This window comes from Girardinichthys multiradiatus, chromosome 11 (genome assembly GCF_021462225.1).
Source record: "Girardinichthys multiradiatus isolate DD_20200921_A chromosome 11, DD_fGirMul_XY1, whole genome shotgun sequence".
NCBI lineage: Eukaryota > Metazoa > Chordata > Actinopteri > Cyprinodontiformes > Goodeidae > Girardinichthys > Girardinichthys multiradiatus.
In genome coordinates, this window is record NC_061804.1 from 5,976,883 (window position 1) to 6,117,304 (window position 140,422).

The 140,422-nt window shown below is 40.0% G+C and overlaps 5 protein-coding genes and 1 long non-coding RNA gene across 10 annotated transcripts; 2 read left to right on the forward strand and 4 right to left on the reverse strand.

The window, feature by feature from the left end:
- Positions 1 to 2,605: 2,605 nt before the first annotated feature.
- mrpl22 (mitochondrial ribosomal protein L22) lies at positions 2,606 to 8,544 on the reverse strand. Of its 3 annotated transcripts, none has more exons than XM_047378405.1 (7): positions 8,381 to 8,544; positions 8,252 to 8,294; positions 5,045 to 5,180; positions 4,894 to 4,959; positions 4,439 to 4,516; positions 4,241 to 4,310; positions 2,606 to 2,882 (listed from the first exon to the last, which is right to left on the reverse strand). In XM_047378405.1, exons 1-7 carry the CDS (start codon positions 8,397 to 8,399, stop codon positions 2,674 to 2,676), a joined length of 621 nt encoding a protein of 206 aa, XP_047234361.1. In that variant the 5' UTR covers positions 8,400 to 8,544; the 3' UTR covers positions 2,606 to 2,673. The 3 variants fall into 3 exon arrangements, with proteins under 3 accessions (XP_047234361.1, XP_047234360.1, XP_047234362.1); XM_047378404.1 differs by having other exon boundaries at positions 2,606 to 2,897; XM_047378406.1 differs by lacking the exon at positions 8,381 to 8,544 and having other exon boundaries at positions 2,606 to 2,897; positions 8,173 to 8,294.
- Positions 8,545 to 8,631: 87 nt separating this feature from the next.
- Positions 8,632 to 29,156, forward strand: gemin5 (gem (nuclear organelle) associated protein 5). The gene is made up of 28 exons (XM_047378398.1): positions 8,632 to 8,905; positions 10,146 to 10,300; positions 10,537 to 10,718; positions 11,251 to 11,402; positions 11,499 to 11,597; positions 11,893 to 12,025; positions 14,761 to 14,926; positions 15,411 to 15,623; positions 17,261 to 17,346; positions 17,885 to 17,967; positions 18,118 to 18,251; positions 18,532 to 18,605; positions 19,330 to 19,511; positions 20,655 to 20,794; positions 21,387 to 21,558; positions 21,638 to 21,847; positions 21,922 to 21,978; positions 22,140 to 22,259; positions 23,345 to 23,440; positions 23,525 to 23,662; positions 23,852 to 23,999; positions 25,943 to 26,062; positions 26,147 to 26,357; positions 26,440 to 26,706; positions 26,793 to 26,955; positions 27,061 to 27,520; positions 28,747 to 28,831; positions 28,918 to 29,156. Exons 1-28 carry the CDS (start codon positions 8,764 to 8,766, stop codon positions 29,098 to 29,100), a joined length of 4,371 nt encoding a protein of 1,456 aa, XP_047234354.1. The 5' UTR covers positions 8,632 to 8,763; the 3' UTR covers positions 29,101 to 29,156.
- A 265-nt stretch (positions 29,157 to 29,421) lies between these two features.
- Positions 29,422 to 34,938, reverse strand: cnot8 (CCR4-NOT transcription complex, subunit 8). 2 transcript variants are annotated; one of them, XM_047378401.1, is made up of 8 exons: positions 34,786 to 34,938; positions 32,930 to 33,138; positions 32,398 to 32,490; positions 32,040 to 32,233; positions 31,291 to 31,452; positions 31,029 to 31,173; positions 30,838 to 30,948; positions 29,422 to 29,962 (listed from the first exon to the last, which is right to left on the reverse strand). In XM_047378401.1, the coding sequence occupies exons 2-8, from the start codon at positions 33,044 to 33,046 to the stop codon at positions 29,834 to 29,836; spliced, it is 951 nt and encodes a 316-aa protein (XP_047234357.1). In that variant the 5' UTR covers positions 33,047 to 33,138; positions 34,786 to 34,938; the 3' UTR covers positions 29,422 to 29,833. The 2 variants fall into 2 exon arrangements, with proteins under 2 accessions (XP_047234357.1, XP_047234358.1); XM_047378402.1 differs by lacking the exon at positions 32,398 to 32,490.
- A 2,070-nt stretch (positions 34,939 to 37,008) lies between these two features.
- On the reverse strand, positions 37,009 to 48,392 carry fam114a2 (family with sequence similarity 114 member A2). Of its 2 annotated transcripts, none has more exons than XM_047378400.1 (14): positions 48,203 to 48,392; positions 45,988 to 46,239; positions 45,568 to 45,667; positions 44,624 to 44,725; positions 44,427 to 44,530; positions 44,210 to 44,344; positions 43,955 to 44,116; positions 41,048 to 41,171; positions 40,882 to 40,967; positions 40,016 to 40,105; positions 39,742 to 39,866; positions 39,582 to 39,654; positions 39,347 to 39,400; positions 37,009 to 37,482 (listed from the first exon to the last, which is right to left on the reverse strand). In XM_047378400.1, exons 2-14 carry the CDS (start codon positions 46,222 to 46,224, stop codon positions 37,381 to 37,383), a joined length of 1,494 nt encoding a protein of 497 aa, XP_047234356.1. In that variant the 5' UTR covers positions 46,225 to 46,239; positions 48,203 to 48,392; the 3' UTR covers positions 37,009 to 37,380. The 2 variants fall into 2 exon arrangements, with proteins under 2 accessions (XP_047234356.1, XP_047234355.1); XM_047378399.1 differs by having other exon boundaries at positions 44,427 to 44,551.
- A 1,062-nt stretch (positions 48,393 to 49,454) lies between these two features.
- On the forward strand, positions 49,455 to 54,036 carry LOC124876073 (microfibrillar-associated protein 3-like). The gene is made up of 3 exons (XM_047378564.1): positions 49,455 to 49,590; positions 50,265 to 50,559; positions 52,441 to 54,036. Exons 2-3 carry the CDS (start codon positions 50,310 to 50,312, stop codon positions 53,112 to 53,114), a joined length of 924 nt encoding a protein of 307 aa, XP_047234520.1. The 5' UTR covers positions 49,455 to 49,590; positions 50,265 to 50,309; the 3' UTR covers positions 53,115 to 54,036.
- LOC124876074 lies at positions 53,358 to 56,292 on the reverse strand. Its single transcript, XR_007040202.1, has 3 exons — positions 55,569 to 56,292; positions 54,200 to 54,257; positions 53,358 to 53,464 (listed from the first exon to the last, which is right to left on the reverse strand). It is a non-coding gene; the product is annotated as an uncharacterized LOC124876074 (long non-coding RNA).
- Positions 56,293 to 140,422: the final 84,130 nt, after the last annotated feature.

A 140,422-nucleotide genomic window follows, 5' to 3' on the forward strand; every position in this document is an offset into this window, starting at 1 on the left:
TGTCTGGGGAGAGGGACGTCTGGGTGTCTCTGCTGAGTCTGCTGCCCCCGCAACCAGGTCCCGGATAAAGCGGAAGACAATGAGTACGACTGTCACATAGGACTTGTATTGTATGTGAGACAGTCCAATTCTCTCAGAGGAGCTGCCCTGTGTCACAGCCTTTTATTAAAGAAGGAAAAAAAACACTCGTTACAGCATCGTTGATGTGGCTACACACAGTTTCACAAATACAAGTCCTACTGAATAAAATTGGTTCTTGTCAGATACTGATACAGCACACACGTCCACGTCTGGCCTTCAAGGACACGAAGATTGGCTGGGGTGCGAACAGAGTGCTTCCCAGAACTCCCCTGCACGCACACAAGTTCCTGCTCAGTCTTCAAAGCCATCACCCAAATGCAACTCCAAGACAAGATGACAATTCTGTTGATAGTTCATAAAAGTACTTCAAAGACAAATGTGAAAAGTATTCAAATCACTTCTATCAAAGTTCACCAAACTAAATAAATTAAAATGTTTTTTAATGGTAGATCATAAGGATAAAGAATCTTTTTAAACTAAGCAATGATAATTCATGTACAAATCTTCCAATGAGCATGTAAGAGCATGAGTACGAGCTAAGAGCAAGTTGTTTTTGTTGAGTTGTATTTTAAACTATTCTGGCCGCAACCTGTTTTCATGTCACCTCAGGTAAAAGAACAAATTCCTCTGTTCTGTCAAGTACAGGTCCTTCTCAAAAAATTAGCATATTGTGATAAAGTTCATTATTTTCTATAATGTAATGATGAAAATTTAACATTCATATATTTTAGATTCATTGCACACTAACTGAAATATTTCAGGTCTTTTATTGTCTTAATACGGATGATTTTGGCATACAGCTCATGAAAACCCAAAATTCCTATCTCACAAAATTAGCATATTTCATCCGACCAATAAAAGAAAAGTGTTTTTAATACAAAAAACGTCAACCTTCAAATAATCATGTACAGTTATGCACTCAATACTTGGTTGGGAATCCTTTTGCAGAAATGAGTGCTTCAATGCGGCGTGGCATGGAGGCAATCAGCCTGTGGCACTGCTGAGGTCTTATGGAGGCCCAGGATGCTTCGATAGCGGCCTTTAGCTCATCCAGAGTGTTGGGTCTTGAGTCTCTCAACGTTCTCTTCACAATATCCCACAGATTCTCTATGGGATTCAGGTCAGGAGAGTTGGGAGGCCAATTGAGCACAGTGATACCATGGTCAGTAAACCATTTACCAGTGGTTTTGGCACTGTGAGCAGGTGCCAGGTTGTGCTGAAAAATGAAATCTTCATTTCCATAAAGCTTTTCAGCAGATGGAAGCATGAAGTGCTCCAAAATCTCCTGATAGCTAGCTGCATTGACCCTGCCCTTGATAAAACACAGTGGACCAACACCAGCAGCTGACACGGCACCCCAGACCATCACTGACTGTGGGTACTTGACACTGGACTTCTGGCATTTTGGCATTTCCTTCTCCCCAGTCTTCCTCCAGACTCTGGCACCTTGATTTCCGAATGACATGCAGAATTTGCTTTCATCCGAAAAAAGTACTTTGGACCACTGAGCAACAGTCCAGTGCTGCTTCTCTGTAGCCCAGGTCTGGGGAATGCGGCACCTGTACCCCATTTCCTGCACACGCCTGTGCACGGTGGCTCTGGATGTTTCTACTCCAGACTCAGTCCACTGTTTCCGCAGGTCCCCCAAGGTATGGAATCGGCCCTTCTCCACAATATTCCTCAGGGTCCGGTCACCTCCACTCGTTGTGCAGCATTTTCTGCCACACTTTTTCCTTCCCACAGACTTCCCACTGAGGTACCTTGATACAGCACTCTGGGAACAGCCTATTCGTTCAGAAATTTCTTTCTGTGTCTTACCCTCTTGCTTGAGGGTGTCAATAGTGGCCTTCTGGACAGCAGTCAGGTCGGCAGTCTTACCCATGATTGGGGTTTTGAGTGATGAACCAGGCTGGGAGTTTTAAAGGCCTCAGGAATCTTTTGCAGGTGTTTAGAGTTAACTCGTTGATTCAGATGATTAGGTTCATAGCTCGTTTAGAGACCCTTTTAATGATATGCTAATTTTGTGAGATAGGAATTTTGGGTTTTCATGAGCTGTATGCCAAAATCATCCGTATTAAGACAATAAAAGACCTGAAATATTTCAGTTAGTGTGCAATGAATCTAAAATATATGAATGTTAAATTTTCATCATGACATTATGGAAAATAATGAACTTTATCACAATATGCTAATTTTTTGAGAAGGACCTGTATGTACTTGATACTCTTTTCTTTTCCATACTTATTCAGACCTGGAAAAAACCAAAATTAAATCCCATACTTTTCCAGGCTGCATAGAAACCATGTAGTGTTGACTGCTGGCATTGTTAATGAGGAATTCCTGAATAGGATCCATGTATCATTAATTCTTCATTATGTCTAATGGCTACACAATAAAGCTGTTCCCAGTACAGCTGAATGATCAAAACTAGTGCAAGAATGCAAGAGAAAAGTATTCCTCCGATTGGTTCCTAAAAACCTCAAAGCTTGGAAAACATCTTAAAATGTAACAAAAAGCACAATGATCTCATTGGATTTTTATTTATTTACAAATATCAAATGACGCACAAACAACACAGACAGGCTGACTGATCTACAGGCTGTGGATGATGGTCCGGTTCTTCAGGTTTTGGACATAGTCTTTGGCTTGATCAAAGCTCGTCTTCTGCGCTGGCTTGGGTGGCAAACCCTCCACCAGCTTGACGAAGTAGTGACAATAAACTTTGTCCATGATGCCAAACATGCCTCTGCCGTGGTAGCGGATCCTCTTCAAGTACTTCCCTTTGCCGGAGAACGACTCAGCTGAAGGAAAGGAACCAGAATCGGAGAAAAAACGCAGGATAAATTGTCTTTTTCAAAGGTAGCCCCAAATTAAAACAAATCTGTTTCATCAGCTTACACGGACATGGGGACATATTTTATATACAGTCTACCAATTTTTACAGCTACATAACTGCTAGGACAGTTACTTAGTGGTACTCCTACAAAAAAGGAAACAATTAGAACATTTGAAGAAACTTCTACATAGATTGTTTAAATGTTGAATTGGACAAATCAAACTGATTGTGTTTTTAGATATAAGACAGTTTAGCAACTGTACATTTTTCTTCTGTTCCTTTTTAATTCTGATTTTACAGGACATCTCAGTTTATACACTGACAAATACAGTTGAGTTAAGATTTATTCTAGACGTGTAACCTTCTTGTAAACCTGGGCCCATATTCTCAAAGAATCATAAGACTAAAAGTAGCTCCTAGTGACGTCATTCTAAGAAAAATCTTAGAATATCTCAAATACTAAGATTTTTATTTTCCCTCGGTAAGATAAAAGTTATTCACAAAGCATCTTAGGCCTTAAGAAAACTCCTAACGTGAGGAAATGTTAAGAGTAGTGAGGAGGACTTTTAGTAAGCCTAAGAGCATCTGAAGCAGAGAAGATGGTGGAAAGACAGAGAGAAAGGAAAGATATTCTCCTACAATGAACAACAGGGAATAATAAAACACTACTGGCACGACCACACAGTGATCCACCCCCTAAACAGACAAGTAAATAAACACAAACTTATCTAACAATCATAAAATTATTAATATAGAGATAAGATAAACTTTATCATTCCTTAGGGGGAAATTCAATAGTTGCAGCAGGAGGGCAGATTAAAGGTGCACCTCTAGTAGGGCAATATTAGGAAGCATAAAAATATTGTAGAAACAATAATAAATTACATTGAAGAGAAAGTGAGCAAAATTACAAGCACTATAGTAATGAATTTTTAAATATTTTAAGAATATTCTGTACCAATAATAGAATATTATTTTTCTCCATTGATTACTAGGAGCGCACTGACCCCCAAGCAAAAGGGGGCAACCACACCTCCTCACTAAGATAGGAATCTCTGTTGTCTCCTCGCTCAGAGTTGCCCTCAGCAGCCAACAGAATCACTCTTAAGCTAGGAATCCTTGGCAGGACTTTTTAGGCTAAGATAGGAGCTCTCTGAGAATCTTTGTGAATACTGGCCCTGATCATTAACATACCCCTCATTGGTCTGTATGTAGATCAGATTACATCTGAACTGGACCTTTACTTCTGGGTTGGTTTTCGTTTGTATTTGAATAAGTATTTTGCTCTGGTTGCAGTGTGCGTTTGTGTTTGCAGATACTCACCTACGTAGAGGTTGGATTTATACTCCACATTGTGATTCTTCACTGCCATCTCTTGAGCTTCGAGAAGGACCTGAAACAAGTAAGCAGCAGCTCTCAAACTCATGCAGACATTTATTTGCTAAATATGTACACAGGGGGACACTGTATGAACACAACTCAATTAGCAACATGGAGATGAGTAAACATGTAGCCACAAACCTCTTTCATGATCTTTGCTCCTTTCTTGTCGTTGAATTCCAGCTGCGCAATAGCTTCGTCGATGCTCATCCCCCGGATCTGTAAGGAACAAAAAGAATCACATGGAAGTCAATGTTTCTATTTAATTTGGTATTGCTGTAAACAAAGTCAACTATGAAAAGGTAAAGTGAAGATGGTTAAAAGTCAGATGAGCTTTAAAGGTTCTTGAGAATTGAATACGCAAGACACACACACTGGTCTGGTTAAAAAAGTGGAACTAAACAAAATAGACAAACAACTATTAACTTTTTAGTGCTGCTGAGATCAAAATGTGTTCATGTTTCTAACATGTGATGAAATTGAAGACTGAAGTGCACTTCCATGCAGACGTTTATGTAGATTCCAGATGCAAACAGACAAAGCTTAAGGGAAATCCTAGGTCTGGGAAGGACAGAACTCTCTGCTGGGAGTCTCACCATTTTGGCTAAATACCACATCTTGTCTTTACTGTACTTTATCTGCCTCCCGCTGTGATAAACTTCCTGTAGAGAGACAACATATTAAAAAAAAAGTTACAGTGACACAAAGCGTGTTCAAGGTCTCATTTAAAGTAGTGAAGACACTCACTGCAGGTCTGCGAGGCTCGTCCAGCAGCTGAGGAGGATATACTTTGCGGTTGTTCTTCTCCCAGTGTTTGGAATCTAATGAAATGCTTGTGTGGAGACATGAGAGCTGTTGTGATGTACCACCCAGAATCTGTAACCTGCGACAACGGAGATGAAAGATGGAACAGAACAATTCAGTGCAGCTGGAATTGGCTAAACATTTAAAATTGACTTCTTCAAGCCTTCTGAAAATTACAAAAACAATTAGATACATTTTCTCTATTCGAGTCCCACCCCTAATTTGAATATAATATTATCTTTGAAATTAAAGAATGTGTTTGATGTGAAGCATTTATTGTGGCAAATTAAAAAAAACAAAAAACTGCAAGGGGGCAAAAACTTTTTAACTGTAGTACTTCAGCTAGATAATCCCAGCTTGTTAGCTTGCTATTTAGTACTGTGTAAATAAAGGTACACAATTTAAAGAAAACTTCCTAGCTAAAAACATCCATCCATTTTCTATACCCGCTTCTTCCGTACAAGGACACGGGGGAGATGGTTCCTATCTCCAGCAGTCTATGGGCAAAAGGCAGGGTACACCCTGGACAGGTCGTAAGTCTGTCGCAGGGCAACACAGAGACACACAGGACAAACAAACAACCATGCACACACCCACGGGCACGTTAGAGAGACCAATTAACCTAACAGTCAAGTTTTTGGACTGTGGGATGAAGCTGGAGTACCCAGAGAAAACCCACTCATGCATGGGGAGAACATGCAAACTCAATGCAGAAAGACCCCCGGCCGGGAGTCGAACCCAGGACCTTCTTGCTGCAAGGCAACAGTGCTACCAACTGAATGTCCGACAGACTACAGGTCCTTCTCAAAATATTAGCATATTGTGATAAAGTTCATTATTTTCCATAATGTCATGATGAAAATTTAACATTCATATATTTTAGATTCATTGCACACTAACTGAAATATTTCAGGTCTTTTATTGTCTTAATACGGATGATTTTGGCATACAGCTCATGAAAACCCAAAATTCCTATCTCACAAAATTAGCATATCATTAAAAGGGTCTATAAACGAGCTATGAACCTAATCATCTGAATCAACGAGTTAACTCTAAACACCTGCAAAAGATTCCTGAGGTCTTTAAAACTCCCAGCCTGGTTCATCACTCAAAACCCCAATCATGGGTAAGACTGCCGACCCGACTGCTGTCCAGAAGGCCACTATTGACACCCTCAAGCAAGAGGGTAAGACACAGAAAGAAATTTCTGAACGAATAGGCTGTTCCCAGAGTGCTGTATCAAGGCACCTCAGTGGGAAGTCTGTGGGAAGGAAAAAGTGTGGCAGAAAACGCTGCACAACGAGAAGAGGTGACCGGACCCTGAGGAAGATTGTGGAGAAGGGCCGATTCCAGACCTTGGGGGACCTGCGGAAGCAGTGGACTGAGTCTGGAGTAGAAACATCCAGAGCCACCGTGCACAGGCGTGTGCAGGAAATGGGCTACAGGTGCCGCATTCCCCAGGTCAAGCCACTTTTGAACCAGAAACAGCGGCAGAAGCATCTGACCTGGGCTACAGAGAAGCAGCACTGGATTGTTGCTCAGTGGTCCAAAGTACTTTTTTCGGATGAAAGCAAATTCTGCATGTCATTCGGAAATCAAGGTGCCAGAGTCTGGAGAAAGACTGGGGAGAAGGAAATGCCAAAATGCCAGAAGTCCAGTGTCAAGTACCCACAGTCAGTGATGGTCTGGGGTGCCGTGTCAGCTGCTGGTGTTGGTCCACTGTGTTTTATCAAGGGCAGGGTCAATGCAGCTAGCTATCAGGAGATTTTGGAGCACTTCATGCTTCCATCTGCTGAAAAGCTTTATGGAGATGAAGATTTCATTTTTCAGCACGACCTGGCACCTGCTCACAGTGCCAAAACCACTGGTAAATGGTTTACTGACCATGGTATCACTGTGCTCAATTGGCCTGCCAACTCTCCTGACCTGAACCCCATAGAGAATCTGTGGGATATTGTGAAGAGAACGTTGAGAGACTCAAGACCCAACACTCTGGATGAGCTAAAGGCCGCTATCGAAGCATCCTGGGCCTCCATAAGACCTCAGCAGTGCCACAGGCTGATTGCCTCCATGCCACGCCGCATTGAAGCAGTCATTTCTGCAAAAGGATTCCCGACCAAGTATTGAGTGCATAACTGTACATGATTATTTGAAGGTTGACGTTTTTTGTATTAAAAACACTTTTCTTTTATTGGTCGGATGAAATATGCTACTTTTGTGAGATAGGAATTTTGGGTTTTCATGAGCTGTATGCCACAATCATCCGTATTAAGACAATAAAAGACCTGAAATATTTCAGTTAGTGTGCAATGAATCTAAAATATATGAATGTTAAATTTTCATCATTACATTATGGAAAATAATGAACTTTATCACAATATGCTAATTTTTTGAGAAGGACCTGTATTTGGTTAACTGACAAGTTGTCAGTTCAAATGGATTTCCCTTCAAGTAAAGCTGGGGAGGTTATTAATCTAGTGGTATTAATAATTATTCAGCAATTTGGGAAAATTCCCAAAGAAACCACCTTTAGTCTGTTTGTGAAAACACACAATTGCACTTTCAGTGTAATTCCTGGCATTAACAAAACCCCAGATGGGGTCCTACCAAGAAGCTGCACTTCTTACACTGGTCAGACCTGGTTTAACTACACAAATTAAAACGGAATTTTAAAATATGGACCAAATAGAGAGTCGGAATTCCCAGTATCTTGGAAAATTTCAGGTTTCCAATTGTACATCAAAGCGCATTTACTCGTGTAGAGTAATCCACAAACCGGTCAAAGGTTTGTGGTTCTGATCCAAGATGGTCGAGATAGCAAAACATTGCACTAAATTGCAGTTTGGTAGAAATAAAAAGAGTAAAGATTTGACAAATTACGATTTGTGCATTAAAGACTCTGTAAACAGTATAGAATGAATTAATCTGGGTTTGACAAGCGTAAGCCTTTTTTAAACCAAAGGTGGTCAAAGATGCAGATTCAGAAAAGAGTTGTGAAATATCCGTTTACTATATTAGTTCGTTTTAAAAAAACGTTTAAGAAGTGATTAAAATAAAAATGTTACACCGACATGATCTAGAAACAACAAGCAGATCAGTTCGTCCTCTCAGGCAGCAGCTTCACAGCTTGGAGATGTAACATCTTCTTACCTCAAGTGTAGCGAGCCAACTATATTCCTAATGAAGGCAACACCTGTAAAAGCATCAACATTTTAAAAAGACTTAGCATTAAGCAAACTTTGCTGTTTTTACAAATAGGAAAATTGGTTTTACCACGACCTCTCATTGCAGCCGCCATATTGGATTTCTTTACGACGTCACAGCATCAGCTTTACGGTAGCAGAGATCTATTTGGTATTTAATATTATTATTACAACTACGTGTTCGTATAAACTTATAATTCTATTTTATTTGTCAACTCTATCATTTGCTATGCGATGACAAACTGGTTACAACCTATAAATCCGGGTTTAAAAATTGCAAACACCGTACGGTTTGACCCTATTAGGATTCCGTACTCATGACAGAATTTTTGCGACAGCACGCTCCTCCTTCACGTTGCAACTGCAACACTTCAGGCAGCATGTGAGGAGTTTATTTGGATTTACTGAAACTTAAATTACAAAATAAATTTAACGGATATCTAAAATATCTGAGGCGCCATGCGCAATAGGTCCCTTCCCGCCTCTCCTAACTGGTACAGCGCGTGCTGCAGTGATGTCAGCAGCAGTGGTTTGCTGGGAGCCGGAGCCAAAAACGTGATCTACCTGATAGAGGTTTCTGCTACTTCATGCAGGGTTACAGGTGAGTCGGTGCTCACTATCAACGCTACACAACTCCGCAAACCAGTAGACTTGTATATAATCATCGGTTTTGTGGGGAAAATCTTTTCACTACGTGTTATTCTCCTTGAGGTAATTTTTAGGGCTCTGTTTTAAGTTGCTTCCAATGCGTTTCTTCATTATTTGTTTTGGGTTCTTTTATATTCATAGACATGTTTTGAATGTAGGGACATTTTGCCCAGAACTACGGTCCAATTTTTCAGGCATCTGCTTGCCCTTCATTGTTTTGACTCCAGGAACCTTTTCAAGGAACCCAAACTTTTCCTGGGATCTTTCCTTGCCCCTCCCCCAAGTTTATTTGGACTTCAGGAGCCAGGATCTATTATTTTTATTTTATTTTTTTTATTTATTAAGTCCTTTCTTAGGCCCCTCCCATTTCATCTTTCGGAACCTTTTCAGTAGACTATGGTCTTGTTATTGGGGAATCTCAACTGAATGACTTTTTTCTGGGCCCGTTTCTTTTCCCCTGGTATCTAGATTAGAGCAGTGGTGTCCAAAGTCAGTCCTCGTTGGCCAGTATCCCACATGTTTTAGATCTTTCCCTGGTTTAAAACACCTGATCAAATGCCTGAGCAGAACTATATGACATTCTGAGGAGGTAGATGGACTATATGAATCAGCTGTGTTAGAGCAAAGACACATCTAAAACTGGCAGGACAGCGGCCCTTGAGGACTGGAGCTGGACTCCCATGGACTAGAGGAAACTTTTTCAAGAATCAGTTTCCTTCCTTTCCTTGGTTTCCCTTGTTTTGAGTACAAGAAATGTTTTGGGAAACAATGATCTTTTCCTTGTTGTTTTGAATCCAGGAATCAGTTCCACCTCAGTTCAGGGTTAGTATTTGTACCCCAGACCCAGGGAAGGTAGTACTTATGTGACCTCACAATGGTGGAGCTTTGTTGTTGGACGGTGGCAATGTTTCTGAATGGTTGAGTATTTCCAGCTTTCTGTATCAATTATCCCAGTTTAGACTCCACTATTTTTATCACCTTTATTTCCACCTTTATTTTGTCACCTGTATTTGGTGGTTTGGAAGCTAGTAGCTCATGTAGTGTTGGATTTTCAGTGTTTGGTAAAGTAAGTAGCACTGCTGCAAACCTTTTGGGAACATGTTACTTTACTGGAGACCAAACATCTTCAGGTTCATTCACCATCTATATGATTAGTGTTTCAATGCATTGAGTATAGTATGTGTGTTTTGCAGGGGAGCTCGTGGGCCACAGGGAATTGGTGTCAGGCTTTTCGTTTTGTCAGCACCCTGAGCAGAGTCACATCTGTGTCAGCTCCTCCACTGATGGCAGCATACGCTTCTGGGACTCGAACAAGAAGACTTCAATCAGGGACAATGCCGTCCATCAGGTTAGTTTTGTATCATTCTTCTGTCCCCTGCTGGCCTCTATCTGCCCTGCCACCAACAGAATGAGTCACTGCTGCCTGTTATATCTTATATTTATATAGCTTTGTATTTCAACTTAATTTTGATTGCGGATCAGAGAGGTGTATCAGATATTACCTTTGAATATTCTTGGGAGTAGTTTTCTGCTAAATGCTGGATTACATCAATAGGCTTAAATAGGTGGTTTTGTGTGTTGTAGAACCCCGTCTCTGCGGTGCACTGGTCCCCCGCGGATAAAAACCTGGTGGTCTCAGGTGATGAGAAGGGTGTGGTGGTCTGCCACTGGTTCCACACCGGTGACACAGCCAGCTTCTTCCCCGAGCCAAGGACCATCTTCTGCCTCACCTGCTCTCCTCACAGCTGGAAGTCTGTGGGTGTTGGGTAGGTAGATTATATCACATCACTTCTCAGCTGGAGTGCGGGATCACCTTCTGGACCAAATCCTGACTAACTGTCTTTTGTTTATTCACCTGATGTTTGAGAACTCACTACAGTTCCTGAGGGGGGTTAAAATCTCAGGAGTTTCCTAACCACAGTTCCAAGATTCCAAGAGTTGAGATCTTTATCCCCCTTTTTCATTCAGACGGCTCCATCATGCTGGAGAATCCACAGACCACCACCAAACAGAGCCTGAGCTGTTCGAAAAATGTACTTTGGGTGGACTTTTTGATCCCACTCTTCAATAATGGTTGTGCTTCTTCCAGTCAAGTGGATGATTAATCAGAGAAAAGACCTTTGCACTAGTCCCCTTCTGTGCATCTGTTGGTTTTAAGGATTGAGAACCGTGTAACTTTGAGAAGCCTTAAGTAGTTAGAAATTTTGTAACGGGAAGTCTGTGTAGGACACTGTTAAATTGAACGTACAGCAATGGTTCAGTGGAACTTATGTTTCAGTAACAACTAAACCGCTGCAGGTACAAAGACGGGATGATCGTGCTGATTGACATAAGTAGAAAAGGTGAAGTGACACAACGTCTCCGAGGACATGACAACGAGATCCACTCGCTGGCATGGTCTCCTGTGATCGGAGAGGACGCCCTTTATACCAGAGCTGAGGAGCATGAAGGTAACTATATCCTGACAACTTAAAAAAATGAAAAGTCCTGCTGAAAAAGAGAGTTATTTAGATTTGAATATAAACCTCATGTTTGGTATGTTTCAGCAACCAATGGAGTTTCAACAGGAGAAGAAGTAGGCTGCTATCTGGCTTCTGGGAGCAAAGACCAGACGGTGAGGATCTGGAGCACCGCCAAGGGAAAAGGTGAGGATGAGGATTTTAAAGGTGAAAACTGCAGCAATTGTCCACTAATTGCTTTGCAGATGAAACCATTTTATAATTTTCTTTATTCAATATTTAGAATTTATTTCCAGTAAGCCAATAACTTTAATTGTGAGTTTTAGAGTTTAAGAAACCTCAGCACACATTTTACGCTGAAATAAATTTTTCTGAAGACTTTCTTTGTTCTTCAGCTCCTTCCTGCAGTGAATTTAAACCCTAACTCCCTTCGGAGAGCTGAATTTTGAGTCTTCACTGTTTTTTTACTCTCTCCTGACAGGTGTGATGACTCTGAAGCTCCCGTTTCTTAAGAGAAGAGGCTCTGGTGTTGACCCCGGGGTAAAAGAGAGGATCTGGCTCAACGTCCACTGGCCGAAGGGACGAGCGACGCAGCTCATATCCAGCTGCTTCAGGTTCAGAGTTTTCTTTTAGGGCGTTGGAACACGTGAGAGGTGTAAATGTTTAGCTACTAATTACTAATCCTCCAGAATAAATATAGATATAAATAAATAATCAGAGAGATAGATCTCCTCATCAAAACTGTATAGAAGCATTATTTTCAGTGTTGTACTTTCAATGAAATTGTGCTTGGAAATAAAATTGTTTAGTGTATGAAATCATATAATGTTTTATGGGGTTCCCCTCAGCTTCATTGGCACCCCTGGTAAAGCTTTTATTGCAGTAGCATAATCTCAGTGAAAAAACACATTTTATCAGCGAGAAAACATTTCGGGTTATTACATTAATGAGAGTTCTAGAAAATGTTATTAGGAATCCTTGGCTTTCTGGACAGCTTGTTTTTTTTTTTTTACTGTTTCCTGTCCGGCAGAGTAGCGCTCAGAACTTTGTCTGAATGCCAAGAAAAAGCCCAAAAGAGTTATTTACACAAGTTGAGTATTACAGCTAACGCTTTAAAGCTCTGCTTGGTATTTATAAAATAAACGTTATTTAAACTGCTTTGGGATTATTTCAGTTGTTACAGACAGAGACAGAAACAAAAAAGAATGAAATAGGAAGCATGAAAGAGAGAGAGGTGGGGCAAAAAGGAAAAGGCGAGTGAAGGAGAAAAGAATGGAGGAGAGAAAGAAGGATGAAGAGAATACAAGATTTGGCCATTTTTAAAGTTACCCACCTTTCACATAATGCAACAGGAAACAACACTCTCCAATTATTTTGACCTCTGCCTTCCTCTCTCCCTATTGGAAGGAGTAAGGGGGAGTCAGGTTTAGCCTAAACCGGCTCAGTTATGGTTGAGGTGCAAACACACCCTCCATTTCTGCTACCTGTATGACCCCTTCTCTTTTCCAATGGTTATAATCAGTCTGACAGAGAGAGGTATCCCAATCCTTGTGGTTTTTAGTATAACAATGGCCACCAGTTGGCTCTACATGGACACACTTTATCAGTGTATCATTTAACTCAGTACCCCTACACATAGCCCATTCTAAAATGGCCAAACTCTAACACTCAGTAGTGTATTCTAACTTCCCCAACAACCCTATACCATTCCTAACCCTTTGCGAAGTGCCTTGAGACGACCTGGTTGTGAATTGGTGCTATATAAATAAAACTGAATTGAATTGAAAATATAACACCCTGCTTGCTTCTACACCCGCAGAAACGTTCATGTTAACAGGTTTTTTGTACCAAAAAGTGCACAGTACTTATGAATGCAAGATGTATTTAGTGGTAAATGCAGCTTAATATAGAACATTTGTGTAGTGTGAAGGTGCTTGTGTATACAAGGTTTCCCCATTAAAAATATGCAATAGCGAGTGTGAGGAGCCACAGACCTGCCCCCCTGGACCTGGGCCAGATACGGAGGAGATCCGAGCCACAGACATCCAAAGGCTCCCCACAGCACAGGAACCCCAGGAGAACCACCACCGGGACTACCACAATCCCCCAGAGAAGAGCAGGGGAGAGTTCCAGGGGAACCACTCAGCAGCCACAGTGCAGAAGCCCCAGGGAGCTGCAGCGACGAGCCCACAGGCCCTGCCGGCAGCTGTCTGCGCTCGAGCAGATACAAGATACAACAAGTACACCAGCGGGCAGAAACACCAACCACCGGCAGGTAGTGTGACGGGGAGGAAATAGGCCCCACATTTGATGGGGGGCCTAAACTGATCCAGGAGAGGGAGCAGTCCAAGACCAAACCTGACACAAAAAACAGGCACAAACAGTCACAATCACACATGTGTACACATAAAAACACTCAAATCCACACACCCAACGTAAAGACCAACAACAATGGACGTCGTACACTCACTCATACTCCCCATACATATTCTATACTCCCAGGTCCAGGTGCCGATACCTCATAGGGGCAACCAGTCCCCGGACCCAGGAAATGGTCCCCTTCCCTCCGGGGTTGGAAACAGGCAGACCGACCCAGCACCTGGACTTGGGCTAGCCTGGGCTGATGCCTGAACCTGAGCGACCCGACCCCCACCCCGAAACCAGTACCCAATGACCCCCAGCCGGAGAGGGGGCCATGTACAAAAGAGGGGTATACATGGTCCAAACGGGCCCGCCAACCAGAGCCGCCACAGAATGAAACAATCCTAAACTCCCAATGAATTCTGATCCTAACCCCATGAGTCCCCCAACCCCAATGAACTCCAACATGAATATCCCCACAGGGCCACCACCAACCAGGACACAGCTGGAAAGCTTTTTTTAAGCACACTTCAAGTCAGGATATGGCCCCAAGAACATAGCTACTGGCCTAAACTTGACAAAGCATGAATAAATGAAAAAAGCAAGTCATGCCTACAGTTAAGCATGTTGGAGGATCTGTAATGCTGTGGGCCTGTCTGTTGCAAAGCACTGGAATCCCTGTTGGAGTGCCTAGCATTATGAACTCTTTGGAATTCCAGAACATTTTACATAAAAATCTTGTGGCCTCTGCTAGAAAACAGAAATTTGGTCATCATGGAGTCTTTCAACAGGATAATGATCCAAAACATTTGGCCAAATGAACACAGAAATGATTCATCAGACAATCGACCGTCTTCCATGGCTGTTTCAGTCCCCAGGCTTAAATCCTGTAGAAATTCTGTCTAATGTTGCAGGACTTTATTGAAATTGTTGAATTACTTTTTGCTAAAATGCTTAAACTGACTTTCTTGTCTTTATACTGATCCAGTGGTGAGTTGGTGATGTGGGATCTGGCCAAGACTGGGAAGCAGAAGTGGAGTCTGTTCGGAACATCGTCTGAGGGTCAGAACCACAGCCGGATCGTTTTCAACATGAGTTCTGTTCAGCTGCAAGACGGCCAAGAGCTGCTCATCAGCACGTCCATGGACAGAGAGGTGGGTCACCTACTGTTCCCAAAAAAACTGAAGGTTTTGAGTCAGACTCACCTAAGGGTTTTTTATTTCATCTTTGAATGTGAGGTCTGCGGAAGTGCTTCAACTCATGTTTTACAATTTGTTTCAGAAATTAAAAACTCTAAAAGAAAACGAAAAAAAAGCTTTCCCATCTGTAACTGTCCAACTAAAAGAAACATATGTTCAGCTTTTTCACTCTTTAATGTAATGCTACAAAGAAAATCTGACTTAAAAAGTTTTTGTTTGGTCTCCAGCCTGAGATAAATAAATGTTTGTGTTACCCTTTAAGCTGCATTTTATTGAGAATCTGTTTTCTTTTAATAATTTGACTTTGTCACATTAGTTTAATGCAGCATAAAATTTGTGTTTTGGTGTTATTCTGGGCTTCTTTATGCTTCAGTGACCACAGAAGGATTAGTTGGGTAAAGAAGGATTGAGTTGATGTTTTCCTTTCGCATCGTTTCAGATTAAATGCTGGGACCTGAACTCTCTGAGTTGCTGTTGGACCCTACCCACTCTGGGGGGCCACGTCTTCAAACTGACCTTCTCCCCGGTGGGTATCGGCTGTTTGGCGCTGGGCGTCGGCGACAACATGATCAGGGTGTGGAATACGCTGAGCACCCAGAACCAGCATGACGTCAGGTCCTTTTGGCAGGGCATCAAGTCCAAGGTCACAGCGGTAAGAATCAAGGTGTTTTGGTAAATTGACATGTTTCCTTTATTTTCCATATGTCTGCACCAAGGAGATGGTTTACAAGACACATTCATTTCCTTCCAATGACAACAACCAGACATAATTAAAGTCTCTCCAAACCTTGGGGCAGAATCTGCGGTGGTCTGATTAAACTAGGGCTCCATAATATAAGGAAAACTTGGCATTGAAATATTGTAGAACATTGCAATGATAATATCAGCTGTGGTTAACCTAATATTCCTCACTCCTCTCTTAATTTTAACATTATGACGTCAGCTCCACTATACTCCACTACTAGCATCGCAGTCACACTACATCTAAAGCAGTATCGGGTATCAAGTGTTGGGTAGCCAAATATATCATTGGCTTGCAGAGTATGAATAAATGCAAATTCAAATGTTAGAAAAGGCCTTTACCTATTCTACATAAACAGATGAACTGTTGCTCCTCTGCAGTCAGAACAATCAAGTCATAGTTTCCATCCATGAAGGTGTTGCAGCTTGTTCTTAATACTTTATCTTGAGGGTTCCTACGTAGTCTGGAAAATTCTGAAATCAAATTCTGGTATTTTCCAGGTCTGGATAGGTATGAAAAAAAAAAATCACAGCAATGAAAAAATATTTGTATTCCCAGACTTTATAACCTCTCCAACTGTCTAAAAGTTGTTCTTCCTCCCCTAGGTCTTTCCTTGCTCCAATACTTCCTTTTCTCCTCCCTTTCCTCCTTGTGTCCTTTCTTTTCTTCCTTCCTCATACCCTTCCTTGTCCAAAATGTCTTCCTTGCTTCCTTTCTTTCTATTGTTCCTTCATTTCTTGCTGCTGTGGTCGGGCCCTATGAGGTCTTGCCAGGAGTTCTGCACTTAAATTTCTTATGAATGGCCAGAAGCAAGTTTCCTCTTGTTCTTGGCACCTTCAGTAAAAGAACCAGTTACTAAGTTCTTGCAGAGTATGTACTTGTCTTAAATGTGTCTGGCACAAAACACATCACCAATAGAAAACTACCCACAGTGAAACACGGTGGTGGCAGCATCATCCTTTGCAGTTACTTTCCTTCAGGTCAACCTTTCTTTTTTTTTCCAAGGTGGCTGAAATTATGAACTGTTCCAAATACTAGCAAAATGTGACCCAAATCCATTAGATGCTTGTTTGAAAGATGGAGAGGCCTTTGATTTGCCAGCATCATAGTGATTCCGAGACCAAACTTTAACAAAAGAATGGATTCATGAGAGGATTGTTGAAGTTTTAGAGTTCAGAACTCCACGTGGTCACCCGAAGAGTGCTGGGGATGAGAGGATCTGATTTGATTTGAAGGATTTATCCCTGGCAGAGTGGGCAGAAATTGCCAAGTCAAGATGTGACACGCTACCAAAGAACACTGAAGGCTAAAATTGAATAAAACAGTGCTTCAGTAAGGTGTTTAAGGGTTTGCACAGATGCAGCCAGGCCATTGAACTGAATAGGACATGGGTAATATCTGAGCTCAAAACATTCATTGATATGGTTTAATTTTTCTACGTCACAAATACCTGACCGTTTTTAACAGGGCGGCGTACACTTTATACCCAGTTGCTTGTAGTAAAGGTTCTGGAGATGAGAAACAATTATTTTATGCTGTAATTGCAGCTGGCGTGGCACCCGAAGAAAGAAGGATCCTTGGCTTTTGGAACCGATGATGGAAAAGTTGGGATCTATGATGTCTTTTTCAGCAAGTAAGATCCTCTGTTCCCTTATTTGCAATATTAACTCTGACCATCATCCTTCTCCTGATTGCTTTTGACTCTCTTTTAGACATATAGCCATTGGCTGAGCTTTTACCATGATTAACTGTATTAAGTAAAGGAGCTATTACTTTTGACTTTTCTTCCACATAGAAAGTACTCCTGGATAAGTGGTCTTGTGTTCTTTTTGTGTGTATGCTCTCTTCTCTCAAACCCCCAGTTGGTCATGGCAGATGGCCACTCACACTGAGTATCTATTAAAGCCCCCAGTGGTTTGAGCCAAGTCTGGCATGAGCTTCATATTCACTCTTCTCTATTCTCTGGTTTGATATCAATCCTATTTTACAAGTTTTTTTTTCTAATTAAAACTACACTGATTGATAAAAACATTGTAAAAAAAACTTGTGGAAGCTTCTGTTTTCGTCTCCCAGTCCTTTTGATTATCCTCAGGCTAATTTTCCTGCAGTTCTCACCATCCTCTGTCTCTCTTCTCTCTGATTGGTTGTTTGTTCTGCTTGGCCTCCAACAGGCCTCCTCAGATATCGAGCTCCTATCACAGGAAGACTGTGTACACATTGGCCTGGGGCCCCCCGGTCCCCCCTCTGTCATTTGGTGAGTTTCTATTAACTCTCTTTTCTTCTATTTTTTAAATTGATTCTGTTGAGATCAGTAACCGGCTCATGCCTACTGCTGATTTCCACAGCACACCTGCTTTCTAGGGAGAGGTTCGGTCTCTGAAACATGTTTGTGTGTGACGTTTAGGTGCAGAAGGAAAGCAGAGCTACAGTCTGTACAGCTGCGCCGGCGAAGGTGTCATCCTGCAGCACGACACGTCGAGGCTGAACGGGGAGGCGTCGGACATCGATAAACTCATCAGAGACACGAACAACATCCAGGTGGGGGGGGCTTTTCAGGTTAGCTAAACTAAAAGCGGAGGCAGGTGGAGGAGTTTCCGGTGACACATTTTATTGTACTTCTCACAGTGTGTTAATTACAGCAGAATAAAGCTTCTGTCTCCTGCAAGTAATTAAGCCAAGTGTTTCTACAAACTCCAAAATGGAATCTGTTTCATCATCGCATCGAGGACCAAGTCATTTAGAGTGTTTTAACAATGAAGCTTTAGGGGAGCCCATATCACGACTTGTTTCCACCCTAACTTGTTCTGCTTCCCAACAGCACAAGTTGTCTCCACACACGGACCTCAGCTGGAAGCCGGATTGGAAGGTTGTCGCCATCGGCAACGAGGATGGGTGAGTGACACAAATCTATTCACCCTCTAAGCCCGAGTGGGTCCACATTTACCATAAGATACAGGTGTCACAGAATAGGGAGATCAGTTCTCTCCATTCTGTTGAAGAGTTAAAAAAAAAAATTTCCATGTACATTTAAACTCCAAAAACAGACACAGGATATTAGATTCAGAGATTTACGCATGGATAAAAAAAAATACATGAAGTCTTACTTCTGTCTCTGTGATTGATGCATCCCTGTTCTGGTTCTGCCAGCTCAACAGCTCCCTACTGAGCTGGAAATGAAACTCTAGGCCCATTCTGGTACTCCAGCTGCAATGTTTCAGACAGACGGGCTCTGCAAAGGATAGTAAGGAGTTTTTTAAAATTTATTTAATAATTTTCCCTTCATTTTGTTGTATGTTACTAATTATACAACAAGATAACTTGATTTGACCAGGATAGTTTTGGGGTCCTGAGCCAGAAAAAGTCAAAAATATGGCATTGGTTTAGTTTGAATTCCCTTAATAGGCAATTTGTTTTCAATAATTAACTTTGATCCAGTTAGAGCAGGGATTCATTGTAGTTGGTTCTGAGTTACTTCAATTGGCTCACAAAGATTTTCTTTAAAACAAATCTATTTTTGCAGTTACTAACCTCACACACTGCTGTTAAAGCAGATATTTATTATACTTATTTATCCTCCATCTCCCTCATTCCTTTGATCATCTTCTCTCTGCTGCAGGAGCATCGATGTGTATCAGGCTCCCAGTCTGACGCTGCTGTGCAGCATCCAGCAGCACCACAAGATCATCAACACGCTACAATGGCACCACGACCACAGCTCTACACCTGAACTCCACTGTCTGCTGGCCTCGGGCTCCAGCAACGCCATCGTCTACGTGCACGATCTCCACGCCATTATAGGTTTGAGACATCTTCTTGCTATTTAGTCAGATATTTTCTCTCCATTCGTAACTTTTTGGAAGTAGAGATGGACTGATAAGTATTTTTTGCCGATACTGAGTTTGTGCTGTTCTAGTTTCTCCTTTTTTCTAGCCTTTGTATAATTGTTAATTATTCATACTAGGAGGAGAGGCAGTGTCCCACCTTGTATTTTTTATTTCTTTATTATTATAAACCAAAATGATAATAATTTGAGTTGACATTAAAAAACCATCTTCTATCGGATTAGCAGGTAGAGTGACTAGCAGACTGTGTGTATATGCAGAGAACGTAGATTTTACCTTAACTCTGAGAAAGTCTGCCAACTAGGGCGGCGTGATATTAGAAAATATTGTGATGACAGTATCAGTTGTGATATATGCCTATTTTCTACTTGCGTCTCTTTCTCATCTATGCCTTCATCACTCTGTGACCTATAGCATTTTGGGTAACGTCATTTATGTCCAGTGTGAGCATCTGCTGCCGTGAGATTGTCCAACTGGTTAAATATTTAATTAGCATAAAAAATGCAAGTTCATAGCATTTGGAATATATTAGCCAACACTCATTGCACTCCAAACAGTCCTTTAAGATATAAATATTGCACTCAGTGATGCTGTGATGACAATATATTTACGATAGCTTGTGCAGCTCTACTGCCAACATTTCCAAATCCAGCACTTCCCAAAACAGATAGAGATAAAGATCTCAAGGGGTTTAAAACAGAACAGCTTCAACGTTTTGTTGTCTTTACTCAGTAACGACATTCACAGTGAACGGTGTTGTGAGCGCAGCCTAGTACTGCTGAATGCATTCAAAGAGCAGGAAGATCACATTTCTGAGTGGATCAAGCTGAAAATCAGCTGACTTCCTGGAGTGACAGGTTTTATGGTGTTAGAAATGTGGTACTACTCCCAGGGTGGCATCCTATCAGAAACAAAACGGGGGGGGGGGGGGGGGGTGTTTCTCATTGCTTATTTGAATGTCCAGTCAATTGGGAGTGTGTGCCCCCTTGTGTTTTGGAGAATTCAGGACTGATTTAGCAAAGTTTGATTTATTACTTTAATGCACCTTTGAGAGGCGTGTAGAAATATTTGATTATTTTGTTTTCATTGGTTTCTGCAGAGAATCCTCCAGAGAGCCCAGTGTTGCTGACTGAGCCGTATCGCAGGCTCTGTGGACACACAGCTAAAATTACCAGTATGGCCTGGAGTCCACACCACAGTGGCAGACTAGTCACCGCTTCGTATGATGGAACTGCACAGGTCAGTCTGGAAACTGGTAGAAATAGTAGTAGCTTTTATATTACAGAATAAGTGCAGTCTTAAAAAGTGTGGAATTAAGTATTTTCCAGGTCTAAAGTATAAAAAAAACACAACGTATGGGACATTTTTTGTATTTTCAAACTTTATTCCCTGTCCCATTGTCTAAGCTTGTATCCATCCAGCTGTTCTTTCATCCATCCATTCATGTAACTTTCCATCTGTCTGTTTGTTCATCATCTATCCATTGTGTCTGTCCGTCAGTACCTTCATCCGTCAGTTCATTGATCAATCTCTGTCAGTTCCTCTGTCCATCTATCCCTCCCTCCATTCATAATTTCACCCAGCATCATCAATTTGTCTATTCCATCGATTCATTTGTCCATCTGTCCCACTTTAGAGCAAGACCTTTAGTCTTTATACAAAACTACGAATTAAAAGGGACTGAGAAATCTGGGAATATGAGTCTGGAAAAAGTTTGGAAATTTAAAATCATAAATGTGTAGAAACCCTGAACTAACATCTTCCTGAAGCTCATTTCCCCAGTTTAACCATTTCAGTGGACGGCGGTGTTTAATGGTGTCCTTCCATGTAGGTGTGGGACGTCCTGGAGGAGGCAGCCATCTCCAACTACCGCGGTCACACTGGTTACCTGCTGTGTGTGGACTGGTCTCCAGTTGATCCAGATGTGATCTGGACTGGAGGGAAAGACTTCACAGTTCAGGAGTGGAAGGTCTCTGAGCAGGAGTTCACAAAGCCTCCTAAAGGTAAACGTGGACATGAAGTATGTGTCTGTATGCCGATATAACCACCTTCCTATAATGTCGTGCTGCGTTTTAATCTCAGGGAAGAAGATGGTCCTGCTGCAGGAGAAGAAGGTCGGCTCCAAACAAAAGAAGAAGAGCAAGACAGTGTCGGTGTCCGGGGGAGTCGTGGAGCAGAAGATAAACGGAGAGCCAGCGACTGAAGGAAGGAAGGTGATGACAGAGCAGGGTCTGTCCGCTAAAGATGAAGAGGAGGAAGTCCGATTAACAAACAGTCTGGAATATCCTGCAGGTGGGAAAACATAAAATAATTCAGGGGAACAGGTTTAAATTAATATATAAAACAACAAATATTTTCTTTTTCAGCAGCTGTTGAGATGCAAAGGAAACCAACCTCTGCTGCAAAATGTAAAGACAAACCAGGTGTGTGGTTTCATCTGTTCAGAAACATGAAGAACTGAAGGTGCTTTAAAAACCGCTTGTTTGTGAAAATGAGAGTAAACGTCTGACGCTTATGCAACTATTAAACCAGTCCGTCATTGCAAATAACTGGTCCCTATAACATTACATTATTACATCTCCAGATCTGCTGAAGAAGAAGAAGCCTCGCTCCATGCTGCCCCTCAGTACCTCTATGGACCACCGGCCCAAAGAGGAGCTGCTGCAAGATTGCGTGACTCTGGCTTCAGTCAGACACTCCGATGGTGAGAAGTTTGAACTGATATCCACCAGTCAGAAGGTTCATTTCTATGACAACAGTGGAGCTCCATCCAGAGAAATAACCAACTCTTGAACTAAACTCTCCCCTTTCAGTTCTCAATAACTGGAAGCATTTTGATTGGTTGGCTTCATTCATTTGGATTTATAGTTGTTTGTTTTTAAATAATAAAAAACTAAAAAGGTTGCTTTAGTTCTGGCTTCCAGGAAAAGTATTTAAATGACAAATAGCTTTCAACATACTTTACAAACAAAAGTGAAAAGTGAGCCAGGCGTTTGCTTTCACCGGCCCTGAGTCATTACAATACTTTGCATATTGGGGTTTGACTGTCAGCTTCGCACATTTAGAGACTAACATTTTTGCCTATTGTTCCCTAAACAGTAGCTCAAGCTCCGTCAGATTGGGTGGAGAACATCTGTGAACATCAATTTTCTAGTCTTGCCACAGATTCCGAGTTGGCTATAGGTCTCCCACCTGAGCTGTGGATCTCTGCAGCTCTTGCAGAGTTACCTTATCTTAGCTGCTTTGATTAATGCTTTCCTGGCCTGTCAGTTCAGGTGGACAGCCATGTCTTGGTAGGCTTGCAGTTGTGGCAAACTCTTTCTTCAGATGAGATGTTGGGATATAGTTTTACATTCTAACCCTGCTTTAAACTTTAAACTGACCTTTCTGATGTGCTCCTTGGTCTTCATGATGCTGGTCGTTCACTAACGTTCTCTAACAAACCTCGAAATTGCACACAGCAGGACTCGGTTTACTAATTTGGTGACACCTAAAGCAGTTTTATTCAGGGGTATCAGAGTAAAGGGGCCTGTAAAAAACACTAAAACCTTTCAGATTTTTTATTTTTTTAAAAACTTCCACTTTACAGTTGTGCACTACTTTGTATTGTTTGTCTCGTAAAGACGTGTTTGTGGCTGTGACTTGACAAAATGTGGAAACGTTCAAGAGGTATGAATATTTTTGCAAGGTGTTATAATTAAATTGCAGAAATTGAAGTTATTAAATTACTACAAACAAAATACTGAACACTTTACACTTGTTGATTAAAGCATTTTTGTGTGTTTTTAGCGCCACCTGCAGGCTGTGTCCCGGGTCGAGGAGATTATATCCATCTGGGTCTGTTTCATGACAGAGAAGCTCTTTACCGCATGTTTGAGGCCGAAGGTTTGTAGGGATTTTATTTTTGCTGATGTTAATAAGTTCAGAGTTGGCGTTCAGCTGTTGATGAGCCTTTATTCTGTTGTTTAGAGGAGAGCCACGTAGAGGCCGGCCACTATGACTCTGTTGTGTATCTGCGGCTGTGGAGCGGAGACCTGCAGGGGGCGCTACAGCTTGCCACAGAGAGAGGAGAGCTGAACGACCACCTGCTCTCCATCGCTCCCATGGGTGACAACTTTACTTCTTTATTCTGACTCCAGTAGGCTGTGCTTGTATTGTTCAAGGGTTCCCTCTGGTGCTAAGCAGGAAAACTTTAGAAAACTCTGAGTCTGGCTTTATTTTGTTATTGTGTTGTTGCATTTCAGTTTTTATCTGGAAAACCGCCTGTTGTTCCATTTTTTTTTTCTTTGCTTGCAGCCGGCTTCGAGGTGTGGAGCCGTACGGTGGAGGCCTTCGTCAAGCAGCTGTCTCTGCAGGAGCAGTTCCTGAAGGCGGCGTCCCACCTGCTGTCCATCAACAGGCTGTATGAGGCCGTGGACCTGCTGAGGTCCAACAAGCTCTACAGGTTCATGTCTCTGTTTGTATGTGCGAGACGTTAATATACTGGAGGATGTATGTGTAACTTACTTTTTCAACTAATGAATATGTGGCAACAAAAAATAGAATACAAGAATTTAAACTTTTAGAAGAATTAGATGCAGGTTTGTTCACGTTACATTTTTAAGTTCAAGTTACGTTTTAATGCTTTTGACTTTTTCTAACTGATGTTTTTCCAGAGTGGGATGATTATAAAACGAACAACTTTACAGACTTTTTAAAACAAGATCTGGGTGTGCAAGATTGAGTTTACTCTGCATTTCTCTTATGGAAATATGGTCAAAATTATACATACAGGTAGGGGTGGGCACTTCTTGTATCGGTTATTGCAACAACAAAAAATTGGATTTGGATTTATTGTGAGAATAAATTCCAATTAATGATGGTTGTGACTGTATTGTCGGGATTATTTTTGCTATTTTCTCCACTGTTTGTGTCATCAGAGCATCAATAAATATAAAAAAAAAAGAGAAAAAACGATTAAATGCAGTTACTGTGTGCAGTATATTGATAGAAATCACACGTGTTTATGTAACTGGTTTCCTGACAATGACCGTTTTTAAAAATGGGTATAATTTTTAAGAGCAGTTTTTATGTTTGTGCAGCTATGATTGTTGTGACATGCAGTCACAGCCATAGTTGCCTAAAAAATACTGCTAAGAAGTTGAAAATAGTTTTATTGTTATTACAATAAATTCCACAAAATATTGTGATAAAATTTCAAATCCATAAAACCCACCCCTACATATAGCAATGATTATAAACATATAACCATGGTTATATTTGGACATATTTCTCTCTTTCTGGGCATCTAAAAAGCTGGTATAATTCTTGCTGCCACTCATCTTTGCAGAATTGGTTTTCATCATTTAAATGGTTGGCTTCCTGGTACAAACCTCACTTTTAAGCATAATCCAGACATTTTCAACTGGGTTGAGCTTAATGTTAGCCTGAGTTATCCATCCTAACCATGTTGATGTTTGCTAGGGATCAATGTCTAGTTAGAACGCCCAATCATGTCAACGTTTCAACCATCTGACACAAGCGGTACCTTTCAGAGGTGAGAAAATATGTTTAGGATATGCCGGAACAACCCAGGAACCACCAAGGCTCAAGCCCGCCATGAAGTGGAAGATGTTAGAACAATCGCGTCACTGTCCAGTTTTACATCACCATGTACTGAGTGGCTGCCGACCAAGAAAGAAGCACCTTTAAGTTAGACCGTATGTTTGAAGGTGAGGCTTTTAAACCTAAGGACACTGTACCGACCATGAAGCATGGTATTGGGTGCATCATGCTGAGGGTCATTTTTACTGAATTGATAAAGGTGGGGGACTACAAGTTATTTTTTTGTTTTTTTTTACTTTACTGTAAATCAGCAACAGCTTCAACAAGTAATCTCAGACTGGGTGCTCCAACAGGAAAAGTGTCTCAAACGTGCATCCAAACCGGTTCTGGAGTGGAGAAAGAATAACATTAAGCTTTTGGAATTCAGCAACATTGGAAATCTGTTGTCTAAATGTAAAAGCCGGGTCAGTGTCAGTCAACCGAGCAGTTTAAATGATCTACCAGTTCTGCCAGGAGGAATCAAACATCCAGGAAGAATTATTCCAAAGGATGTCCACGAGAGGTGCTAAGGGAAAATTAACTAGTATGTTGACCGTTGTTTGTCCGATTGTGGTTTTTCAAATTTATTTCAGTTTGTTGCATAATCTATTCAACCTGAAAAACCGGTTGAAATAAATCAATAAAAGCTTTAAAATAAATGACATTATTGCTCATCTTAAAGCAGAAAGGGAAGTATATATATTTTTAGGTAAAGCACGCATGTAGGCTTTTGTTTTAAAGCTGTTGATATTTGGTGCTCCTGCTGATGTCCCATCTAACAGAACGTTCCCGTGTGTTCCTCAGGGAGGCCATAGCACTGGTGAAAGCCCGGCTGCCTGCAGACGAACCTCTGCTGAAGGATCTCTACACGTGTTGGGCTGCTGTGCTGGAGAAAGATGGACATTTATCTGCTGCTGCTAAATGGTCAGAACTGTTAACCACAGAACTAGACCCAGAATTGGGGTTGTGATGCTAAATTGGCTTTTCTCCTCCTATGTTTCGTCTCAGTTACCTTGCTGCCAGCTGCAGTTTCGATGCAGCCAAAGTCATTGCCAGAAAGAACGATGTTCCGTCTCTGAGGACCGCTGCGGATCTGGCGAGAATCTCCAAGGAGGAAGTCCTGGCCCAGTCGCTGGCTCTGAGATGTGCCAAAGACCTGGTAGCTGCTCATGACTGGGTCGGAGCGCACGAGGTCCTGAACTCTCAGAGCCCCCTACTGGTCAGAACCTGTCATATTTGAACTTTTCCTTTCTGAAACAGAATTCAGAAAGGCATTTCATTTGAAACTTTGTGCTCTACAGGCCCACAGGCTCCATCTGTGTGTGGCTGAGCTGCTGGCTGTGACGCTGGTGGACTCTGGTGTCTTCTCCTCGGCTTCCTGTGTCTCTGGTCATTCTTGGGCAATGTTGAAGAGTTCCAACACCATCCAGGATAGAGTTAGACACATCTGGGAGGAAGAGTTTCACGTTTGCCTCAACTCAGCCGGAGATTGGAGCATTGAAGCTCTTCTGCAAGAGCTGAAGTCTGTGGACACTCCGGCACGGAGCGGCAGTATCCCTCTCAGACAGGTAGGCTCCAAAGAAGACCACAGCGGGGATTTTTAGGGATATTCCTGGATATAAACCAGATTCTGTTCACGTCTCTCCATGTTCAGGTCCTGCTGTACTCCTCGGTCCATCTAACTCGCTCCCTGCTCAGCTGGTTACTGAACGATGATGGACAGCTGATTACAGAGCTGTGGCAGGCAGTGGCTTGGCTCAGGGATGCGGGACACTTCAGCATCTCTGCGGTGTTCTGCCGGCTGCTCTTCCCTGAAGGTATCCCAGCCGAAGCAGAAAACAGCACTGAAAGCCTTTATTTCATCTGGCTTGAAAGGAGCCTGCAGAAAGTTTTGTTAATGAAATGATCCGTTTGTCATTCAGGTGATGTCAACGTATTTTCAAGGAAACATTCAAAAACACTCCAACAATCTAAAGCTGAAGCCGAAGCCAGCAGCCTGCAGGCGTTTGTTTGTTACCACCGTCTGTATGAATGCTGGTGGAGGGACTCTGCGGTCCAAACCGGAACCGGCTCCTGCAGCGAAGACAAATTGAACGACGAAGCACTGACTGCAGGAACGCTGGAATTGGAAGAGAGGGTCTGCCTGACGAGTGGTACCTCTAAAGAACTGGACTTTGAACCATCAGTGCTTCTGTCGGAGCCTCATGCTGCCTGTCAGGCCACTCAGAAATCTGTGAGAGAGATCCAGGAGCGGCTGTCTGCCATGGTTCTGCAGCACAGCCAGGTCCAAGTGGGACAGCTGGACTCTGGGGACAAACAGGATGGCAGTCTGGCACAAACAACAGCCCTAGATCAGCAGGAAGCAACTGAAGTTGAGCAATGGTCAGGCTTATTTTTATTTGTTTAAATATTTGATTATTAAAGCTGGAAAAATGTTGATAATACAGAGATTTTGCAGGGTTATAAAAAGGTTTAAATTAAAATCACCTATTCTGGGTGTTAAAAAGAAGCCATAAACAGATTTTTCTTGTTGGGTTTTACATTTCATTTGTTTATTAATCGCTTTTTCAGTTTTATGTTTTTGGAGAAATGCTTCAGCAGAACCTTTTCATTTCATGTTGTAGTTCAGGCTGATGCAGTCAGACTGAGAAAACTACAAGGCCCACAGTTCCTTTTCAAATATGGCTGCCGTGCTTAAAAAACATAAGCCTATTCTCAGACTTAAGAGGACCTGACTACTGTTAGTAAAACTAGCGGACAACATTTAATTGTTCAAACTATAAAGGAACACGATGTACAGCACTATATGCACCACTGTTTTAAAGAGAAATAGATACTAACAAAACAAAACGTTTTTATGATCAATGTTCACTATTTCCGTTTGGACCATCTACGGTCATGAGATGTTTATTATGATGAAAAAAAAACCGAGATCCTGGAAATAAGTAGATGATATGAACTTCCTCTGTAGCGAGGCTGGACTCTGCCTTACAGACAGGGTGAGCTCTGATCTCGAGCCACAGCTGTTCCTAAAGGAGGCTATTGATGTGGTTAAGACATCCAGGACGCCTAACCTCATTCCGGGAATGAGTCGTAGTGCTGCTGGGGAGAGAGATGTTTATCTTCTGGCTCTGTTACCCCTGCGGCCCAATCTTGGATAAATGGACAATTGATGGGTAGTTGGCACGACGACGAATGGCAAACGCCCTTGGTCTTCCACTTGTAACTATACTGCTTTCAATTGAACCTCCAACTTTCTGTGTTCACAACCGTCAAATTGAACTTGGAATTCGGACTTCAGTAGGCATTCCAAACACTCAGAAAGCCTAACTTCAGAGTACGAACAGAATCCACCACTCGATGCTAGACACCCATCCCTGGGGTGACGCCATTCCCAGATCTGAACTCTGGTTTACTGTAGTTTTCTAGTGATATTAGATTAAATGGTTACTTTGTCCACTACCTGCTCCTTTAGCATGACGATGTGTTTATTTACAGAAGTTTGGTTTGAGTTCAGAGATTTCACTAGCTAGTAAAACCTGTCACAAGCTTACGGTTTACTTTCTTTAAAAGGTCCCTTTCCGGATGTTTCTCTCTTTTGTTTGCAGTTCTGAGGAGGAGACCTTTCTCTCCTTGTCCTCAAAGATGTCCAAATTCCAAGAGGAGCTGGCCAACATTCCCAACTCAATCAAGGTACACAACCAGTAATTAAACAGGAGAGTTGTGGGCGGGCAAGTCTCGATCCAAACAGTTGACAGCTTTGATTTTTGCTCTTGCAGATGTTTCCTCGCCCAGATGTGATGGAATGTTGCCTTGTTCTCTTGCATCTCAGCAAGTGTTCTTCCATCTCCGATGTTGTCCAACAACAGGCCAAACATCTGCTCCGAAAATACGGAAGAAGTCCACCAGTCCTGAAAGCGTCCCAGGGATTCCTTACGAGATCCGGTTGTCCTGCGGACTGAGAGAAACGCCTCACTTGCACAGCTTTTTCTGGAATAAAATGAATCTTTGAAACTGATCCTGAGTCGAGTGAAACTACATCTGAACATGGAAGGAGCTTCATTATTTTTTTTGGGACAGAATTCTAATTAAAGCACGTTTAGCTTAACTTAAAGGAGAATTACTGAGTTAGATGATAGGCTCTTTAAGTTACATTCTATAATTTGAATCCTGTACAGGTTTCCTGTAAAAGCTGAACTAAACCAGAATATTTTTGAAAGCAGAAACGCTGGTTTGTTGGCGAACAATATTGCGACTGAGAAGATGTACATCATCCTTTGGAATGAGCTAAAACATTTATTTTTGTTGAAATTATACATTTTTAATTTACAGGCCCTTCCAGCAACAACTTAAAAAAATAAATCCCTGTAGAGGAAAAGAAAGAGGAGTGGGGGGGGGGGGGGGGCAGTCTGATTAGAATAATCAAAGGGGAGGAGTCTTTAAAATCCCAGGATGTCAGGAGCTGGTCCCACGCTGTAAAAACAGACATGTTTTAAAAAAAAAACTGACCCGACTTGTTTGGCCTAAGACTCTGTTAAAAGTGACATGGGAAGAAACGAGTCGGCCACTGAAGGATCTGTTCTCGCTGCGAGTCCGCTGGGAAAGTCGCTCAGATATGTTCAGAGTCCTGTTGGAGAACATGAGAGCAGAAATCTGCTGGTGGATTTTTAAAAGCAAGCGAAGCCGAGCGGCCACTCAGTGTTTGTTGTTGGTCTCCTCCTGACCCGATCCGGACATCCCGTTCTGTGGCTGGCTGGATCCAGAGCCGAGCCCGTACAATCTCCCACAGTACTTGGCGTCGTCGATGTGGTCTTCAAAGAAAAGCTGAACAAACAAGAAAAGTTGAATTCAAAAAAACTGATCTGCAAACGTTTGAGGTGTGATGGCTCATTGTCATCTTCAGTGTTTAGAAGGACCGTTTTAAACAGCCCTGAATTTCTATTCTAAAATGTTTGATAAAACGTTTTTCAGACTTTCTGAAAGTGTTTCTCTTTAACTCGGTGAATTCTTAAATTAAGTGAAAGAGCAAAGAAGTGTCACTAAAACAAAACAGTGTTGACAGTTTTATCCTTTTGAGATTTTAATGTCTGTCACAGAACAGGAAAGGAAAGGTTGGCAGCTTTTAGGAAATCTCAGTTGAGCTAGAGCTCTACTTTCTCTAGGGAATTTACCCGGAGGCTCCCATTTACGGGTATTAATTGCTACACAACTAGACTAATTACTAATAAAAGATGCTAAAGACAGTTTAAAAGGATAAAATACTATTTTAGACTGTTTTCTTTGGCCTCTGTTCCTAATATAAATAAATCATTTTACCCCTCACAGCTAGAAAACAGAATTTGAATGCAGGTCATTCTAGATTTTACTGAGAAATCTTGATTGTCTAGAATCTGAATCAGGTTGAAGATTTACACAAAACTCTGATCAATCCATCTCTGGTAAACACAAAATGCTGAGTGGAACATTATTTTTATCCTTTTCATTCCAGCTTTACATTTTTAATAGAAAACCTTGTTTTAGTGGAACATAAATTAAATTGTCAATGTTGTCCACCTTAAAAAGATCAAACTGGGTTGACTCAAACTTTTCACCAGGTCTGATGCATCTTTTGAGCTAATTCATTCTCACTGCATAGAACACTTTAAAAACAGAGGACTACTCGACTCACAAATAACGTCAGAGGCTGAGCGTCAGTTTACCTCTTTCATCCTGAAGAACGCCATCCCTGTGAGCAGCGAGTCTGATCCGGCCTGATGCTGTCGTCCAATCCTCTTCAGCTCCAACTGGTCGGCTACTTCCTGCAGGCCTCCCTGCAGCACAAACAGGGCAGGCGGGTGAATCCAATGACTAAACTGGATTCAATAGAAAACGTGTGTATATTTCAGCAAACCTTGAGACTTTTGCAGCTCTTCATAAGGTACTTGACGTCGTAGATTGCAGGAAAAAACAAGTTGAGGATCTGAAAGAAGTCGTGCTCCTCCTCGGGAAGCCGAGCGTCCGTCAGAAGCTTTACCAGATAGCCAAAGTCGTAACCGCTGAAATATCAAAGAAAGCGAAAATACTTCCAAAGAAATTCATAGAATTTAGTTCAAAAAATAAAAGCAGAGAAAGGGACTACAATTGCTTAAATTAAAAGGTTCAAAACAACCCACCTGTGGAAGGAGAGCCACTTGACATTTTCACAAAGGACCAAGCCGGACGTCATGAGGAGCTCAGCAAAGTACAGCGTGTCGATCCCTTCTTCTTCGTGCTTCTTGAACTGAAGGCCAGAGTTCTGCAGCAGGTCTATGGAGTCCTGTGAATACATGTCTTCTCTGTGGAAGGAATTTTAAAACATTATTTTTAGGACCAACAAGACAGGATCTAAATAAAACTATTCCACTGTTTTATTTATACTCAGAATTATAGAGTTTAAAGTAGGAAAAATAAATCGAACGCCACAATGAAGTTGGAATTCCAAATTGGAAAGTCAGAAGTTTCCCACCAACCCTGAGTTTAGATTCAATATGGCTGCTGCTCAAATAAAATGTTCAGGAAGTTGAGAGTTTAGGTGTTCCCAGTCAGCACTACTGCTGGTAAATGACACCTTCCTCTCCGCGAGTTCAGATCCTGTCCCTCTTACCAGATCTGTAACAAGAGGCAGCCCTGATAGAGTCCGGCCTGCATTATACTAAATATGGTGTTACGCTGGTACTACAGAGGTTTGATAGTCAGTAAATGTAACCTCATTAACTATTTTCTGCAGCCTCAAATAGAACTGGTTAACAACATTCTACAGATCCCCCAAATTCATCTGAATTATAACAAAATAAAACTAAACGTTCAAATCCTTCAATATCAGCTAATGGAACAAGAAAAACATCATGCTAACTAAATGTCCAGAGAAATGTTTTCCACCTACGTGAGGTTGAATTTGAAGTTAAACTGCCATGTCGTTGTGCCCGGAGGATAATCACCGTCCTCATTCAGGAACGTGAGTCCGAGCTGGATGATCTTCAGGAGGTCCACGTTGCACCTCAGCAGCTGGTACTGGTAGTCTACCGTGCTGCGAAACTCTCCGATTGGCCGCACGACAACCCCAGGGAATTCTGTGTCCTGATGAACAACAAAGACAGAAGATCTCATTGGTCAGCAGATACACAACATTAATCAAGAGCCATTTCCTCCAATCATACTGTCAAACTGAAAATAAAGGGCAACTTTGTATGTATGCCATTTGCCTAACATTAGTAAATGGTTTGACGTAATAGTAATACAACCTCAACATAGTCTGCAGCACAGCTGGAGCTCTCAACAGCTGGTGATGTCTTACACAGGGTCTCCTTCTCCTCTGTCTCGGAGCACCACAGTTCCTGAACATTTCTCATTTCAAAATTCCATATTTTTCCAGTCTGTTTTCAACCTTTTCAGTTATACTCAGTTATATTCTTTCACGTACAAAATGGAACATGGGAAAAACCAGAGACTGAAAGGGGGAAACAAGGATGGATGGATGAAACAAATGAAAGGATGGACGACTGGATGGATTGATTAGGAAGAAACTGAAACCTAAAGATATAAAATCAAAGAGCAGAAGCTTCAGTTGCAGTATATTCCATTCAAAGCACCTTTGTTTTTTAGGGTAACATAAGTGTGAATAAGGTTCAGATTATTGCCATGTCAATACTCATATAGTTTAGGTTTGGATATTTCAGCACAGAGTGGACCAACTGATCAGTTACAGGGTGCATGTAGAAGTTAACAGTGCTCAGATGTTTAAAGGGACACACTTAACGACTACTGAACTCTCACCATGGCAACGTAGTTATAGCTTTGGATAATCTGTCTGATCTTCCTCATCTCTTCTTCCACATTGCTCGCCCAGACTTCACAGATGATCTGACTGGAATCTGCAAGTGCAGCTGGCATGTTGGCAGGTTGGATGAAAAGATAAAATCCCAACAGTCCTGCAGCACTCAGTGGGAGGTGAAGAGGCAATCAGATCATAAAATGAAACAATTCTGGGAGAATAAAGAAAGGAAAATGTTAGTGAGCCTGATCGCAATTAGCCAATATTCCCTTCACTGTTGTCTTTAAATGTCCTACATAAATAAAATGGACATTGACAAGATATACCAGTTTTTTTTTTTTGAAAGATTTTCTGTCATACCCTTCCAAAGGTTTGTTATTTGATTTAGATGCTAATGACAGTGCCAGACTGACAAGAAGTTTATTTTTCCAGTAATACCCTGCTGTCCCCCTAAATCACCTTTCGCTGCACACTGCTGGTCCACTGGTTGAAGGAAGGCTAATATTTATTTCCCTGCTTACCACAAAGACAAGATGTGGTGTTTAGAAATATTTCCAGTCATGTAAAACATGGACAGTTATTGTCAGGAAACTAAAGGAGCACCAATAATCAGAATCAGTTTTATTGCCAAGTTCGTACATACAAACAAGGAATTTGCCTCTGGTACACTTTGCTCTTTTGTTCACTCTAATTAAGCTGACACTGTTTTATAACTGTAGCTCTAAAGAGCAGCTGACTCCAGGGTGGCTCCCTGACCAAATAGGCCCACCAATATCCAGCTAATTTCTGCTAATCAGCTTGTAATGATGCGTACACTATTAAGAACAAAGCATAAACTGTATTGTGCAAGGACCATGCTTTCTGGACGTCCACTATTTTTTCAAATTATCTTCGCACAACCACAGATCAGGTTGATTTTGGGAAGATGCTAAATTCCTGTTTTCTTTTAGGTTTGACGTGTTGATTTGGATCGTGACGAATTCCCTTTTTTCTAAGGATTATAACAAATAAAGAATGGGCTCTTAGAGTTTTTCCTCTCATTTTCTGAAAGACATGACCTTCAGATACTGTCAATCAGCAGATTTCTTCTGACTGCCAGTGGCTCACTTAGCTGGATTTGCTATTTTAAAAACCTTTTATTATTATTTTTTTAACATTAACAATATGCTGGCAGCTGTCAGCTACAAGAACTAGACAGAAATTAAGCACAATAGCAGTGAAGGTACACAACAACACCTTCAGAAAGCCTGGGGAACTGCGGGTTAAGACTACTTTAAAACAAAAAGTCTGGATCCTTCAAAGGAAATAATAACGTATTTATTAATGTACAAATAGCTTCTCGTCTTTAAAATCATTTATTATTTGACCCTGTTTGTTATATGCCACAATTTCACTCATTTAATTTCTAATCATCCCCAAATGTAATGCAAGACATTAAACTAGGACAGATAAATTAGATAAGTTAGAATAGAAATTATTTCTCCCCGTGTTGCCATGACAGCAGACGGAGCAACCGTTAGCTTAGTAAGAGCTTTTAGTCAGTTTCAGCTAGAAAACATCAAATATGAGGAAAAACTGTTAAGTACATGCTGGTTGAAACAGTATACACATAATACATTAGCTCAAGTCCATTAAATTCACTGTACCCGATCAGTTTGAAATAAAAACAAACGACGCAACCACGCAAGCCCTAGCATTTAGCTTAGCATCAAAGCTAACCTTCCACTGGCAGTAGCACAAAACAAAGCGGCAATAAGAAGCGCTTCCTTGTTTCACTCCTCTGAGTGTTTAACTCGAGCTTCGCTTGCCGTAAGGACAACACATTGAGGTCGGTAAAATTATTAAAGTATAATTTTACCTGCTGCTTTCTTCGCTTGAATCCTTTCAGGCTTTTGATGGTACTTTCTTCTTCGTTTTTTTCCTGTTTCGCCTCCTTCTCTTCAAAACGCGCAACAGCAGCACCTGCTGTACGGGAGTTACTGCGTGATGACGTGATGTGTATTAGCGCCCACACGTATGAGTACACATTTAAGCCTTAGTTTACAGCAGCATGGAGATCTTAATAGACTAGTTGTTAGATATGGATTTTAATAATATTTATGTTATGTTTCTCTTTGTTTACAATTGGTTGCTAATGTTTTTCTACTTCTGGGAGAAAAGTTTTAAAACAAACTACAAACAAACCCATGAAACACATTATGCTCCTGCATTTATCTTCAGCAAGAAACATGTTTATCTGGAGAAAAATGCTTTACTTTTTTCATACTATGAATATATTGCCTACATATACAATTGAAACCAACGATTTACATACAAATTACAACCTTTTTTTCACTGTCTCACTTTCAGTCAGACTGAACTTGTTTCTGTCTTAGATTTAGTGTTATGTTTTTTATATACATTTAAAAATATATCCATACTTCTTTAGTGTTTGGTAGGATTTCCTTGTAAACTGTATGGGTCCAACATTTTGGATATCCATCCAAGATCATGGGTCTTTGTGACGACTTCTCCAAAACAATGATTTTGATTTCCTTAAGCCGCTGTGAAGGTTATGTAGCTGCATGCTTAGGGTAACTGTCCATTTGAACCCAAGCTTTAACTTCCTGGATGATGTGTATACTTGGCCCTTTTCATTGTGGCTAAACACTTTAAATGTTGTTACTTTTGCCCACAGAACATGTCTCCACTAATAACATTTGCAATCTGTTATCAATGGCAGCTTTATCTTGGAGTAACCTCTCCTCCCATGTCAGTACGGGACTTGTTTCACTGTGAATAGCACTCTTTTAACAATTTTTGTGCCAGGGGTGGTTCACATCAATATATCACTCGAAAACACAAACACAAAAGGAAACAATGTATTTAAGAGGCTGCTTTAACATGCAACCTTAGGTGTGCTTCCATATACATAGTAATCTTACTGTATGTAAACTTCAGAATTTTAGGAAAGTGATAAAAAGGTTAGCTAAAGAAATTATCTTACATTATTCCAGCATTTAGCAAACAGAAATAATGGTGTGAACCCTAAATGACCTAAACGGAAAAGGTTTAGTCAGATTTAATTCCAAACAATGAGAAAAAATAGTTATATACCTTTTTACACAGTGCATGTAAATATTTTTCTGCTTTATATCAGTTAACTTAGGCTACTGGTTTTATTAGACAAATCATCTTTCCTCACTTTATTAGCTTCTTTCCTGAAGGCCATATTTTTAAATGGGCAAATTTCACCATTTTGTCTTCATCCAACTCTTTATCTACATGTCACTTTCTCCAGCAATTGAAGAAATAACAGAAAAAGTGCAAAACTTAGACATCCATTAGAATTGATAATGTACAATTTTGTGTGACACAACTATTTTATTTCTTTATTTTCTGACTACAATTCCTCATTTATTGTTTCATTTTTATACTAATTGTTAGCAAAAATTATATATAGATTTAACATACATCTTACCAATCAAATACAAACTCACAATATAAATCACTTGATACAAATTATAAACAATTTAGCCCAAAATTATACATACCCCAGTCAGATTTAGGTTTAAAGTAATTTAGTCCAGTCTTCTGACTGGAACTTTTCATATCATTTTGAAGCGGCACAGCCAGAGTCCTGACTTGCATCTGACTGAGAACCTGTGGAGGTAGCTAAAGATTAAAGTGATGGCAAGGTGGACCTTCAACCTCTAAGACCTGGAGCTCATCAGCAAAGGTAAATTGTCAAAAACAAAATCTGTGGAAACCTGCAAAAAGCTGGACAGAAATGATAAAAACGGTCTGATTGCTGTTAAGATTTTTCCATTGATGATTGAGAATGACTTCACATACCATTTTTTATTGGACTGTATTTTTTAACTGATAAGTGTTTTTACATTGCTTTGTTGTGTTTTTAGAGGACCATCTCTTTTCTATTGGAAGCAAACTTCTAAGTTAAAAGAAAATAATAAAAAATTGAAATCTGCCAGTGGCTTGAATAATTGGGCTTTAAGATATGTTGTTGGGATTACCTCTGGTAACTCATACTATTCCACATTGACAAGATATCCATTCAGTAAAGAAAAACAATCCATCGCAATTCGATGTACCTTTTTATTTAGTTGAAACCGTCTGAAACAGATTAATATTCCTCATCCATTTCCACTTGATTTGTTTTTTGATAAAGAGTTCTTTCAGGCGGATTTGATCAGTGACCTGTTAAAGCAAGAAGCACAGGATTGTGCTGCTTCATGTTCATATTTCCTTTAAGTTGTCTCAGATCAGAGCTGGCAGACCCAGACATTCCATGTCAGGACTTCAGTGAGTCCACTTACTGCACAGAACATACAAACAACAAACATTAACACTGTGTGACAGAAAGCAGCTTATAAAAGTGTTTAGGATTTGTTGGTTCTCTGTTGGCAGCTTCAGTCTCATCATAGTCAGTTACAGAAGCAGCGGAGGTCAGAAATCACTGCTCCGATGGTCCAGCTCTCCTCTGGATGTAGGAAATCTCCAGTATTGGCATAAGGAGCTGGAAGGCATCCTGGATATAAGATGCACTGTTGGAAGCCTGAGAAAGAGGAACATTTATAAAATTTTGTGAATGTCATGTATGTGCAAAATTAAAAATAGAGTATTTTACTGGCTGAGGAGAGACAGAATGAGGACCAAGTCAGAGGACCAAGAACACATCCCTGCTCGACTACGAAACAAAGCAATTTACAAGCTGGAAACACTTTTTTTCCCAGACTTCCATCCACCCTTCATCTCATATTTAGAATCTGGTCTCAAGCAAAAGAGATCCCTAAACATATTTATCCCCAGCTCTGCTGTGAGACATGATCTCTCCACCAAGTCCAGAATTTAACCAACACCTCCTCATAGTGGGAGTTGGAAGCATGTTCCTTGAGTGGCTTCCATGCCAGACACTCAAACCTCCTCAACTGACTCCTTTTTTAATGAGGAAAAGTGACTTCAGCCTGAACTCCAGCAGAAAAGCTGAGTTTCTCACCCTATTCCTATCGGTGGGACCAGCCACCCTACAAAGGAGGTTTATATAGGCTGCTTATATTGGCGATTTTGAGATACTTTGAGGTGCCAATCCCTGTCCCAGCCGTGCTGAACCCTTCCATTCAGCCTCATTAAATCACCACCTGATTGACTCTAAACATGCTATTGTTGGGGCAGTCTTGCCTACGGTACCGTCTGAAAGCAGGAAGTACCCGGGGACTGGGGAAGTGCGGACTAGGTGGCAGGTGAAACGTGAGTCCTTGTGTTTTTTTTGATTTTTCAGGCAGGTCTGGACAGCTGAGAACACTTTACCAAGTTGAGTTTTTCTCATCTATATGCTCCACAAATCATGAAACAGCAACCCTGAGGTTAGCTGCTGGATCAGCAGTGTGGTGTTTCAGCAGGCTGTTTTTCATATCTTTTATAGCACCTGGAATTAAAACAACTCTGTTAAAAAAAATGTAAAACACTTAAATCTGAACTAAATACTCCTCCACTAAATACAGACTGTTTAAAGCTGAAATTGTTACTTGTTATAACTTTACATTGTCTGTAAAAATTAGGAATGCCAAAGCCTTGATTAGTATCTTAACTGGAAACCTTTTTGGAACAATAGGTCCCAAAACAGCTATGAAATGATCCTTTCTGATTTTTTTAATGCCTTAATGTTTATTTTTGTTTTCTCTGTTGGAAACTTGAAAATCACAAATTAGAGATAAGGGACATAATCTAGAAATAAATAAAGTGTAACTATTCCTTTGTTTCAGGAATGATCTTCCTGTAGATGGTAACATTAAAAAAAAAAAAAAACTGGATGAAAAGCAACCATTTTTTTCCACACTTGTCTTCTCTCTTAAATATTTAAAACATTTTTTAAATCAAGTCCAACCCTTTCTGAGACTTTACAGGAGTCCAGTAAGACTGATGTTGGGGTCACTTAAAAAAAAAAAAAAATGCACACGGTATTCACACTTCAAAAGTGTAAAGTAGTTCCGCCAAACAAACTAAAATTCTCCAGAACCGAGCCCAGGGGAGACAAAACTATACAAAACATCTTATTTAGCATTTCTTTTACACTAAACTGTTGAATGAATGATTGTAAACTAATTGCTTTAATATTATACTCTTGAAATTACACAGCGGTCTGGTAAATGTAATCAAAAAAATACTACTGTCAATAGCTTAAGGCTTTTTAAACATGCCAGGAACTCAAATATTTAATTCAAGTTTGTTTTGTAGATACAAATTCACTAAAACTGTGGAATAGGTTTTCCTACAAAAAATGTCCCCTATGAAATGTTAAAGAAGATCATTATAGGATGTAAACTGCTTTAATTCCTATTTTGTTGTTGATTTAATCAAATATTAATGGTTACAGTTTGTTGTTAACTAAGTGCTTATTTTAAAACAAAATGAACACAAACCTCGAGAAAGACTCCTGTAATCAGCGGGTTCAGGACGTCTCCCTTCTCATTAAACTGTCAAAAACACAGCAATCAGCACTGATGAATATACTGCACCACTTGGTTAGATTACCAGTTATTAGACACTTTTTTTTATTTATTCCAACTGAAAATATTAACTGCTGCAGTTCCGAGTGCAGAATTCATTTATAAATAATTAAACACGAGTGCTACGACGAAGCATCAGCTCACTTACCCCCGCTGTGGTCAGGCAGGACGTGAACTTTTTGGAAAGCAGAGAGATTTCTTTACACAGGATAACAGTTAACCTGAAAACAGACAGATTTGATGCAGTGAGCTTCCTACACCGCGTCTCTGAGCATGTGGAAACTAAAACAGTTAACATGTGGTATTACTGTGACAGGATGCTGGCGTCCGTGCTGCTGTTGGAGAACAGGATCATCTCGGCCAGCTTGTGGAAAAGCTCGATGGATCGAGCAGTCAGCTCTGCGAGACTCCTGATGGCCGCAGCGTGTACATCCTAAGGAATTTAATAAAATGGCTATAGGTTTTTCTATGATCTGTTCATACTTGTTATTACTAAAAGGTTTGGTACCAAATCCTAAAAATGCTGTTCTGTGATCCTTTGCTGTTGGATTTTTCTTTTGAATGGCTGTCATGTTACAACACCTCTGCAGAGTGTGTCTTCTCCTCTTCTAGGCTGTCGTCTTCCTGTGGTTTGCTCATGTTGCTGATTGTGCTGCGGGTGTTCTTACAGGCCTGTTGGACAACAGAAACAATGCTTTTATTTCTTATATTTATAGCAGAATCAGTGAAGCAACTGATTGATAAACTGGAATTTATGGTCACATCTGATTGGACATATCATGCTGGGAAAAGTTACTTTAATCTACTATTACTGTAACAATTAAATTTTTTTTTATTAAAGTAATGTGATAAAAGTAGTTACTTTTGGATTACTTTTGTAAAATTAGACTGAATATAACTTATTGTGACTGGCTGTCACCTATTTGGACACTAATTGTGTCCAACATTAGGATCTGCCACAGCAGCTGCAGCCCAAAAGGCATTTTAGTACAACACAGTAACGATGTGTTGGTCACAAACAACACATCTCCATGGAGTGAACAACTGGAGGCTCTACAAAGGGACATTAGACGTTTCTGTACTTTAACATTTATTTTTATAATATTCTCTGTTCCATTCTGAGTATAAAAAGTCATATAACAAAAATGTAGTATGATGTATGCTTAGTAAATCTATTTGTTTTACATTGTTTTTTTGGCAATAAATTAAGCAACAACGGTGGCTTTTGGGTGTGCCAAGCCATAAGAACCAGTTCTCTTAATAGAGGTAAAATTCCTATCAATAGCAGACAGGCAGGGGGCGCTGTGTACTCAACTAGCCACATAAGGAGCCTGTCTCCTGTCGATTCAGCAGGGAAGGAGTTTAATGAATTACGTAACAAAATTATACATAAAAAGTTACTCCAGAACCCTGAGCGTAACTTCCAAGCAGACACAATAAAGTCATACCTTACTGAGTTTGTCAGCTGTGGCAGAAACACTGAGACCATCTACAGCTGACGTTAAATCCTTCTCGAACTCTGTGCCGTCTTCATCTGGATTTAGAAAAAGGACTATGATTCAATCCTGGTGACCTTCTTGCTGGTGCAGACATGCAAATCGGGAGAAGCCTTACCTTTCTTGTCGTCAACTTCCTCATCATCGAACTCCACCAAGGACAAAGAGGCCTTGATTTGGTCCAACTCCTCCCTGAGCTGGATCAGCTCGTCTCCAGACAGAGTTGTCAGCACAGACTTCACCTAAATAAAAATCCACGTGTAGAAAAGGACTCAGCAAAAGCTCTTAATAACTAAGAATAAAGAGCGAAGGGTGCTTCCCTTTGTAGATGAATGAACAGCAACATCAGCTTGTCGTTGCTGATGTCTTTCCTCGTTGGCACGGCGTTAACGCATACGTTTTATCAGCGTATACCTGACAAAACTCCTTTACAGCTGGTGTCAACTGCTGATTATCATTTATTACCCTGAAAGTTTCGCTTTTTTACACCATATTTTAGAATTTTGCACCTCACATTTTTATCATACAGAAACTGTATAAAACACAAAAATAAGGCAGGTTTATTTGGGTGAGCTAAATATATTTTTAAAAAGAAACATTAAAACGAATGTTTGGACTTTAATGGAAAGCTGCAAAAAGCAATATGGTTTACAGTCTGGACTTACTGGAGCCAAAGGTTTCTGCACCTCTCAGGTTTTCAGGAAATTGGCTCCAGAGCTTATGAGATTACAAACTGCTGCCTCCCTTTGTTTAGTTTTTGTCCGAGGAACTGGGAGAACAGATCTCTGATGGTTTGTGCTTGACAACTAACTAAATATTTCAGGGAGCCAGTGCATTAATTCAATGACTGGTGTCTTGTGATTAATTTTCAAGACTTGGAAGCAGCAATTTAGCCTTTTTAACTTGTGCTTTTCAGGTCAAATACAATGGCGTTTGAACTGACACAGAAATACACTGCTCAAAAAAATAAAGGGAACACTCAAATAACACATCCTAGATCTGAATGAATGAAATATTCTTATTGAATGCTTTGTTCTGTACAAAGTTGAATGTGCTGACAAGAACAAAATCATCAATGGAAATTAAATTTATGAACCAATGGAGGCCTGCATTTGGAGTCACACACAAAATTAAAGTGGAAAAACACACTACAGGCTGATCCAACTTTGATGTAATGTCCTTAAAACAAGTCAAAATGAGGCTCAGTATTGTGTGTGGCCTCCATGTGCCTGTATGACCTCCCTACAACCCCTGGACATGCTCCTGATGAGACGGCGGATGGTCTCCTAAGGGATCTCCTCCCAGAACTGGACTAAAGCATCCTCCAACTCCTGGACAGTCTGTGGTGCAACGTGAAGTTGGTGGATGGAGCGAGACATGATGTTCCAGATGTGCTCAGCTGGATTCAGGTCTGGGGAACAGGCGGGCCAGTCCATAGCTTCAATGTCTTCATCTTGCAGGAACTGCTGACACACTCCAGCCACATGAGGTCTAGCATTGTCCTGCATTAGGAGGAACCCAGGGCCAACCGCACCAGCATATGGTCTCACAAGGAGTCTGAGGATCTCATCTCGTTACCTAATGGCAGTCAGGCTACCTCTGGCGAGCACACGGAAAGAAATGCCACCCCACACCATTACTGACCCACTGCCAAACCGGTCATGCTGAAGGATGTTGCAGGCAGCAGATCTCTCTCCACGGTGTCTCCAGACTCTGTCACGTCTGTCACATGTGCTCAGTGTGAACCTGCTTTCATCTGTGAAGAGCACAGGCCGCCGGTGGTGAATTTGCCAATCCTGGTGTTCTCTGGCAAATGCCAAACGTCCTGCACGGTGTTGGGCGATGAGCACAACCCCCATTTGTGGACGTCGGGCCCTCATACCATCATCATGGAGTCGGTTTCTAACCGTTTGTGCAGACACATGCACATTTGTGGCCTGCTGGAGGTCATCTTGCAGGGCTCTGGCAGTTCTCCTCCTGTTCCTCCTTGCCCAAAGGCAAAGGTAGCGGTCCTGCTGCTGGGTTGTTGCCCTCCTACGGCCTCCTCCACGTCTCCTGGTGTCCTGGCCTGTCTCCTGGTAGCGCCTTCAGGCTCTGGACTCTACGCTGACAGACACAGCAAACCTTCTTGCCACAGCTCGCATTGATGTGCCATCCTGGATGAGCTGCACTACCTGAGCCAATTGTGTGGGTTGTAGAGTCCGTCTCATGTTACCACGAGTGTGAAAGCACGACCAACATTCAAAAGTGACCAAAACATCAGCCAGAAAGCATAGGTACTGAGAAGTGGTCTGTGGTCCCCACCTGCAGAACCACTCCTTTATTGAGTGTCTTGCTAATCGCCAAAGATTTCCCCCTGTTGTCTTTTCCATTTGAACAACATCATGTGAAATTGATTGTCAATCAGTGTTGCTTCCTAAGTGAACAGTTTGATTTCACAGAAGTTTGATTTACTTGGAGTCATATTGTGTTGTTTAAGTGTTCCCTTTATTTTTATGAGCAGTGTATAAAGATGCGTCACTATTTTGTATCATCATGTAGTAATACAATAATCTGAGCTAGAGAGAGAAAACAGGTACTGAATAAAAGTGGCCCAGAAATGAAGCCTTGAGGAGCCCCATGAGTAGATTTTATGTTTTATCATTTTTTAATTAATGCATGTTCTTTCCTATTTGTTTTATCACTTGGTCAACATTGGTTTTAAGTAGCGCAAGTGAAATAAAACCAACAATAAACAATATTATAATTACCAAATGACACAAGGTAACACAGGTTTACCAAGTAAAATCTGAACCAATTTGGAACAGTACCAGAAAGTCCCATTCATTTTTCCGGTTTATCACTTGTTATTATCACTAATTAAAACCTTTATAGGTACAGTCTTATTGCTGTTGTTTTGCGACGTTTATTTTAAGATATAATTGAAAGACTTGGTATAAGAAACTTATTTTACAAGTAAAGTCTCTTGCAAAAAAACATTATTTTAATACGACTGGTTCTTTTAAAGCAATAAGGGAAGCTGTACCTTGGACTCGCTCTCTCTAGACAGTATCTCCAGGGCTTCGAGATGCGACAGACCCTGGAATTCATCAAACAGCATCCCATAGTGCGCGACCCCCTTCTTCTCTGTATCTGATGACTCTTTCTCTTTCTGCAGCTCCTCTCGCTCCTTCGCCTCCCGCAAAACCTGAAAAAAAAAACATACAAAAAGAAAATAACTGGATTTTAACTTGAACAAACCTTTTCAGATGCACTAAAAGCTCATGTAGACTTTACCCACCTGAGACAGAGTAACGTTCCTGTTAATCAGTCCTTTGGTCTTCTTAAAGCCTGGATCACCCTCGGCTATCACATCCATCGTCTTCTTCCCAATGAACTCCAGGGCATCCAGACCTCCTGTGATCACAGTCTTCCCCTATGAAGACGTATACTTTCTCTGAGATTATTTTGCAAGATGAAAAGTGACTGGCACCACATGCTGTAAAACATCTCCTTACTGTGGTCTGTACAACGCTTGTTAGAGACGACAACATTCCCATTGCACTTCCCACTGCTGAGGATCCATCGGTTGCAACTTTTTCCATCTCGCTGCTGCCTTCTCCTGCAGGAGAGGAATCCAAAACTTTTTCACAAAATAAAAACAATGAGAAATGTTTTGTTTTATTATTGTCTTTCACCACAGAGCCCGTCTCACCCTGCTGTTTCTCTTCTTCCTCAACCTTTGCTGAGAGTTCAGTTGGACTGGGAATTCCTAGAGATGTTTCCGCCTTCTCGATGACCTGAGTGAGCCCTTGGCCTGGACAAACCGAAAACAAGAAGTGATGAAGAGTTGACCCAAATGACAAGGAGAAAATACAAACAAGGTACAGATAAGAGGTCAGACATGGACGTTGTCATTTTAGTTGCAGCCCTTGCTTACAATCTTGGAGAAAAGAAAGCAGAACCTCTTTTATTTCAAATATGTCATACATTTGTTCATATCTACAAATTATCTGGCTCTTACCAGGTTGTCAAATTGGGCATCTTAAACCTGAGATGAAAAATAAACTTTCTTTCCATGAAAAGAAAGCAAATCTAAAAGGAATTTGAAGACTTTGACTAGAATCTGTAGGACAGAGTATACTGGGAAAACCTTTTCTTTCCTTTTTTACTGTTCGCTGGCTTATTTTCTGTATTTCTCATTTTTTTAAACCAAAGTCTAAAAAATTATATTTTTTTATAAGCTTTTGAGAAAATTTGTTAAACACAGTGCAATAAATTTTTTTTTGTCCTTTTCTTTTATTTGTTGTAAGCTGCGGGGTCAGACTGCAGAAAACCGGGGGCTCATCCGGGATCTCAGACTGAAGACTAACCCGAACTAAAATACGTAAAAGCAGTTTTGCAAGCTTCTCTTCTTCTTTTTCCCGTTCACAGCCTCATTTTTAATATTTCTTTTTTTAATGAAGGCACAATGGTTTAGGGAAAATCTCAGGACATTATGTTGACTTGAAAGTATTTTGGAAAATTATTTGGGCAAAGCTCCCCGGAACGTTGAATGTGCGACTGACTTGCCTCCACAAATGGGACTTTTTTTTAATGAGCTGGAATCATCTGCCTGATAAATCTTAAAAGAGACAGTTTAGTGTCCTGGATGCTCACCCACAGTGGCCACAGTAGCTGTTGCTGTGGACAGGATGGATTTACCCCAGCTGCCCCAGTATCCCCATCCACCTTGAGAGACAGTTGACTCACTGGGCGTCTGTGAGAAATGAGGACAGGAGAAGAATAAAAGAAGAAACAAAGGTTGGTGGTGGGGCACATCATGATGGTAAGTGCCCCCCGGTGTTGTCCCGTTATGAGGAATTATGGCTGTCATTTTCGAGGCGGAGATTGTAATTCAGGACTAATGTAATAAGCCTAATTCTATTTTTTTTTCAGAAATCTGTACTACTTTTAAATCAACATTAAAACACAGCTGAAAAATGGAAAACCTTTATTCAACAAAACAGATCACCATCACAGCAAGACATGCCACTGCTAAATCGAGCACCTTCTCTTGGTGTCATATTTGACATCTACCTTTGCCGGCTGCTGCTGCTCCTCTGCTTTCGGTGTTGGCTCACTTTCTGCCGCAGGCTTGGCCTCTGGTCTCCTCCTGGCTTTCCTCGTTGGGGCTACATCAGTGGAGATGTCTGGCGTAGATGGCGAGGAGCTTCCTGGTGTCTCAGCAGGAGAGGGATCCTGCATCTCAGGTGCCCCCTCTGTCCCTTCGGTTGCTGCACGAGGTACTTCACTGTCAGACATCTTACCAGACATCTCAGCATAACATGCCTGCAGAATATAACAGATGACATGAAGTTTTAAGGATATTTTAATCCCAAAATTTTGCCTATAAGTGGCACTCTAATCCTAAACCACAACATTGCATATCTCAGGATATTTGTCAACAAAGGTACAGAGAACTTCTCGGTCGCTGCTAGTTTATCTGAAGTAAAAAATGGGGCCTTTAAAGGGCCAGATTGAAAATAGAAGTTCTTTCTCTTGCAGGATACAAACAGTTAAGGCCAAATTTAATTATACCCCTGACGGGTTTAGATTTAGGTCATTTTCATGAAACAAAAGGTTATACTTGAATTGGAAATTACAATGAGACATTGTACCAGGGGTGCTATGTCAAAAAGTCTTCATACCCTTCCCATTTATTACTGGAATAACCTTAATGGGCTACTACAGCAACAAATTGCTTATTATAATTGCCAACCAAGTTTTTGCATCTTCTCTTTTGCAAAGAGCTCTAATTCCTTGAGGTTGGAAGGCTTCCTTGCCATCACCCTAATCACCACAGTTTAAAGCTGGGCTGTCTCACTCCAGTCATTCATATTTAGATCCTACCAACCAACGGCCATCAGAATCTACAACGGTTCTTTGAGGAAACCTGTATAATATGAGTGACAACAACATTTTGTCAGCTAACAATGTCTTTACCACTTTAGCTCTGTGTTTTGGGCCATTTTCATGCTGAAACATCTAATGTTGCCTAAGACCAGGTTTCTCTGTGGACAGCAGCCAGGTGTTGTTGTTGAGACTCTTGATGTAGTCTTGATTAGGTTGCCAGTCCCATTGGCTCAAATATAGCCATGAAGAATTATGTTCCCACCATCAAAAGGTGAAGGGAAGGTGTTCTCGGAGTTGAATGCTTCGCTGTTTCAAATATAGGCCACATTTTTTATTTCACCTAACAACAAAACTGAAGACCAGAAAACTTCTTCTCTGTCTAGATGAGCTCTTCCAAAGTCCATCCAGGCTATTGGCTGAAACCAATTTCCTATGGTTATTTCCTCCTACCCCTTTTATTTCAAAGTGTCCCCCTGAAAAAGTTTCTTTTTAAGGGTTACAGAGCATTTTACTTATCCCTCCCCTACTTCACAAAAACAAATACCCCCAGAAACATAGAGTCAAGGTCTGAAATGGGATTTAGTATTGTTGGTGCGCCATACTTGGAGAAGTAGCTTTCTCAGCAGTATGCAGTGTCTGCTGGACTACCTGCAGGATGTCCCTGGTGGTGACCTCAGTATTATTTACCCCCTGCCATTGCAGGGGGCACTTCTGACATTCTGCAACATCTTCTGAGATCTTCCACAGTGTGGATCTTGTATCTTTTATTAATATAGCCACTGGAATAAAGACATTTAGACATGGCATCATAGCTTTTTCCTGTGTTGTGAGCAGCCACAATGCACAACCGCAGATCATTAGAGCTATTTTGTTTCAGCCATAGCTTGCCCCAAACAACCTGTATGGAGCTGCTGTCGAAATGATTAAATCAGCTTCTCCCATTCAATAAAGTCACTAGGATGTCTTAGAACAGGACTGGTGTCCTGTAACTCTCAGATGTGTCTTTTCTTCACATCTGAATCAAATTAGTAGGTCATTAGCAGGACTCTTCATGCAGAGGAGGTCATTCAGCCATTTGATCCGGATCTGTTGGACCAGGGACATATCTAGTCAGGACACTCGAGGACAGCCTTTTTGCTTCCTACCTTCTTGCTTTAGAAAATCGTGGAGTTGAACCTTGTACTTTCCCACAGACCAGACTCTCAATGGCCATCAATGTGTTTTCAAAGAATCTTTAAGTGAAACGTTGCTGCTAAAAACGATGAATTGAACTAAACATTATTGTTATCCTCAGCAAACATGAAACGAACTGGAGACAATACCAATCAAACTGTTTTAACAACAAATGTATCTTTTCTTATTTTAGCTGATTAAATGGATGCTAGCAGCTAACGTTTACCTCAAATCTGCTTGTTTTTTTTCCTCCCCGGAAGTACTTAGAAGAGTTTTCCCTTTTAATTATAGTTGGGACTTAATTATCCAAAACTTAAGTTTCAGTTATTCTTCCAGAGTACAGCGAAATAATTCAGGTTTCTTGTTTTTGTTGTCCAGCTGGATTAGCCACGTCACATTTTGTTTTCAAAGGTTACGTCTGTGGGAGGCAAGACTTCCGTCTGTCGTCTTCAAAATAAAGCAGTCCTGAAACATTCATTTTTAAACATGGAGAACAAATGTAGAAAAGTATCCGAATATCTCGAGTCACTTTAATGCTTACCACTATTCAGAATTTGTTTAATCAACTCAGTATTTATATTAATGTTGCTTTACAATTATTTCTCCTGTATTTTACACATAATCATTTAAAAAGAAAACACAGACAGATGTCAACATCAATCTTCAAACAGATGAAATTGTTACAAAATATACAGACACTTGTTCCAATGTTTACAGACGTTTGAGATATATCTTGTGTTACTATATGATAGAACAGTCAAAGCTCTTATTATTTCATTTTTAAAGTCATTTGAAAGGCAAATGCATTTATACATATTAGTCCTCAGTACTTATTGGCATACATTAAATGATTATCAAGAAAGTTACCATACAACAAGTCTTATAATTATTTAGCTTAACAGCAAGATCTATCTATCTATCTATCTATCTATCTATCTATCTATCTATCTATCTATCTATCTATCTATCTATCTATCTATCTATCTATCTATCTATCTATCTATCTATCTATCTATCTATCTATCATCTAATCATCGTTCTTAATGTGTTTCATTTTGAAAGGAACAGATCATTTATTGGTTCTTTGGCTAACTTTATGTATAAAAGAAGACGGAAGTAAAACTCTTGAATATTTCAAAATAAATTAATTTAGATTACAAGCAATACAGTTTATGTCAAAAAGAGAACAAACAACAAAAAAAAACGCGTTTATCTTCTATTTTTTTCTTTCCTTCAAAGTAAATAATGTATTAATTTAATTGAGTTAAATAAAAATACAACTAGCACAACAAATTGCTTTTAATAAAAAAAATAAATAAATATGTTCACCTCAAAAAATACCATCACAGTTGGGCTATGTGTTTTTGAACAGTAGATATTTTTATAGCCATTTTTTAATCATTTGTAATTAGATCAAAACGTTCTATTCTTCAGGTGAATATTAGGCCAAGCCCACTTATGCACCTGTACCAGGAAGTTGTTGGAGCGTACAGAGTGTGTTTGATTTGAACGCTGGAGGGGACCTATATGAAAATTAGGTTTAAAAACAACTTTCTTTTGGTCTAAAACAAGCTTAAATCTGCTGAAGGATCAGTGTTTATGGCTAAACAGCAGGTGAGTAGGCTATATGACAAATATTTGTTTGAAATAAGTTTACCTGACTAGAATCAGTGCTGATCTAATCAGAGGTATAGTGACTGTTCACAGCTCGTCTGTGTTATAGACTGTAAGTACCCAGATTTATTAAAATGTGAAATGTATCTCTTTATAGATTCTAGAAAAGATTCAATGTAGTTTTGTGAATTACTTTCCTAGGTATTCAGCGTATTCAGTTTTACATACAGGGTCAGTTTAATACTCCCTAGTTACAAGATACATTGTAAATTTAAAAGCTGACTTTAATATGCTCCTGGAGACAATTTCATAATTAACATCATGTTTTAATTGGAAAGTGATTTATAATGCAAATACTTTAAAAATGCTGTACAACATACAAGTTAATCAACTAAAATATAGATTTTAATAGTCCCTATATCCATCAGGATATGGTGTACTTTAGTTTTTATGATGAGGAGGGTATAAACAAATGTAACCAGGTACATCTTACTATTCTAGATACAAACCGTTTTGTATTTGTTTCATTTCAAATTAAACTTAATTAAAGAAATGGGCATGCTTGAGATTGTAATGTTAACATTTTATCAAACACAGATATTGCCAAAACCAAAAAAAAAGGTTAGGAGCCGTATGCTGCTGTGTCACAGCCACTGACTCTTCTTGTTTTGCAGGCTTTTCTGGTTTAGATATGAATTGTGCCTGAAGCTCCACTCGGCATGTTGTCACCTCAGAAGCTCTGCCTGTCACACACGCTTCCTGTGTTCCTGCTGCTTGGTTGCTGGACAGCAGATGGAGCTCACAATGACACAGAAGCAGGGACTTTCACACAGCTGGTCCCAGTCCCTTCCAGCAGATACATCTTGGCAAAGGAGGGGTCCAGTGCGCTCATCGAGTGTAACGTGACTGCAGGTCTAGAGGATGTTAGGTGGTACAACTCTAAAGGACTTCTCCTTGGAGACAAAGAAGGTAGGAGGATTTCATGATGAGATGCGTTATTTTGAACTATAGGTGAAGGCATTAATGTATTCTAATAAGTTGGGGGCTAACCAAAAATAAATGCTAGTTCAGTTTTCTTTGATTTATATGTATCTAAAACAACTGTACACACAACTTCAAATGAACTATAACTGATCAAAATGTCATCCATTTACAGACGGTTTTTGGCCCCTTCTGGTAAAAATGTGTAAAAAGTTTTAAATAAATTCATTGTTTAAATGCAGTCTAATAAATTCACAGTAAAAAAAAAAGCCTTTAATTTAAGTTACTGTTTTCAGTGTCATCATTAGGAAATATTAAGAATATGGCTGGAGCCACAATTACTGCGACCCGCAAAGAATTCCTGTAAGACAAATATAACCAAAGCATTTTTTTCAATTTATAATCAACTTTTTAAACTGAGTGTCAATGAATTTCTTATTAACAATTTGTGACTCGTTTCCTTGGCGTCTAAATATGACATGACACAAAGGCCCATTTCTCTTAGCCACTCCCCAAAATGATAAAGATAAGATTACATGTCATTTAAGAAAGGAAGATTTGTTCATTTTTATAACTCAGAAAATGGTCACAAGAAAGAGCTAATCGCAAAAATGTGGGAAGAAAGAAGAACAAAATCTGGAACAGTGACAAGCAAGGCTGGACGAGGGCCTAAACTTTTATTGATACCATGCAGAGTGAGGAGGATACATGGTAAAGAAGGTAAGAAACATGTAGGGTCACCAAGTCTCCATAACAACCATTAAACAATATCTACATCCCAACCTGTTTGGAAAGATGAAAGTGGCTTGTCGTTGTTTCTTTCCAAATCATAAGGTTAAATAAAAACAGAAATAGTTAGCCAGACACAATTGCTAATAGTTGTTAGCCTAGGTGTGCACAGCAGATAGCAATCTAATGGGTTAACAGACTTGCTATAGTTAGGTTGAGTGTGCAACTTCATTTTCTTTGGATTTTGCATAATTTGTCACTTCTCCTTAGTTTAGTACCTCACCATTCTCAGAGGAATATGTTTACTCTGACCAATGAATCATTCAGAAAAAGGCTCCTAAACCCATCAGAAGAACCAGTGCCATGTTAATAGTCAGACAGATTACCAAAGAACCAATTTATGCTGAGCAGGGTAGAGACAGGGTGAGACCATTTCCAATACAGCAGCTCTTATGGGGGTTTCTGGTCTACAGTGGTCAGTATCTATCAAATATGGTCCAAGGAAGGAGCAGTGGTGAACCAGTGACAGGCTCATGACAACCCAAGACTCACTGATTGAAGCGAGACTGGCTGTTGTGGTCCGATCTAACAGATCAGCTACTTAAATAGCAGAAGACAGGAATGCTGGTTCTGAAGAAAGGCTTGTGCAGTGTGTCACTGATTGCTGCAAATGGGGCTACATGGCTGCAGACCTTTTAGGTTGGAACCAGTATTCCTTGATGACTGTGGTCTCTTTCCACAAGATAATAAACCCTGCAACAAAGCAAAAGGGGTTCACAAATGGCTGGAGGAGCAGATCATTGGGTTTTAAGTGTTGACTTGGCCTACACATTCCTCAAATCTCAATCCAATTGAGCACCTTTGGATTAAACTGTACAACAATTCAGATCCATAGAGGCAGCATGTTAGAACTGACAGAACGTAAAGAATCTGCTGCTAACATCTTGGGGCTAGATACCACAGCACACCTTGAGTGGTTCAGTTTAGTTAATTCAAAAGAGGGACAAACACACTATTGGGCAGGTGGCCATAAATCCTGTATAGTAGGATGTTTCGGTCCATTGTTAGTAGCATGACCAATGTTCATATAGTAATACAGACTGCTGGTGTTTGGTTGTAAAATGTATTTTCTAACTTTAGGTGGGAAGTGGCAGATCCAGGAGAAGGGTGTCCTAAACATCACGGCAGTATCCTTTGAGGACCGCGGCCGCTACACCTGCGTCGCTTCAAGCAGCATCGGCCTCACCAAAAACTACACAGTCACTCTGCGTGTGGCCTACACAGACAGCGGCCTCGGGGTGTATTTTGTTGTGGTGTGCGTGGTGGCCTTCGCCATCACAATGATCCTCAACATGGCGCGCTTGAGCATGGTAGGCACCCACCTCAAAGAGACAGAGATGGCCATCAACGACTTCTTCCGCACTGAGGGCACAGAGAAGCTGCAGAAAGCATTTGACATTGCCAAAACCATCCCCATAGTAACCTCGGCGAAGACTGTGGAGTTTGCCAAAGTCACGCAGTTTAAGACCATGGAGTTTGCCCGCCACATTGAGGAGCTGGCATACAGCATTCCTCTTCCACCGCTCATTCTGAACTGTAGATCATTTGCAGAGGAGAACCCAGAGTGTGATCCAGCAGAACTGGCTGCAGCAGCATTCAGGAACAGGCAGGTTTTCAGCTCGCCGTGCCCTGGCAGAAACGAAGAGGAGGAGGTGTGTGTGGCAATGCTGTCGAGTGAAAGACAAAGGCATGATGGGATCTGTGAAAACGTCAAGGTGTCACTGCATACAGTAAAGGCTGATGACGAAGGTTGATGATGAAGATTACACAGATAAGCCCAACTGATGAACTCATTGGGAATTCCAGCAAAAATACATTTTTGCAGCCAGAAAGTTAGAGGTGATATGTTTGAAGATCGCATTGATCGTAGGTTTGACTTTCATCTTGAATGTAGAGATTACAATTTGTTTTAACCTTCTTATTTCTGCACAGAATGAGAGCTTAGATTCTCAAACATTTGTTAGAACTTTTTTCTTTGCTTTCAGAAATTCTTTAACTCGCCATCAGATTTACATTCTTTGTCTTTTATTTTTGCAATTTCTGCACATTTGGCTCCTTCAAACATCCTTTACTCCGTTTTGTTCCCTCTGACAGGCCGGTCAACCTTCAGACAGAATGTTGCCTTGTAATATCAGTATCTCACCACTTCCATTGTTGTCATATCACTCATGGAAAATGAGTTTTGTAAGGCTTGATTGCCATCTCACATGTCTGTTTATACAGGTCTTTGTTTGTCTAAAACCCAGTTAATAACAGGCGAGTAATTCAACTAAAGTGGAGGAACATTTTTACACAGTTTTGCAAGATGGAATCTGAAAAAACAAATGGTTGCTATGAAAAATATCTAATTTGGTTCTCAAACATGATCTACCAATAAATATTTTGATTATCTGAGAAAGAGACTTTAATTTTTATAACTAGGTTGTTTTGAATGCACATAGACAGTGATGTATGAAAGGCAAATTTGTTACTTATTGGATGTCATTTTCTATTTGACTTGAAGGCACAGACCACAATATCATACCTGGATATAGATGTTGAATATAAAGTCTAAAATATGTTTAAAAGGTAAAGGAAAGCTGAGAAACGTGGACATGTTGCATCTGCTTTGTGTCTCTGAAGGATATGAAATAAACAAATCAATGTTTTAACTAAAACATTTAAGTAATTATGAAACTGGTTTGCTGTCTACTCTTTCTGCTTCACATTGACAGAGAACAACTGAATGGTAAAGCTGTGAAAGAGCTTAGCTGAAGCCAATCTAATTTGCAGACTGATTGCTGTAAAAGTGAGGCAGATATACGTGAAGTCATTTTGATTTTGTGTTAGCTATAGTTACCTTGAAAGAAACCCATGCAGCTGTCATCACTTTGTATCAAATGGCTTCCAAATGTCTGCTAGGAAGATAAAAGAACATTTTTATCGATCATTAAAAGCTACAAGCTTAGAAGTTAAGCTGCAGCAAACAAGGCTTAGGACATCAAGTGTCAAGCAAGTTTCAGGACTGTTTTATACTAAGGACACTGCAAAAACATATTGCCACCAGGGCAGAGCTTGCTCAATATTGGCAGTGATGGTCTTGTTGCACGAAGGGCCGCAAAGAAGCCAATTAAACATAAGGACAAGAATGAAACCTAGATGGACAGCAGAAGATTGGCTTCTTCGATGAATCCTCCTGATTGTGTTGGACATTTTTTTTTTTGCCTTTTTGTTTTGTTTTTGTAACAACCAATCACAGCTCTTAGAAGACAGCGTCACACCTAGCAACTGGATCAACCACACCTCCTCACTAAGATATGAATTTCTGTCATCTGAATCGCTTTCAGCAGCTAGCTGAATCCCTCTTAAACTAAGACTCCTTGCCAGGTGGAGCCAATATGCTGTTATTAACTCCAAACATTAATGAGATAAGAATGCGTCACCATCAGTCAGGATTTGATTTAGAAATTGGAACCTTGTGTGTTTTTAACTTACTTGTGAAATGTTTCTAATTGACCTTCACAATAAAAAAATTATCCTAAAATAGTGGTAGAAATAACATCTGCCATGATGTGCAGCAGTGTAAACAAACCACATGATGGAGCTGTTGAATAATAGTTCCATGTGAGCTCCGGCACTCTCACTGCCAGTAACACTCCTCAGAATCCGGTCACATTTTTGAGTCTCACATTTAAGCCCAGTAGTATCAAAAACAGCTTAGAAAGCTATTTCAGGTAACTCGAAGTGATCTTTACATTTTACTTTATAGTCATCTATAGGCAGTCAAGGTTCAAATCCTGGGGGCATTTGTGTACTTATTATTCAATACTGAAACATATTATTGAAAACTAGACATTGCATTGACCAGTAAATATTTTCATGAAATTTGAAATTTAATAAGAGAAACTGGGAGTCAGCAGAATAATTTAAGATGTTTATGTCTACATTTAAACAGGTTTTCCAGAAATCACCTGTAATATAAAGTTGGTTAGGTTGAGAAAATAGTGAGTGTAAAAAAATACATTTTTAGGATGCATAAAGCTTGCAAAATAAACCATGGCAAACATGCTATTGGTTGCAGGTTTGCAATATCTAATTAATACAGATAGAGTAATATTGTCCAGCAAGTAAAAATTATCTTATTTTAATAATAAAACAACATGATTTGACCAAACAGTGAGTGAAATAATCTAAGCAGCACATCCACAGGATATGTGCTTATTAGTCACCTTCCTCAGTTCTCCTCATCTGGTTCTGTTCTTCCCCAGCTGCACTACATTCTCCTCATTAGTCACACCTGGCTCTCATGCCACCCATCAACCCTCCCAGTAGTTATAAGTCAGTCAGTTTCCTCACTACCTCACCAGGTTCTCCTGTTTTCCATTGTCAAGTATCTGCCATGCTGGCTTCCCTGTGTTGTCCAGTTACTTTTCTGTTTCCAGTCAGTTATTTCCTCAATTCTCCAGTGCCAGTTCCTCATTTGTTCTGTAAAGCCAGGGAAACACTTGAGACTTGCACAGTTCACAGATTTAAAATATTAGGTGTTCACATTAACAGACAGATTTTTGTGTCAAGACATGAAAGACTGGGGACCACATACTTAACAACCAGACCTGCTTGGGGATCACAGACTACAGGATTTATCAGACCAACTAAAGCCAACTGAGTGCATCAAACTCTTGCAGAAACTCTCGTGAGAGTGACAGTTTAAAGGGACAAACATACCAGTAGGTGGTGATAATATTCTGAAAATTCAGATGTTCTGTTACACTCCCCCATAAAATTAATGTGATGTAATTTAAAATATAACTTTTTTTAACAAGTGAATATGATTTGGATATGGTTGACTGTATTCTTTGCTAATACTCAAGTTGAGAGTTTGGAACATTTACTTGGAACATTAATTTGTATGATAAATAGGTTTATTCAATGTGAAAATATGACATTAGGAAATGTTAATTTGTACTTTCACTTTTATGTTCAATGTGTGAATTGTTTTGTTTATTTCAGTAAGGCCCTTCATTATTTACTGTGTTTCAGTCTTTAATATCAGTGATTCTCTGGTGTTTTTTTTTGTTTTTTTTTTCACAATGCGATTGTAATTAGTTAAGTTGTATTTTGCATTATGCCCAGTGCTGTTTTGCATTTATGCTCATAATGCTGTATAGCTACAAAAAAGATACAAAAAAAGTCAGCTCTCAGCTGAAGATGTGTCATAGCCTCTCTTTTCATTGGCTGTCCACAGCATGCTTTTGCAGTTGGGTCTGTGATCAGTTCACACTACCCAACTGCATCAGATTCGGCTTAAAAACTCAAACATGTTTGTTTGACTGCAACTAAGGTTTGGTTAGGTCAGTCCCTCTCACACACTTGCGGACTCTAGAATTAATTTCCTTTCACATTTACAGAGTTTTTTGCCTTGCCGACTGCCCACAAAAAGTGCCGACTGACACAGACATTCCCTGGCTGGGAATCTAGTGTGAAATCAGGCAAACAATTGTGTAATGTGTCCCCAGCTTAAGTCTTTTCTTAAATAAACTATCAATAATAACATTATGTTACCTCTATCTTGTCTGCGCTTTGGTCCAACTCCTTAGCAAAACATTAGAACCATTTATACATCGGGTAACTCAAAGTGCTTTACAGGAAAACAACAGGACAGAGATAATACACAAAAACATAAAATACAAAGATTTCTCATTTGACATTTTAGGACTACTGTTCTCTTCTCGCTAAAGGATTTGTCTTATCATGATAGAAAAATATATAATTTGTGTAGCAGTTGAAGACACAACCACACACCAATAAGCTGTTATCTGCACAAAGGAGGCAGCTCTGTGAGAATCACTTTCTTTGGTTTCTCCAGAGCATTTAAAACAATGTAGGTGTTTTATAAGTAAGAAACTCCAGATGACAAAGTGGAAGCTTCCACAATTGCTTGGATTAATGACAACCTGACAAAGAAACCAAAGCTTGTAAGACTAAAAGCTTGTGTGTCTGACCAAATGGTCAGCAACACCGGAGGACCACAGGGAACTGTACGCTCACCATTTATTTTCAGTCTGTACACCTCAAACCTCATGTACAAGTCACAGTTGTGCCATCTGAAAACAATACTTGAATGACTCCGCAGTTTTCAGGTGTATCCGAGATGGACAAGAGACCATGTACAGAGAACTGGTGGATCACTTTGTGGCATAGTGTGGGAACAATCACCTTATCTTTAAAGTGATAAAAAGAGAGGCTTGTGGATTTTGAAAGAGGCTGTACAAGCCAAGAACTATTTCCATCATGAGAGAAGGAGTGGAGGTGGTGGACAAGTATAAATACCTCTAGGTTCCCATTGGAAAATAGACAGAACCAGAGGCACAACAAAGAAACTCTCCACAAGAAGGAGATGACCAGACTTTACTTCTTGTATTTGCAGCAAGATGTTACATATCCAAATCTGTTGTGGAAAGTGAAATCTCCCCTGCCGTCATCTGTTGGGTTAGCAGCATCACAACCAATGACTTTGAAAAGCTCAACAACTTGATAAAGGGGTCTGGCTCTGTTTGGGTGACTGCTCCGGAAAGAAATAAACATTAAAGAAACAAACAAATTGGACAACCATCAGCATCAGCAAAGTAAAGCGACAGCAAAATAGGGCACCCCTCAAACTTTAATATGAACAATGGGATGTACAGGGGTTGGACAATGAAACTGAAACACCTGGTTTTAGACCACAATAATTTATTAGCATGGTGTAGGGCCTCCTTTTGCGGCCAATACAGCATCAATTCATCTTGGGAATGACATATACAAGTCCTGCACAGTGGTCAGAGGGATTTTAAGCCATTCTTCTTGCAGGATAGTGGCCAGGTCACTACGTGATAATAATAATGATAATAATAATTGATACTTTATTGATCCCCGAGGGGAACTTAGACCCTCTGCATTTAAGCCATCCCTTATAGGGAGCAGTGGGCTGCCGTTGTGCAGCGCCCGGGGAGCATTCTGGGGCTAAGGGTCTTGCTCAGGGACCCAGAGTGGCAATCTATGGGATACAAACCCGGCCCCTTGTGTCCCCCTCCGGAACACAAGGCACCTCCTGCTCTAACCACTAGGCCACCACTCCCCTGGTGGAGGAAAACGTTTCCTGACTCGCTCCTCCAAAACACCCCGAAGTGGTTCAATAATATTTAGATCTGGTGACTGTGCAGGCCACGGGAGATGTTCAACTTCACTATCATGTTCATCAAACCAATCTTTCACCAGTCTTGCTGTGTGTATTGGTGCAATGTCATCCTATGGCAGCGCCTTCAGGATACAATGTTTGAACCATTGGATGCACATGGTCCTCAAGAATGGTTCTGTAGTCCTTGGCAGTGACGCCCATCTAGCACAAGTATTGGGCCAAGGGAATGCCATGATATGGCAGCCCAAACCATCACTGATCCACCCCCATGCTTCACTCTGGGCATGCAACAGTCTGGGTGGTACGCTTCTTTGGGGCTTCTCCACACCGTAACTCTCCCAGATGTGGGGAAAACAGTAAAGGTGGACTCATCAGAGAACAATACATGTTTCACATTGTCCACAGCATTTGCGCTTCTTGCACCATTGAAACCAACGTTTGGCATTGGCATGAGTGACCAAAGGTTTGGCTATAGCAGCCCGGCCGTGTATATTGACCCTGTGGAGCTCCCGACGGACAGTTCTGGTGGAAACAGGAGAGTTGAGGTGCACATTTAATTCTGCCATGATTTGGGCAGCCATGGTTTTATGTTTTTTGGATACAATCCAGGTTAGCACCCAAACATCCCTTTCAGACAGCTTCCTCTTGCGTCCACAGTTAATCCTGTTGGATGTGGTTCGTCCTTCTTGGTGGTATGCTGACATTACCCTGGATACCGTGGCTCTTGATACATCACGAAGACTTGCTGTCTTGGTCACAGATGCGCCAGCAAGACGTGCACCAACAATTTGTCCTCTTTTGAACTCTGGTATGTCACCCATAATGTTGTGTGCATTTCAATATTTTGAGCAAAACTGTGCTCTTACCCTACTAATTGAACCTTCACACTCTGCTCTTACTGGTGCAATGTGCAATCAATGAAGACTGGCTACCAGGCTGGTCCAGTTTAGCCATGAAACCTCCCACACTAAAATGACAGGTGTTTCAGTTTCATTGTCCAACCCCTGTATATTTCACCATAACTTATTGCGCGCACTCAACAGATCAAATCTTGGAAAACGAAAAATGTCAGGAAGATGAGGTGGTCTCATCAATAAAAGACAATGAAAATGGACATTTCAGGTAAAGGATCAACTCTGCTGTTTGCCACATTTATTCCACTTGTAAGAAAATATAATTTGTTGTTACTTTGGTTGAATAAACAATTAGGAACTCATTAAAAGCAATAACATTTTCTTGTGGATAGGTTGAAATACGTCAGCTTTCTTTCTCACAACCATCAAGAAAGATCAAGTGTTTTATTATAATTGAATTGACATAAACTGTATTTCTTTTGAGGTGTATTGAACTCATCTTCTCTCTTAAGTGCTTTGAGATTACTTTTGTTGTAAATGGAGACTAAATAAATAGAACTGAATAAGGTTGCAGGCACTTTATCGAGCTCTCCTTGTGCAGAACCTTTTCTGTATCCAACAGTATTTTCCCAGAGGTTAATCTCAAGTAATACAGTTACTCAGTCTGCCCTACCTGTGAAAATACCAGGTTGGCCAGCAACCCAAATAACAATAACCTTGGGCCTCTGTGTTGAATAACTCCAAAAATCCATCCATCTTCCTTTTTCTATCCTCTCCAGAAGCGAGCATATCTAAACAGAATTGATTGGCACGGACAATCATCCATCATAGCGAGCCTGAGCAGGCGTTTAGAGAGAAGGGGAAGGAAGATTTTAGGGAGGAATATTTCCGATGGGCTTCAGTGTCATTGAGGTAAACTGAATGAATCGATTTGGGCTAAAAAGGATTGGCACAGAGTGAGTAAGTCAAGGAACGTTGTTGGAAAGAAAAAATCTTCCCCTGCTCTTCTAAGGATGTATGACTGATTAAGGATGCTTGTAAAAGCAAATGAAGTTAGCATGCTGCAAATTTGGGCCTCTTCAGATTAAATTGCTCATAAAATTAGGTTAGAATAAGGCTGCTGCTAATTTGATTTCATTTGCAATGAACTGGAAAAAACAAGACAAGGAGAAAACATGATGAGTCGCATGAGACAATGAGAGAAGAGCTCATCATCGAGGTCTTTAGGACTCCATGCAGATGATTGGATCTGCTGTTCAGCCTGTTAACCTAACACTTCAATTCTTCTCTTCAAAGGCCTGATCACAAATGACTAACCTATTAGGACAAACAAAGTGTTCTTATAGCTTTGAGTTGTTTGAATACTGAAGGAGAAACAATCTAAAAATGTTTTTTTCTTTCTCACCATTATGTGTTTATCACAGCAGCTTCAAGAGATTTTCCCTTCCAAATCTCACTAATGTTTGTTGCGAAAACCCAACACAAGTTGTCACTAATATATCACATTCATGTTATTTTGAGATGGAAATGTGCCAGGTCTCACAGTAGACTGTGAATGCCAGGAGAATGCAGAAAGCTACACTGCTTCCAAGAATAGCTCAATGGATCATTGGTTCGTACAGAGAACAATGACCTATAATTAAATCTGAGGAATGTAATAATTCCAGGAGGACGTTTTGAAATGATTTTCATGTGCAAAAATACAAAGGAGCTCCAACAAAGGAGCTTTGATATTTGTACCAGACTGACATTTTTTTTTTCAGCGTCAACATTTTCAGCATATTTTAGGGTGAAGCTGCTAAACTCTGTATGCTACTTTTCATTTTTACATTACTTGCAGTTTTTAGTGCCATTATCTTTGTGTTCTCTGTTCTGTTTTTCATTCCACAAAAGCTTTTGATCGTCATAAAATGTTGCCCTGGCCCTGTAACTTCTATATTTACCAGTGCTTTTGATGGACAGAGACGATTCCCGGACCAGTGCATGTGTGCTTTTCTGTGACTCCTGTCTGTGTTCTGAACCTCTCCTGTTAATCGGGAGTGGACCCTTTACACCGTTGCCACGTTTGCTCAGTATTGCTCATTGCTGCAAAGTCAATTAGTTGATGCAACTGGCTTTGTTCTAATAGATAGATACCATTTTACCAACTGGAATAATCTGTTCCAGTCATATTGTACTGTAATTTACATTAGACTGGACTTTATGTAATTTAATCTGAATTTGACAGTATCACTATATTGAATCAGCTTGGCTTTTGTTTAACTATTATTATGAACTGGACCTGTTGGTTGTGGTAAGTACTTTCTGACATTTGGTGTTATATAAATAAACTGAATTGACAACTGTATCATCAATTTAAAAACGTAATTCCTGAAGGGAACTTCTGATGAAACCTTTTAAAGGAGAACTGGGGAGCTGACACAACCCTTATGAGTGCCTAAGCTAATGCAGTGGGGAGAACAACTATTTGATACACTGCCGATTTTACAGGTTTTGCCACTTGCAAAGCATGTAGAAGTCTTTATCATAGGTACTCTTCAACTGTGAGTGACGGAATCTGAAACAAAAATCCAGAAAATCTCATTGTGAAAAACAAATCTTTGCTTGCTGGCTGCACGGTGGTAGCACTGTTGCCTTGTAGTAAGAAGGTCCTGGGTTTGACTCCCAGCCGGGGGTCTTTGTTCTCATGGTTTCTCACCGGGTACACTGGCTTCCTCCCACAGTCCAAAAACATGACTGTTAGGTTAACTGGTCTCTCTACATTGCCCTTAGGTGTGAATGAGTGTGTAGTTGTTTATCCTGTGTGCGTCTGTGTTGCCCTGCGATGGACTGGCGACCTGTCCAGGGTGCACCCCGCCTCCCGCCCATAAACTGCTGGAGATAGGCACCATCTCCCCCGCGACCCACGATGGAAGAAGAGGTAGAAAATGACTGACTGACCTTTGTTTGCTATTCCAGATATTAGGCGTTTCCTGTAGTTCTTGATGAGGTTTGCACGAACTGCTGCATGGATTTTGGACCACTCCTCCATACAGATCTTCTCTGGATCCTTCAGGTTTTGGGGCTGTCGCTGGGCAAGACGGACTTTCAGCTCGCTCCAAAGATTTTCAATTGGGTTCAGGTCTGGAGGCTGGCTAGGCCACTTCCGAACCTTGAGATGCTTCTTACGGAGCCACTCCTTAGTTGCCCTGGCTGTGTGCTTCACCCTTCTTCAATGCTCTTACTGAGAGAAGGAGGTTGTTGGCAAATATCTCCTGATACATGGCCCTAACCATCCTCCCCTCAATATGGTGCAGTCGTCCTGTCCCCTTTGCAGAAAAGCATCCCCAAAGAATGATGTTTCCACCTCCATGCTCCATGCTAGGGATGGTTTTCTGGGGGATGTACTCATCCTTCTTCTTCCTCCAAACATGGCGAGTGGAGTTTAAACCGAAAAGCTTTATTTTTGTTTTATCGGGCCACATGACCTTCTCCCATTCCTCCTCTGGATAATCCAGATGGTCATTGGCAAACCTTAGCAGGCCTGGACATGCTCAAGCCTGCTTAAGCCCTACTCATGCGCTGGCTTGAGCAGGGGGACCCTGTGTGTGTTGCAGGATTTTAATCCATGACGGCGCAGTGTGTTACTAATGGTTTTCTTTGACTGTGGTCCCAGCTCTCTTCAGGTCATTGACTAGGTCCTGTTGTAGAGTTCTGTGCTGATCCTTCACCTTCCTCATGATCATTGATGCCCCACGAGGTAAGATCTCGCATGGAGCCCCAGACCGAGGGAGATTGACCATAAACTTGAACTTCTTCAATTTTCTTTAAGTTGCCCCAACAGTTGTCACCTTCTCACCAAGCTGCTTGGCTATTTTCCTGTAGCCCATCCCAGCCTAGTGCAGGTTTACTATTTTATCCGTGATGTCCTCACACAGCTCTCTGGTCTTGGCCGTTGTAGAGAGGTTGGAGTTTGTTTGATTGAGTGTCTTTTGTACAGATAACGAGATCAAACAGGTGCAGTTAATACAGGTAATGAGTAGAGAACTGGAGGGCTTCTTAGAACTAGCAGGCCTGTGAGAGCCGGGATTCTTACTGGTTGTTAGGTGATCAAATATCTATGTCATGCAATAAAATACAAATTAATTACTTGCATTTTTGTTTTAGATTCCTCACTCATAGTTGAAGAGTACCTATGATAAAAATTAAAGACTTCTAGATGCTTTGCAAGGTGGAAAACCTGCAAAATCTGCAGTGTATCAAATACTTGTTCTCCCCACTGTAGGTTCCAGATTCTAAGGAATACAAACCTAATATTTAAAATTTAGACTATTTAGACGTACTAAAAAACAAAATATTCAAAGTAAAAGTAGTGTCCAAAGTCATGCTTAGATAACCTTCAACAAAAACATGCACACTGAACTGTTAAAGGCAGGGTTAAGGTCTTGGGCTGCAGCAGAGCACACATGCTAACAAAGGGATAGGGGACATTTAGGATGACCTGCTTCTCTGCAGATTCTTGCTTCTACAAACTCCCCATCTGTCAAAGACTAATGGAAAATAATAGCGGTAGCAACATCCAACAGGCTCAAAGCCGAATGAGGTTAAGATACTGAGGTCATGTCCGCCACCGTGTCTTTGTTTCATTTTACAGATACAAACATTACAGAGCAAAAATATTCACATTTATTGTATGCTTTTATTTTTATTGTACCATTTCAGAATAAAACATAAGGCATTGCCCAAATTCAGCTTGAGTTCAGTAATTAAAGTCCATTTCATTTTAATTACATTTCCGTTTCATCCAGTTAAATCTAATTAGTTACAAAGTGAATCCAACAACAACCAATTCTGAACCAGTTCTGTCTAGTCTATTTAAATTAGTTGAGTGCAATCTGATTCATGGAAACAGTCCTATGAAAAAATTAGGAATTAGAACAAATCTAGGGCATCCCATTAAATATTCGTTTCTTCATTAAGAAATTTTCACATATTGTTTATTTATCCATGGAAAATAAAGTGATTACACTTAAACAGCAAAAACCTTCTATTACTCATTAAACAAAATATATAAACAAATTGTGTTTTCCAGCTGAAATTTAGGACACCTACCTGCTAGTATCTAGTCTTACCTCTTTTGGCTGAAGTAGCTTAAGCGAGATGGTTCTTGCAGTCTCTGACTGAGGAAGCCTGCCAAACTTATCATTTTCACCTGTGAGATACTTAAAGAGTTTCTTGCATGTAAACCATCTTTTATATCACCCCTCAGCATCTCTATGAATGCAAGATCTGAGTTTTGACTAGGCCCAGGATTTTCCAATTTGTAATTTCTTGCCCAGTCTTTGATGGATTGGATTTTTGTTATATTGCAGGTTCCTGTTCTGCTTCAGCTTTATAATTTAATTATTTTTTATATTACTTATCTGTCAGTTATGCCCTCAACAAAATTTCTATTGCTTTTATTCAAGTGCAGTGCTGAAGGCTTTCTGTGCTTGCTGCTGAGAACAGGGAGACTAGGTTATGTACTTTCTGAGGGACTGCACTGCATTTTATACCCACCCCCCAATGCGCAGGGTGCCATTCCTGCATGAACCGCCAATATGAACTGCTCTCAGTTGTATAACATAACTAAACTGGATTAAACTGAAATGAATTCGAATGAGTTTTATTGACCTGATTTAAATATGTTTTATACACTCACCGGCCACTTTATTAGGTACACCTTGCTAGTACCGGGTTGGACCCCTTTTTGCCTTGAGAACTGCCTTAATCCTTGGTGGAATAGATTCAACAAGGTACTGGAAACATTCCTCAGAGAGTTTGGTCCATATTGACATGATAGCATCACACAGATGCTGCAGATTTGTCGGCTGCATCCATGATGAGAATCTCCCGTTCCACCACATCCCAAAGGTGCTCTATTGGATTGAGATCTGGTGACTCTGGAGGCCATTTGAGTACAGTGAACTCATTGTCATGTTCAAGAAACCAGTCTGAGATGATTTGTGCTTTATGACATGGCGCGTCATCCTGCTGGAAGTAACCATCAGAAGATGGGTACACTGTGGTCATAAAGGTTCGACGTGTTGTGCGTTCAAAATACTTCTCTGCATGCTTTGGTTGTAACAAATGGTTATTTGAGTTGCTGTTACCTTTATATCAGCTTGAACCATTCTTCTCTGATCTCTGGCATCAACAAGGCATTTGCACCCACAGACATGCTGTTCACTGGATATTTTCTCTTCTTCGGACCATTCTCTGTAAACCCTAGAGATGGTAGTGCTTGAAAATCCCAGTAGATCAGCAGTTTCTAAAATACTCAGACCAGCCCGTCTGGCACCAACAACCATGCCACGTTCAAAATCACTTAAATCACCTTTCTTCCCCATTCTGATGCTCGGTTTGAACTGCAGCAGATTGTCTTGACCATGTCTACATGCCTAAATGCAATGAGTTGCTGCCATGTGATTGGCTGATTAGAAGTTTGCGTTAACGAGCAGTTGGACAGGTGTACCTAATAACGTGGCCGGTGAGTGTATATTAGAGTTGATTGTACATGAACTCAATTAAAATGGATAAAATAAAAAATTACTCAATAAAACTGAAATAAAATAAAGTAAGCTAAATCCAAATCCAGATTCAGTTATACCTTAATCATGCTGAAATAAATTAGTCTCAGTTGAATCACAATATAAATGTATTTGGATTGACTATATTTAAATGAAATAGACTCACTTGGAGTTTATAGGTGTTATTAAATTGAACTAAACTGAATTGATATTGGATTGGATAATAACTGAGCTGAATTTGACCTTATTGAAATGAACTGAACTCAACTGTTCACATTCTACATGTACATGGTTGGAGGTAGATTTTTTGTTAATTGGGGAACTGAGTCAAAGGAGACATGAACATACACAAAATCACCTGGTCAGCGATAAACTTTGAAATGAAAGAATAGTTGAAAACAGCAATGCCACTTTATGAAGTCCAACAGGTTCATTAAAGGATGTCTCCAAGCAGCCAATATATTTACCATCATAACAGAAGAAAAGGTTCAAGATCAAAAGCCTGTCTAAAAAGGAAAATTAACATAAACAGTGTCTGTTTAAATCTAAAACTATGAGTCAATTCTACAAAAAAACAACCTGGATAACTTGGGCCTTATTAGAAAAACTTTAAAAACCAGAAGAAAACTTGCAGTTTAAGAGCAAAGGGCTTTGTGTGACTAAAACAGTGCTTTCAGCCTTCAGATTCACGTTTCACCGAGATCTTACAGATCTGAGCAAATATTTGCATCCTACTGTATTTAACCTGGGTGTTTGCTAATGCTTTCTTTCTGTTAAAGTTTAATATAAAAATATAATTGCTGAAATCTTTAATTGGGTCCTTCCATGCCAACTAGTGCCGTACATGTGACAAACTCAAAGACTTTACAGGTTAAACCAATGTGATAATTAAGCAGCTAAAAGTGTACCATCTTAACAGTTATATTTCTTAGTTTAGGTAAAATCTTTGTTAAATGCTTATGCACTGCTTGTGGAAAATAAAATCAAGTAAATAAAATCTAAAAGTGCAAGACTTTCACATAAAATGTATGTTTACAACTGTTTTTTAAATATTTGAAGACAAGGTAAGGTACCTCTTTAAGGTAAGTTTAAGAAAAAAAATCACTTGAAGGAGATAGTAAATTAGAACAGGAAATTGCCTCTATTAAGCTCTCTGGATTTAAGCTCTCTGGATTGAAGCTCTCCAGCAGCTTGATTTCCTGGAACTGCAAACAGCATGTTAGAAGCTATAATTTCGACCATCATGCAAGCCTACCTGGACCGTACTTAAGTGCCTTAAATTAAGGCTCTATGTTAGGGTGAAATTGCCAAAGAGATGCCTTTTTTCCACTCTGATTCTTCAAATGAACAAAATCAATTGTAAGTTCTGTGGTGCCTTTTTCTTCACTTCCTTTCACAATTTCAGTCAAGGATGGCTGTGGTACTGTAGATCTCACTTGCCTGTTTTGCCATTTATTATTCATCCAATCTGAAAATCCACAGGCTTCACATCCGGCTTATTTCTAGGCGGCAGGCATCACAAGATGCTGGCTTGTCAGAATTATTCATATTTCAAGCTCATTTGACTTTCAGTTCTTTTTGAATATGAAGAGAAGTGTAAAGTCAAAAATTGGGGACTACATCTGTGATGTAAAAAACATCTCAAAGGAACCACAGTCAAAATACCGGTACTCCTAGACATGTCTGCAGCTTTTTTAAAGCATTGGATGAACAGGATACTGTTGTGAGATGTTTTTGCTGAGGGATGTCCAATTCTGGGCATCAAGGGCTGGTGTCCTCTATGATTTAAATTGTTTCCCAGGTTCAACACACCTGAATCGAATGAATGAGTCATAGCCAGATGTCTCCAGACGTTTATGGAATTCTGAGTAGATTATTAAGTCATTTGAATCAGCTATGTTGGAGCAAGGACACCAGCCAACAGGAATCGTAACTTGGTCCTATACTAGGAAGGAGGGTCAGCCTATCAATTTGTTTAAAGATATCCAGTTAAACCAAACCTGACATTGGATATTGCGTGAGGTAGTACAAAGCTGGTTATCAATTTGTTAATTCTACCCCAAGGTTACTGACTCTACAGGCACATTAAAAAAAATTTAATATTGTGAAAAAGTTTAATATTCTTTGCCACTCATTTCATAAAGTGAAACATTTTTGTATCGATTCATTACACATAGATTAAATATTTCAAGCCTTAATGTGTAATTTTGATGATCATGACAAAAATCTGTCTCTCAGAAAACTAGAATATAACATAGGATCATTAAATAAATAAATAGAAATGTCAGACTTCTGAAAAAAATGTCAATTTCTTTGCACTGAATACTTGGATGGGGCTCCTCTTGCATGATTTACTGCATCAGTGCGGTATGATATGGAAGCAATCTGCCTGTGGCTCTGCTGAGTGTGGTCCGGTACCAAGTCCTGTTAGAAAATTTAATTAGCATCTCCATAAAGCTTGTCTGCAGAGGGAAGCATGAAGTGCTCTAAAATGTTCCAGTAGATAACTGCATTGACTCTGGACTTCAGAAAACCAAGTGGACCAACACCAGCAGATGACATGGCACCCTAAATCATCACTGATTGTGGAAAGATGCTGGACTTCAATCAAAAGGGATTCTGTGCTTCTCCACTCTTCCTCCAGACTCTGGGACCTTGATTTCCAAATGAAATGCAAACTTAACCTTATCTAAAAGAGGACTTCATTTCTCACTCTTCTCCATAAATAAAAACAAAGTAGAAAAAATCTTCCAAACAAATCGATGGACATGTTGGTTTTGATGTAGTAATACGTGACGTTGTGATAGTTCTAAGAGTTATCAGTGCATGTTATTGTAATGGCCGATCAGTTGGGAGTGTGGGGTTGTATAGGGTTGGATCTAGAGGTGATGGAGGTCACAGCTGGGGAAAAAAAGCTGCAATGGATTTCATTGGTCTGTGACGTTTGCCTGATGATAGTTCAAATAGAGGGTGACTGGGATGAAAAGTATCTGAAATGATGCTTTCTTCGTTAGACAATGTTTTGAGATCTTCTGTGTGTGGAAGCCCTAACCCCACCCCACACTGTTCAGTCTTCTGCTTATAGTGTAGACACTTTTTTCTCTGCCGCCTTGCATGTTTCATACATCATGATGCACTTTGTAAGGAGACCTTCAATGGTGGTTTCAAAGCATCATGTCACAAAGCTTAAATCATTTCTGCAGATTTTCTGCACATAAACTGCTAATACATCCTGCAGGAAAAAACTGACTTTTCTAAGAGGAACTGAATACCTTTTTACATAAAATAAGAGTGAAGTACCTTTAAGGTTTGTTGCAATGTGACAAATGCAAAGAACTTTAAAGAGAGAAATTAATTATTATTGTCTCAGAATCAGTCTCTCCCCATGGAGGGGTCTCTTTATCTCCCCTCCAAGGGGAGATAAAGAGGTTGCATCAATTTTTAGAATAACAGGGTAAAACAGAAAGAAATTAATTGTTTGAATATTGAATCCATGTAAATACTAATTGATTAGACTATGGTAATTGTTCCCCCTTACCAGCATTTCATTTCCAGATAGCAGTCTTTAATTTATGCACATCTTCACCACATTGTTCGTTGTTAACCTGGTTGTGCCAATTTTACTTATTTCTGTCCCATCAGACTGGCTGAGCTAGTAGAGGCACTCCATAAATATAAAAGCACAAGCTCTCTGTCAGGTATGTTCTTCCTCACTTTAAATTGTATCCTGATGCTTTCTAAGACAAACTTTGCAGCTAACTACATTCCACCCATGCAGTCAGTCCTTGGAGAGTAACGACTGTAAGGACTTAGGTTGACAGGACAGTTAAATTAGATGACTCAGCCGTTCTCTCTGCCGCATGGCTCAACTTTGCGGGCCAGAGACTCTTTCTCAGGCATAGACTTGGGTAATTTACTGAGTGGCAGACTCCCTATAAATATGTAATAATGAAGCTTATGAAATATTTATTGACCATCTTCTTCCTTTATCTTTATTCAGTCAGGTGGGATGTGCTCCTTTGTGAGCGTCCCGGATGACATTACTTTAATGGTTACAAGTTCCCATTCAAGCCTCCTGTTCGTTTTAGAGGTTTTAGCTCAGGTTACATTTACATAAGTCAGCCAAAGCAAGCCCTTAGTCCTGGAAGTCCCCGGCTGTGCAGCATTAATTTAGTGGTGCCATGGGAGCTGCATGGCAATACCATTTTGTCACATTCAGGTCATGGCAACCGGCAAGTCAGTTTTACAGTCTGTGCTCAATCTTCTAAGCATGACACATTGCAAATATGTTTACTATGCATGAGTGTTTGCACTGGCGTGACAGACAAACCCCAAATTTTACATATGTATTCTATAGTTCCACTGTTTAAGTGGAAAGCTATTAAAGCATTTCTGACTTCTTGTTGCTTTACATAATTAATTAATTAAATATATTAGTATGATTTCTAAAAGAATACTATTTTCTTTAGTACACTAAATACGATATAATCATTCAATGTACAATTGAAGCGTTAATATTGGGATTCTGTGTCATGACTGATGAAATTGAGGACCCAAATGCAGAGAGGAGACAGGAGGCAGGCAGGTGAGAATAAACAGTTTTAGCTTAGAAAATGAGGAAAGTTCAAAACATACAACAACAGGAAGAGCTGACACTTGACTGAAGAAGCCAAGAAGTATTCATATTGGGGAGCCTACTTATTACAAAGCTAGGCAGGTGAGTTAATGAGCAAATTAGAGTACAGGGAATACATGGAGCTGAGACACTGAGAAAAGGTAACTAATTGACGCAGAGAACACAGAAAGAACTTAAATAAATACAAAAGATCATAGAGTGAAATAGTTCAAGGCTTTATTTCTTGTAATGTTGATGATTATGGCTTACAGATAATGAAAACCCAAACTCCTGTGTTTCAGAAAATTAGAATATTACATAAGATCAATAGAGAAAACAATATTGTAAACAGAAATGTCAGGGTTCTGAAAAGCATGTCCATTTCTATCCACTCAATACTTGGGGCTCCTTTTGCATGAATTGTGGCATCAAGGCGGCATGGCATGGAGGTGATCAGCCTGTGGTTCTGTTGAGGTGAAGCCCAGGTTGTTTCAGATTATTGGATTGTTGGGTCCAGTGTCTCTCATCTTCCTCTTAGCAGAACTCCATAGATTCACTGAGGGGTTCAGGTCAGGTCAGTTTACCGGAAATTAACGTCTCCATAAAACTTGTCAGCAGAAGGACGCATGAAGTGCTCTAAAATGTCCTGGTAGATGGCTGTGTTGACTAACATGACACCCCAAATCATCAGTGACTGTCAAAATTTCACACTGGACTTCAAGCCAGGAGCTTCTCACTGCAAGGCAGCAGTGCTACCAACTGCGCCACCAAGCAGCCCCTTTCCATTCAATTTCTACAAATACAGTATTTAACTTTTCACAATAATGCAATTTTTTGACACACACAATATTGGGTTTTTATTATCTGTAAGCCATAATCATTAATATTACAAGAAATACAGCCTTGACATATTTTACACTATGTGTAATGACTATAATATATGATTTTTACTTTCAGAAATGAGTAACAAAAAATATGAAACATTTTTAACAATATAAATTTTTTGTTGAGCTGTTCTTGTATTAACCAAAGGGAAAAAGCCAAACACTAACAGATGAGTCTAAACCAAAACAAAATAGGAGGACTCCAAAGGACTCCAAAGTACTTTCCACTACAATCAGTCACATTCACACACTGACAGTAGTGGGCCACATTGTAGCAACAGCTGCCCTGGGGGAGACTGACAGAAACAGGGTGCCATCCAATCTGTGCCACTGGGCCCTCTGACCACCATCAGCAGGCAAGGCAGGTGAAGTATCTTAGCCAAGGACACAATGACTGAGACGGACGGAGCAGGGGTTCAAACTGGCAACCCACAAGCTACAGGATGAACCTCTAAGCCACTATCGCCCCATAAGTAAGTAAAAAAACTCAACACATAGGAGTAAAAAAAAAAACACAAAACCAACATACCAAATATCATGACAGTCTGAAAATAACCATATCTTCATAGTGTTTCTGTCATTCCTATCATGTAGTGTGTAATTCAGGCTCCCAGCCAAACAATTTATCATTCAGACAGAAAGATTGTTAATAGTTTTAACACTTCATTGAATGAGACTGATATAATTTTTAATGCATAGATATAATTAAGTAGTCAATCAGTTACCACAGTAACTGACCACGGTTTATGAGGCTCACCACTTCCTTACATATTGATGCTACCCTTCCATACCTTTTGTATGTAAGCCTTAGTAAGACATCATCAATATCCATTTACTAAATTAACATCTTTTTAATATAGACTTTTATTTCTCAGTATGTATCTCCATTTGGGTTTAAAGAAAAGCTCTAAAGCATGACAGTTGTTTGTCTATTCCTCCTTCCGCTTTCTTTTCCTAATGTTCAACAAGAAGTAAGGCCCTCCTGTTCAGTCCAGTGGCTTGACCTTCTTGGTAGCCCCTAGCAGAAAACATTTCCAGGACTTAGAATTTCATGTTCATTTTGTTGATTTGTGCTTTAAGTATTTCATGCATCGTTTTTTTATGCATTGGTTAAGATTCTGATTTGAGTTGTATCAGCTTCTACATGTTTGCCTTCAACCATATCAGAAGATGATGATACTTCCTTTGCCACCCCCTTCTACCTGTGTGTCTCAAGAAGTCAGGTGAAGAGACAACTGGAGAGACTGAATAGGAATAAGGCTGCAGGTCCAGATCATGTCAGCCCTAGAGTCCTGCAGGCCTGTGCAGAGCAGCTCTGTGGGATTCTGCAGCACCTCTTCAACCTTAGCCTGGCCCAGAAGAAGGTTCTTGTGTTGTGGAAGACCTCCTGTCTTGTTCCAGTACCAAAGAAAACTCACCCATCAGTCCTCAATGACTATAGACCTGTTGCCCTGACATCTCACATCATGAAGGTCCTAGAGAGACTCCTGTTGGCCCACCTGAGTAAGCAAACAGTAAACCATCAGGACCCCCTTCAGTTTGCTTATCGCTGTGGAGTTGGAGTTGAAGATGCCATCATACATCTGCTTCAACAAACCCACTGTCATCTGGACAAAGCCAGCAGCACTGTGAGGATCATGTTCTTTGATTTCTCCAGCGCATTTAACACAATCCAACCTGATTTGCTTTGTCAGAAACTCCAGAAGACTCAGGAGGAGGCCTCAACAATCTCCTGGATCAAAGACTACCTGACAAACAGACCACAGTTTGTGAGACTGAAGGGTTGTGAGTCTAACCAGGTAGTCAGCAGCACAGGAGCACCACAGGGGACTGTACCCTCACCATTCCCTTTCACTCTGTACACCTCAGACTTCCAGTACAAAACAGACTCCTGTCATCTGCAGAAATACTCAGATGATTCTGCTGTCGTGGGGTGGATCAGAGATGGACAAGAAGCTGAGTACAGGAAGGTGGTGGACCGCTTTGTGGCATGGTGTGGAAACCATCATCTTATTTTGAACATGACTAAAACAAAGGAGATGATTGTAGATTTTAAGAGAAACAGGAATAAGTCAAAAACTATTTCCATCATGGGAGAAGAGGTGGAGGTGGTGGAGGAGTATAAATACCTTGGTGTTCACCTGGACAACAGACTAGAGTGGAGATGCAACTGTGAAGCCATCTACAAGAAGGGACAGAGCAGACTGTACTTCTTGAGGAAGCTTAGGTCCTTTGGTGTTTGCAGCAAGATGCTGCATATCTTCTATAAGTCTGTTGTGGAGAGTGTGATCTCTTCTGCTATCATCTGCTGGGGAAGCAGCATCAGAGCCAGGGATTTTAAAAAACTCAACAAGCTGATAAAAAAGGCTGGTTCTGTTCTGGGGACTCCTCTGGAACCTCTGGAGATCATTGTGGAAAGACGGATTCTTCATAAAATGAAGAACATTATGGATAACCCTGAGCATCCTCTTCATGAGACTGTCCTACAACAACAGAGTGTCTTCAGTCAGAGGCTTTGTCAGATCTGCTGTAAGACGGAGCGCTACAGGAGATCCTTCCTACCCACAGCCATCAGCATCTACAACGGCTCTTTGAAGAAACCTTCATAATATGAGCTGCAACAACATTTAATTTCCCTTTGGGATTAATAAAGTATTTTTGAATTGAATTGAATTGAATTAAATTCTTTATAATTACCAATATGGTTTTAGGAAGAATAAATCCACATATATGGCTTTGCTTCATCTGGTCGACAATGTTACCTCAGCACTTGAAAAATAATGAATTCTCTTGTAGTATTTTTATTAATATAGTGAAAGCGTTGATACTGTGAATCATCAAATCTTAATAGCAGAAACTTTATAAATATGGATTTCATGGTATTGTGTACAAATGGTTAAATAGTTATATTTGTAACAGGTAGTACTTTGCCAGTTTCAAGGGTTGCAATTCTAACAGAGCCACAATACTTTTGGAGTTTCTCAAGGCTCCATCCTTGGTCCATTGTTATTTTTGATTTACATAAATGACTTATCAAATGTTTCCAATGTTCTTTCACTAATTATGTTTGCTGATGATACAACCCTGCTTATTTCTCATTCACATTTTGATTCAATTTTGAAAAAAGCTAATCTTGGCTTGAGTGTCTATGCTTCATTGTTTAGATTAAATAAGTTATCTTTAAATCTAAAAAAATAAATAAATAAAATGTCATGATTTTTAGTGGTAAAAGGTCATATTCTTGAAGATTTTAAAAAAATCTTTATTAATGGCACTGAGATGCGAAACGTATCACCAACAACATTTCTTGGAGTTATTGTTGATGAGAGCTTAAAGTGGAAAGGTCATACGGATTGGATTTGTCAAAAAATGCATAATTCTATTGGTTAAAAGAAAGTTAATTCAATGCAGAATGTTTCTGTACACTTTATTATGATTTGATATACCCATATGTTGTGATTATGAATCTGAGAATATTATGTAATATTTTATATTAATATTTTCATATTTTATCAAATAATATTTCGGTCTGTTAAGGGTTGTCCTATGAATACCAGCCCAGTAAGGCGATGGCATTAGGACAAAATAGAAAGGTGTGAGACAAGCTCTGACATTATTGAACAGCATAAACTCTGCACATATATGGAATGAATTCACACAATTTCTTAAAATACAAGAATTTTATAAACAAAAATATGTCAACTCAAAGTCAAACATATTTCAATCAACAAACTCTTTACTATGCTAAAACAATCCAACTAAACTACCAAGCAGAATTAAAGAATAGGGAACACTAATAGGCTATGTACAATATAAACAAGTTGATTAAAGATAATTGAAAACCACGACTGAAAGAGTGATGCAACATTACCATGCAATGTTTATGTTTGAGAACCAAGGATTATCTTGAAGAATCTGGAAGTGAAGTCAAGTTAGTCTTGGAACCAACTTTGGCAATAATCAGCAACGTTTAGACAACCATTCACAATGCAAGATCAGATAAAATATTATTTTAATAAAATAATGTTTTAAAGAATGATCTGCTGAATAAAACCAACCTTCTGGATGACCATTTCTCAATGGTGTCTCATTAGCGGCCTTTATTTATTAAAATAATATTTAAAGAAATATTATTAAAATATTTAAGGGAATATTTTGGAAACGATCCAAATCTTTCTGGAGAAACGGGGCTTAATGGTGTTTACTTAGTTATCAAATTTGGTAAAAATTACGTTAGGGACACATTATTCAATGGATTGAAAACTAACCTTTCTGTTAAATATTATTTGGCAGCAAGCACTGTCCTTACCTGTTAGCAGTTGAAGCTAACAAAGGAGGCTGATAGCTTAGCACCAGATTCAAACACACACCTTTAAAAATACCGTCAAGAAAAGGGTTAAAATGCATAAGCGCGGACGGCGCGTTATGATCAATCTTCTGTTTAAAATCACCCTTTAAATAAAGTTTGTCTTAACTTTAAAAACCCACAAACACAGAACACAACCTGAGCATGTGTGCTGCCGATATTCTGCTTGCACCAAGATAGCTGAGTTCAACACAAACAAAACCAAACTTCATAAAATGAAAAACGTTTAGATCATTTCAATCTAAATCACTTCTATATTATTCTGCCCAAACACTTAACCTCACGAACTGTGGTGAGGAACGTTGTCCAGGGTGGCGAAGTTTGAAGAAACGTCCACAGTCTTTAAACGGTTAGCTACAGCTAACCTCCTTAGCTGTGGGGAGTGGCGGCTGTTCTGTCAGCCGGCCAAACTGCACGTTATCGTAACCACGGTGATGCGGCTGTTGTTGTCCTTCTCTCAGGAAGGGAAACCCGCTTCACTCGGCTTGTAGAGACAGGGGACTTCTCTGGGACAGTTTGCTTCTGCAGGCCTCAGAGAGAAAGTAAGCAATGCTTATACCTTCATTTACCCCTTTTTACGAATAAATACCGGATTTATTCAACAGTAATTCATCAGTACTTAACTTAGTGCATATGATCGATGATCATATGACACTCTTGGATCCAGTTGAAGAGTTTAGGTCTGTTTGCCAGCATAGAGACATTAGCGCGCTGTCTCTCTGATCCCAGTCCATCAAAGAGGAACAGTGGAAGAGAGCGGACCATTGGAAAGGGGGGTGCTTTTATGCAGCCAGTGGCATCATGGGAAGTCCGGTGCTACCCCCCCTTCCTCAGTTGTTGGAAGTCGGTTAAATGCAATTTATTTTGAAAATTCCAGCAAAGTTTGTATCAGAGTTTAATGCTGTTTCCATGGCTGTGGATCCCAACACATATCTATCTTATTGTAATATAGTTTGGGGAAGTACTTTTCCCCTAACTACGTATATAATTGTGGGTCTTCAAAAACGCTTTGTTAGAATTGCAGCTCGATCAGATTATTATTGTCCTTCCGCTCCTTTGTTTAAGAATCACCAGATTCTTACTATCTGTAATGTAAACATTTTTCAAATTTGTATTTTTGTTGATAAGATTTACGAAAGCCAAGAGGATATACCACTGCATTTCACTCATTACTTAAATCAAATATGCAGTTTATTTCTTATTTAACTCACCAGAGTTCAGCGCTTCACTTTCCTACATATCAAACCAGTAGAGGTCAGTTCTCTCTTTGGCACAGGGGAGCTAAACTTTGGAATTACTTTTCGCACTTGGTAAAAGGCAGGCCTTCTGTAAGAGAGTTCAAACATTATTTAAAATTGTACTTAATCAAATAGTTGTGATAGTCTTTTTTTTTTTTCCTCATTGATATTCTATATTAAAATTCCCATTAATACTTTGTAGATTGGCTGCACGGTGGTGCAGTTGGTAGCACTGTTGCCTTGCAGCAAGAAGGTCCTGGGTTTGTTTTCCGGCTGCGGATCTTTCTGCATGGAGTTGGTATGTTCCCTTTGCATGTTAGGTTAATTGGTCTCTCTAAATTGCCCTTAGGTGCGAATGAGTGTGTGCATGGTTGTTTGTCCTGTGTGTCTGTTTTGCCCTGCGATGGACTGGTGACCCATCCATGGTGTACCTCACCTCCTACCCTCTCCCATAGACTGCTGGAGATAGGCATCAGCTTCCCCGCGACCCACTATGGAAAAATTGGTAGAAAATGACCGACTTTGTAGATGTGATTTTATGTTTTTATTTTTCATATGACTGTATTTCACAAATTTATGACCAGCTGATGAAGGATGTATTGTTGAACTGTATGTTATTTTTTTCTATATTATTTGGGATGCTTTATAGAAGCCCATTGGGCTTTTGCCTCTTCCTGCACTGTTATCATTATTATTTTTGTCTTAATGCCATTGTTCTGTATTTTAATTGTGCAAAATAAACTAAACTATCGATTGATAGTTTAGCTGGCATGGGATTGGGTGGGACCCAATCCTATATCAGAAGTATTGGGTCCCACCACCAAACCAATGAATTCTGGTGTTCCATTCACCTTCATGGCTGCAGGTGTATAAAGTTTGGTGTGGAGAAACTTGACTGGCATGCACAGAGTCCTGACCTCAACCTTCTGGAACACCTTTGGGACGAATTAGAGTGGAGGCTGCAATGCTGGTTTTCTCATCTAACTATGAACACACTCCTTAACCTTGTGGAAGATGTTTACAGAATAGTTAAAGTTGTTATTGCTGGCAATGGTGGGTCCATCAACAAACTGGAGCTTATAGATTAAGAATAGGATGTCATAAAAGTTCATGTACAATTCAATCTGAAAAGACTCACAAAGAAAGGGATGGCAATTAGAAACGTTTTAATGATGAGAAATTACATGGTTATTTCTTTGGCGCTCGGACCTGGGAGGAAGACATGAATGCTGAGAATGATATGAACTAAGATGATCATTTGTAAGGCTTAGATTTAGAGATGTCTTCCCCCTGATCCGACACTGGTGGTGGGTTGGCGGCCAGGTAGCGAGGAAGCCAGGAATAGATGTGAAGGAAGATGGTGGAGGTGGGGTGGAGGAGGGATGCGCTCAGCTGACATGCGAGGATCAACACGGCAGAAGGTCCTTTTAAACCAGGCGTCGGAAGGTGATTGGAGGGACAATCAGACAGACAGGATGCTGACTGGAAGGCCGGGAGACGCACAGAAGAGTCATTGGAAGGTGGAGGAGGTGAAGGTGAGTCTTTCATTCTGAATTTTCGTCAAAACTCCATTTAGAAGTAGACAGACATCTACATTTGGCAATACAGTGTACAGGTCCTTCTCAAAAAATTAGCATATTGTGATAAAGTTCATTATTTTCCATAATGTCATGATGAAAATTTAACATTCATATATTTTAGATTCATTGCACACTAACTGAAATATTTCAGGTCTTTTATTGTCTTAATACAGATGATTTTGGCATACAGCTCATGAAAACCCAAAATTCCTATCTCACAAAATTAGCATATTATTAAAAGGGTCTCTAAACGAGCTATGAACCTAATCATCTGAATCAACGAGTTAACTCTAAACACCTGCAAAAGATTCCTGAGGCCTTTAAAACTCCCAGCCTGGTTCATCACTCAAAACCCCAATCATGGGTAAGACTGCCGACCTGACTGCTGTCCAGAAGGCCACTATTGACACCCTCAAGCAAGAGGGTAAGACACAGAAAGAAATTTCTGAACGAATACGCTGTTCCCAGAGTGCTGTATCAAGGCACCTCAGTGGGAAGTCTGTGGGAAGGAAAAAGTGTGGCAGAAAACGCTGCACAACGAGAAGAGGTGACCGGACCCTGAGGAAGATTGTGGAGAAGGGCCGATTCCAGACCTTGGGGGACCTGCGGAAGCAGTGGACTGAGTCTGGAGTAGAAACATCCAGAGCCACCGTGCACAGGGGTGTGCAGGAAATGGGCTACAGGTGCCACATTCCTCAGACCTGGGCTACAGAGAAGCAGCACTGGACTGTTGCTCAGTGGTCCAAAGTACTTTTTTCGGATGAAAGCAAATTCTGCATGTCATTCGGAAATCAAGGTGCCAGAGTCTGGAGGAAGACTGGGGAGAAGGAAATGCCAAAATGCCAGAAGTCCAGTGTCAAGTACCCACAGTCAGTGATGGTCTGGGGTGCCGTGTCAGCTGCTGGTGTTGGTCCACTGTGTTTTATCAAGGGCAGGGTCAATGCAGCCTGCTATCAGGAGATTTTGGAGCACTTCATGCTTCCATCTGCTGAAAAGCTTTATGGAGATGAAGATTTCATTTTTCAGCACGACCTGGCACCTGCTCACAGTGCCAAAACCACTGGTAAATGGTTTACTGACCATGGTATCACTGTGCTCAATTGGCCTGCCAACTCTCCTGACCTGAACCCCATAGAGAATCTGTGGGATATTGTGAAGAGAACTTTGAGAGACTCAAGACCCAACACTCTGGATGAGCTAAAGGCCGCTATCGAAGCATCCTGGGCCTCCATAAGACCTCAGCAGTGCCACAGGCTGATTGCCTCCATGCCACGCCGCATTGAAGCAGTCATTTCTGTAAAAGGATTCCCGACCAAGTATTGAGTGCATAACTGTACATGATTATTTGAAGGTTGACGTTTTTTCTATTAAAAACACTTTTCTTTTATTGGTTGGATGAAATATGCTAATTTTGTGAGATAGGAATGTTGGGTTTTCATGAGCTGTATGCCAAAATCATCCGTTTTAAGACAATAAAAGACCTGAAATATTTCAGTTAGTGTGCAATGAATCTAAAATATATGAATGTTAAATTTTCATGATTACATTATAGAAAATAATGAACTTTATCACAATATGCTAATATTTTGAGAAGGACCTGTATATATGCTCTTCTGTTGATCAGATTATTCTGATTAAGGACTGAAGTTCAACACTTTGTTCTCTGCCTTTTCTATTTATTGTTGTTTGGATTGTCACCTCCTCCTAATAAAGTTGCCGATAAGTGTAAATTTTCATGAGCAACCAGAACATATTCCAAGGCACAGTGAAACTCCAGCAAAAACACTTTATATCTTTTTGCATGGACCAAAGGTGTTCGGGCCTTTTGTATGGATGTGTCATTTTGCTGAGAATTGTATAAGAACAACTCAAAAGAGTCCGGGTCCTAGAATGAGTCAGAATATTTTAACATTTAGCAGCTTTATCTGGCTACATGAAACTGTATAAAAAGCTACATCTCTCTTGTTTTATTACCCCAGAGGACTGTAAAAACTATTTTAATGTAAAGCCAGGCTGATGATGCTTATCACTTTTAACTCATGTAACACACAGGTAGGGACCGCTTGTTTTCAAAAGCTTGTTTCAAAAGAATTCTTTAAACTTTTAATCTAAACTGGCTGCTTTTTCCAACTCAGCAGACCTATTTGAGTGGACTCATGCGGGGAATATGGCAGCAGATGAGAAGGATATGGAGGGTGATTTTTAGGATTAAAGCAGAGTGTCCTTGTGTAACTCACAGAGCTGAAAGAGAGCAGTCTTTTTCCTCTCTGTGCCCATGAGACGTCCTATCATTTTAATGCCTCATTTCTCCTCCATCTATAGCCTTGAGTTCATTTCTCTGATCTTCTCATTAAGCTGTCCTGTGTGGCTGCTCTTGCATGACATTCAAAATTTATGTAAATGTCTCATTTCACGTCATGTATTTCAAACTGCAGCCAGGACATGGAAGGCTTCTTTGGGTCAGAGTCGTTTAAATCACATGGTGGGATTCGGATATTATTCACACAAATCATGATGAAAAAGCAAAAAAAAGTGAATATTTCTTCCTCTGCTGACTGTTGGATTTTTGGCTGATAAGATATTATTGTTACTCGCAGCTCCAGCATGGCACTGAATGAGAAAAATGCCGTCCTCAAAAGTGAAACGGAACTCGGAGAGGGTGAAACAATCCTTGTAAAGGCTTTGTTTTTATCAGTTTCAGTCCTACGACTGAACGGTGCCGCAAACAAACGATGTTGGTGTGTGTTTGTTCATTTAGCATCGCTCAAAGCGCCCTGAGTTTCTCCAGGAATCTTTTAATGCAAGAATAAACCCCACATGGGAGCATCAACTTGTGTAAACAAAAATCAGAAGCGAAACCACCCACCCGTAAAGAGCAGGCAGCCCCAAGTGCACACACAAACATTTCTTTTGTCCCAGTATTACACAGAAAAGCACTTCATTCATTAAAAAAAATCTGCCGAGAGCTTTCCAATTTCTTCATATCAAAGCTTTAGACATCATTAACGGAGGACTGAGCAGCCGAGATAGTAAAACCTATTAGGAATCTGAATATGCTTGCGTAGAGATGAGGCTGGGGGGGCTCACACTGTGAAGACCTGTCAAGTGGCAATGAAGGGGCTCAGCAACTTAAATTCTGACACCATAAAATATGCATGAAAAAAGTACATAGTGTGTAACCTTTTCAGAGGAATTGTTTACATGTGTGTAACGTAATGGTGTCCAAACGTTTTGAACCAAGGGTCAAATTCGCCAAGCCTAATGTACTCTAGGGAAAATTCATTTTATTTTGAATTCTTTTCTTTATACCTGCTCAGCAATAAATCGAACATGAAATAACAATGAAAAAAAGAAGAAAAAACAAAACAATATAGGTTGGACAAAAGGTCTCAGATTGTTGCCTAAAAGAACAGTGTACAAAAGGGTGTTTTTAGGGTCTCAAACCATTGGGGGCTTTAGCCCAAATCCAAAATATTTAGATTTCAATAAGATAATTTATAGGTAATTCTAAATCAAAATAATATAGGACATATTGTACCAGTTCTGTCTCGGCTGGTTTTAGACTGAATGTAAATTATTGTGAATCAAACAAAAAAGGTTTGCAATAATTTTACTTTTTATTTTTGTTAGAAGCTGAATGAAGGACAAGGAGAAACAGAGTTTAGGCCTGAAGAAAAACCATTTTGCTGAAGCAAATAATGACACATTTTGATGTACTTAGAAAAGAACTTAATCTGAATTTTTGCTGACAAAAGTTTTTCTTAAACTCAGAGATGTTTACTAAGAGCCAGACAAATGTGCTTCTTTTGTCATCTACATAAATTACCTTTTTAAACGTGACATTCTCATTATAGTGTTCCTCTCCTGAGGCTCCATTGTCTTTATTCTTATATTTCAAAAAAGGAAAATTGTATAAAGTTGATTTTCTTAAATCTTAGTCAAATGGTAAAATCCTAAAACACATTTATTTTATAATGCCAAGAGCTTTTGAAACATTTTATTAAAATTGTTCCTTCTTTTATGAACCTGTTCTCTTTTACCACCATCTTTTCAGCTCTTCATTCCACTTCTGAAGAAATTTGGCCTGCAAAAAACAATAAATTAAACATTTTTTAACACAGTCATTTGTTCTGCACTGAGCATGTGAGACATTAGTGCAGTTCTTCCTATTAAACACTGAGAGGATAGGGTGTTAAGTTGTGGTGTTTAAAATATAGCATAGAGCCTCGTCCTGGACCGTATCAGTACTAATATTACAGTTATTAATAACTGTATACATATGGTATGTATGTCTCACCTTCAGTAAAACTGTATCCTTGTGTAGTTAGTTTAGTTTATATAATATTATATATGTAATTCAGAAAAATAAAATACTTAACTAATCAATGGTCCACCTGTGATTAATTGCTATGATTTATTTCTTAATTATGTTGCATCTTTAAACCCAGAGCTGTATGTTTAGAATCAGCACAGAAGATATGAAAGAGAAGAAGGAGGCTTACTTTTGCTCTTTCTATTTCGTCTTACTGGAACCAGGAGATATTTTCCTGGTTTATTGAGCAACACCTGGTTGTCTACATGTAGAACTAGACTATAAGACTGGCTGCAGCAATGAGATGCAATGTGTTGATCTGAAGGACCTTTTAATGTGTTCAGCTACGTTGGATTAAATGCTTTTATTTTGAATGAAGTAAAGGACCAGATATTTTCACATTATGACGCAAATCCGGCTAGAAGTTCACAGAGAAGGTTGCTGCTGTTTTCTATCACAGATCATTTAACTTCACCTGTAGCTCAGGTGAAAGTCCCTCATTATGACCCTGATGATGCTCATTAGAGTGAACCTCCACCTCATGTCTTGCTGAGTGAATCAGTGATTAGCTGTAACAATTAGCCCATTTCGAGTCAGAATTCAGGTTTTACCGCTATCTTCGTCTGGGTTATACCGCTCGGCGTCCATCGGTTCCTAAACACACACACCCACCAGGCTCCCACTCACCGGTTGGCTCCATGGTTGCTCTGAAATGAGCCCTGTTTGAGGCGCTCAGTGTAACCTTTCAGGTAATGAAGGAGGCAGGTCGACCTGGAGTAAACTGCTGTTCTGGACTTCTCCAGAATGGAGTCTGTCTCTGGCTGTGCGCGTAGTTGCGCATTCGTGGTGCCGCGAGTACGCAAATAACTTTTTTTTGTCTTCTCCTTTTAACTCATTGTTAGGTTAAGTGGAGCGGGACGTGATTATATGGAACACAATTAAAAAAGTCTGATTGTTTTTAAATACAAATGTGAAGTCCAATACCATTTTGTGGCTGCATCTTTTTAATACTTCTAAATTTCTTCTATCAAGAAGTCCGGGGCTCTTCAGAAAACATCCGGGGCGTCCGCCCCGGAAGCCCAGGTCTAACTATGTGCCTGTCGCAGACTCATTAGTCTGAGCAACACCTTGGAAATTTTCTCACTGGTTGCATGGTGTGACAGGACATATTGTTTCAGATATGTGGGGTGTACATGAACCTGTTGTAATCGGGTGATGCTAAAGATGCAAAGTTCTCAGTTATACATTTACAGACATTGGATAACATTGGAAATAAAGCTACCAACATACTGTCCAAGATCTCAAAAAGAGAAAATATACAGTTGTCCTCTGCCATACGAAAGCAGAAGTCTTTCATCACCACAAAACAAAAACTAACCAACATAACCCAACCACCAACTGCATCCCACTCACAGGCCCATTCTCCAATCTCACACTACAAAGCCACAGAGCTGTCAAAGCAAATATCCACCAACTCTACAAAGCCAAAAGTGGAGAATCCTGGTCCATTCTAAATTCACCAGCAAAGGATATGTAAGAACAAACCCACAAAGCAGAGGCCCACCCTGTGCTGCATAGCCACTAACAGACGTTGGTTCATTCAAGCAGGCCTCACCCACAATCATGAGAACATAGTCTACAGCACCTACCATAATGTTCAGTTCATTACTCCTGACAAAGTGTTAGAGAAACAGATAAAACATACATGTCAATCAGAAAATATTGTGATGTAACTTTACTTGCTATTCATTGTACTTTGCTCAAAAATGTTGCAAAATAAACAATTTAAACCTAGGTTTTAGTGTTGTGTAGAAGATAGGGATGAGTATATGTAAACTTCTGACTGAGACTATACATTTTTTTGAGTTCTTCTCTTTTACATTAATCAGTTAAGACAACAATTAAGGGCGAAACATAGTGGCAACCTATGATGCACACAAACACACACTGCTGTTAATATCTGTCATGACATCTGCTTATGACAGCGCTTTGAGTGTCTCGTTACTGAAAAGCGCTATATAAATATATAAATAAACTTACCTTGCCTTACCTTACCTTATATTTCTTTTTAACCTCAATAGTCACAACGTACTAAGCAGAAGATAAGGTTAAGTTTGGTGCAGTTTTCTTTGTCGGCTTTTAGTTTGTTGACTTACCGGTACTTAAAAATAAAAATAGTTTCTATAAAATTCAAATTACCAGTGCAGAAGATTTATAGAGAGCAGTACATGGTGTGCAATAAGTATTCGTCACTTGCAGTGCTGTTATGTTTGTACTTTGTGTCATCACGCACAGTAAAACCCATTTAACACAGCTATGTACAACACCATTCCCCACAAGTTTTAAAGTGATCCTGTTATGGCAAACATTCCTCTCCCTGACACACTGAAGCGCTCTAAATATCGATTTCCGAACCAGCCATGTTTCCTTCTCCTCCCAGAGTGTTTGCATCCTGAGGAGTCAGTTAATGGTGTGTTACTGACTCCAGCCCAGTGATCCTTTACATGCTGCGCTCACACGGCCCTCCCTTCACCCTGAGTATCCATCACCGCTGTAGTGTCCAGCCCTGCTCATAACGTATTTATGAATGCAGCCTGGGGGAGGCTTCTGCTCGGTAGACTGATACACATTTCAGAGGTTGCATTTTTATCACTCTACTGCTCCTTTCCCTCCTCTTTTGCAGCCACAATGGTGATACTGTTGGGATGAAACATTTGGATTAAATTGTTAACATGCTACAACCCCGCTGATCCTAGGACAACAATTCAACACAGCTGAAATTTCGATGGCTTGAAATAGCTTGATAAAGTGAATCTTACCCCAAAACACAACTTTATAAAAAAAACAGTTCAGATCCACAGAGATGACATAATGTTTACTCTAAATGCTGCAAGAGGCATGGGGTTTAATTTATCTGATACAGCAAATTACATGGATTATAAATGGGTAAGAAGTTATAAATACTGTCTTAGTGTATAATGAGGTCTGAAAATGTGAAACACCATCTCCTATCATATATTTAATATGCACGTTTGGTTAAAGAAAATAAATGAATGTAAGAGTGACTTTATCTTTTATCTTTTAATGTATTTATAAGAACTGGACATTTTGCCCTGTTTTAGATTTGCAGTTATTCAAGGATTCAAGGATTTTTATTGTCATACCAGCCCACATTTACATTAAGGTACCAAATCCGGACTGAGGTCCCGGTTAAGAAGCCTAATATTTAAGTAAAAAGAAAACTAAGTCTAGCAAACAAAGCTAAATCTAACAATAAATAGCAATAAGTAAAAACATATATGCAGCAAAGAAATATACATAGTTAAAAAGTGAAGCTGAAATTAACTTTGCAAAGTACTAAATACACATGTAAAGCATGAAGTAGTCCTTAATATTGCACCTATGAGTGAAATATTGCACCTTTGGTGGGTAAATGTTTTAGTGTAGGTCAGTGTGTAGTGAGAGAATCTACAGAGTGTAGCAATCTGATGGCTTCAGGGAGGAAGCTGTTTCTGAGCCTGGTGGTCTTGCTCTGAATGCTCCTCAGGTGCCTGAGGGGAGTGGCTGAAACAGTCTGTGTGTGGGATGGGTGGAGTCCACCATGGTGCGGAGGGTCCTCCCCTGCATTATGATGCATAGAGGTCCTAGGTGGTGGGAAGACTGCTCCCCACCATCCTCTGTGCAGCCTTTCCCACCCTCGGCAGAGCCTTCCTCTCAGCAGCAGTGCAGTTGCCGTGCCATACACCGCACAGTGCTAGAAGCTCCTCAGGACTGTGCTGCCAAGTCCAGCATTCCTCAGTTTCCTAAAGAAGTACAGACGCTGGTGAGCCTTCCTGACCAGACAGGAAGTGTTGGCACTCCAGGTGAGGTCATTGGATATGTGCACACCAAGGTACCTGAAGCTGGGAATCACTTCCACAGCAGCACCTCCGATGTGCATGGGAAGGAGAGGGCACTTTCCATAGTTTCGTAATGATGGTTATGATATGCTTTAATTTAGATTAGAAAAGTAAATCTTTCATCTACAGTGGGGAGAACGAGTATTTGATACACTGCCGATTTTGCAGGTTTTGACTATCTAGATGATCCAGAGGAGGAATGGGAAAAGTTCATGTGGTCTGATGAGACAAAAATAGAGCTTTTTGGTCTAAACTCCACTCACTGTATTTGGAGGAAGAAGAGGGATGAATGCAACCCCAAGAACATCATCCTTACAATGAGTCATGGAGGTGGAAACATCATTCTTTTGGTGTGCACTTCTGCAAAGAGGACTGGACGACTGCACTGTATTGAGGGGAGGATGGATGGGGCCATGTATTGGGATATCTTAGCCAACAACCTCTTTCCCTCAGAAAGGGCATTGAAGATGGGTCATGGCTGGATCTTCCAGCAAGACAACGACCCGAAGCACACAACCAGGGCAACTAAGAAGTGGCTCAAGGGCATCAATAAGCATCTCAAGGTCCTGGAATGGCCTAGCCAGTCTCCAGACCTGAACCCAATCGAAGATCTTTGGAGGGAGCTGAAAGTCCATATTGCCCAGCGACAGCACCGAAACCTGAAGGATTTGGAGAAGATTGGTATGGAGGAGTGGTCCAGAATCCCTGTTGCAGTGTGTACAAACCTCTTCAAGAACTACAGGAAACCTCTGACGTCTGGAACTGAAACAAAGGTTTCTGTACCAAATATCAATTAATATTAATTAATATTTTTGTTTTTATGATGTATCAAATTATTATGTCATGTAATAAAATGCTAATTAATTACTTAAAAATCACACAATGTGAATTTCTGGATTTTTGTTTTAGATTCCGTCACTCACAGTTGAAGAATACCTATGATAAAAATTAAAGACTTCTACATGCTTTGCAAGTGAGAAAACCTGCAAAATTGTCAGTGTTGGGACCCAGCCATGGAAACAACATTAAAACTCCGGTACACACTTTTCTGGTAGCAGCAGACTTCCCATGATGCCACTGTCTGAATAAGAGCACCACCTCTCCAACAAGCCGACCTCTTCCAGTGTTCCTCTTTGCGGGACTGGGATTGGAGAGGAACAGCAGGCTGATGTCTCTTTGCTGGCAAAAGACATAACTCTTCAACTGGATCCAAGAGTGTCATAAGATCACGCGATCATATTCACAAGTTAAGTATGAGTGAATAACTGTTTGTGTACCCAGTATTCATTCATAAAAACGGGAATTAAGGTACACGCCTGGCTTGACTTTCTCTCTGAGGCCTGCAGAAGCAAACGGGTTCCCAGAGAAGTCCTTGCAGAGACGCTGTCTCTACAAGCTGAGTGAAGCGGTTTTCCTTGCATGAGAGGAGGACAAACAAGTAGCCACATTACGGCAGTTAACGTGCAGTGTGGTGAGCGAACGAGCCGTCTTCCAACCACAGCTACGGAGGTTAGCTGGAAGCTAACCCTTTGTTCACAGAGCTCTCTTCAAACTTCATCGTCGCCCGGACAGCTTTTCCTAAGCACAGTTCATACGAGGGTAGGTTTGGACAGAGCAGAGAAATAGAAGGATTTAGATTGAAATGATCCAAACGTTTTTCATTTTATGAAGTTTGGTTTTGTTTGTGTTGAACTCAGCTATCTTGGTGCTAGCAGAATATCTGCAGCACACATGTTCAGTTTTGTGTTCTTTGTCTGTGTTTTTAAAGTTAAGACAAACTTTATTTAAAGGGTGATTTTAAACACAGAAGATCGGCCATAACGTGCCGTCCACGCTTATGCATTTTAACCCTTTTCTTGACGGTATTTTTAAAGGTGTGTGTTTGATTCTGGTGCTAAGCTATCAGCTTCTTTGTTAGCTTCAACTGCTAACAGGTAAGGACACGTGCTTCCTGCCAAATAATATTTACCCAGAAAGGTTTAGTTTTCAATCCAGTAAATAATGTGTCCCTAACATTATTTTACTAAATTTGATAACCAAGTAAACACCATTAAGCCCCATTTCTCCAGAAAGATTTGGCTCTTTTCCAAAATACTCGTACTCGTAGTCTTACACTTTATCCGGGACCGGGTCGCGGGGGCAGCAGACTCAGCAGAGTCTCCCCAGACACCTCCTCCAGCTCCTCCGGGTGGAGCCCAAGGCATTCCCAGGCCAGCCGAGAGACATAGTTCCTCCAGCGTGTCCTCGGTCGTCCCCTGGGCCTCCTCCCGGTGGGACGTGCCTGGAACACCTCCCGAGGAAGGCGTCCAGGAGGCATCTGGTATAGATGCCCGAGCCACCTCAACTGGCTCCTCCCGATGTAGGGGAGCAGCAGCCCTACTCCGAGCCCCTCCCGGATGGCCGAGCTCCTCACCCTATCTCTAAGGAAGTGCCCTGCCACCCTACGGAGGAAGCTCATTTCAGCCGCTTGTATCCGGGATCTCGTTCTTTCGGTCATGACCCAAAGTTCATGGCCATAGGTGAGGGTTGGAACGTAGACCGACCGGTAAATCGAGAGCTTCGCTTTTCGGCTCAGCTCTCTCTTCACCACAACCGGCACAGCGCCCCCATTACTGCAGCAGCCGCACCGATCCATCTGTTGATCTCCCGCTCCATTCTTCCCTCACTCATGAACAAGACCCCGAGATACTTAAACTCCTCCACTTGAGGCAGGAACTCCCCTCCAACCTGAAGATGACAAGCCACCCTTTTCCGGTCGAGAACCATGGCCTCGGACTTGGAGGAGCTGATCTTCATCCCAGCCGCTTCACACTCGGCTGCGAACTGCCCCAGTGCATGCTGTAGGTCTTGGCTAGAGGGGGCCAGTAGGACCACGTCATCTGCAAAAAGAAGAGATGAAATCCTCTGGTCCCAAAACCAGACCCCCTCCGGCACTTTGCTGCATCTAGAAATCCTGTCCATAAAAGTTATGAACAGGACCGGTGACAAAGGGCAGCCCTGCCGGAGTCCAACATGCACTGGGAACAGGTCCGACTTAGTGCCAGCAATGCAAACCAAACTCCTGCTCCACTTGTACAGAGACCGGATGGCCCCTAATAAAGGGCCCCCGATTCCATACTCCTGGAGCACCCCCCACAGGGCATCACAAGGGACACAGTCGAATGTTTTCTCCAGGTCCACAAAACACATGTGGACCGGTTGGGCAAACTCCCATGAACCCTTGAGTAGCCTGTAGAGGGTATAGAGCTGGTCCAGTGTTCCATGGCCGGGACGAAAACCACACTGCTCCTCCTGAAGCTGGGGTTCAACTATCGGCCGGACTCTCCTCTCCAATACCCTGGCGTAGGCGTAAGGTCTTTTCCAAAATATTCCCTTAATAATATTTCTTTAAATATTATTTTAATAAATAAAGGCAGCTAATGAGACACCGTTGAGAATTAGTCCTCCAGAAGGTTGGTTTTATTCAGCAGATCATTATTTAAAACATTAAAATATTAAAATAATATTTTATCTGATCTTGCATTGTGAATTGTTGTCTAAACGTTTGCTGATTATTGCCAAAGTTGGTTCTAAGACTAAGTTAACTTCATTTCCAGATTCGTCAAGATAATCCTTGGTTCTCAAACATAAACATTGCATGGTAATGTTGCGTTACTATTTTGGTTTGTTAAGGGTTGTCCTGTGAATACCAGCCCAGTAAGGCGATGTTATTAGGACAAAATAGAAAGGTGTGAGACGAGCTCTGACATTATTGAACAGCAAAACTCTGCACATATATGGAATTAATTCACACAATTTCTTAAAATACAAGAATTTATTAACAAAAATAAGTCAACTCAAAGTCAAACATATTTCAATCAACAAACTCTTTACTATGCTAAAATAATCCAACTAAACTACCAAGCAGAATTAAAGAATAACGAAGACTAATGGGCTATGTACAATATAAACAAGTTGATTAAAGATGATTGAGAACCATGACGAAAAGAGTGATGCAACATTACCATGCAATGTTTATGTTTGAGAACCAAGGATTATCTTGAAGAATCTGGAAATGAAGTTAAGTTAGTCTTGGAACCAACTTAAGCAATAATCAGCAACGTTTAGACAACCATTCACAATGCAAGATCAGATAAAATATTATTTTATTAAAATAATGTTTTAAAGAATAATCTGCTGAATAAAACCAACCTTCTGGATGACCATTTCTCAGTGGTGTCTCATTAGCTGCCTTTATTTATTAACATAATATTTAAAGAAATATTATTAAGGGAATATTTTGGAAAGAGCCAAATATTTCTGGAGAAATGGGGCTTAATGGTGTTTACTTAGTTATCAAATTTTGTAAAATGATGTTAGGGACACATTATTTACTGGATTGAAAACTAACCCTTTCTGGGTAAATATTATTTGGCAGCAACCACATGTCCTTAGCTGTTAGAAGTTGAAGCTAACGAAGAAGCTGATAGCTTAGCACCAAAATCAAAACACATACCTTTAAAAAATACCGTCAATAAAAGGGTTAAAATGCATAAGCGTGGACGGCGCGTTATGATAAGTCTTCTGTGTTTAAAATCACCCTTTAAATAAAGTTTGTCTTAACTTTAAAAACACACAAAGAACATAAATCTGAACACGTGTGCTGCAGATATTCTACTAGCACCAAGATAGCAGAGTTCAACCCAAACAAAACCAAACTTCATAAAATGAAAACATTTAGATCATTTCAATCTAAATCCTTCTCTATTATTCTGCCCAAACACCAAACCTCGTATGAACGTGTTGAGGAGTTGTCCGGGCAACGACGAAGTTTGAAGAAACGTCCACAGTCAACAAACGGTTAGCTTCCAGCTAACCTCCGGAGCAGTGGCTGGAAGACGGCTCGTTCTGTCCGCTGACCGCATTGCACGTTACCACGGGATGTGGCTCCTGTTTTCCTTCCTTCAGACTCGGCTTCGTAGAGACCGCGTCTCTGCAGGGAACTCTGGAGCACAGTTTGCTGTGGCGGAAGTAGGTTAATGCAATTTATTTTGAAAGTTCCAGAAAAGTCCATACTGCAATTCCTGTTTCTTGATTCAAAAGCTTACATCTTATCATCTTTAAAGAATTATGGACATCTAAACCTCCACACATAAGTTAAAAATCTTTTCAAAAGGCTAAAGGTTTAGGAGGATTGGTACTTTCAAACTTTTATAAATATTACCTTGCACATAGATTACAATATAACTTAAAATGTATTTGGAAAAATCCAACAGTCTATGGAAAGAAACTGAACAAATGCTACATAAGAACATCTTTATCTCTGATTTTCCATTCATCATCCCATTAAATAAGCAGCTTGGCTGTTTTAAAAGTATCAATTTTAGCACATCTCTGACAGCCTGGTGGGAAAATCTCAAAATGAATATGTCTTCAGTTCTCCCCGGCAGACGAACACCCATTTAGAACAACCCAGACATCCTGCAACATAAAAGGCTCTTAACTTCTCAACAGTAAAGTAATAAATCATTTAGAGGACATATTTGATAGGAAAGTTACCATACCCTTTAATAATTAAGAAGATTTATATGGCATTAATAAAAATAGATTTTTTGAATATCACCAACTAAAATCTTTTATCCCGTCCAAATTTAAGATTAAACAGATAAACCTCGAATTTCCTCTAGTAATAACTACCTTCTGTAAAATTTAAACCCCAAAGACTTAGATGACACTTGCCGAAGTAGATTTAACAATCTCACTTCCTATCAGTAAATGGGATATTGATTTATTCACTGGTACGGATTTTAACTTTTGGAGTAAAACTTGCTCAAATGATCCAAAATGCCTACGTTCAGCTTATACAATACAAAATCCTTCATAGAATACACCACACAGTAAAAAGGATGTTCCAAATGGATACTGGGTTGGTGCTGACCCTGGGTGGACTGAGTTTTTGGGTGCTGCTCTGGGGTGGCGGTCCACCTGGCATTGAGGTACAGTGGTTGGGTGGCGGTACTGCAGCTACCCGCAACGAGGTGGGGTTGGGCCGTAGACCACTAGTGCCCTACTGTTTAGCCTGCTGCCGCTCATGACTGGTGTTCAGGGCTGGGTTCCCAGGCATCTTGGCTGCTCTGACTCCTGGTCAAATGCTCTTGGGTACTGTGTGTTGCAGGCCTTCTACCAGTCTTGTCACTCTCACAACTGTGCTACTCCAGGTGAAAAACTCGCTCAACACAAACACACTTATTTCTACACATACGCTCTACCACACACACACACACACACACACACACACACACACACACACACACACACACACACACACTAAACTGAACCTTTGCCAGCATATACCTTACACTAAACCTAACCTAAACTCAATTCATACCTTAATATGGGTTAGGTGGGTAACCCATTTTTCCTTGTGCGGACCAGGCAAAATGTCCACACAATGTTTGTGTTCCATCAGGGGACTGACCCACACAAGGTTGTATACACATGCACACCCATACGCGCACCAACATATAGGTAATCCAAATGGTCATACAAATACAGGTAACTATTTCAATGTGGCCTGCCTACTATATTGCTGGATCCATTAGTCATGCAATTAGGATTTTGTCTTGGGATATCCTTTTTGTAGAGCAAATCTGCCCTGACACATGCCAAGACAGGGCCATTGAAAAAAAGTCAAAAATTCAAGGTAAACATGCAGTGACAGGTGTGTGAGGTGCAATTTTCCCCTGTCACTATCATAAGGCTTTTTATCTCCTTACGGCCTTCTTCATCATTATGTTTGAATTAAATGTTCTGTCCAAAGAAGGTGCTCTCACCCTTTTCAGTTATGTAGACGTCAAACCCCAGAGGAAATGGCAGTGATGAGGTTCTCTGCCCTACATAGCTCCTTCCTAATGACAAATATGTAAAATAAGGAAGATCTTTGTAAATCAAATTTAAAGTCCCCAGTGGAGCCAGTGTTTCAGAAACTTGCTGATGAAAGAACACAGGTCTGCCTTGTGTGGATGGCTGTGATTTAATCAAAGTGTGTGAATTCTGCTTTGATCAGAGTGTGTGGCATCTCGTTTTAAATCGACACCATGAGTGTCAATTTAAACACCAATTTGGTTGTTGCGAACAGAGTCGTACTCTGAACAAGGACAAAGCTTTTGATGTTCCGATCTGCTGTAACCCCCCCTATTTTTTCACGGACACGGAAAACATTTGTACTGGTAAAATTCCCTTTGACATACAGCCTGACGAGTCTGTTGCTGCTTTATACGGTGAGGCAAGTCTTCACAGTGAGGCCATTATCATCTCACAAATATTAAACAAATAGATCAGTTGCAATAAGCAAAAGTTGTAAAACGTTTACATTTATACAGAACCTACTTGAAATTTCTATGAATGAAAAATATGGGTAAAAATAATTAAGTACCATTTACGTATTGCATTGAAATGTAAAAAAAAAAAACACAAAGACTTGTAACTGGCATCATATATGGATTTTTTTCCTCATATAAATAATATAAAACATAAACGTTCTGCCTTTGCCATGCAACCTATTTCATTTCCAGAGCTTTTACTGTATTTACAGTCCGATGGGGTCTGCTGTTGTCCCACTGTGGATAGATTGTCTCTCAGATGCAACAAAGATACAAAATCTGCACTGATATTCTGGACAGAAATCATTTTATTTTTTCTCATCAGTTCTTTTCTTCTCCTCTTCTGAGTGGACAATGTATAAACCAGAGCATCATCTGCTGGTCTGCTGCTTTACTTGTCATCTGAGCTAAAAATGACAAGAAGAGGGTGCTAGTCTGTGAGTTACAAACGGCTCACATATACAGACAAGGAGAGGCATGTCAATCCCTTAAATACATCATCAGTTCCAATAAACCTAATAAACATCTGTCCATGGTACTACAATCTCATCTGCTGTGGTGGCATATTCTTTTTTGAAAGAAGAGGCTTTTTTTATTCAGTCCCTCTAAACAAGCCACACGTGTCCAGGTTTTTCTTGTTGTCCTGTCATGAACTGTAACATTTAACTTGCTAACTGAGGCCTGTACAGTCTGTGACGGAGCTCTTGGGGTTTTGGTAATTTCTCTGAGCATTGCATGATCTGACCTTCGAGTGAATTTGCAGGGAGAACGGCTAGCAAAAATGGGAATTTGACCAATTATACCATGGCCAATATCCATTTGTAGTTAACTTATCGATATGTAAACAGGGCGTATGAAAGAAATTATGCTGCCCTGAGAAGATGATGCCTCCTAGATATCATATGGGGGTGGAATTGAATTCACATTCTTAAATAGAAATTAGATAAAGAAATATTTTCAGCACAACCCAACCACAACTTAGATACAGAACTGTTCACTGACTTATGTTCTAGTGGAGCTATGGAAACTCTGCACCAGTTAGGTACAGATATGGCATGTTAGAGTACATTTACTTTTCTAATAGATTTCTGAAATTCAGTTTAGACTATAGGTCAACATAAACTGTTTGCTCAGTTTTAGCCCAGATGATCGCAGGCAATTTGGACCTGGGTTAGACAGCTGAATATAAAACAAACAAAATAAATGTACACCCATGAACTTATCTGTTCGACCTACAGACATTTATTTACTGGGTTTTCTTTTGGCTTTAGCTTACAACCACAAGCACTTCTTTTGTTAAATGGACTGAACTTATATAGCGATTTTCCAGTCATGCAGACCACTCAAAGCAGTTTACGCTAGAGCCACATTCACCCAATTGCACTCACACATTAATACACTAAGTGCCTTGCCCAGGGGCACATCAACATATGACAGGAGGAAGCTGGAATTGAACTCACAACCTTCTGATTGCAAGACAACTACTCTTCCTACTGAGCCACAGTTGCCTTTTCTGCTGCATAATCGTTGGCCTCTCTGGAGGTAAAACAGCCATGTAGTTCGCTTGGAATGCAGTTCTCCACAGGTTAACACTTTGGAGGTTTACACTCGTGACTTACACTGCTATACATCTATTGGATATAGATGTATGTAGCCAATCCCTGATGATGTCGCATCAGTTTAAATGAAACATCAGCTTAATGGAAATGGCAGCTGACTACTGAGCAGCAGCTGCAGGAAGTCATATGGCCTGCTAGCATTTGTTTACCTCAACCTCATATATGCAGAAATTCATACAGCTTTTGGAATTTATATTTACAGATGACTAAGTGTGGATGATTACCGTCCCCTTCTCCTGATGCTCAGTAAACTTTAACATGATCATTTAGCAACTTTTTTTTTGGCAAAAGCAAAGCAAAGGCCAGTTGTGTTGCCTTCAATAAAACCCCAAAAGCCAAAGGATCACATAATGGTATAAAGTGTGATGAATACAAAATGTGGAGTCCTTTGCAGAGGGAACCACATGGCAGAGATGGAAATGACAAGGTGGTAGTTTTTTTTTCTCTGCCTCACTGTTTGTTTTCCTCCAGATGTTGCATGACAGTCATCCCTGGCAATGTATTTCGACAATGATTAAACATTAACCATCCCAGCTTGTGAACGACAGACGGGAAGTCTTGATAGTGTGTCCTGACAGATGCCAGGGTCTATGATGTGTCACGGTGCACAATTTCAATTGTAGTGGAAGGTCATTCAGTAAACTTTAAGTTTTGTCTGTTCTTGTTTGCAAATATAGCTAATGCTCAGATTGAATGGACAGCATTTGCAAATATTTATTTTAAATCCCAGCCTCATTTTTGAAATTAGATTTATGTCCAGGCCAATTTAACACTGCATGTGCTTTGTGTTGGAATAATTGAATATAGATTTATCTTACATTTTCTCCTATTCTTTAACTTGACTATTTTATTTTATAACTTTTCATGATAGGATGTGAGAAAGGATGTGTGAGTTTTGTCTGCAAGCAAAGATCATAAATAGGAGCTGAACTAGCAGAGAAGGAAGCAGTCCAGTTGAGGAGGTCATAAAGATGAAGGCTGATTACACTCAACAAAAGGCACAACTGACCCTACAAGTTGGAGGAGACTGTGGGAAATGTGTTGTTAATGTATAAAGCTGTTTATGACCTGTTTACGATGCAGTTGTTGTTTTCCCCCATCCTTTAGAGAACAATGTTTTTGTAAACTAGGGACCCCCGAAAGACAATAAAAAGAGGAGGCGGACAGATGCTGTTCAGAGCGGTGTGAGATCTGTAACTGAGCATATCTTGACCGTTTCTCCTCGCAAAGCGAGTAAAAGGAACTAATACTTTGTCTCTCCTTTCTTTTTGTGTTGTTATAAGTATTGTTAGGTTGGTTAAACCTGACATTAATTTGGTCCTTCGAGAGCCGGATTCCAACTACGCCTGATGATTCCAGCGGGTCGGTAGACTCCAGGAAAAGACCGTGCACACAGCTGTTTTCAACAGGAAGACACACAGACCCTTTCCGGGACTGGATTTCGGCCCGCCCGCTGGAGTCTGACGGCTGACGGAACTCTGAGAGAGAGAGGAGAGGACAAAGTGGTGAGTTGAATCTGGATTCAAAACAAAAGTGTGACGAATGACTGGGGGTCATTGCGTAAAGTAAACAAACCCTGTAAAAAACCTTGGCACTAACAGGTAACAGCAGTGTGCCGGAGTCCTGCTTAAAGTATAGGGGAAAATACAGAAGATTCCGAGGTTAACAGCAATGCGCCGGAGTTCTGCTTAAAGTATTAGTAAAAAATACTGAAAATTCCGAGGTTATAGGGGACGACAGAGTCCTCTTAAGTATTAAGAAAGTAATACTAAAATTCCGTGTTTCCAGAACGGCGGAATCTGCGTTTAAGTATTTTAAACAACAAAAAAATACTAAGTAAAATCTGCGTTTAAGTATTTTAAACAACAAAAAAATACTAAATAAAATCTGCGTTTAAATGTGTGTATGTGAGAAATGAATGGAGGATTTAAACCACTAGGTTTTGCCTCATACCAAAGCAGTAGGATTGTAAGTGACTAACTTTTATGGAAGCAAAGGCAAGAATTCTCCACTCGAAAGAGTTGAAGTGAGAATTACCACAAAAGGAGATTTTTCTGTCACCCTACTGAAGAGAAAAATCCAGTATTTAGAATACCCTAGGTATTTATATGCTGGACCAAATTTAAATCAAAAAATGGGAAAAGGGTGATTTAAATACACTAAAATGAATAATAATGTAAAGATTGGACATTTATGGAAGCACAGGATCAAATTAAAATATTAAAATTTAAATATTTAGATAAATGGATAACCACATATCATTATGATGGTCGTTTAAACTCTAAAAAATTAGTCAATCTACAGGATGCAATAATTGAAAAAACAAAGCATGACCCAATAAAAATGGAAAAAGAAGGTTATGAGGATGTAGATTATTGCTTAAAAGTAGCTAAAAGGAGAGAGGAAGGAGTAAAGAAGCGTAAGGAGGTTCATGGCATGACATGGTTTTTTCTGTGTAACCTTAGAAAATATTTTACTCTTTTTAATAGCCAGAGTGAAACAAAAAGAGGAATAACCTTTTGAAGAATATAGAATTAGACTGACAAAAGTGTTTAAAATACATAGTGGTCTACAATAAGCAAGGAGCTTATTAACAGCAGTTAAAAAAATGCACTACATGCTGGTTCCAGGGATGCAATTAATACCTGGGTAAGGAGACATTTTATAGGGTTCCCCACAGCAAATCTAGAAGACTATGTAAATCATGTCCTCCATGCAGAAAAAGTAATGAAGGATAAAAAAATAAAAAAAAGGAAATAAATAAATAAATAATTAAATAGGCAACACCTTTTTTCAGCAAGAAGAAGAAGAAGAGCAGATTTATTATTAAAACAACAGAGGTAGAGAAACATTTAGAGGCAGAGGACAATAACTGCTGGGGTCAGAGAGGAGTGAGAAGAGGAGATTACAGACAATACACATCAGGGTGTTGATGTTAAAAAAGGAGTAGGACCACCTTATTACCACTATTAACTGGATGTTCCAAATAAGCCACCCCTAGACGTAGGGACAGCTTTACTAACAGAAGGAAGAAATGTCATTACTCAACTATAAGATCAGATGACACCAGATGATCTACATATTACCATGAGGTATAAAAATACTCCTGGACAAGATAAAATTTATGAAGAAGTATTAAATAAAGTAACCCCTATAAAAGTCATGGTAACTTATGTTTATCCAGAAAGGAAGAGTACGTCAGTTGCTGAAGTAGTGTTAGAGGAAGACACTAGGAAGCTCTGCAACATGTGGTCACCTCCACAAATATCTTTATTCAAGGATAAAGAACTCAAGGAGCATGATATGGGGAGAATAGTGCAGAGGGGAAAAGATGTCACAGACTGGTTTGTAACAATAATGAATACAGAACCTAGTGCATCCACAGGATTAATTAGAAAATTATTATTTTGGACAGTGACAGTGCAGGAAGGGATACATTTGCATACAAAACAACAATGAGAACTATTCCTTACTGAACAGGAGGAACAGTTTTTGAATGAAGTCCCTGATAAATTATGGTCAACAGACCCTACTGATGTGGGTTTAGTAAAGGAGCATTACCTGTTCAAATTAGAGCAAAAACAGAATACAGGCCCAGAGTAAAGCAATATCTTTTGAAATATGATGCTCGTGAAGGAATAAAACCAGTAATAAAGGATTTAATAACTGCAGGGTTGATAATAAAATGCGAGGACTCACCATGTAACACCCCCATTTTTCCAGTTAAAAAACAAGCTCCATCAACAGGATGGCGCATGGTACAAGACCTACAGGCAGTTAATAATGCTGTTGTTCAGAGGGCACCGTGTGTTCCTGATCCTTATACATTATTAAATTCCCTAAGACCGGATGCTAGAATATTTACTGTAGTTGATATAAGCAATGCATTTTTCTCTGTACCTGTAGATAAAGATAGTCAGTTCTGGTTTGCATTCACCTTTGAGGGACAAAGATATACCGGTCCTTCTCAAAATATTAGCATATTGTGATGAAGTTAATTATTTTCCATAATGTAATGATGAAAATTTAACATTCATATATTTTAGATTCATTGCACACTAACTGAAATATTTCAGGTCTTTTATTGTCTTAATACGGATGATTTTGGCATACAGCTCATGAAAACCCAAAATTCCTATCTCACAAAATTAGCATATTTCATCCGACCAATAAAAAGAAAGTGTTTTTAATACAAAAAACGTCAACCTTAAAATAATCATGTACAGTTATGCACTCAATACTTGGTCGGGAATCCTTTTGCAGAAATGACTGCTTCAATGCGGCGTGGCATGGAGGCAATCAGCATGTGGCACTGCTGAGGTCTTATGGAGGCCCAGGATGCTTCGATAGCGGCCTTTAGCTCATCCAGAGTGTTGGTTCTTGAGTCTCTCATCGTTCTCTTCACAATATCCCACAGATTCTCTATGGGGTTCAGGTCAGGAGAGTTGGCAGGCCAATTGAGCACAGTGATACCATGGTCAGTAAACCATTTACCAGTGGTTTTGGCACTGTGAGCAGGTGCCAGGTCGTGCTGAAAAATGAAATCTTCATCTCCATAAAGCTTTTCAGCAGATGGAAGCATGAAGTGCTCCAAAATCTCCTGATAGCTAGCTGCATTGACCCTGCCCTTGATAAAACACAGTGGACCAACACCAGCAGCTGAAACGGCAACCCAGACCATCACTGACTGTGGGTACTTGACACTGGACTTCTGGCATTTTGGCATTTCCTTCTCCCCAGTCTTCCTCCAGACTCTGGCACCTTGATTTCCGAATGACATGCAGAATTTGCTTTCATCCGAAAAAAGTACTTTGGACCACTGAGCAACAGTCCAGTGCCGCTTCTCTGTAGCCCAGGTCTGGGGAATGCGGCACCTGTAGCCCATTTCCTGCACACGCCTGTGCACGGTGGCTCTGGATGTTTCTACTCCAGACTCAGTCCACTGCTTCTGCAGGTCCCCCAAGGTCTGGAATCGGCCCTTCTCCACAATCTTCCTCAGGCTCCGGTCACCTCTTCTCGTTGTGCAGCGTTTTCTGCCACACTTTTTCCTTCCCACAGACTTCCCACTGAGGTGCCTTGATACAGCACTCTGGGAACAGCCTATTTGTTCAGAAATTTCTTTCTGTGTCTTACCCTCTTGCTTGAGGGTGTCAATAGTGGCCTTCTGGACAGCAGTCAGGTCGGCAGTCTTACCCATGATTGGGGTTTTGAGTGATGAACCAGGCTGGGAGTTTTAAAGGCCTCAGGAATCTTTTGCAGGTGTTTAGAGTTAACTCGTTGATTCAGATGATTAGGTTCATAGCTCGTTTAGAGACCCTTTTAATAATATGCTAATTTTGTGAGATAGGAATTTTGGGTTTTCATGAGCTGTATGCCAAAATCATCCGTATTAAGACAATGAAAGACCTGAAATATTTCAGTTAGTGTGCAATAAATCTAAAATATATGAATGTTAAATTTTCATCATGACATTATGGAAAATAATGAACTTTATCACAATATGCTAATATTTTGAGAAGGACCTGTACTTATACCAGACTACCTCAGGGTTACTGTGAAAGTCCAACTATATACTCTCAGGTAATGAGTGCAAGCATGGCCAAGTTTGACCCTCCAGGAGGTAGTCAGGTTTTACTATATGTTGATGATGTGCTATTAGCATCTCCTGATGAGGAGATTTGTAAAAGTGACACAATAGCATTATTAAAACATTTAGCAGAAGAAGGACACAAAGTTAGTAAAAACAAACTTCAATTGTGTAAAAATGAGGTTAAATACTTAGGTCATAATCTTAGCGCAGGGGGACGCACAATTGCAGAAGAAAGAAAGACTGCAATATTACAAGTTCTAAAACCAGTAACAAAAAAGCAAATGATGTCCTTCCTTGGACTAACTAATCATTGTAGAAACTGGGTGCCAAATTATGCAGAAATAGTAACTCCATTAAACAAATTAATGTATGAGGAAGAGCTGAAAATGACGTCTGAACTGAAATGGAGTGTAGAAGCTGAAGAAGCATTTACCAACATAAAGCAGGTTCTAGTTTCCAGTACTGCTTTAGCATTACCAGATTATAGTAAACCGTTTGTTCAGATGGTAGATTGCAAGGGACATTTTATGACTTCAGTTCTGGTTCAACAACACGGAGATAAAATGAAAATAAAAGCCTATTTCTTTTCAAAACTAGATAGTGTTGCGTGTGTGCAACTATATTATGTGAGAGTTGTAATTGCAGCCTAAAATGACAGTTGCAGTGCTGCAATAGTGTTGTTTCACCTTTTAACCTCAAGAGTTTCCCATGCAGTTTCAGCATTAATACTGCAGAATTAGAAAAAAAAAAAAAGAAAGAATAAATTAGAATGATTAGCAGGATCACAAAATAGTTTATGTGAATGATTTCTCTAAAAAGATGAGAGGGAGAAGACACAAACAGGATATGTATTGGTGACAATGGATATAGTGTTAGAAAAGATGCAACAACAAAGCGCACTACAGGAGATAGAAATGTGGAAAAAACATGGAGCTGCATTAAAAGATGAAAACTATGTTTGACCAGATAATAAACCTGTCCTACCAAAGAACCTATAAATGGAAGCAATATTTGAGCCATCGTGTTTCATAATGTCTCAACAGGGGGGAATAGTAGGACAGATATATTAATATTATATAACATATTGATTAAATTCTAAAAATTCTTATTAAAAAAATTTTGTAAAACATGTTTAGCATGTGTAAAACATTATCCACAAGGGAATGTAAGACAACGAAGGGGACAATTTGCAAAACTAAGATACCCTTTTCAAACAAGTCATATGGATTTTATTGAGTTAAACCACAGTGAAGGGAAAAAGTTTTGTTTAGTCATTATAGATGCATTTTCTAAACGGATAGAACTGTTTCCAACTAAACATTACAAGCACTTCAGGGTTAACACCCTATGAAATGTTATGTGGAAGACCATACAGATTACCACAGTTCAAAAATAAGTGGGAGTTAGATGAAGAAGCTAACCTAGTTGATTATATGAGGAGTATGTTAGAAAGCAACAGAAATAAATTTAAACTAATGAGGAAAGTTCTATTGCTCAGCAGGAAAACTAACTAGTGAAACCAGGAGACTGGGTGTTAATAAGGAGTGTAAAGAAGAAACATTGGTATTTCACCTAAGTGGGAGGATCCATATTAGGTATTATTAACCACTGCAAGGGCAGTAAAATAACTGAGAGATCAACCTGGATTCACCTTATACATTGTAAAAAGATCATTTCGGTTGAAAGCTCCGTCAGGGGAAGTGATTTATAGACTGATAATAGGGTGGACCCAGACATTTAGAGGATGGAGAGACCCAAAAGTCAGTGAAGACACTGGAACCATTTAGAGGAGTGAAAATTTCAGCCAAAATGATTTCTAGATGGATGAACAATGTTTTCCGATGCTGGGTGGTTATATTTTTCCTCATGTTGATTTTTTTGTTTTTCTGGTACTTCTGGGAACCAGTCAAGATGAATCAGAATGTATCAACATCTGTTATGAGTTATATGAAACAAGTAGCGCTAAATCAAGGTAGGTAAGATAACCTAACTATGTGTACTAAACAAACTTCTTATACTTATGGCATTCAAGTGTGCGTGAAATCTAAAACCATAGCTGTGGTGCTGATCCCACTCATTAGCTTGACCAAACGAGGAAGGAAAGGGCAGGATTATAGAAGTTATAAATGGTACTTAACTAATGATAGAAGAGACACCTCATGGTCCATGATGGTAGCTGATGAAGGAAATAATTGGACACCAGAGTGGGGCACCACTGCTTATGCTAGTTATTAAAAGAAGTTGTTTAAGCTCCATAAAGCTGATAATGCAATCCAGGTAACAAAGCGAAGAGAGTGAAAATTATGTTAGGAAAGTTAACCACAGATGACTAAGTTCCAGGTTATTACAGGAGTATCAGGAACAAATAATAACTGATTATTGATGGTAGAACAAGCAGCTAACATGACTAAAAGAGATTTTGTTGTGTGTTTGGGTTCAAGGCTTTTATTATAAATAATTCCAGCTGTGATACCACAACTCTGTGGGATGGAAGTAATGAATCAAACTAATCCTAATGAAATGTGTTAGCACAAGGATTCTGTTTTTCCTGTAATTAGAGCAGATAGGAACAAATCAGTTTTCCATAAGCGAGTCACCACTGGACACTATACATGTATAAATATGACAGAGAGAGGTAATAAATTGGGAAATCTCATTGCAGTATGGTGTATTACAATTGTAAAAGTAAATAAGTGTTTTAAACTAGTCTCTAGAGGAGACATTTGGTGGTGGTTGTTTGATTGATCACCTTCAAAAGTAACAGGACTCTGTGCTTAATTACTTTATGGTTATATCCTATGTTAGTAGATGAAGTAACAGATGGACTATTTAGTGTTAAATCCACATGATTGGTGTGATATGAAGTGCAGAGAAGCAGCTTGGCAGACTGAGGGAGACTCTACGTACATCGATGCTATAGATGAATATAAATTAATTGATCAAGTAGCTGCAAGATTTGAATCAAGTATCTGTTGGTGGTGTACGATGAACAGAAACGTAGACAGGATCAATTATATCCATTACAATGTACAAAAACTAGGAAATTGGACACAAAGCGGGTTTGAACTGTCCATGACTGATTGGCTTCAACTTCCCTGATAGCATTCCAGAATAGAATTGCTTTGGACATGTTGTTAGCTGAAAAAGGAGAAGTTTGTGCTATTTTTGGAGAAAAAATTTGCACATTCACACCTAACAACACTGCGGCTGGCTGATGGCAGCCAAATGAAAGCCATAGAAGGTTTGAGATCTCTAAATGGCAAAATGAAAGAGCATTATGGAGTAGACGCCTCGATGTGGGACTCCTGGCTGGATATGTTTGGGAAGTATAACATTTTAGTATCATGAGTAATAATTTCCTTTGCAGTGTTTGCTGCAATTTTGACATTGTGTGGATATTGTTGAATGCCCTGCTTTTATACTGTTAACCATCTCATCACCACAGCTATTTCTCCTATGGAAAGCAGAGTTACCCAACTCTATCCGTTATTTAAACATCAGGATGATGAAGATGACGAGGATGGGACTGACCACTTTTCTGGCCTGTATCCAGATCCATTTCTATATGATTCTGTGATTTAAATGTCAGTAAGTACCTCTGAGTATAATTGTCTTTGTACTCATGAAAATAATCTTACAGTTAAAAAATCTGACAGAAGTGGCTGTTAAGTGATATGAGAATATGAGCAGATATAAGATATACAGGGGGGAAATGTTGGAATAATTGAATATAGATTTATCTTTTATTTTCTCCTATTCTTTAACTTGACTATTTTATTTTATAACTTTTCATGATATATGTGTGAGAAAGGATGTGTGAGTTTTGTCTGCAGGAAAAGATCATAAATGGAGCTGAACTAGCAGAGAAGGAAGCAGTCCAGTTGAGGAGGTCATAAAGATGAAGGCTGATTACACTCAACAAAAGGCACAACTGACCCTACACGTTGGAGGAGACTGTGGGAAATGTGTTGTTAATGTATAAAGCTGTTTATGACCTGTTTACGATGCAGTTGTTGTTTTCCCCCATCCTTTAGAGAACAATGTTTTTGTAAACTAGGGACCCCCAAAAGACAATAAAAAGAGGAGGCGGACAGATGCTGTTCAGAGCGGTGTGAGATCTGTAATTGAGCATATCTTGACCGTTTCTCCTCGCAAAGCGAGTAAAAGGAACTAATACTTTGTCTCTCTTTTCTTTTTGTGTTGTTATAAGTATTGTTAGGTTGGTTGAACCTGACACTTTGATCGAAATGAGGGGTCTGAAATTTCAGTTCTCAGGGGAAATTTTAGAAGTTTAAGACATCAGAATCAAAGGGCTGAAGTGCCTCCTCGGCATGCAGTCGGGTTCTACTGAGCCCTTATAATGACCAAATTATTGGTTAACATCTAAAACGTTTTAGGACACCAACCTCCTAGGAATGGAATCTGAGATTCCCAATCTAAACTGTTCCAGTGTTGACTCCAGTCTCAAGTCTTTAGTGATTGGAATTCAGGCTCTTTAAGGAGATCCGGACCTTATGGCTTGGCTCACCAATTAGGTCAGAACCATCAGAGCTCTTTTAACTTAAGGAAGGCTCCTCAGTTTTTTCCTGCTGAAAGTAATTTATTACTAAAAATAAGGTAAAATTGGATTTTAAAATAAGATGAGCAAAAACATACATGGCGTGAAATGTTTAACATTCATTTAGGTTATTATATTCAGCATGGAAGAGAAAGCTTTAAAGACTTAAAGCACAAAAACTTTTAAAGTGCTTGTACAGGTTAATTTTAGAACCTGCTCAAAAAGAGTTTTAAACCTTGGATACTTTAATCTCAGCATTTGAATTAAAGATGAGCAAAAACATGGCCTATTAACCAAGCAACCAAATCCATTCACTGTTGACAAAAGTACTATGTAACCCAATGATAACTTATATATTTTGCTAAACAATACTATTTTTCTTTGAGTTCTATATTTTTGAAATAATTTGTGTATTTCATATACAGCTAAAAAACAGCTTGTCGCTGCAACTTTTTTGTCTGTGTCGGACTATGGAGATCTTTTATGATTGCTTTCTCAAAAAGTCTTGGGGTGATGGACTGTCTACTTCTTTTCTCTGAGGTTTATTACAAACTGTAAGGTGTCAACACACCACTGTGAGTTATGCTCACGGGTGGGATGGCCTGGTCTGGCCACCTAAAGGAAGTACCATTGCTTAGGCTTGGAACTTGGAACAGGGAGAACTGCTAGGAAGAATGGGAATTTGACCAATTATACCATGGCCAATATCCAATTGTAGTTAACTAATTGATATGTAAACAGGACGTATGAAAGAAATGATGCCGCCTGGAGAAGATGATGCCTCCTGGTTATCATGTGGGGGGTGGAATTAAATTAACATTCTTAAATAGATATTAGATAAAGACATATTTTTAGCATGACCCAACCACAACCATAACTGTTAACCGACTTACGTTCTAGTGGAGCTATGGAAACTCTGCACCAGTTAGCAAACAGAGATGGCATATGTAAGATGTCTAAAATTCAGTTTAGACATTAATTTAACTTAAACCGTTAGCTCAGTTTTAGCCCGATGTTCACAGGCAATTTGGACCTGGGTTAGGCAAGTAGGAAGCTAAAAAAAATTTACTCCCTTGAATTGATCTGGTTTGCCTGCAAACATTTATTTCCTGGATTTACTGAATTTATTTCACTGAGTTCCTTTAAATCCAAACCAAGACTTTTTGAGGCTGATTCAATAAAATGTGCCTATTTTTAATAGGGTTTTATTTTGACTGTATCACAATAATTGTAGTTTAGTTGTTGCTGCCTCTTTGCCAGGATTCCTTTGAAAATAGATTTTTGATCTCAATGGGTCTTTATCCTGGTTAAATAAAGGTTATATAAAAAAACATTAAAAAGTACATTTTACAAGACATAATGACCTGGATTTATGCTCTTTGAGTTTGGAAAATCTCTATCTATTATGTGTAATATAATCGTTAAAAGCCTGAAGTAGCATTGGAACTACACTAGTTGAAAACTTCAGCTGTCACCCTGTTTTGTTTCACTTGTCTTCCTGGTTTGATGCAATAGTTGTTTTTTTTTTCCAATCTGAGCAGAATCTAAATATTACTTATTTACAGTATTTATCAATTAAAGAGACATCTTATAACAAATCCAATGAACATTATGTCCCTAATATAAGACAGAACCGGGTTCTGTAGCTGTTTACAGTATAAAACTTAGATATGGGAAAAAATTATGTGTGAAGCTTTAAAGCCAGTAAGGTGAAGGCTAAAGTAATAGCAGACATACAGCCTAGTATTATGGCTAAGATGTGGCAGGTCAGGTTAGATTTAAAGTTTTCTAAGTGTGAACCCAGAGAGACATTTTGTCATGTGAAGGTTGACACCAAGAAGGTGAAAAGGTGAGAGGTCCTAATTGGGAATGTAGTTCAGAGCAAAGTGCCGTGACTCCTGATAAAAACATGCCACATTCAATCTCGTCATCAGTTTGACTACAAATGGAGCACTCTCACTGGTTTACATTGATCTCTCACCTCTATAACTAACATAATTCTTCACACAGCCATTCACTCTTCAATGCTTATTCACCCAGTGAACAGACTGACCCTCAGACAATGGCACCAACAGTATAAACTAGAGGAAAGTGAAGTAGGAATATAACACTGTAGTGTAAAAGTTTGGTGAAAGTTTATGAGCTATGAAATTAAACTAAATAAAGACAAGTTTATTTAGTTTCAACCAACCTTGTGCATGCTCACCTTTGTAAATCACAATTTCCTACAAAACCTCTTTAAATTTGCTGCACTATAAAGCAAAAGTCATGACAAACATGTTGATACAGAAATTCTTAATGCATAACTCTTATTCTGATACATAATCAGTGTGCAAAAAGTTAAAAACTCTCACTTCACATTGTTGTTTGAAAACTCATTTCAAGTTCAATGATTAGACAGACGTTGCGTGTGAGAGCGATCCTCTCCTTTCCTGCAGAGCCGCTGATTACGATCCGAGGTGTGCCGATACAACTCATTTAATAGCACACTCCGTACCTCCATGGCCCCATTTAGATGATTGATTTTGGGCATCTTAACCAACTCAGCCATGCATTAGTGATGAATTGCACAGTGATTTAATGCCATCTTATCTGTGTGTGTTGGGGAGGGGGCGGTGGTTTGGCAATCACCTTCTTCTGTAAACAACATGACACCTATATACCTGGAGCGGTTTCTACTCCACATCAGAATTATTTTAATTCTCCTCATCAATTTGTTATCCTTTTGATAACAAATTGATCTTGTTGATTCATTCTTCCTTCTCATATTAGGTAGTTGTTTTTTGGTTATTTTTCTGCATATATTTTTATTACACAACATGGATTTTGAGAATAATAATTGGAAATTTATTTCCTAGCAGACTGCTTTACAAAAATGGTTACTAATGTGACTCATAATGCCACATTTTCTTTTATAATCTTATTTATTACAAATTAGATGCAGGATCAAGCAAAATACTCGCATGGTGCAATGACATGAAACCCCGGCTGTCTAACCCACATGACAGTTTTGTCTTGCATGGATTGGAAGTGGTTATTTTTTATCAAAATATGCAAATGACAAAAATAATGTGTCAACTGTTGTTTCTACAGCAAAGGCAGACAAATAAAAGCTTGAGAGCAGAACAATTCTTTCCACTTCTTGTGAGCACCCAGTTCTCCCACATCTCCAAAAGCAAACATTAGATTAAAATATTACATTCAAATAAAAACACAACCAAATTGTAATAAATAATAAAACATTCATTAAAATGATAATACAAGTAAAAAAGCTGAATAAATATGAAAAACAAATGAAAAAAACAAATCAAAGAATATTACATCTTGTGCCAAAACAGATTAAAATAAACAGCAAAATTTTATACATTTTAAATGGATAATTTATAGGTTTAGTTTTAGAAACCAGAGGATTTCCAACCTGAAAACTAAAATCTCCAGTTCTGGACATGGACAGTCTGAGAACAATTAGTAAGACAACTATGAGAAAAAAAAGACCTGTTGTTGGGTTGTACAGAACAATAAGAGATTTTAAGCAGGATGGAAAAACACCAAAGGTGACAAACTCTGAGAAAACTATTAATCTGACATTTAGAAAATCCAAATATGCTGTATCTAGAGCTGAAATCAGATAAAATACATACTTTTGTTTCTCACTGTCTGAAATGAAATCCAGAACAACAACACCTGAAATATACTGCCTCCTTGTTTGGCATTGTGGAAAAATCTAAAGAAACCAAATGTATTTTTGTAGATTCCTAGTTATAATCCAGTGCAGTCAAATGAAATGTATTAAACCAATTTGATTAAAAGTTTTTTATCCAAGAAAACACAGCGAATTACATTGAATCCCAGACATCCTCATCTCCAAAGAAAAATCTGCACTGTATCATGTTGGAGGGGTTTGAGTATTTATATAATCCTTGTTCTTGGATCCTGGCACACTGACCTCAGGGAAGGGAGTGGACTTAGAGAAGTTAAACAATATAGAGCCATTGGCTCTTGGGATTCGCTCTTGTGTCTTCTGTACCTGCATCCCTGTATGGTACGGCAGCTGCGCCGCTGCTGAGAGGAAGGCTCTGCAGAGGGTGGTAAATAATAATAATAATAATCATCTTTATTGGTCATTGCACATGTACATTACAACAAAATTTGTCCTCTGCATTTAACCCATCCCTTATAGGGAGCAGTGGGCTGCCATTGTACGGCGCCCGGGGAGCATTCTGGGGCTAAGGGTCTAGCTCAGGGACCCAGAGTGGCAATCTGTGGGATTCAAACCTGGTCCCTTGTGTCCCCTCCAGAACACAAACCTCCTGTTCTAACCACTAGGCCACCACTTATTCATACTGCAATACTTTGAATTCTCCTGCTGAGGGAAAAAATATTCTGTTCTTATGGAGCATATGGACCATTAAAGCTACTAAGCAGACTTGTGAATTGGATGAAGATTCCTTATTTGTACAACACATAGTGTCACAGTACACAACGGATACACTTAAGAGAAACTACTGCAACAACTGACATAGCTGATTGCCCCATAAGCACAATTCCACAATTAACCAAACTGATTTCCTCATCATAGAATAATGAATCATACGTTTTTAAACCGGCAGATCAGGTATTCTGAACCATATTTCTCACACATTAATAAAATGATTAGCACCACGCTGGTGCTCTAATGAAAAATGAGCTAGTGCAAAGATCAGAAAACCCATCGAGAGCTCTGATGCTTGCAAGACAAAGACAGAGAGGAAGGTCGTTATCAAAGAACGGAGCCAGAACTATAGCTGGCAATTAATGAGACTTTCCAAGCTGTCTTTGGCAGAAACACACGAGGCTCGGTCTGTCATCCCTGGGCATTTTTGGGAACATATCAGCATATTAAGTGGTTGACATTTGAATATATCATCAACACTAATTAGCTCACGATTCTCAGAATGCATTTTGAAGTCATGAAAGATGTCTTTTAACCTTAATTTGAATAAAGAGGGATGGGAACAACTGGAGCAGGGGGTATGAAACATTAACACAGCCCTCTTTAAGCAAATTACCTCCTGTTTATTCTGAAAGGCTCGTTAGTTGTTTTTGATCCTCAGATGGAGGCTTTTAGTACCTGTGCGGATTAAGATATGACCCATAGCTTTACTGAAAAGTCTCTTAGCTTTAATGGATTTTTCTTACAAGTAGAAATTATTTCCTATTAGATTAGTGCTTTCATTAAGCACATAAAACATTATTTACTTACTTTTAAACATGATCTTAACTGCATGCTCGCAGGTCATTGCTCAGATTGGTGATGATTTTTTTTAACTTAAAGTCAGCACTGCCACATGCCTTTCATTTGAAAAAAATGGATAATTGTCTGTTGTTGTTGTTTTAAGGTGGTTTTGTAGATTACTTATGCATAGTCAGTATTTATCCTGAAGCAGATGGCAGTCAGAGTGGTTTCAGTTTGGACAATCATAGAATTTAGCCAGAAAAAAACATGATGATGTCGCAATTATATCCAAAATTAATAAGTTTAATATTAAACAAGAAAAAGTTAAAGAATTTTACAGTTTCTTTCACCTTTAACCCTAAACCGACTGAACAAAACACAGTGGGACTGTAGGATGCACATAAAAATACATCTTTAATGATTTCCAATAATTACAATTGATTACCTGCAGTTTAAGTCAAGTGACCTGTGCTTTCTCCAGCACACTCCAGCCTTTTATTTGAGTTAATAGAAAGAATTGAGGCTTATCATAGATTTTCTGACATGTTTTTGTCTCAAGCTACCATAATCACAAACCACGAGACTGCCATCTCTCACTTATTTAACTAAGACTCAAACCTTTCTTCTGTTTTTCACTCTGCCTAAATAAATCTCAAACCTGAGAAAATGCCTGCACTAAAAGCAAGACACATTTGTTACACTAGTTATTCATATTCAAGTCACAGTGGGAGTTTTACCTTTTTATTAGGCAGCTTGGAGTTGATTTTAAACTACTAATGCTGTGTGTACCCAAATGTAGACATCTATAGCTCTGAAGAAAGCGTTTTGCAGATTTTGGTCATTTTGCCTTTTCGTCAAATGAAATTGTTTCTGATTATCAAACAAATTTTAATATCCGATTAAGATAATTTGTGTAAATGCTAAATGCAGCTTCAAGAAATCACTGAAAAAGAACATTTTGGACAACAAGGAGTAGGCTAAACAATCTCAAAAAGCAGCACATAATGCCCTGATCTAAAGAAATCCAAAAACAGATTAAAAATAAAGTCGCTGATATCAATCAATCTGGGAATGGTTGCAAAGTAATTTTTAAGGCGTTGGGACTGTAGGAATACCACAAGGAAAGTCATTATTCACAAATACAGAAAACATTAAACACTGGTGAACTTTCCAAGGAGTGGGTGGCCAGGCAACCAGAAGTTCACATAAGAACAAAGAAAATCTAAAGCTGTGCAGACCTCATTTGCCTCAGTTAAGATCAGTGTTCACTTTGCTTATGCAGCAAAATGGTGATCTGAAACACACAAGCAAGTCCACCTCTGAATGGCTGACATAAAATAAACACAATGAATGTTTTTGAATATCCAAGGCAAATTCTGGACTTAGAGCCAGCCTAAGCATCCGGGGATCGGGCCGCTGAAGTCTCCACCTTTGTCCACTGCCCAATCCTCTTTGCACCGGTCCCTCACGGTTCCCCCTGCAGGTGGTGGGCCCACTGGGGGATGGCCTCGCGTCTCTCATTTGGGCTTGGCCCAGCCGGGTCCCACGGGGAGCATTTGAGCACTCAAACCCCTCCACCACGTTAAGGTGGCGGTTCAAGGAGGGTCCTCCAAGTCCGAGGCCATGGTCCTCGACCAGAAAAGGGTGGCTTGTCCTCTTTTGGTTGGAGGGGAGTTGCTGCCTCAAGTGGAGGAGTTTAAGTATCTCAGGGTCTTGTTCACAAGTGAGGGAAGAATGAAGCGGGAAATCGACAGACGGAAGAGATCGACAGACGGAAGAGTGAGCTGAGCTGAAAAGTGAAGCTCTCGATTTACCGGTCGGTCTACGTTCCTACCCTCACGTATGGTCATGAACTTTGGGTCATGACCGAAAGAACGAGATCCCGGATACAAGTGTCTGAAATGAGCTTCCTCTGTAGGGTGACCGGGCACTCCCTTAGAGATAGGGCGAGGAGCTCGGCCATCCAGGAGGGGCTCGGAGTAGAGCTGCTGCTCCTCCACATCGAGAGGAGCCAGTTGAGGTGGCTCGGGCATCTATACCAGATGCCTCCTGGACGCCTTCCTCGGGAGGTGTTCCAGGAACGTCCCACCGGGAGGAGGCCCAGGACATGCTGGAGGGACTATGTCTCTCGGCTGGCCTAGGAACGCGTTGGGCTCCCCCCGGAGGAGCTGGAGGAGGTGTCTAGGGAGAGGAACGTCTGGGTGTCTCTGCTGAGTCTGCTGCCCCCGCAACCTGGTCCCGGATAAAGTGGAAGACAATGACAACAACAAGTCTGGACTTAAATCTGACTGAAATGTTGTGGCATGATGTGAAACACACAGTTCAGGCTTAAAAACCTTCCAATGGGGCTGAATTGTTAGAAGAGTGAACAAAAAGTCCTCCACAGCAATGCAAAAGAATAATTTCTGGTCATTCTTGGTTGCAGTTGTTGCCATCAAGGGTGGTTTTAGGAGCAGGAGGTAATTATTTTTTCCACATAGGGCCAAGTTGGTTTGGAAAGTTTTTTTTCCCCCTGCATGTCCCACTGTTCACATGGTTTTATGCAGAAACAAGAATGTTCTTTAGATAAAACTAAATGGATAATAAACTGTGTCAAAAAGGGACCAAATCAGGACATTCAGAAAAAAAGATGCTCAAACTACCCTGCAAGAGTAGGTAATATTCTCCTTTCACTCGATGCTGCAAAACAGGCTGTCAAGGACATTTCATACTTCACAAGAACTAAAGTGCAGAACTCTCAGGATGTTTCATGGATCCCTTAGCACTCAGAAGTTATGACTTTATGGGATTCTTCTTAAATAAAACTGATTCTCATCAGTCAGTCCTTTTCTACTGCTTATTCCACAGTGGGTCACAGGGAAGCTGGTGCCTATCTCCAGCAATCTATGGGCAAGAGGCAGGGTACACCCTGGACAGGTCACCAGTCCATCACAGGGAAACACACAAACAACCAAGCACACACTCATTCATACACCTAAGGGCAATTTAGAGTGACCAATTAACCTAACAGGCATGTCTTTGGACTGCAGGAGGAAGCCGGAGTACCCATTGAGAACTCACGCACGCACAGGTAGAACATGCAAACTCCATGCAGAAAGACCCCCAGCCAGGATCGAACCCAGGACCTTCTTGCTGCAAGGCAACAGTACTACCAACTGCACCACTGTGCAGCCCACTAAAACTGATTCTATTAAAAATAAAATCTTTGACATACTCCCGAAGATGATTACTTCATCCTCAGCAAGTGAGACAACATTGGAAGTAACTGTAGAACCTGATCTCTGTTTGGACTTTTTTGATCCCGTGGAGCTTCCTGAGTTATCAGAAATATTAGCTTCATCTAAACCTTCAACTTGTATGTTACACCCAATCCCAACCAAATTATTTAAGGAAGTGTTCCCTCTGATTACCAGCCCCATTTTAGATATGATTAACCTATCCTTAGTAAATGGATATGTACCACCGGATTTTAAGGTAGCTGTAATTAAGCCTTTACTTAAGAAACCTTCGCTTGATCGAGATGACTTGAAAAATTACAGACCTATATCCAATCTTCCATTCTTATCTAAAATTCTTGAGAAAATAGTTGCTAATCAAATGTGCGACCATTTACACGGCAATGACCTGTTTGAAGCGTTTCAGTCAGGCTTCAGAGCTCATCATAGCACTGAAACAGCTCTGCTGAAAGTCATTAAGGATATTCTTATGGCCTCAGGTAATGGACTTGTGTCTGTTCTGGTTCTGTTAGATCTCAGTGCTGCATTTGATACAGTCGACCATAATATTCTCTTAGAAAGGCTGGAATATGCTGTAGGGATCAGGGGAACAGCGCTAGGCTGGTTTAAATCTTATTTGTCTGACAGATTCCAGTTTGTTCATGTAAATGATAAATCATCTTTAAACTCCAGGGTTAATTGTGGAGTACCACAGGGTTCAGTACTTGGGCCAATTCTCTTCACTATATATATACTTCCAATAGGTAAAATTATCAGGCAGCATAGGATAAATTTTCACTGTTACGCTGATGATACTCAGCTTTACTTATCCATAAATCCTGATGAGCCCAACCAGTTAGATAGACTACAAGCATGTCTTGAAGACATAAAAACTTGGATGACTTTAAATTTTCTGCTTCTAAATTCAGACAAGACAGAAGTTGTTGTCTTTGGACCGGAGTTTTTGAAAAAGAAACTGCTTAGTCAATCACTTAACCTGGATGGCATTAAATTGACTTCCGGTCATAAAGTAAAAAACCTTGGTGTTATTTTTGACCAGGACATATCATTTAAATCCCATATTAAACAGGTTTCTAGGATTTCCTTTTTTCACCTCTGGAAAATGGCCAAAATTAGAAATATCCTATCCAGGAGTGACGCTGAAAAACTAGTCTATGCATTTGTTACTTCAAGGCTGGACAATTGTAATTCGTTACTATCAGGATGTCCACAAAATGCAGTTAAAAGCCTTCAGCTGATTCAAAATGCTGCAGCAAGAGTTCTGATAAAAATTAAAAAGAGAGATCATATTTCTCCTATTTTAGCTTCCCTTCATTGGCTCCCTGTTAAATCCAGAATAGAGTTTTAATTTATCCTCCTCACATATAAAGCCCTTAATGATTTAGCTCCATCATACATCAGAGATCTGATTGTTCCATATGTTCCTAACAGAGCACTTCGTTCTCAGACTGCAGGTTTACTGGTGGTTCTTAGAGTCTCTAGAAGTAGAATGGGAGGCAGATCCTTTAGTTATCAGGCTCCTCTCCTGTGGAACCAGCTCCCAGTTTTAGTCTGTGAGGCAGACACCCTGTCTACTTTTAAGACTAGGCTTAAAACTTTCCTTTTTGATAAAGCTTATAGTTAGAGTGACTTAGGTTATCCTGAGCTATCTCTGTAGTTATGCTGCTATAGGCTTAGGCTGCTGGAGGACATAATGACCACTTTCACCCTCTTCGCTACATTCTCACTCTACTCTCCAATTTTGCATTATTTGCTGTTATTTCAGCTTTTAACTTTATCTTCTCTCTCTTTTCTCTTCCTAGAAGCTACACCTGGCCTGACTCTGTGTCTACCTGTGACACCTTTCTGGAGGGGGGCATCGTCCAAGCTTCTGCTGGCAACAACTTAATGCTTACCCTCTACCGATGATCCACATGGCCCTGTCTTTCAGGAGCAAAATACACAGATTTTATGAAACATTGGCATGTTTACTCCTGCTCTGTTAATGCTGAGTGCTCAATAAAATTGTTCCCATGAATGTTATGTGGTTAAAAAGTGTTTTATAGACCCTAAATATGAAAAATCATGGTGTTTCTTTTCAAAATAGTACAGATTATGAATGCTTTGCAGAAAATGCAGCTAAGTCTGTTGTTAAATCGATAAGTAGCAAAATGGCAAGGAACAAACTAAATCTCTGACAGTTAACAAAATGCCATGATAAAGGAAGGTGGCAGAGAAAGAAGCAGTATTAATGGAAAATCACCAAGGCCTGCTATGAACCTGCATTTTGATAATAAATGGATGTTCGAAGTCTGAGCAGCAAAGAGGCAGCAACACAATTTGCTTCTGCTTGGCTAATGTAATGACACGCACCAAATTTGCAGCCTGAATCAACACTATCATTCCTCACATGTGGAATATCTGCTGAGATTAAAGCCCCTTTTCAATAATAAATGGTCCCTGTTATGAGAAGATACATTTCTAGCACCATATCATTTTCACTGTGGCTGCACTACAGATTCACAGTTCAATAAAACCTCCATTCACCTCTTGGAGGATAATATGCAGTTTTGAACCCAAACAATGAAAGAGGCCATGAAAGCTCTCTGCTCTTCAAGATCCCCTACTTTAAAAACCCAATTATACCCCATATTTAGTCTCTGGATGCCTGTTGAGACACACATTCAGCATCCTTTGAAAGCAAATGTACATAAATCACTATTTCTTGCTTTTAATAAAAATATAACTTTGTAGGCTACTTCAGACATCTCTCAATCAGGAGTTCTATGCATTCCGACAAAATAAATTATGCGATAGGGTTGGATTTCCTTGTTTGAGTTTGAGTTTTTAAAAATGTTAATTTATTTTGGTTTCACTTTGATTTTGACGGACTAAAGAAATTCAAGTGAAGAATGACTTTATTTTAAGTAAATTCAGCTTGCGTCAAGCTTCTAGCAACAAAGGCCGTCTGTCAAATTGGTTCTTTGCTTAGTTTTCAATGCGTCAACACCAAACTGGAACTGGACAGAAAGTGATTGAAAAATCTGACAAATTCTAAAGAAAAACTTCAGACCTCCAGAAACCTGGGAAAACATGGATCAAGACTACAGTACACTATATTGAAAATAGTTGTCTGCTTGGCAGGGAAAGAAAATAGGTGGCATAACATTTGCTGGCACACTCAACTTTGGTTGGTTCACTAAATCCGCCTCATAAAGCGAAATACACATTTCCTCCAAGACTCTGCAACCACAATAGCATTTCTACTTGACATTGCTGTATATGTTTTGAGCATTCTCAAAACCATTCAAGATCTCTCACTCATAATGGGAAGCTTACTGCGTTTTTATTCCTCCGCTGTAGACTTTGCTAACACTCTCTAGAACATTTACTGGTTCTGGTTTATTTTTGTTTATTTCGTGTCTTAGTCTTCATCCAGCCTGGAGGGGCACTTAAAATCAAACAAAGAAATCCAGTCTTTCAAAAGATCGACTGGACAGGTACATAGAGAAAAAAAATTGCTTTACCTTAATGATTGTATATAGAAGGTAAATGATGAGATTAAGTCAATTTGGGGACAAATACAGAAACATGTAGCAATGAAGTCTGGACATCTTACAAAAATGTCTTTATTTTAATATTTGCCTCAGTATTTGAAACTGATCAAACTAAATGGAAACAGGCAGCCTAAGTTGGACATTGTTGAGTTGGTGTTGTTTTGATTTAAATGATCAATCCCCATGGTTGTATCATTAGGCTCCATGAAACCAATTTTATTCCAAAATGCTCTGATTATAGATAAGTAATCACGTAATTTGTAGAAATAAAAGAAGTCAATTAAAAGTGCTTTTGTTCTGTGGGCGTATAAATCGGTTTGAATAGACTTACAGCGTGTTGCTAAACACAAGTGCCAGTGGCTTTGACACCCATTGTGTTTCCAAGCAACAATAGTTGATATACAAGCCCCCATAAAAAGTTAAGATGAATTCAAACATGCAACCTTTCCAGCTGAATTTCAAGGTGAAATTCTCCGCATGAAGTTTCATTAAAGGCTACACTGGAAATGAATGCTAAGGAAACCATACCAGACTGTGCCATTGGTGCATTGTTTTACTCGGGATGTAAAAATGGTTGTGTTACTTACCCATAACAGTTAAGAACCCGAGACAAGAGGAATAGGGTGTGTATGTGTTTTTATAGCTTTCATTTAAGCTTCAAGTCCAAAAAGTGAGTACATTAAGCCATTATCTGAAACAATGTCAATGCAGGGATGGCTGGTAATGATGACACCACAAAAGGTTGAAACCCTGTCTTATTTTCAAAAGTTCAGTTTTCTGCTGATCAACAGGAAGGAGAAGTATGGAAAGCCAAAATGATTATATTTATAGTTTCACAACACTTGGTGGTATGTAAAAATTGTCATTAAACAAAATGCCAAACAGTGAGTGGTGAGTGTCTTACAAACAAAAAATAAAAATAATGATTAATTCACAGACATATTTATGTGACCTGTTGCTTATTACAACTTTAAGTCTACATTTAGGAAAGTTTAAATATTTCTTCTAGCTGGTGCCCAACGCTGTTAAGCTAGATCTCACATTAAAGTGCTAGTTCAGATTTTGTGAAGTGATTTTCCTTGAAGTTATCATCAGTAATATTCTCCTTACCTCCAGCAGAAAAATGTCATGTCATTGTGAGTTTGTTCGAAAAGTAATTACATCCCTGGAGTGATGGAAAGCTAAGAAGCTAGCCAGACGTACACAGTATGAATCCGCCTCAACAGGTGTTTTTATTGGGACTAAGTTGGGATAATTTTTTATTAACTATGGGACCTTGAAAAGACAGGGAGATGCTATTTTTAAAATGATGCATAACTTTACGATCTGAAGCAATATCCAAAACATTACTCTATTCTTGCTGAAGCTAGAGCATACTGGCAATTTTGTGTATTTCTTTCATACAATAGTACTCCATTTTTGTTTGCTCTTCCTGCAAACATAAAGATTGTGCAAACCTTTTTAGATGCTTCAAAGAGCTTTAGTTTTCTCCTAAATAAAATGCGGTTGTAGGACAACCTGCTAATGAGAAGAACCCAGAGGAACTCAACATCTTCTTTTTATCTGTGTAGCTTTGCTAATATCACAAAAAAAGAAAAAAAGAAAGACTATGAGCTCCTAAGACTATTATTAGAGGACTAAAATGTAACAGAGCACCATCTCAGTTCAGAGTGTCCAAATAAAATGCTGCAATCTTGTATTTTCAGGGTGTTTGGGAAAAGTAACCTAAAGGCAGCTGTAATTCAACTTTGAAAGTTACCACTGCGATTTGTGTGCTCTCTTTACCTACTTGAAAAAGCAAAATCACATATAATGTCCTGTTTTTAGCACCTGCACTCTTACAGCTGCACTTCACTGCAATCACAGCTCCCATCTCCGTCAATTTTCACCACAGTTCTTTATACTTTTCTACCCGCCTGTCATGAATGATATGTCTGTCCCCCTGTCTGCATAAAGGCAGTAGCAGCAGCATCATCCTCACTATCTCTGGGTTTAAAAACAAATCCTGTTTTGAAAGGGCTCTTTGTTTTTCACTAGTTTGGGGGCAAATACATAGTTGGGGACGGACAAATTAGCATCTATGTACCACATTTGAATCCCTGAAAGTAGAGGGTCTTCTCAGGGAATTATATAGAAGGACAACACCTTTTCATGGATCTTCATTGCATTTTAAAAAAGGAGATATAAACATTTTTTTTGTTAGTCAGTTTTCAAACAACGGGACTTCCAAAGACTAAACCCAAACTTATGCATGAATTTTTTTGTTTTTCTAATCATATCCTAGAACTATTTCATGTTAAAGAGGATAAATATTGCAAGTGATGGGGCTGTTCTTGCCTCTTTGAGCAATTAAATTCAATCACAACTACTTTAATAATCCCAAAGGGAATTTGAACTCATATAGTATGTGTTCCTTCAGGGAATTGTTGTAGATGGTGATGGCTGTGGGCAGAAAGGATCTCCTGTAGTGATCAGTATTACTTCTAAAGAAGCCTCTGAATGCAAACACTTTATTATATTTCATAATCACAACACAAGGAAGTGTTCTTACCTGATGAGCCTTGATCTGTTTAGCAACAGCAGCAACAACCATTTCTTTGATCTTTTCCCATCAGATGCTCTGAACAGCGGGGCTATAGCATCTGCTTCAACATTCTCCTTTGTCTGTCAGATATCCCAACCTTTAAAATAATTTTTCTTGTGAATTCAGAGGTTTCTTGTTCGAAGCAGTTTGCAGAATAGTCCTCCGATCACACTGGCTGTGCTTTGTGGGACCAGCCCATCTGTCCCTCCTCAGTTTTCCAGCTCTGATATTCTTCACTTCAGGAAAGTAGTGCAGACTAACGGCTGCAGTTGTAGTATTCCTGCCACCACCAGCAATACAACGTTTCACCATATTAACAATGTTTTTAACGCAACTTGGCTTCTACCTGAACTGTTTATCATTGATGCTCACACGTTGAATGACCAGAGACTTCCTCTTTGACATAATTTTCGGGCAACTTTGGACTTACAAAATTTAACATTAAAATACACCTATTTTGTGTCACAATTGTCTTTTATCACGTTTTTAATCCTAGTATCATGTCTATTACTTTCCAATTCGTTCAATAGTAAGATGTTTCATTTCAATTTCTACATTTGTAGGAAAAGCGCATCACAGGCACTTTAACGTTTCCTCAGATGAGCTGGATCAAGCAGATGTGGAAAGGGAGACTTGACAGTGTCTGCTATTGCTCCCCTCATTGGCATTCACTTCTGAAATTGAAAAGTTAGGCATTCTGGTTAAAACAAGCCCCATTTAAACAATGTTATTGATGGTGCTTTTATAATTTTTAACAGGCTCTGTTTGGTACTTTTATCAAAAGTAACATGTTTGATATTTAATGCAAGATATAAACATTTCTTAGAACATTTCATATCTTAGAGATAGGGTGAGGAGCTCGGCCATCCAGGAGGGGCTCGGAGTAGAGCCGCTGCTTCTCCACATCGAGAGGAGCCAGTTGAGGTGGCTCGGGCATCTATACCGGATTCCTCCTGGACGCCTTCCTCGGGAGGTGTTCCAGGCACGTCCCACCGGGAGGAGGCCCAGGGGACGGCCCAAGACACGCTGGAGGGACTATGTCTCTCGGCTGGCCTGGGAACGCCTTGGGCTCCCCCCGGAGGAGCTGGAAGAGGTGTCTGGGGAGAGGGACGTCTGGGTGTCTCTGCTGAGTCTGCTGCCCCCGCGACCTGGTCCCGGATAAAGCGGAAGACAACGAGTACAAGTACGAGTATAAACATTTAGCAGTTTTTGGATGTTATTACAGTTTTCTACTGAATAATAATATCTGTGTCTGTAACACACACCTGTGACTGGGGGAAAATAAATGAAAGACTAATTTGTCCTTATCCAGCGGAAGGGAGAAAATAATAACTTTACAGTTGTTTGAAGCCTGATGACTTGTCAGCTGCTTGTTTGACAAATGGCATCGCTAACAAGGTCCGACATCCATCAGCAAAATGCCACCACAGCTCCTGTAAACACAAACACAAGCCTTTCATTATTCTCAGTCTTTTTCCCCCTTCTGTGAACAGACAAAAGTTCTAGAGGAGAAAATTCACAAAATGCAGAGCTAAAACTGGAGCATGATTGACACTCATGAGCTTACAGTAAGACATGATTCTCAGTGAAGTAAACAGAGATGTAAATGATCAAAAGAGAGAAAGTTTGCTGCTGAAGCTGAACACATTCTCTGGCTCATGCTTTGGAGACTTGACCTGCCTCTTAGTTATTTGGCCTCTAAGGTCCAGCCATTTCCTTGCTCTTCCATCTGCATCTTTCTGTCTTTAGTTAAAAAATGTTTTACATACATTAGGCGAAGCATTGATGAAAGGGTGTGAAATTATGTATGTAAAACTCGGGAAAATAATTTGAGCTTCAAAACACAAATCTTCCGTTTATTTTACAATTTCCTTTTATCTATTGATCTACACAGAGGTTTTATCTTGATCGGTGGGAATGGAGTGTTTGGAGCTGATAACCTCTTCAGAAGATGTTATATCAGCAAATATTCAGCTGTCGACACTCCTTATTCTATTTTTTTTCAGCAGACACAAATTCTCAACCTGCAGTACAGAGATGGTCCTTGCAATGATTTTAAAGCCCTCTTTTGTACTAATGTGAAACCGACCCCTTAACTGTTGAGTATGATACATGCTGGATATGCACAAGTGCCCTCTATTTCTCTTGTTCTCCTCTCATTTTATCTGCACCCATGTCCCTCCTCCCCATCTGTTAGCCAGATAAAAAATAGGAGAAATATTTCCATAAATCCCAGAATAGACCTAGCCTTCTAAAATGGTCTCAAATATACCTTCCCGTAGGAATAAAGAAAATAAAATCTTTCTGGGAGGGGATGTTTTATGAATTACTTTACTTAGGCAGCACGTACTTACACAAAAAACAATAATAACAATATAAAAAGACAAACAACAAAACATCAAACCTTTTGATCAACTAACAATTCAAAAGAAATAGCCATGAGGGAAACCCAAACATCACTCTCACCAGTGAAACTCTCAAATCTCCTTAAGTTGGATTCCAAGATCTTTCCAGTCCAGAAGTGATATATGATCTTTTCAGAGGATTTGGGTTCTCTTCCCAATAGGGTATGGGTGAAGAACCTTCAACCAGAGGTAACCAGGAGGCAGCCTGATCAGACATTCATCCCTCCTTAACTGATTCCTTTTTGTAGGCCCAGTGGCTCTGCTCTTCCTAAATGATGAAACTTCTTACTTTTTCTCTAAGACTGGGCACCAGCCACCCTACAGATGAAACGCATGTTAGCCACTTTTATCCAAGATCTTATCCCAGTTGGTCATGATCCTTATTTCAACACCAGAGGACAGGGTTTAAACATGTAGTACATGGACTCTCCGCTTTCAGCTCTTCCTTTATCACAAGTGGACCAAAACAATGACTAACCTCCTACCAGAGTGGGGCAGTTTTTTTTTGTTTGGACCATGGTCTTAGACTTATAAGAGCTAACTCTCCTTTTAGTTGCTTCACACTGATCCCACAACTGCTCAAGGGCAAGCTAAAGATTCTGGCTTGAAGACCCTAAAGGAACCACTTCATCTGTAAAGATGAAGAAACACTTTTTGGATAAAGATTTCTTGTAAAAAAAATCCACAAATGACCTATTTGGATACAATGACAGAAGGAGTCAGCTTTGAAACCAAAGAACACTGTACAAAAATTCAATGGTGCATGGTGTTGGTAGTACCATCATTCTGCAGAGCTGCTTCTTTTCCAGAGGTAAAATATTTCTGTTGAGGAAAACAAAAGATGGTCAAAAATGCAACTATACCAAAAGCTTGTTGATGGCTACTTAAAGCATGTGATTAAAATGCAAGAGACCTTTAATTTCATGGAGATAAATGTGTTGTGGAATAATATGCTTAAGTATATAATATTTAATTAAATAACTTTTGGTCTGTTAAGTATTGTCCTGTGAATACCAGCCCAACATGGAGGTGGTGTTAGAACAATAGATGCAAGAGTGATTCAAGCACTGGCATTATAAAAAGCAAACTCTGCACACAATATGAAATAAATTCACGACATCTCCTTAAAATGAAATAATTGATTAACAGAAACAATTCAGCTCCAAATTAAACATATTTCAATTAACAAACTCTTTACTAGACTAGAACAATTCAACTAAACTACCAAGCATAATGAAGGAGTAACGTAAACTACTGAACTATGTACAACTAAAGGAACAAGGGAACCAACAAAGCTGATGCAATAATATGACAGTCCAACGTGAATATTTATGTTTAGGAACCAGGGTTTATCTTGAGAAATTTGGAAATGAGGTCAAATTAGTTTTAAAACTACACTGTTCAAAAAATTAAAGGGAACAATCAAATAAAACATCCCAGATCTGAATGATAGAAATATTCTCATTGAATATTTTGTTCTGTACAAAGTGGAATGTGCCGACAACAAAATCACACAAAAATCATCAATGGAGATCAAATTTATTAACCAATGGAGGCCTGGATTTGGAGTCACACACAAACTTAAAGTGGAAAAACACACTACAGGCTGATCCAATTTTGATGTAATGTCCTTAAAACAAGTCAAAATGAGGCTCAGTATTGTGTGTGGCCTCCTCGTGCCTGTATGACCTCCCTACAACGCCTGGGCATGCTCCTGATGAGACGGCGGATGGTCTCCTAAGGGATCTCCTCCCAGACCTGGACTAAAGCAACCGCCAACTCCTGGACAGTCTGTGGTGCAACGTGAAGTTGGTGGATGGAGCGAGACATGATGTCCCAGATGTGCTCAATCAGATTCAGGACTGGGGAACGGGCGGGCCAGTCCATAGCTTCAATGTCTTCATCTTGCAGGAACTGCTGACACACTCCAGTCACATGAGGTCTAGCATTGTCCTGCATTAGGAGGAACTCAGGGCCAACCGCACCAGCATATGGTCTCACAAGGGGTCTGAGGATCTCATCTCAGTACCTAATGGAGGCCCTCCAAAGAAATGCCACCCCACACCATTACTGACCCACTGCCAAACCGGTCTTGCTGAAGGATGTTGCAGGCAGCAGATCGCTCTCCACGGTGTCTCCAGACTGTGTCACGTCTGTCACATGTGCTCATTGTGAACCTGCTTTCATCTGTGAAGAGCACAGGGCGCCAGTGGAAAGTTTGCCAATCCTGGTGTTCTCTGGCAAATGCCAAACGTCCTGCACGGTGTTGGGCTGTGAGCACAACCCCCATTTGTGGACGTCGGGCCCTCATACCATCCTCATGGAGTCGGTTTCTAACCGTTTGTGCAGACACATGCACATTTGTGGCCTGCTGGGGGTCATTTTGCTGGGCTCTGGCAGTTCTCCTCCTGTTCCTCCTTGCACAAAGGCGGAGGTAGCGGTCCTGCTGTTGGGTTGTTGCCCTACTACGGCCTTCTCCACGTCTCCTGGTGTACTGGCCTGTCTCCTGGTAGCGCCTCCAGGCTCTGGACACTACGCGCACACCCAACAGACAAATGGAGAAATGTGGGGGTATTTCATCTGGGGCTGCTAACACAAAGAGAATAGCTTATCTGGTAATCCTGTTAATACCATTAAAACAAATATTAAGGTACATAAGAATACTCACGGCACATTATCTACCAATTACGGGACAATTGAAACTAGCTCTGTTGTACTGTGTGATATAAGCAGAGCTATTAGCTTGTTAGCTACCACAGATAATATGCCCCAAACTCACATTATTGAAGCATCAGTATTTAAAACATCTAATTAAAAATAAAGTTTGTATCAGCTTCAAAACACAACATATAACAAATAGACTAGTCTTAAAGCTTAGAGGCTGGTTCGCATTAGCTTCACCACGGTAGCTGTTTTATACCACCACAAACAAAGCAAAGCACTACGGAATAAACAATATTTAGGTTGTTTCATCCTAAACTAATTTTCCCTGCCCAGACACTACCTCATACATGAACCATCTCAAAGAACAGGAGGTCCAAAGAGCCAGGGATGTGCACAGATAGACGCTAGGTGGTGCTAGAGCACCTGCCCTTTTATCCTTTGGAGAAAAAAGTGCCCTCCAGAAATCTTTTTTTATTTATTTTTTTTTTTTTTATACAGTGTATAGTGTGGGGCCCAAGGTAAAATTTCTGAATTTAAAGGCCTATAATACCAGTGCCCCATGTTTTGAAATCCCCCCGCAAAAACACACATACGTGTCCCGCCTCGTGTGTCTCTCAACGGAGACGTGCTGCGAGCAGAGCGGAGAGTTGGACTTGCGCTGGTCCAGCTTACCTCTTCTCTCCTCCCCTCCGCCGTCAGATAGAGCCCTTCCCTGCCGACAGGCCGGATAACCATCCAGGAAACAAACAAAACAAATATACTTGCTTCCTAAACTTCAGATGAAAAAGTTAAAACTTCACCTGCCACCATTTTATCTAAACAGAACAGGCCAATCAATGGCATACCTTTACCCGCTATGTCTTCTATGGTCGCCACCAGGCGCCAGGTGAATGTCTATGATTTAACTCTTAGATTAAATTAGAAGAAACAAATAAATTCAAATCTATCTCATAGATGTCGGTATTACATTTGCTATTATGGTTCATGATGTCTTCTGTTTGACTCATGTTTTTTTTTTTATTGCAAACATGGCCAAATGAGCTGGTTAACATTACAATTCATACACTACTAAAATACCTTTAATAAAGTTCAGTAAACGTGGGGCATGTAGGCTAAGTTGTATTTTCTACTTCTGTAAAAATGATGATGTGATCAGAATATTTTATTTTCTAAATAGCAGACATCTTATCAGTTCTCAGGACTTGTAATCTCATTACTTTTTATTCTCTAAGAATAATTTCTGTCATATATCACACTGGCTACATGCAGAAGTATAGATTATTCTTCTTATGATCTGATGTTGGTTTCATTTTGACTATAAAGATTTTATAACTCATTTTCTGGATATAGTTGATTTATGCTGTGGAATGGTCACTGGTTACTCACATTTCTGAAGATAACTCATTTAGTGAGCCCTACCTGGTAAATTTGGCAGTGTAACCTGCTTTGCTACAACATAAGGTTATTTGGTGCAGAACACATTTTGTGATAAAAGTACAGAATGATATAGTCAAGACAAACACGTGCTCAGTGTGTAAAAAGAAAGAAATTTAACTCAGGAAGTTCAGGTTAAAGGCTGGTTGTGAATCAGTAATCTAACTTTAAATCAGTCTATGATAATTTTGTTAAATCTCACACTACAAAGGCAACCGACAGCTCCATGTGCCGCACAAGGTGCCCTTTTTTTCCACTTGAGCACCTGCCCCCCAAAATGTCTGTGCAGGTCACTGCAAAGAGCTTTGAGTTGTGTAGCAATGATGAACAAAGAACCGTGACGGCTGCTCTCAGTAGCAGCTGAGGGGTAGCTCCTGCTAGATTGGCACACATCAGGCGTGCAGAGCTTTGGTTTCTATACCTTCTTCTTTAGGCTGTGGGAACAACCACTTCAAGCAACATGATTACAGACACAATCTCATCTGGGGAAATCTCTGGTTCAGGTTTCTTTTCTGCAGAAGATCAGAAAGAAAGGTTCAAGACAAGCTTGTCTTAATTACCCCTTTGTAATTAAAGATGCAGTTTTTAACGGTATCTTTTTACATGTCATATACATATCGTTGTTATTATGAACATGAATATATTATTTAATATTAATACTTTAATATTTTATTAAATAATCTTTCGGTCTGTTAAGGGATGTCCTGTGAATGCCAGCCCAAGAAGGTGGTGGTGTTAGGACAAAATTGAAAGGGATTTGCCAAGCATTATTGATCAGCAAAACTCTGCACACACACAGAATTAATTCACACAATTTCTTAAAATACAAGAATTTAGTAACAAAAATAAGTCAACCCAAAGTCAAACATATTTCAAGGTGGTTGAAAACCATGACCAAAAGAGTGATGCAATATTACCATGCAATGTTTATGTTTGACAACCAAGGATTATCTTGAAAAACCTGGAAATGAAGTTAAGTTATTCTTGGAACTAACTTAGGCAATAATTGGTATACCTTCAAACAGCCATTCACAATGCAAGATCAGATAAAACATTTTAAAGAATGATTTGCTGAATAAAACCAACCTTCTAGATGACTAATTCTCAATGGTGTTTAATTGGCTGCCTTTATTTATTAAAATAATATTTCAAGAAATATTATTAAGGAAATATTAATATAATATTTAAGGAAATATTATTGTGAATGAGAACCAAACCTTTCTGGATAAATGGGTCTTAGAGACTAAAATACACCCTTCAATCAAACTTTTTGACAGGTGACCTTTGACCTTAAGAGGGGTGATGGGGGCGGGGAGGTTATGGGGTCAACAGGGGTGTGTCCGAGGGGCGTAACCGTGGATGCTGATTGGTTGTCATCATTAGGGGCAATACCTTAAATGAACCAATAATAATACAGGGGTGAGTTTAAGGGTGTTACAGGGAAGTCCTTAAATGAACCAATTAAAACACAGGGGTGTGTTTAAGGATGTTATTAATAAACTGTATGTTTTTCAGGCGTTAATACATCTAAAAAAGACATGCATCCTCTTATATTTTAAAGGTATAATAAACTTAATGTTGACCTGTCACGTGAAATCCTAATAAATGAACTGTGAACAGACATATTCGATCAGGGTCTGGAAGAATTAAACAGACCGTCTCCACCTGACAGTCATCAAAATCCTTCAACATCACACAATGCTGATCAGCATGGGGGTAATTTCAATCAGGAGGTAGCAGTCAGTTCTGATCAAATAGGGCGAGATCCTCCAGCGGTTGTTGAACGTGAACGTTTTAATAACCATGAAATAAGGAGACCTTTTACCATCCCGCCGCCCTGTTCAGGGAACGTTCCGGATCTAGCCGCATTTTATACAAACATCATGCGTATTCTCATTGAATTAGTCGACGCCGCAAGATCTTTAACCAGACGTAACGACGTTGTGCAGCTGGAATTAGTGGGTGAAAATCTCAATTGTCACGTCACATTTACTGTTACTGATGATGGAAATATGATCTTGCCTGCTTTTGAGAACCTTCTGGACGATTTAGTACAATTGAATGCTGATGTACCTGTAGATAATAACCTGGAATTTGTTCTTCAGGTTGTTAATGATCCTGCAGGAGGGTCGAAACGTAAGGCTACAGGAACGTTAGACTGTGAACTGATTAATAAGAAAATGCGTCACCTGTATATTGTAGATAATACCGGTAATCAGTTATGCTTTGCAATCTGCCTCGCACACGTCTCTGATCCTGAGCTTACTGATGACCGTGCTGTAGAACTGGGGAGGAGATGGCAGCATCAGGCAGGCCTCGATGAGCAAACAGCAGTTACTTTTCGTGATATTGGTAAATTTGAAAACATTCTGAAGAGAAAAATTGTAGTGTTTCACAGAACCACAAGCTCTACTGCTCTGTGTAAATTTGAGACCAGTTTCCTTGATCGTTCAAACCCTCTGTTTATGCTGTTATTTCAAGGTCATTACTATGGGATAAAAAATCTCAAAGGTTTTATAGGGTGCAGATATATCTGTGGGTACTGTTACAGCGGGTATGAGAATACAAACACACACCATTGTGAAGGTTATTGTTCAGTGTGTCAAACATATAAATGTATGCAAGAAATTAGCAATCCTGTAACCTGTGCAGGCTGTCAAAGAATCTGTCGTAATTCTTCATGTTTCAGCAGACACAAGGAACAGAAATAGTGCTGAAAAACCTATGAGTGACTGTGAGTTGGTAAAACTTTGTCAAATATGCAAAAGGATATACGTTATTCCAATCAGTAAACCAAATAAACCACACGTGTGTAATGTAAAATGCAGTATTTGCAGTGAAAATGTACCTCCTGGTCTAGACATTACATGCGATGATCATAAGTGTTACATTCAGCCTTTCAGTGCATGATAAACTGATTTTCTTATGATTTTGAATGCTTCGTCAATGAGTGCGGCGTGCATACCCCCTTTCTGGTCTGTGCTAAAACATTGAAAGGTGATGAATGGTACGCTTATGGGTTAGACTGCACCCAAAAATTACTACATTTAAGGAGGCCGATGTATAGAGGCTTCACTTTAATAACGCACAACGCGCGTGGATATGACAGCTACCTGATTCTCACAGCTATGCTGCAGTTAGGTATTAAACCTCATCTCATCATGCTAGGAAGTAAAGTTCTCTGTTTAACCGACCCTGATTACAGGTTAAAATACATTGATAGCCTGTCCTTCATGTGCATGAAGCTTAGTGCCATGCCGAAAGCGTTAGGCTTTACCGATCAAAGCAAGGGTTTTTTCCCCCACCTATTCTCCTCCGAAGAGTGCCTACGGTACGTGGGGTCATATCCTGCTTCATCCTGTTACGCTGTAGAATGCATGAGTCTTCAAGAACAACAGGTGTTTAACAGCTGGTACAGAGAAGCGAGCAAAGAGGTCTTTGACTTTAAGAAAGAAGCTATTTGTTATTGTAAAAATGACGTTGAAATTCTTTCTCAAGGCTGCTTAAAATTCAGAGACGAGTTCTTTAAGGAGACAAGTGTGGATCCGTTTAAATGCATCACAATAGCATCTGCGTGCATGAAGGTTTTTGTAACCAATTTCCTTCCTCCTAAAACCTTAGGCATCCCCTCACCTCTGGATTACAGACGTAGCAGTAAAACATTCTCCAGCGTGTCCATTCAATGGCTCGGCTGGATTGCAGACAGCAGAACCATATTTATCGAGCATGCTTAGGGGTGAAAAGAAAATTGGTCCATATTCTGTGGATGGGTATGCAGAGATTAACGGTGTCAAAGTTACGTTTGAATTTTACAGCTGTTTTTTCCACGGCTGTAAAAAATGTTACATGCCTCATGACAAGTGTCCGTTGAGAGGGGTCGCATTTGAACAGTTTTACGCCGCGACAGTCGAGAGAAGCAAGGTGCTCCAAACTGTGTACGGACCTTCGTCTCGAGGTCATCTGGGAGCATGAGTGGACTGAAATGAAAAAAACCCACCCGGGGTGATCAGCTTTCTTGAGAAAGTTAACGCACCCGAACCGTTATCACCCCGGGATGCTCTGTATGGTGGATGCACCTGCGCTATGAGACTGAGGTACACAGCGGGGCCGGGTGAAACTGTACACTATGTGGATTACACGTCTCTGTATCCTCATGTAAACGCCAACTGCGTTTTTCCCCTCAGTCACCCCACCATCATATGCAAAGAGTTTGATGACCCCAGCAGCTACTTCGGAATAATCAAAGCTGTGGTCTTCCCACCACGTGACCTGTTGTTCCCTGTTTTACCTTACAGAACTTCCCGAGGTAAACTTGTGTTCACTCTCTGTCGCACATGCGCTGAAATAAATAACCAGTCAGGTCCCTGCAGGCATAATGATGAGGACAGAGCTCTGACGGGTGTGTGGGTGAGTGTAGTGTTTAGTAAAGCGTTGCAGTGTGGTTATCGCCTTGCTAAAATCACAGAGGTGTGGCATTTTGAAAAGACCAGTGACACAATCTTTAAAGGTTATTTTCATTGCTTTTTAAAGGGTAAGCAGGAGGCTTCAGGCTACCCGTCTGAACCAGTGGATCAGGAGAGCAAGTCAAAGTATGTAGCAGACTACAAACTCCATCAGGGTATCCAATTAAACCCTGAGAAAATCGAGGTGAACCCTGCTAAAAGGCAGGTTACAAAACTGTTTAAACAGCTTTTGGGGAAAGTTTGCGCAGCGAAGTGATCTGTCTGACCACAGTCATCACTAACCCTGATGAGTTTTTCAGCTTCATGTTCTTGAGTAAATATAGAGTTAACTATTTTCATTTCTTCAACCCTGAAATGTGTGTAGTGCAGTGGATCGTCAGTAAACGTGTCATCTCTCCCCCAAGCAAGGTAAACAATGTGTTTATTGCTGCATTCACCACTGCTTACGCACGTTTAAAACTTCTCAGCAGCATGGAGCAATTACAGGAGAGATTGATTTATATTGACACGGACAGTTTGATTTATGTGACAAAAAGTGGTGAAACTCCTTTGGAGCTTGGAAATTATCTGGGTGATCTTACTGACGAGTTAGATGGTGACAGCATTTCGGAGTTTGCATCAACAGGACCCAAGAGTTATGCATACCAAACTAAAAACCATAAAAAAGTAGTGATACGTGCTAAAGGCATTACTCAAACGCATGAATGCAGCGAGAGGGTCAATTTGGACAGTATCAAAGGGCTGGTTGAGGGCTACTTACATGGGTCAAGTGAGGGTGTCATTGAAATTCGTCAGCACACGATCAGGAGGGATAAAAAGAGATTCCGCTTGACAAATGCAATATTTCTTAAAAAGTTTCGGTTGGTCTATGATAAGAGACGTCTTTTTTCTGATGGGACAACTCTGCCTTTTGGTTATTAGAGCTTAAGAAGAAGAAGAAAAAAAAAATAATAATAATAATAAAAAAAAAGAAAAACGTTCCATGGATTTACAGGAGATTGATTTTCATCCTAGATTTAGAGCACCTTTCTCATGTATGATTGATGGACCCAGCGGCCGCGGGAAAACTTTCTTTGTAAAAAGTATTTTGCAAAATTGTAATCATGTCATGGGATGTTGCACCTGAAAATATTGTATGGATTTACACTTCTTTTCAACCCATGTATGCTGAATAGCAGAAGATGAATAAAAATATTACCTTTGTGGAGGGATTGCCTCATTCTTTTGAAGATGAAAACCTGTTTCCTCCTGATCAGAATCATCTGATTATTCTAGACGATGTTATTGCCCAAGCCTCAGATGATGAAAACGTGATGAAGGTCTTTACCCAGTTTTGTCACCATCGTAATATGAGCGTCATGATGTTGACTCAAAATGTATTTCATCAGGGAAAGTACAGTCGCACCATCAGCCTGAACGCTAATTATATGGTATTGTTTAAAAACCCGAGAGATAAACTTCAGCTGAATATACTGGCCCGCCAAATGTTTCCATCTCAAAAGGGTTTCTTCTTGGAGAGATTTGAAGACGCAACGAGAGAAGCTCATGGTTATTTAATCATCGATTTTACGCCTACCTGCCCAGAACATTTCAGACTGAGAACGGGGATACTTCCTCACCAGTGGCCTGCTGTGTATGTGCCCAGAACAAAGTAAGTCATCATGTCTGTGCGTATAAAAAGGAATGTCCCATTATTCAAAGCTCTGTACCAAGCCACTCCTCAGAAAGGATATTCTCGCACACTGCTCACCCGACTTTCTTCAGGCTCTGTGTGAGATTGCTCTGAATATTTTAAACGGTAACATTAAACTATTACCCTCTCAACACCGACAATTGAAGAAACAAAGAAAAATTATCAGATTGTTGGGTGATAAAAGAACCGGAATAAAATCTAAACAGCTGGCACTCAAAAACCAGGGAGGTGGTTTTATTCTCCCCATCTTAACGGCTCTTGCTCTCTTGATCAGTGATCTAGTGGGTGGTATAATCAGGAGATAATGTCTCTCAGAACATCGCAGAAGATGCTTCTCATTTCACCTCATCAATTCAAGCATCTGACCTAGTCAGACACGTCCATCACACAGACGGCGGAGGAGAATTTGGATGCTGACATGAGAGCGATATTAAACAAGTCCGGTTTGACTTCTTATAAAAAAAATCAAGAAATATGATGCGCTTTTGCAGAGGTATCTGACTCTACTCAAGCAAGGTGTGAAAGAAGAACAGCGGGTGAGTTTGACGCTGCAGCGTGACACAGAGGTTCCTGAACATGAGCGGTCCCAAGAAAAACAAGGCCCAGGGCAGGACGAGGCCCCTAAGGATCTGGTTGTAACATAGGTACTGAAAAGCCTACCGAAGCATAACCGTAAAAATGGGAGGTCAAAAAAGTATCTTCGTAAGACGACACTACCACCCCGATAGATTACATTTTCACCATGAACTGTTATAAGAAAATGAAACATGTAGCCTATTTCTTTTATACAATAAAATATTTATTGATTATATTTTCAAGTCTAGCTTCGTTCTCTACTTCACACACTAACATATGATGTCATTACACAAATATTAAATCATAAGAAAAAAACAATGAAAAAAAAAAAGACAATTTAAATTCCATAACAATCCAGAAACATCTCCAAAGAGCATGTTCCGTGAGTATAAAATGTACAACTTTGACTAATGACACATTTCTGATATTTTTTCACAAAGTTAGATACCATTAAATCATTATTAATCACATCTCCGGTGTATTTTGACAACACTTGCTGCAGTGATAATCCGCACGCTCTATGACACAGAAAAAAAATGCAATGGTGACCGCACACAGTGGACAGAGTGTTTTGAAGCTGATTATTATGATACAATATTTGTGAGGATCTGCCTTCTAAAAATGTGTTCACAATAAAGTAGGCCGGCCCTGGGAATTTGTCAGCTAGCAGCGGCAGCTGGTCACACTGCCACACACCGCTAAACAAATCTCCCAGCAGATGATGCAGCAGGTTCTCCATTTCATGATTATTCATGTCTGATTAGATAAATAATAATCCACCAGCACACGCATCTTTGAATCAATCTCTAAAATAGAGTCATAACAAGCGTAGATGATCAGCGTGGTGGTATGAGGCAACGGGTTTCTTAAATTCCCACTGGAAACTGGAGATAGAGCATCCATGTCCTCACCCGGGTTAAGATTAAATGCGAATAGAGAGTATCCTTGATTAAATTCCTGACATGTTATACTCAGCGGAAGATCTTTTAGATGTCGTCCTGTAGCTGTAAACAAGTTGTAATACTCTCTCACTGAACTACCTTGGTTAAAATTGGGCTGGAAGGCCTTAGCTGGAATTTGTCTGCCATCCTTACACAAAGCTAAATATTCCATATCAAAATGATTAAAGTCAAACGGATTGAGATCGCGTGTTCCTGTAAAAGCGTCATGATCCAGTAAAGCAATCACGACATACTTGGGGAAGATGCCTAAGAAAAGATTCTCTTGGTTGCATACCCTTGAATTTTCAGGGATGGAATATGTTTTTACATTCACACGTGAAAGTGGATAGAGAGCATTTGCTTTCATTAAAGCTGAAGCGTGCCCCAGTCGTACAGCTGGAGAGACGGTAACTTTTTTGATGAAAAGAGAGGCTCCTAATATCCTAAGTTTGAAAGTGGAGTCTCTTGCTGCCATGAGACAAAAGGCATCGTTGGCTCTTGTACGTTTAATTTTAAGGTCAACAGAGTTTAAAAGAAGTCTCTCACAGAAAAATATGTCTGCATGCAGGGGGCCTAGGAGATGTACCTCCCTGGAATTTTCCGTAAAGCCTGCTCTGTTGTTAAGACCTTGGTTAGGGCCGTTAGTTATAACGATAGAGTTCAGAGCACCTGCAGTGTCTTTGAAAAAAAGACCAGAGCTAAACTGGCTTTTTAAAGAATCCTCAGAAAAGTTTAACAATGTCTCAATCATGGCTCTAAATGGATGGGTGGCGCTGGATTGTGAAATCAATCAATCTCCGAAAGTGACATCACACTGACTGAAGATGGCGTTTAACGGGTAGTTGATGAGCCCTACAGGTGCATCATCCGGCAGGTTTGTTCCATCCTCGTTAGTAATTTTCACTCTGAGATGCAACAGCGTATCGTTGAGATCCAGATACTTTTCTCCGTTCCCCGGAATGAAAAACTCGATCGGGCCTCCATCGGTGATTGCTGATAAAGGCTGGATCTCGGTGTACATTTTATCTTCAATCGATAGCTGCGTCATCGGGGCAGAAAATAAGTCCAGCTCTGCCAGCGTGCACTCTGATGATTTGTTATGTAAAAGAGCCATTATTTAAATATATCAAAATTTGCAGATGACTTCCTTCCCCTTCGTTTGTCAGCTGCGACTGATCTCCTTTTTTGTGTTTGTCGTTGTTTTTTAAACATCCTTAAACGATCAACAGGGGGTCTTGTTCTGGGTCTTTTGGATAAAACCATAATTCCTGAACGTTCTTGACCTTCAGTGCCTGTAGAACCAACCACTCATTTTACTCATAGCTCTACCTATGACATCCAAAGCGATATTTGATGCAGCTGTTTTAAGATGGGGTTTTGCAATAGCAAATCCTTTTTTAACCAGAGGGGATACGAAGCGGAATAATTTTGAAAATAATGATCCAATTCCGCGTCCGTACATGACCGGGGCCCCATAAAACCCTGGCAGATTACCGCCTGATTGACTTACATAGTAATTTACAAAGCGATTTGGATCACGTCTCAGACTTAGCTGTGCCATGTTCTCTCTTGCCTGCTTGATGCAGTGTTGAAGGACCAGTGTAATATGAATGATAACCAATCAGTCTTAGAGGTTGTATACATATCTCTAGAATAGTTTATACAAATAAAATTTATCTCAGGCTACGTTGTGATATCACTGGTCTGAAGTGTAGTCTTATGACGGTCTTTCCGTAGACGAAATTTACAGGAACGTTTTGGTCCGATTTAATTTCTATATGGATATTTTCAATATGTCTTCTGGAAACTGGAAGGTAGTGGGCAGGGTTAAACGTCAGAGTAACCATATCACTGAAGTCGCCTTGTACTTTGACGGTCCGCAGTAAAGGTGCAAAAGTGTCGCCTACTATTTGAGGGCTGACCACGTCGCTGTAGCAGTATAGGTGATAGAAACCAGCCTTTATATCCGCCAGAAAAGGAGCCAGTTTTGGTTCAGATACATTAATCCATTCCCCTGGTTTCACACCCATCATATAAGCTAGAGTGCTGAAGAAGCGTATTTCATACGGACTGCTTGCCTGAAATGCAAATCTCTTTTGAACTTTGCTGAATTTAATGCGGATACCCAAGTAAATTTTTTTGAAAAACAGTTCCATCTCTGTCTCGAGTTGAATAACGCTGTTATAGTAGCCACTTCTGATCCTTTGCTTATTGATCTCCACATCACCAACCTTCCTCCATTCAAAGTAGGCATCATAATCCGGTAAATTATGCCATGTATGAGGGTATGAAATCTCTGCTAATGCAACCATCCATTGGCCTTCTAAATCAATATGTTGAGCTAAATTTACACAGAAACTTGAACTGGTATTATTTTTAAACACTTCCATGCTAGCGTTAGAGGGAAGGGTAACGTAAAAGCCATCATCCTCTACCTGACGGTTCACGATGCTGTGTCAACTGTGAGGATTAGTGCAAATCTTTTATACGTTTCGAAGTTCATCAAACCTGATCCAACTGTTGAATTCCTCAGGCCAGTTTTTCCAGCTTACAAAAACCTGTTTGACATCCTTGACCGTACGTCGTTTTAATATTTTTTCCACTTGATACATCTTGTCGTTAAATATTTTTACTTTTTGAAGTTCCTCTGCGTAAAAGGAACCCTCGATAGGTTCTCCATCCAAATCTTTGAGTTTGTATACAGGAGGAAATCGGGGTATCCGCTCATACACTGTAAACACTTCATCCGTAAAACACTGTTCGTATGTTTTGTCAAACACTCCACGGACCTTGGATATTCTGACAAGATCCCCCTGTTTAAACATTGTCACTGAGACCCTGCAATATCTGTTGGACTTGACATCATACAGATTCTGAAACACTTGAAAGGCATTTTCTGAGGTCACATCCATAGTGCTCATTTTAATGCTGGAGTGGTAGCTGTGGTTATAGCTTCTAGCTAGGTTTTGCAGGACATCGACGTACCGCCGGGTGTTGTTAGCTGTAAAATATCTCCACATCCTTGTTTTTAATGTGCGGTTAAATCTCTCGATCACTGAAGCTTTTGCTTCACTCGCTGTGGCAAAATGTTCAATACTGTGTTTCTCCATTAAAACCTTAAAGTTCTAGTTAAACAATTATTTACCGGCATCAGTCTGAAGTTTTTAAAAAACCGATTCAAAAGCCTTTACCACCTCAGCGGCTGTTTTCCTCTTCAAAACTCGTACATACGCCCTTTTTGAAAAGATGTCAATGACGGTTAATAAATAATTATAACCATCATTTTCCTTGGCCAGAGCTTGCATGTCACAGAGATCAGCTTGGAACTGTCTCAATGGTCTGGTGACAAAAACTCTGTTTCTCGGGAACTTTATCCTTGGAGGTTTATGTATATAGGTATCTTCTCCTGATAAAAAATCTTTAACTTTTTCAACCGCAACCTTCTTTCCCGTTTCATCTTGCATAACCCTCCTCAGCCTATCTGCACCCCCAAAACTTCCCGGATTTGAAGGGCTATAATATACTTTCTTCATCAGCCGTCTTCCTGCCATCTCTGCCTTATGCTCACTCTGATTACTTGTTAAATAATGAGAAAAAACACACTGGAGGGTAGATTTATCCCTTTTTTTATTTTTGTATTTAATAGTAAAAAAACAAAAAAAAACAAATCTGATTAATGCAGATGAATTCAAACACTACTAGCTTTTAAACAACACTTTTGGGAAAGGTTAATATGTTCCTACTTTAATTGTATTTAATAGTAAAAAGAAAAAAAGAAGAAAAATTATATAATGCAAATTAATTAAAGTACTGGAATACTAAAAATGATACAACAAGTCATCAAACATGTGAGATCAGTTTGTCAGTCCGTAGCACTCTGAAACAGAGTTAAGTTGTTTGAGGTGTTTCTCTTTGACCATGCAATCATAAACGTGCGCTATTGCACTGTGGATGCCTTGTACCGATTTCAGTTCATATAAAACCATTTCTGCAATCGTCTTGACTCTGAAGTCGCTGTTTTCACCGTATTGATGAAGGTGGTTGAGAACCAACCGTCAATTTCGTCCCCCTGGTTACTCTCATTCTCCGCTGAAGGCTGAGGGTCCTCCATCGGTTCTAGGGTTTGTGTAGGGGCTTCGGTAGAGGGTGAGTAGCTGGTAGCTACTTCCTCCTCCACGATCACCTTCATGTCTTCAGGCAGGACATTCGCGTCTACAGACTCGGCCATGAATAGCAGCGATGGTGAGTAGAGGTCTGGAGAAAGCGGTTGATACATTTTCATGTTGTATCCTGTAGGTGATGCAGGACTGAAGTGGGTCTCTGCTCGGTGGTTGTAGAGATCCCTGTATGGTGTTGGCTAACTCATTCTCAGGATTCGATTCTCAGTGTCTGTGAGCTTGCTGTTATCCCCCCATATATATATCATAGGAAGGGGGCGGGTCCTCAGAAGAGGGTTTGTTCTAGATGTAAAACAGGAAACGTCAGCGTTTTTTTTACTGACATGACATCGATCCAACTGCGTGAGTTGTGGAAAAGGTCGGAAAGACGCTGTCCAATTTCACTCATCTTGTCTGCCCAAGCTTCAAACAGCAGAGCCAGCATTGTCTTGAATATGCCGCAGTCCTGATTGAAAGCCTCCAACACAAACAGATCTGAGGGGTTCGTCTGGTTGTTCCTGCGTCTGCTTGCCTGAAAAGACCAGCAACCATTTGCTGAGGTTTTTGACCCCCACACTGGGCTAAAGAGAGGTTGTCTCTCAGCTATTTCAACATCAGATGGCATATGAAACATTCACGCCCGTTTTGCAAGTCGAGGAGACAGTTCATTTTCTTCTTCCTCCCTCTCCTGCATTGAGACTGTTTCAGGGCTATCATTAAGGTGCGGGATTGCACGCCTTAACACAGCCCAGTCGCTGTGGGTGAGAGTACACAGAGCCAGTGATCCATTAAATACCTCGTCTTGATCCAATTGATACAGGCAAAGCTCTCCTATTTCATACATGAAAATATAACCCCATCTACCAATCAGGCATATGGCTCCAAAGACCATTCTTTCTGCAGAGTGTTGAACGGGGGTCTTTGTACCCTGCAGATGTATTATGTTGATTTCTTAGGAGCATTCAATTCACGGGATGAATACTGGCAGACGGTCACTGGGGTTTCGCACAGAACTGACATACCTCTTGGCTGACCCGAGGTCTGATTTTCAACTGTGGTTGTTGAAGTTGATGTTGGATCCTCATCATCGGTAGAGTATGTCACGACGGGAATTCCGATAGGTATCTCAGATGAGGAAGTAGATGATATAGATGATGCAGTTGCTTGTTCATCATCATCTTGGCATGCGTTGCGTTTCTCCTCCGCTTGACGATAAACTCTCTTAACTCTAGCCATTGCTGAACGGGTGTTCTTTTCCAACAAATGCTGCATGTAAAGTGCAGAGTTTTATCCCTGTATTTAAAGTAAACACTAAAGCACGCCCCATTGTTTTCATGGGGGGGGGGGGGGGGGGGTGAGGGAGGGACTTGTAACAGCAGACTTGCTATGATGCCACTGCCCATATAAAACCCCCATCTTTCCAATGGTCCTTTCTCTTCCACCCGGGACTCCGCTGCGAGGCTGGCTAGCAAAAAGACATAAACTCTTCAAACAGGATCCAAGGGTGTCATACGATCATCGATCATATGCACTAAGATAAGTAACAATGAATCATTCTGTGTATCCGGTAGAAAGGGA

Coding starts and splice junctions, on each gene's coding strand:
- fam114a2 (XM_047378399.1), bottom strand. CDS start 46,224: ATGTCTGGTAAGATGTCTGACAGTGAAGTACCTCGTGCAGCAACCGAA. Junction 45,668..45,987: donor AGCAGCAGCAGCCGGCAAAG/GTAGATGTCAAA, acceptor CATTTCTCACAG/ACGCCCAGTGAGTCAACTGT. Junction 39,401..39,581: donor CCTGCCTGACCACAGCGGGG/GTAAGTGAGCTG, acceptor TGTTTTTGACAG/TTTAATGAGAAGGGAGACGT.
- LOC124876073 (XM_047378564.1), top strand. CDS start 50,310: ATGTTGTCACCTCAGAAGCTCTGCCTGTCACACACGCTTCCTGTGTTC. Junction 50,560..52,440: donor TCTCCTTGGAGACAAAGAAG/GTAGGAGGATTT, acceptor TTCTAACTTTAG/GTGGGAAGTGGCAGATCCAG.
- mrpl22 (XM_047378404.1), bottom strand. Junction 4,517..4,893: donor TGTGGTATTTAGCCAAAATG/GTGAGACTCCCA, acceptor TGTTCCTTACAG/ATCCGGGGGATGAGCATCGA. Junction 2,898..4,240: donor TAAATCCAACCTCTACGTAG/GTGAGTATCTGC, acceptor TCTCCGATTCTG/GTTCCTTTCCTTCAGCTGAG.
- gemin5 (XM_047378398.1), top strand. CDS start 8,764: ATGCGCAATAGGTCCCTTCCCGCCTCTCCTAACTGGTACAGCGCGTGC. Junction 17,347..17,884: donor TATGATGTCTTTTTCAGCAA/GTAAGATCCTCT, acceptor GGCCTCCAACAG/GCCTCCTCAGATATCGAGCT. Junction 20,795..21,386: donor CGTATGATGGAACTGCACAG/GTCAGTCTGGAA, acceptor CCTTCCATGTAG/GTGTGGGACGTCCTGGAGGA.
- cnot8 (XM_047378401.1), bottom strand. CDS start 33,046: ATGCCAGCTGCACTTGCAGATTCCAGTCAGATCATCTGTGAAGTCTGG. Junction 31,174..31,290: donor AAGTGGCTCTCCTTCCACAG/GTGGGTTGTTTT, acceptor TTGATATTTCAG/CGGTTACGACTTTGGCTATC. Junction 30,949..31,028: donor AGAGCTGCAAAAGTCTCAAG/GTTTGCTGAAAT, acceptor TTTGTGCTGCAG/GGAGGCCTGCAGGAAGTAGC.